General features: G+C 30.4%; 19 protein-coding genes and 4 long non-coding RNA genes across 32 annotated transcripts; 12 read left to right on the top strand and 11 right to left on the bottom strand.

Annotated features, from left to right (window-relative positions):
- Positions 1 to 360: 360 nt before the first annotated feature.
- On the bottom strand, positions 361 to 4,040 carry Nct (Nicastrin). The gene is made up of 7 exons (XM_035090673.1): positions 3,859 to 4,040; positions 3,691 to 3,789; positions 3,277 to 3,611; positions 2,808 to 3,198; positions 2,316 to 2,718; positions 1,229 to 1,662; positions 361 to 1,133 (listed from the first exon to the last, which is right to left on the bottom strand). Exons 1-7 carry the CDS (start codon positions 3,911 to 3,913, stop codon positions 919 to 921), a joined length of 1,932 nt encoding a protein of 643 aa, XP_034946564.1. The 5' UTR covers positions 3,914 to 4,040; the 3' UTR covers positions 361 to 918.
- Positions 4,041 to 5,229: 1,189 nt separating this feature from the next.
- LOC118071538 (F-box/LRR-repeat protein 21-like) lies at positions 5,230 to 7,039 on the top strand. The gene is made up of 5 exons (XM_035090734.1): positions 5,230 to 5,301; positions 5,626 to 5,848; positions 5,916 to 6,135; positions 6,234 to 6,479; positions 6,677 to 7,039. The coding sequence occupies exons 2-5, from the start codon at positions 5,626 to 5,628 to the stop codon at positions 6,846 to 6,848; spliced, it is 861 nt and encodes a 286-aa protein (XP_034946625.1). The 5' UTR covers positions 5,230 to 5,301; the 3' UTR covers positions 6,849 to 7,039.
- Positions 7,040 to 7,448: 409 nt separating this feature from the next.
- Positions 7,449 to 10,555, bottom strand: LOC118071526 (transmembrane protein 185A). The gene is made up of 5 exons (XM_035090723.1): positions 10,057 to 10,555; positions 9,266 to 9,611; positions 8,892 to 9,191; positions 8,671 to 8,794; positions 7,449 to 8,586 (listed from the first exon to the last, which is right to left on the bottom strand). The coding sequence occupies exons 1-5, from the start codon at positions 10,092 to 10,094 to the stop codon at positions 8,375 to 8,377; spliced, it is 1,020 nt and encodes a 339-aa protein (XP_034946614.1). The 5' UTR covers positions 10,095 to 10,555; the 3' UTR covers positions 7,449 to 8,374.
- Positions 10,556 to 10,756: 201 nt separating this feature from the next.
- Positions 10,757 to 18,279, top strand: Gyf (GIGYF family protein Gyf). Of its 2 annotated transcripts, XR_004690782.1 has the most exons (11): positions 10,757 to 10,860; positions 11,601 to 11,641; positions 11,809 to 12,040; positions 12,469 to 12,886; positions 13,085 to 13,313; positions 13,438 to 15,382; positions 15,463 to 15,546; positions 15,623 to 16,961; positions 17,051 to 17,280; positions 17,375 to 17,572; positions 17,685 to 18,279. XR_004690782.1 is itself a non-coding variant. In XM_035089035.1 (10 exons), the coding sequence occupies exons 2-10, from the start codon at positions 11,610 to 11,612 to the stop codon at positions 17,498 to 17,500; spliced, it is 4,635 nt and encodes a 1,544-aa protein (XP_034944926.1). In that variant the 5' UTR covers positions 10,757 to 10,860; positions 11,601 to 11,609; the 3' UTR covers positions 17,501 to 18,279. The 2 variants fall into 2 exon arrangements, 1 of the variants encoding a protein (XP_034944926.1); XM_035089035.1 differs by having other exon boundaries at positions 17,375 to 18,279.
- Positions 18,280 to 19,130: 851 nt separating this feature from the next.
- On the bottom strand, positions 19,131 to 21,441 carry PIG-A (phosphatidylinositol glycan anchor biosynthesis class A). The gene is made up of 7 exons (XM_035089650.1): positions 21,283 to 21,441; positions 20,985 to 21,141; positions 20,711 to 20,890; positions 20,410 to 20,644; positions 19,968 to 20,265; positions 19,454 to 19,814; positions 19,131 to 19,357 (listed from the first exon to the last, which is right to left on the bottom strand). Exons 1-7 carry the CDS (start codon positions 21,306 to 21,308, stop codon positions 19,277 to 19,279), a joined length of 1,338 nt encoding a protein of 445 aa, XP_034945541.1. The 5' UTR covers positions 21,309 to 21,441; the 3' UTR covers positions 19,131 to 19,276.
- Positions 21,442 to 21,598: 157 nt separating this feature from the next.
- Positions 21,599 to 28,467, top strand: Neurl4 (neuralized E3 ubiquitin protein ligase 4). The gene is made up of 9 exons (XM_035090167.1): positions 21,599 to 21,645; positions 21,723 to 22,252; positions 22,479 to 22,697; positions 22,810 to 24,269; positions 24,340 to 24,533; positions 24,621 to 24,910; positions 24,997 to 27,644; positions 27,736 to 27,888; positions 27,989 to 28,467. The coding sequence occupies exons 2-9, from the start codon at positions 22,106 to 22,108 to the stop codon at positions 28,176 to 28,178; spliced, it is 5,301 nt and encodes a 1,766-aa protein (XP_034946058.1). The 5' UTR covers positions 21,599 to 21,645; positions 21,723 to 22,105; the 3' UTR covers positions 28,179 to 28,467.
- A 297-nt stretch (positions 28,468 to 28,764) lies between these two features.
- Positions 28,765 to 30,246, top strand: LOC118070949 (mitochondrial import inner membrane translocase subunit Tim22). Its single transcript, XM_035089851.1, has 5 exons — positions 28,765 to 29,174; positions 29,257 to 29,591; positions 29,700 to 29,884; positions 29,981 to 30,053; positions 30,123 to 30,246. The coding sequence occupies exons 2-5, from the start codon at positions 29,342 to 29,344 to the stop codon at positions 30,200 to 30,202; spliced, it is 588 nt and encodes a 195-aa protein (XP_034945742.1). The 5' UTR covers positions 28,765 to 29,174; positions 29,257 to 29,341; the 3' UTR covers positions 30,203 to 30,246.
- Positions 30,247 to 30,848: 602 nt separating this feature from the next.
- On the bottom strand, positions 30,849 to 33,206 carry Sep1 (Septin 1). The gene is made up of 6 exons (XM_035090089.1): positions 32,769 to 33,206; positions 32,489 to 32,681; positions 32,076 to 32,334; positions 31,633 to 31,998; positions 31,451 to 31,555; positions 30,849 to 31,325 (listed from the first exon to the last, which is right to left on the bottom strand). Exons 1-6 carry the CDS (start codon positions 32,790 to 32,792, stop codon positions 31,196 to 31,198), a joined length of 1,077 nt encoding a protein of 358 aa, XP_034945980.1. The 5' UTR covers positions 32,793 to 33,206; the 3' UTR covers positions 30,849 to 31,195.
- A 1,547-nt stretch (positions 33,207 to 34,753) lies between these two features.
- LOC118071108 (eukaryotic translation initiation factor 4H-like) lies at positions 34,754 to 36,814 on the bottom strand. Of its 2 annotated transcripts, none has more exons than XM_035090065.1 (5): positions 36,730 to 36,814; positions 35,883 to 36,059; positions 35,589 to 35,791; positions 35,116 to 35,406; positions 34,754 to 34,951 (listed from the first exon to the last, which is right to left on the bottom strand). In XM_035090065.1, the coding sequence occupies exons 1-5, from the start codon at positions 36,759 to 36,761 to the stop codon at positions 34,812 to 34,814; spliced, it is 843 nt and encodes a 280-aa protein (XP_034945956.1). In that variant the 5' UTR covers positions 36,762 to 36,814; the 3' UTR covers positions 34,754 to 34,811. The 2 variants fall into 2 exon arrangements, with proteins under 2 accessions (XP_034945956.1, XP_034945965.1); XM_035090074.1 differs by having other exon boundaries at positions 35,604 to 35,791.
- A 328-nt stretch (positions 36,815 to 37,142) lies between these two features.
- On the top strand, positions 37,143 to 42,008 carry Mybbp1A (MYB binding protein 1a). Its single transcript, XM_035090354.1, has 5 exons — positions 37,143 to 37,239; positions 37,700 to 38,054; positions 38,148 to 38,345; positions 38,427 to 38,825; positions 38,902 to 42,008. Exons 2-5 carry the CDS (start codon positions 37,887 to 37,889, stop codon positions 41,902 to 41,904), a joined length of 3,768 nt encoding a protein of 1,255 aa, XP_034946245.1. The 5' UTR covers positions 37,143 to 37,239; positions 37,700 to 37,886; the 3' UTR covers positions 41,905 to 42,008.
- A 429-nt stretch (positions 42,009 to 42,437) lies between these two features.
- Noc1 (Nucleolar complex protein 1) lies at positions 42,438 to 45,379 on the top strand. The gene is made up of 2 exons (XM_035090126.1): positions 42,438 to 42,519; positions 42,623 to 45,379. The coding sequence occupies exon 2, from the start codon at positions 42,635 to 42,637 to the stop codon at positions 45,254 to 45,256; it is 2,622 nt and encodes an 873-aa protein (XP_034946017.1). The 5' UTR covers positions 42,438 to 42,519; positions 42,623 to 42,634; the 3' UTR covers positions 45,257 to 45,379.
- A 429-nt stretch (positions 45,380 to 45,808) lies between these two features.
- Positions 45,809 to 47,323, bottom strand: LOC118071148 (chromobox protein homolog 1-like). Of its 2 annotated transcripts, XM_035090138.1 has the most exons (5): positions 47,146 to 47,323; positions 46,897 to 46,935; positions 46,572 to 46,673; positions 46,259 to 46,493; positions 45,809 to 46,134 (listed from the first exon to the last, which is right to left on the bottom strand). In XM_035090138.1, the coding sequence occupies exons 2-5, from the start codon at positions 46,906 to 46,908 to the stop codon at positions 45,911 to 45,913; spliced, it is 573 nt and encodes a 190-aa protein (XP_034946029.1). In that variant the 5' UTR covers positions 46,909 to 46,935; positions 47,146 to 47,323; the 3' UTR covers positions 45,809 to 45,910. The 2 variants fall into 2 exon arrangements, with proteins under 2 accessions (XP_034946029.1, XP_034946036.1); XM_035090145.1 differs by lacking the exon at positions 46,897 to 46,935 and having other exon boundaries at positions 47,146 to 47,321.
- Positions 47,324 to 47,549: 226 nt separating this feature from the next.
- LOC118071346 (tyrosine-protein phosphatase corkscrew-like) lies at positions 47,550 to 52,137 on the top strand. Of its 3 annotated transcripts, XM_035090471.1 has the most exons (12): positions 47,550 to 47,800; positions 47,888 to 47,929; positions 48,310 to 48,432; positions 48,525 to 48,882; positions 48,962 to 49,074; positions 49,158 to 49,429; positions 49,519 to 49,598; positions 49,674 to 49,856; positions 49,930 to 50,106; positions 50,199 to 50,415; positions 50,495 to 50,646; positions 50,719 to 52,137. In XM_035090471.1, the coding sequence occupies exons 3-12, from the start codon at positions 48,356 to 48,358 to the stop codon at positions 50,878 to 50,880; spliced, it is 1,791 nt and encodes a 596-aa protein (XP_034946362.1). In that variant the 5' UTR covers positions 47,550 to 47,800; positions 47,888 to 47,929; positions 48,310 to 48,355; the 3' UTR covers positions 50,881 to 52,137. The 3 variants fall into 3 exon arrangements, with proteins under 3 accessions (XP_034946362.1, XP_034946348.1, XP_034946354.1); XM_035090457.1 differs by lacking the exon at positions 47,888 to 47,929 and having other exon boundaries at positions 50,719 to 52,136; XM_035090463.1 differs by lacking the exons at positions 47,550 to 47,800; positions 47,888 to 47,929 and adding an exon at positions 48,097 to 48,233.
- A 151-nt stretch (positions 52,138 to 52,288) lies between these two features.
- Positions 52,289 to 53,773, bottom strand: LOC118070964 (SAP domain-containing ribonucleoprotein). The gene is made up of 7 exons (XM_035089876.1): positions 53,579 to 53,773; positions 53,327 to 53,423; positions 53,179 to 53,240; positions 52,875 to 53,105; positions 52,682 to 52,813; positions 52,523 to 52,594; positions 52,289 to 52,444 (listed from the first exon to the last, which is right to left on the bottom strand). The coding sequence occupies exons 1-7, from the start codon at positions 53,627 to 53,629 to the stop codon at positions 52,388 to 52,390; spliced, it is 702 nt and encodes a 233-aa protein (XP_034945767.1). The 5' UTR covers positions 53,630 to 53,773; the 3' UTR covers positions 52,289 to 52,387.
- A 16,889-nt stretch (positions 53,774 to 70,662) lies between these two features.
- Positions 70,663 to 72,435, top strand: LOC118070814 (ubiquitin-conjugating enzyme E2 J2-like). The gene is made up of 5 exons (XM_035089639.1): positions 70,663 to 70,768; positions 71,044 to 71,177; positions 71,251 to 71,485; positions 71,581 to 71,709; positions 71,793 to 72,435. Exons 2-5 carry the CDS (start codon positions 71,062 to 71,064, stop codon positions 72,003 to 72,005), a joined length of 693 nt encoding a protein of 230 aa, XP_034945530.1. The 5' UTR covers positions 70,663 to 70,768; positions 71,044 to 71,061; the 3' UTR covers positions 72,006 to 72,435.
- A 627-nt stretch (positions 72,436 to 73,062) lies between these two features.
- Positions 73,063 to 73,588, bottom strand: LOC118071438 (uncharacterized). The gene is made up of 2 exons (XR_004690887.1): positions 73,459 to 73,588; positions 73,063 to 73,381 (listed from the first exon to the last, which is right to left on the bottom strand). It is a non-coding gene; the product is annotated as an uncharacterized lncRNA (long non-coding RNA).
- On the top strand, positions 73,200 to 76,452 carry LOC118071432 (uncharacterized). The gene is made up of 4 exons (XR_004690886.1): positions 73,200 to 73,340; positions 73,562 to 73,700; positions 73,840 to 74,150; positions 76,234 to 76,452. It is a non-coding gene; the product is annotated as an uncharacterized lncRNA (long non-coding RNA).
- On the bottom strand, positions 75,116 to 80,934 carry twi (twist family bHLH transcription factor). Its single transcript, XM_035090579.1, has 8 exons — positions 80,325 to 80,934; positions 79,829 to 80,015; positions 79,554 to 79,688; positions 79,307 to 79,473; positions 78,964 to 79,239; positions 78,335 to 78,610; positions 76,751 to 78,209; positions 75,116 to 76,360 (listed from the first exon to the last, which is right to left on the bottom strand). The coding sequence occupies exons 7-8, from the start codon at positions 77,766 to 77,768 to the stop codon at positions 76,218 to 76,220; spliced, it is 1,161 nt and encodes a 386-aa protein (XP_034946470.1). The 5' UTR covers positions 77,769 to 78,209; positions 78,335 to 78,610; positions 78,964 to 79,239; positions 79,307 to 79,473; positions 79,554 to 79,688; positions 79,829 to 80,015; positions 80,325 to 80,934; the 3' UTR covers positions 75,116 to 76,217.
- Positions 80,935 to 80,952: 18 nt separating this feature from the next.
- On the top strand, positions 80,953 to 84,044 carry LOC118071425 (uncharacterized). The gene is made up of 3 exons (XR_004690885.1): positions 80,953 to 81,719; positions 81,831 to 82,022; positions 83,717 to 84,044. It is a non-coding gene; the product is annotated as an uncharacterized lncRNA (long non-coding RNA).
- A 1,403-nt stretch (positions 84,045 to 85,447) lies between these two features.
- LOC118071410 (protein SMG8) lies at positions 85,448 to 88,860 on the bottom strand. Its single transcript, XM_035090568.1, has 8 exons — positions 88,591 to 88,860; positions 88,245 to 88,519; positions 86,982 to 88,157; positions 86,804 to 86,916; positions 86,572 to 86,724; positions 85,970 to 86,483; positions 85,715 to 85,894; positions 85,448 to 85,625 (listed from the first exon to the last, which is right to left on the bottom strand). Exons 1-8 carry the CDS (start codon positions 88,777 to 88,779, stop codon positions 85,505 to 85,507), a joined length of 2,721 nt encoding a protein of 906 aa, XP_034946459.1. The 5' UTR covers positions 88,780 to 88,860; the 3' UTR covers positions 85,448 to 85,504.
- Positions 88,861 to 89,029: 169 nt separating this feature from the next.
- On the top strand, positions 89,030 to 91,141 carry LOC118070588 (quinone oxidoreductase-like protein 2). Its single transcript, XM_035089297.1, has 8 exons — positions 89,030 to 89,360; positions 89,596 to 89,829; positions 89,916 to 90,107; positions 90,188 to 90,369; positions 90,439 to 90,527; positions 90,606 to 90,735; positions 90,833 to 90,962; positions 91,033 to 91,141. The coding sequence occupies exons 1-8, from the start codon at positions 89,124 to 89,126 to the stop codon at positions 91,084 to 91,086; spliced, it is 1,248 nt and encodes a 415-aa protein (XP_034945188.1). The 5' UTR covers positions 89,030 to 89,123; the 3' UTR covers positions 91,087 to 91,141.
- Positions 91,142 to 91,544: 403 nt separating this feature from the next.
- Positions 91,545 to 103,204, top strand: LOC118070567 (flocculation protein FLO11-like). 4 transcript variants are annotated; one of them, XM_035089275.1, is made up of 6 exons: positions 91,545 to 91,933; positions 95,365 to 95,422; positions 98,342 to 98,403; positions 98,519 to 98,642; positions 99,045 to 99,201; positions 99,475 to 103,204. In XM_035089275.1, the coding sequence occupies exons 2-6, from the start codon at positions 95,389 to 95,391 to the stop codon at positions 102,722 to 102,724; spliced, it is 3,627 nt and encodes a 1,208-aa protein (XP_034945166.1). In that variant the 5' UTR covers positions 91,545 to 91,933; positions 95,365 to 95,388; the 3' UTR covers positions 102,725 to 103,204. The 4 variants fall into 4 exon arrangements, with proteins under 4 accessions (XP_034945166.1, XP_034945158.1, XP_034945151.1 ...); XM_035089267.1 differs by lacking the exon at positions 91,545 to 91,933 and adding an exon at positions 92,138 to 93,307; XM_035089260.1 differs by lacking the exons at positions 91,545 to 91,933; positions 95,365 to 95,422 and adding an exon at positions 96,438 to 96,531.
- On the bottom strand, positions 93,661 to 98,378 carry LOC118070598 (uncharacterized). Of its 2 annotated transcripts, XR_004690795.1 has the most exons (6): positions 97,915 to 98,378; positions 96,313 to 97,279; positions 96,022 to 96,226; positions 94,824 to 95,681; positions 94,451 to 94,730; positions 93,661 to 93,844 (listed from the first exon to the last, which is right to left on the bottom strand). It is a non-coding gene; the product is annotated as an uncharacterized lncRNA (long non-coding RNA). The 2 variants fall into 2 exon arrangements; XR_004690794.1 differs by lacking the exon at positions 94,824 to 95,681.
- Positions 103,205 to 104,033: the final 829 nt, after the last annotated feature.

Genomic DNA, 104,033 nt, shown 5'->3' with positions numbered 1-104,033 from the left:
ATATAAAATAAAAAGTAATACATAGCTACGATAAATATATCGCGTACTGAAACAAATAAATAAAATATGCGCGAATGAATTGATTATTTCTCTCTCGTGTACATCTACGCCCTGTTAATTAAGTTTATTGATAATAAATGCCATCACGCTTGCAATAATAAATCCAGTGTTCTTTTTTTTCTTAATGTAAGCTTGTCAGTTGAATTCAATGTACTGATATTTAATTATTTATTTTAAGTAAACAGACCAACAATTGCATTTGATGATCTATTGTTTATCTGATATTTTCTTGAATGAGGATAAAAATAAATACAAGTATAAATATCAAAAAATGGTTACCATTTTAATAATAATTAATTAATATAATTAATAAATAACGATTTTATACCATGAGTTATACAGTAATGTTTAAAAAAATCCTGATGATTTTACTGTACATCTAAACTTAAATTATTTCTGTGTTAATAACTTATTAATGAATGAATTAATTAATTATATTACATTACAAGTAATACATATACTAAAAATTATTTTACTTATTTTACCCTGAATTAATATTTAAAAAATGCATCAATTTAATTTAATGAGCGTCAATAATATTTCACTTGTAACTAAAATAAGTAACACAATCACGCATTCAATTAGTCACAAACTCGTGTGTGCAACATGAAAGAAAATAACTGATTTAGTTTTTTGATATTTCACTCACAAACTTACACAATAGAACGTCTAGAATGCACTGATAGCAAACTAGAGGCACTATGCGTGAAGAATGGAAAAAATCAAGATATGTCCGAGGGCGTACCACACATTTGAATCACGAATATTTGTTTCTCGCAATCAAAGACTGGTCACTGGGACATGGTCATCCTGCCGATGATTCAATATTACCATTGATATGTGGTCCGCGGCATTTTCCTAGCAATCAACTGTTGCTCCCGTATGATCGAATAAAATTTCTGCTCGTGAATTTATGAACCAAACAATAATAAAAGATAAAACTGCTACTACACTTCCTAAAGTTATTGTCAGTCGTTCAGTCGCTGCTGATGGTTTCAAGAACATCCGGACACTGAGAGTAGTCCATAGAGATTCGGTCCATGTTGAATATCCACCATTTTCCCAATTGTAGTCTGTAATTTTTATTATTTTTAGTAAGATAATTCAGCTGATTAATACAATTTTATTTCTTAAAAAATAATTGTCAGTATATCGATCTAATCATTACCTTTAATCGTAAATGCTGGACTAAGAGCTAACGAATAATTAACTGTTGAATTGATACAGATTCCTGATAAATTATATCCACCCATCCAAGCAAGTCTGTGTTCATTGCACTCATGTGCTGTCATTTCAGGCAATTTTTCACCTGTGAGTAATGCTAACAGCTGTCCTGTAAGACTTGTGACAAGATTGGGGTGTACACTTACACCAACATACAGTGAAAATGAGTGATCTGGTAAAATATCACTTGCACCTGGTGGGGATGCAGCTTGGAACAAATTACATTTAGCAGTTTCCAAATAACACGATAACATTTCAGATATTAATTCTTCTATTTTAGTTACATTTCCACTTGGTGATTTTTTACCAGTTACTTGTTCATACAAGACATCACCAAGTTTTACCGCTAACTTGGCCAAAGTTGCGTTTATTTCTTTTCTGAAACATAATGTAATATAATTTAACAACATAATAACATTATGAGATTACAACTATAGCTTCTATTCGAGTATCTTAACTGTGGTGGTTAGAAATTTAATTACTGTTATTTCAAAAGAAAAAAATAAAAAATTATTTCACACATGTATAATTTTAAAACATGTGATCATAATCGTTCTACCAACAACTTTGATCTACAATCTTAATGTTACTGCACTTGATGTCTATACCAGTACTACAACTACTTATTTCTGGAAATAAAAATTATTTTAAAAACAGATGTCAATTTATTGAAATCTCTCAAGCTGATAACTATTAATAAATATCTATAATATTTGAAAAGACAATTGCTAAACTTGACGATAAAATTTTATAGCTGATCATTTTTTTTATTCTTAATTATGACTTTTTAAACACTTTTATAAAAATCTATCTGAATTAAAATAAGCAGTTACAATGACATATATTTAATCATTTTTATCAATTAGAGATGAATAATGTATGAAGTTAATATATAAGTAAATATTGTAGAAGATATAAAAATTAAAAATCTCAACAGGAAATTGAATTTTGTTATCAGTGTTATCTCTGAGTTAAGATTTAAATATAAAAATGGATAATAGTAAAAATGTGTTAAAATGGTAATAACTTACTGATAAATTCCTAGGTGTTCAGCATTATCCAAAATTCCTCCATAAAATGGATTAACAAACTGTTCACCATAACTAGTCAACACAGCTACTGGAAGTTCTGGTTTAGCAGCGAGAAATGTTTGAGCTGATGTAGGAGGGATACTGTTCGGTAAGGTCATGTTTTCAAGAGATAAAGATTTTTGTAAACTTTTTATCAACTCATTTTGTTCGTAATTCTTAGCATGAAGATAAAGTTTATCTCCACCAATTTGATTTAATTCAATAATTGCACTAATTTGTTCAAGTTTGAGGGTTTTCCCTGCTAGAGCATTGAACTTTCCTCTCTTGAGATCATAAACAAACCGACTAGATCCAATGTAATCAAACGATTCACCGTTTAACAAAGAAAATAAAACATTGGTACCTGAAATAAATATATTTAATATTAATTTCTACTAAAAATTGAATAAAGAAATCATCATTATTAATAAATGATTGAAATAAGCTACTCACGATTGACGGTAGCATTAAGTGAATATAGATGATAAGCAGCTGCAATAAAAGTAACAAGGCCAGCTACAGTAGCATCAGCACCAGGTGCAATACCATCAAACTGAGAGCTAGCATCAAGTCTTGCTGTGACTAAAATCATCGATTCTGTTTCATTACTTAAAGGTGCTAAAGGCCAGTGAACATTGGAATCACCCAAAGGATCACAAAATCTTGTTGGATTCATATACAGTACCAGTTTATTACGTCTAATACAAGTCTTAGAATTCAATGCAGATGACATAAATGACTGCATCTCAATAGCACACAAGGGATATTCATGTTGCTCATCTAAATTATTAGCATTATATTTGTAATAGCACTTCTTAATTTCTTCCAATACTTCATTATTGTTCTGAAAGGTTGAATAAATAAATTAGTTGAGTTTATATAAATTAATTGTGTAGAAAGTTTAGAAATGATAAGGTCTCACCTCCATATAAAACATTGGAAATTTCCAATCTTTCAAAAGAAAACTATTTCCATAAGGATTCCAAGGCTTTTGTGGACATTTTTGATGGCTTGAATATCTATTTGGACATGTGTCTTCTGGCGAATAATCGGACGGAAGTGCATCAGTGCTATTTTTGGTAATCAAAACCCCATTGATATTATTCGTTGCATCTAATCGAGTCATAACATCTTTTGTGAACATTGAAAAGGGAATAACGATTGTATAAGGTCCAGCAGTCGCATTTGTTTCTAACCATTTTACATCATCAAATGTTTCTACAAGCTGAATTACTCCAACACTTCCACCTCGTAATGCTAAAAGAAAGTATTTAAATAAATCATTAAAAATCCTTTACATTAAAAATGAAAATGTCATAGATTAGATAATACTTACAGGAACAACCAAACTGATGTGTTCCATTATGCCTACGAAAACATGCTGCTACTCCATCGATTGACATATAAATCATATCTTTTATTCGTTCAGCTGATACTGAAAAACAAACAATAATTATTTAATTACATCTTGAGTCATAAACTTGTAGGTTATCTTGTCACATACCAGCATTTTGGGCGATTATTAGCACAACTAGTTTAAAATATAAACTCAAAAACATTTTGATAATTTTATATTGTATTAAAACAGCAAAGAAATAAACTTATAATACACGTATATAATAGTTATCGTGATGACCAAGCTAAAGCTTGGTTTTTACTTAACGTTTTCCAATGATTACAATAACTTTTGCTCATCCTTTACAAAATTGCTAATTTTTTTACCAACTGCTAACTCAACCAAAATTCTACATTACCAACAGCACATCCATCGCGCGGGAAATATTTAATTTGAGAATTTCATTTTTGTTGCATTATATGCAATACTTGCGAGATTCTCCGAACATTTCCGAATATCAATAAACGTCAATGTGCCGCAGTTTTGTGCAATCTGTCACTGGGCATACGTATTTTAAATGTTCAATGACTAAAAAACTAGTATTATTATAATTTAAATTATAATTATAAATATAACATAACCAGATATCGTTAAAACATCTCACAATTAAATAATCTTAAAATGCGTATGTATATTCCAATATTTTAATACCTATTTTCTGAAAAAAAAACCTGTTCATAAAATTAAATAATATCGATAACAAAAATGTATGCTTAGGTCGTAATGTTCATGTAAAGCTCGTTAGATTATATTCTAAAATATCTCATGTGATCATACATTACAACTATATAAGTAGGAATTTTTTTTTCTTGACCTAGGATCAGAGTCACGTGCAGCCGTTGCTCTATATGTTTTTGCAATGTCTTTTGATACTCTGCACGCGTGAGCAGCAAGCACGTGTACGTCCTAGAGACTGGCGCAATATGAATAGAAAGGATCGAGTGTTTTCAACCAAGTAGAGCGTACTTGTCATATTTCATGCGGTATAATACAATTGTAAAGTAAAATACTCAACTGTCTGCTTTTATATGCCTGATGTAGTACTTTGTTTTTCAATGAGATCTTTTATTCTCAAGTTATGTCATTGAGGTATTATTGACTCTAAAAAAATCTTTATAATCAAAAACTCATTACAACAGTTATTTATTATTAAGTAAAAATTTTATCTTAATTCACAATAAAAAAGCATAATTTATCTTTAAATATTAGATTGGAATTCTTGGAAAGAATTGATTATTAATTAATTTAATTAGAAAGATATAAGAAATGTCATTATAAGGAAATCTGATTTTGATAGAAATTAAAATGAATATTTTTCTGTAAGACATTTAGCTAAAATTAATTTATCTAACACCTTTCATTGCACTTTCATACACGTGATTTGCCAGCGTAATTTTAATTATGTCAGGGCCGTTCACGTGAACGGCCTACTCTAACAAGCCTTAAGTCACCTTTTACTATGATCCTGGTGATCAAGTTACTGGTAATAATACCCATGATTTGAATGTTACACTGCATGCTCATGTAGAGGGGAAAGATTTGCTTTCAGAGGTGAGTCCAATGAATGCACAGACATAGCTTACCAATTATCATTTGATGAATCGTTGAATTTAATCCTTTCAAATCCTTCCCCTCTTTTAAACATTCAATTCTATCACCAACAACAATTTTCATGCACTTCAGTGCAGTTTAGATCTTAGCTTAAAAGAATTTTCTACGGTTTACATCTCGTTATAAAAGAATCATCAACTTGTATTGTGTATATCAATGAAACGTAAAAAGTTAATGAGAAATATTTATTCTTTGATCAATAGTTAATCAGCTAATTGAATTTATCTTCAATAAAATGGTTAATTGAATCATAATTTTTTGCAGATGTTGAGCTTGACTAATTTATCAACGACTGAAACCTTTTCCAATATTGATGAAACATTCTTCAATTGTGTTAACCCTCTAGATAAATCGTTTGTTGATTTATTAACAGCAGAAGAAATATCATCAAACGTCAGCCTCTGGACGGATAAGTCATTCAAGAGTTTTAAAAGTTTAAATAAGTTGAAGATTGAGTACGAAGATTCTAGAGAAATTTTATCAGAAGGTGATTATATGTATGAAAATAATTGTTAACAATGTTTTTTAGAATTTAATCTGATTTTTTATTTTAGATATTGTAACTATGATAAGTCAGTGCAGTTGTTTGAAAGAACTTTCCTTACCTTATTCTTCTTTGAGTGATGATCTGTTGACAGTGATTAGTAGTGATAATCATGTTCCTTTGAAAACAATCAAAATTGAGGCTTATTCTGATTCTAAACCTCTTCCAAGAATTAGTGATGAAGCTTGGTTCACTTTGGAGAATCATTCTCCAAATCTCAATCTTGTTCTGTAAGAAATAAATTATAAATTACTATTAGGAATTATTTTTAGAAGATTTTTCATAAAATTTTAGCAAATTTGTTATGAATTAATTCTATAAATTATAGAAACTCATACTTATCAGAAGAAGATGACTATGATGCTCTCTTAGTCACAGCAGTTCCAGTAACACATTTATTTCTGAATGGATCGCCACCCGAAACGATAGTTCGTAGGATAGGAGAAAATTGTCCAAGATTAGTGGAACTTGTCGTTAGTTCTTATAATTTTGGAACTATTGATCAAGCTTTGATCTCTACGGCTAAGGGATGTCCAAATTTATCCGCCGTAGGTCTTGGCGATTGTGAAATTACGTAAGACTAATTCTAGAAGTACTCAAAGCCTATCATTAAAAGAATTACAAAGCCTAAAATAAATTATAGTCATTAGAAAGAAATGATATCTTCGTTTGTATTCTGACTCACATACTAGAAATACTATTTTTATCATTCATGCCCTACTGAGAATAGATCAATGAGAAGTAAGAAGCTTAAAATTTATCACATTACAGATGTTCCGGGTTAGTAGAATTTGTTGGGCTTTGCAAAGAAAGACTTCAAATTCTTTACATTTGGGAAACATCACTTATAGAAGATACAAACTTTAACATCAGTGAAGCAACGACCCAAGTATCTTCTCTCTTAGGACGAAAGTGGATGCCAGAAAGTATTCCTCCTTGGTAAACAAACTCATGCATGTTATCAATAAAAAAAGGCTCAACTAAAGCTACGTAATTAATAAGTTTGTTAACAATATAAAGCTCTGAAAATTCTCATTACATGAATTTATTGAATAATGGTATTAACAAAAAATATTCAACAGTATGTTTGTAAATTGAACGCAGAATTTAATGAATTTTTTATGCATCTTACCAAAAAATATAAACTTTATTGGATTATAATAATAATCATTTAAGAAATATATTTATATATAATATAATTATAAAATGAAATAATATTTCTAATTGTCTATTTAATAATATTAACCATTCTTAATCGATATGTATTATTATTTTTTTTAATGTAGATAATAGAGATGTATATATTACAGTTAATGAAATATACATGATTACATATGTATTTACATTCACATTTAAATAACGATACTATACAACTGTACATCAATCATTGTTGATTATTATTTATTTTAATTAATAATTGGCCTCCCGATACAAAACAATGGTTTTTGAAGATTTTTTTTTTTTTCATTTATTATTCCATGAAAATTTTCTTTTTATATAATAATAATAATAATGTTTACCCATATTTCACTTGTATATTATATTTAATTAATTGAAAAATTTTATTGTATTATCATTTATTTTAATATTATAATACTAGCCTAAAAACGCGAGGCGTTCAGTCTTGTGTCTTAGCTGGCATCATCGATTCACAATATCAATTAAGTGAAAAATGTGACACAATTGATACGCTTTAAGCATTTATTCGACTAGTGGTCATTGAATCGAGTAATGATTGTCCGCAAATAATTGTGCCAAAATATATAAAATTATGACTATTAATCAATTGGCATAATTGATATTGATAGTAAAAAGATGGTTTTTTTTTTTATATATTTTAGACGAATAAAAATTATTTGTAAAATAAAAAAAATTTCGTTGAAATATTTTTTTGTACTGATTCAATATTCTTTCCTAATTGAGATGATTAAAAGACATTGGAAGAACCTCACAACCGATAATTAGCACCAGCTTCATCTAAATTGATATTAATTGAGTTTTGTTATTTTCGATAACATATTAACGCTATCAACATTTACTAATATATCATATATGTCATATTGTATAACAGCTAACAATGGCGGACTATTAATCCATTAGGCAAGGGAATTATTTGAAACTAAATGGACGGGTCAACTGGCTAATAAAAAAGCATTAATATTTCGATAGAATAAGATTAAAAGCGAATTATATACCGTTTTAGCTCGAGAATAAAAATGAATAATAATATGTAAACTACTTATCCGCACAGCGTATATAAATAAAAATTGAATCGTTTATTTCGTTTACTTGTAAATGCTCTTTCTGCATCAATTGTATGCATTTTTTTCCTTCCTCTCCCATTATTCATAATATTACCATAATAATCGGACAGGAAACTGTACGTGCATTCACTTTTGAGCATTATCATATTCACAATATTTGTGAATATTTAATAGACTTCCTGAATATCTGTAAGTATTTAAGCCATCAATCAGGCATATCTATAGAAATAATAGGCACCACAGGTTTTGTTAGGTCGATTTTCTTTATGTGTTTGTCTGATTTCTCTGATACCATTGGCTCTGATGGTGGTTGATCGTGATCACTTCTTGGCTGATAAGAAATATTACCGTATTCCTGTAGAAGTGGACACAGGCCCAAAAGAAAATGGCAAAAATCTTTCCGTATTCCAAACCACCCTAGAAAATAATGTATTATTGATAGTAGAGTTGAAATTAAATAACTACAATTAGAATAAATGATAAAAGATTTTGAAAACTTACATCTATTTCCACCTTTAGCACCGAATGACATGAAAATTAATGTCACATGTGAGACCATTAGTGGAGTAGCGACAGTAGTAAAATTTAATGTAAGAACTTCGTCTAATTTATTCGTTAATAATACCTGAAAAAATGTATGTTTAAATTATTTATAAATATTATTCATTATTTTGTTATAATGATATGAGAAAGTAACATAAGAAGTTGAAAGATGAACTTACTTGAAATACTAAAATTGGCACTACAAGAAAAGTGTAGGCCAAGGCTGAATTTAAAGACGTTCGTCTTACACGAGCATTAACTTGTGGTGCTCTTAATAGCACTGCTGCGAATACTATTGTATATAACACAGCAACCAACGACAAACATAAGAGAGCCCAAAGTGGCACAAACACTACTTCCCAACTCCATGAAATAAATTTGTCCAGTTTGAGGGAGAGGAATATAAATTGCAGTACGTTCACGGCACAGAATAATTCAAGTTCAAACGATCGATCATGTTTCACAGCCCAAATACATACCTGTTTTGAATAAAAAATATTTTAATATAAAAAATTATAGAATTTATTTAAATAAATGTTTAAATAATACTTACAGCTATTGAAACAATTGAAATAAAAATTAAAGGAATAAAAACGAGGATCCACAGATGTCTATCTGATTCTAGTTTATCACAAACTAGTAGCTCAAACATCAATAAAATCAGATGTAGAGCAAGTGTTATAAGCATAGCTTTGTAGTGAACATAAGCATCTCCTTCAAGTCTTGCATGTGGATGTCTCCACCAAACATAACTTCCTACTGTAGCACCTAAAATTACCATACCCTTCCAAAACCATATCGGACTGAATATCCACCAATAACTCCATTCTATAAATCTATCTAATCGCAATGCAAATAGTATAGTGAATATCATGAGACATGTATACACTAGAAATTTGCTGCAACATAAAAATTATATTTTCATTAAATTTCTAAAATTAATATCCAATTATAAATGTCAAAAAATTATCTTAACTTTGAATTAAATTTTTTATTGGACTATTTTATCTTTTATATGATTAAGAATTAATAATGATAATTCATTGGATCAAACAATTATTTATATTTATGAGTGTCTGGTAGTGAATAATGTAACAATATATAATCAGAAAAATTGATATTCACATTTTTTATAATGATAGATAAAGAATTAACGTATAATTAACTTATAAAATTACGTATTGTAATTAATAAGCAGTAAATAAATGTACATAAATTTTTTCGTAATAAAGAAACTGATCAAAAGGTTAACTTGTTGAATATTTGATAATTAATGTGAAACAAATTATATGATAAAAAAAAAACTAATTATGTTGAATGTAAATACGTTAATTGACTTCTTACCTCGGATTAAAATCTTGAAAAAGTGTCTGTAGATTCATGGTTAACGGGGTCACTAATTTATAGGCCAAATTATTTCAACCTTTCTTCTTCAAGTTTATTGTATTTTGCAGATATTTATTCATACCACACTATTATCACTATCTTTTTTTAAGACTTATAAGGTTACCTAAACTCATAGGTTCATTCATTTGAATCACAATACAGATAAATAAATCCAATTCATAAAATATATCATATTGAGAACATTGAACAAAATCTTTAAGTTGACTAAATAGGCGAAGTCCAACGTGCAATGCTTTGTGTTCCCGTTTTTAGGTATTTATTAAGATTAATATCGTAAGAATTGTTTAAAAATTATTTAAGATAAAGATTGGAAATTCGAAATTTTATAGATAGTATGGTCGACGATAATCCTACCAGAATAATTAATTGGTTTAACTTTTATTTTTATTTATTGTATTGTGAACACTAGTGTATAAAACGTTGTAATCGTCCAGCAACAAATATAAGAACTGGAAAGCGCAAGCAGAGTCATCTAATAATATTTTAAAGAAGAATCGAAAACATTTTTTGAATTTTCAAAAGCCCTCTGGTACAAAATGGAGAAGTTTTTTATCAAACTCGATAGATAATAATGGGACAATTGACTATGTATATATTTACTGCGTAAATTTTTCGAAATATAGTTGGTGCAGTTGAGCGTCAGATACGATTTCTTTTTGCGCACGCGCTTTATCTATAAAAAAATCATCGGCCATATTGGTGTGTTGTATTGTTCGCTCAGTAATTCTCAAGTTTAATAAGGTATTTTATTATTTAGCACTTTTTTTTTAAGATTTAAATCAGTCAAGAGTGTTTAATTATCGAAATACTTTATAAAATGAACAATTCAAATGATTAATTGGCATTTAAATGGGATCGCGTATGTTTGGTTAATATTGCCACTTTGGCTTGTAAAATACTCACAAGTCCCGTTGTGTGTCCCGTAAATAACGATCAAAACGGCAATTTTCCGTAATAATTAAGAAAAAACAATACATTTACATCCCTTAACAAAATCCGAATGATATAAATGATATATTCATTTCTAAAATTGTGAAGAATTAAATATTTTTCATTATACCGTACTGATGTTACATACATTTTTTTGTATCGTTCATGTATCATCATTATCATCATCATCATCATAAATAGTAATTTCGATTTGTCTATCGTATTATTGTCGATAGTTGCCTTCGATACATACAATAAAAATTAAATTCTTTTTAAACAGTTTAATTATTTGAATTATTAATAATTGAAAAAAAAAAATATATTTTTCCAAATTTAATCGGTACTTGTTGAATTCTTTCTTTCATCTCTAATATTTTACATAAGTGTCAGATGAAAAACAATTGACAATAATTAAAACCTGCTGTTTACTTTAATACTTATAATGAGAAAAATTATCTTAATAATAATTATAATAAAATATTAGACACTTTTAAAATACGTTATTAATTTGTTAGCTCACAAAACTTTTTTTCTTTTTTTTCTGTTAATAGGTAGGCAGTATGACCGACTCCATGAAATTCGGACCAGAGTGGTAAGTTGCTGAACAAGTTTTGTGAATGACATTTATCTATTTTTTTTCTATACATTATTGCTATTACTTTCAGTAATAGTAATAGAATAAAAATAATTATAATGAATATTCTCAACATTATGATTAATAATAATAAATAATGATAATATCATCATAAATATCGAAAGGTTACGCAATCTAGCTGGAGACAGTTGCAATTCGGGAGGTAGCGGTGGAGGGACTGCAAACCTGATTACACCTCGGTATCAATTAGCGGAGCATAGATATGGTCGTGAAGAAATGTTAGCTTTATTCGATCGTAATTGCAAACCGCCAGAATCTATCATGAATTTGCAGGCTCTTTATGTTGAAAAAACTCAGCTCCCACTGGCTTTTATACCTGAAACAGAAGATGAAACGGTAATAATCAAATTTATTTTCAAACCATCTTTATAACTCATAAAATTTTTAATTACATGCAACTATTAATTATGTTATAAATTATTGCTATGAATTAAAATATCAGAGGTAATAATAGAATAATATGTGGATTAGCATTTAATGTTTTTTCCATGTTAATTTGTTGATGAAAGTTGTTTATATTCATTATTAATGACTGTTATTGAATTACTAAATAACATCTACTAAAACTTCAATATATTTGAGTAGTCCGTTATATTGAAAACTGTGTCATACATGGTTGTGATCTAAAAATAATGCAATTCTTGTGCCAGACTTTTTAGTAGTATTATTATCATCATCACTGTTTTTATCCCTTAACTCTGTATTTTTTAATTATGGCAATGATTTAACTATAATTATTTCTAAAAGTTCATTATTATTTTCAGCGGGCGCGAAGTAATATAGGACGTGGAAGAGGAGCAAGTGTTGATCGTGGTGGACGTATTAAAAGTGGAAGGGGAGTTATGTTCTCATCTCACTATTCACGTGGTAGTAGTGGTGGTGGAAGTAGTAGTGGTTGTAGTTTCGATGATTCTGGAGATGGAAATCGTCTTGATGCACAATCCTATCCAGGAAGAAGTCGAACAACTTTTGATAGATCACAAAATGATCGTGTAGGATGGTCAGATCGCAATGGGAGTTCAGATACAAGCGATTGGAATGGCTCTACTAGTCCGAGAAAAGAACTATGTAGAGGAGGTACCACCCTTAGTAGTAATTTTCTAATGGAAGGTAATTGGAGGCGTCATCGAGGTGATGATGAAGAAGGTTGGAGAACTACAAGTACTCGGAGTGAAAAGTGGAGTAAGTATAGTGAAATTTTTAATTTATCAAACTTTTTACTGCGATAATAAGTAGCATTGAGTGCCAGTTATGGAAATAAATCAAAGTAGTTGTTGATATTTAAAATATTAGATTTAATAATTATTATAATTTAAATAATATGTAAAAAGTAAATTTAGTAAAATATTTTTTACGAATTTCAAAATAATTTTTCTATAGTTAGAAGCAATTGGCGCGATGGGGGTGGCTCTGAGAGAGCCGACGGTGATGGGGAGGATAGTCGGGTATCTGGACGCTGGGAATCTAGAGGAAGATCTTCCTCTCACGATTCGTCCCATCATCATCATCATCACCATCATCATCATCATCATCACCCTCCTCCTCCTCGTACTGCTCGAACCTGGGAGTCGTCTAATCACCATGATAATCATGATAATCTCCCTGAATGGTGATTATTTTTATTAATATATATCTGTTTATCTTTTTTTTTCACTACATACAAATTTATTCATCATACATAAATATATTTTTAAGAAGATATTTTTTATTAAAATAATTATTTTCTTTTCCAGGGCAACGGAAAATCCGACCGAAAGTGGTGGGAGTTTTGATGCTTCAGGTGCCTTTCACGGTGGTATATTCTCTGATGATGATGATGACGATGGGGGTGTTCGTATTCGTCGTGTTTCTGAAAGTACTCTTAGTACATCTTCCAAGACTGGAAGTAAATCTACATTATTTCATAGCAATAACCAAACGGCTGCTCATCGTTCAATTACTAATCCCAATAATGTATCAATTAATTCATCTTCAAGAGAGAAACTTAAATCATTACATCCGTTTGATACAGAAGATAAGGTTGGAGATAAAAGCTCTTTACCATCAATGAACAAAGTAATGACAACATCAACTAATTTTTTATTGAAAGAAACATTACCATCGGCTGCTACTGTTATTAATGATTCAATATCAATTCATAACAAATCCTCCAGCTTGGAAAATTCTTCAAGTTCGTTTACTGATTCTACTATTGCTAATAGTAATAACAGTAATAATTCTACTACTATAACTACGATCGCGGCTTCCACTTCTACTTGTACAACAAATACTACTATGACTGTTGCTGAATCAATGAAAATCCAACTTCCACAACGTTCTAAATCATTTGTTGAATTATCAACTAAAAAAAGTATATTTACGAGTGTCAGTCAACAAGATTCTACTATTCAGCCTGTACAACAAAATCTTGAGAGAGTTAGCAATCAGCAGAATAATATTAATAAAATTTCTCTTAATAATGCTAATCAAATGCACGTTCCACCAGAAAAGCCTGAAGATGATCTCGAAATAATGAAAGAGCAAGCTGTTAGTTTAGTAGCGAAATTAATGGCCGATGAAGAAAATCATCAAGAACAAAATTCACTTATATTAACGGCAACAACTACAGCAATGACTACGACGACAACAGTAACATCATCATCGTCATCATTATCATCAGCTTCATCGTCTTCATCATCCTCATCATCATCTTCATCATCATCACCATCATCAGTAACAAATCATGTACATCCATTAGTTAATACATCGATTCAGGAAAAATGGTTTTATCGAGACCCTCAAGGAGAGGTTCAAGGACCATTTTTAGCGAGTGAAATGGCGGAATGGTGTAAAGCTGGATACTTTACGCCAAGTTTATTAGTTAGAAGAACTTGTGATGAGAGGTATGCAACCCTCGGAGATTTAATGAAATTATGTGGTAGAGTACCATTTGTTCCGGGTCCACCAATACCTCCATTAAAATCGACAGAACCAGTGGTCATACCACCGATAACAAATACTGTAGCCACAGGAATATCTGGTAGTGCCTTACCTAAACCAGGAATAGAGGATCCTCTTCTCTTGTTACAGTATCACCATCAACTACACATGATGCATAATCGTCAATTATTGTTTCGGCAGTTAAAAACTTCTGCTATAGCTAAACTCTCTCAAACTGAACATTGGGCAAATTTAAGTCCTGTTGAGCAAAATCAATTAATAATGCAATGTATATTGCAAGATTCTGAGACAAGAGATTTACCTATAGTAACGAATCCTTTTGTACCAACACCTTTAGCACCACCACCAGCAAATCCTGTTATGCAACTTTTCAATCAAATACAACAGGCTAAGCTACCAAATGATAATCATCTAAGCTCTCATTCATCAATACCAACAGTACATCCTGGACCAGCTTTAGATCCTATCCAACAGCTTATTCAACAAATGGGTGGGATACAAAATATTCCAGTAACACCAACCATTAATTCTCCTCCGCCTCCACTTCCTCTTTTAACTCAACCGACTCCAGAAGAAGATCCAATTAAATCATTACTTCGTCAGCTACATGTTAGTGCTAATGGGCACAATCCACAACCACATCAGGTGGATTCAATTTGGCCACAACAGCAGCCACCTCCTCCACCACCACCCCAAATGAATCCATCACAATTCAATGCCCAAAGTTGGTTGACACAGGTAAGTTTTTACAATTTCCATGATTTAATCATTCAAAAATTACTATAATTAAAATTTTTATTTCATTTTTTTATTATTAGGTTGGACAAATTCCACCTGGTCAAATGACCAATCCATTATGGAATTTACATACAAAAGAAATAAAGACTGAGCAACAAATATTAGTTAGTATGAATTTATAATAATTTTTTCGAGTATATAAACTTTAAATAATTTTAATCAATTTTTATTCTCTAATAGGAAGAACAAAATATTAGAATACAAGAAAATAGAAAAAAAGAATTAAGAAAGCAAGAAGAACAGAAAAAACAAGTTGAAGATGAAAATGCAAGCCGGAAATTAGAAGAAGATCAAGCGAAACGAAATGAGGCTCAGCGTAAAGAAGAAGAACGAAAACGAAAGGAAGAAGAGAAAAAGATTAAAAATGAAGAAAAACGTAAACAGCAGCAACAAGAAGAAGATCATCAAAAGAAAAAGGAAGAGAAAAAGCGAAAAGAAGAAGAGAAAAAACGTGACGAAAAACGAAAGCAAGATGAAGAAATTAATAGAAAGAAACAAGAAGAAGAAAAGAAAAAACGTGAACAGCTTAAAAAGCAGGAAGAAAAATTAAGGAAGGAAGAAGAGAAGCGAAAAAAGCAAGCAGAAGAACAGAAACGTATTGAAGATGAAAGATTGAAAAAAGAGGAAGAAATGCGCAAGAAGGCTGAAGCCGAAGAACAAGCAAAACGTGCTGCTGCAGTTGCTGAGCAAAGACGTCGAGAAGCAGAAGCCCTAAAGAAATTGCAGGAACGTAGTAGAGCGCCATGGGCTCAAACTCCTTATGTATCATTACCCACAACTCATGCTTCTTTAGCAGAAATTCAAAGATTAGAACGAGAAAAGAAAGCTGAAGAATTACGTTTACAACAAATTATGCAACAACAAATAGCTCAACAAAAAACAGCAGAAATATCAAAGGATACAGTAATTACCTCTGATTCTTCATCAAAACGTCAACCATTTAAATGGGCTGAAAAAGCTGCTCCTTCAAATAATCAACCTCAAGTAAAAAGCTTGGCTCAAATTCAACAAGAAGAGCAAGAGAAAATAGCTAAAGTTAAACAACAAGAAAAAGAGCGTTATGAAAAAGCAGCTGTAAATCAGAAAGATACATCAACTGTAATTCAAAATGCTGGAATTTGGGGAAGTGCATCTCAATCTCTTAATTGGGCTAATACTGTCAATTCGTCGACATGTGATAATACTAAGATTAGCAACAAAGCTTGGTCTAGTGGTGGAGGATTATGGGATGATCCTGTTACTTCTTCTATTAAACAACAACCATTAATTTCAACTAAACTGCAAGTAAAACCAGTAGCAACAACAAAACCAGTGGCTGTTCAACAACCACAACCAAATAACAACAATACTACTAATAACAATAATACTAATAATAGTATGAATAATAAAGTAGCAAAAAATAAAGTCAAAAAAGAAGAAGAACTGGTAAAAAAATTATTTGAGAATAACACTGCCAAAGTCGATGAATTTACACAATGGTGTAATCGTACTTTAAATGGACTTCAAGTATCTGTTGATAGTACGTACATAAAATAATACATATTATTATTAAGTTATTTTTAAAATTATATACAAAGGAGTAAACATTTTTTTCTTGTTTTTTTTCAGTTCCGACATTCGTTGGCTTTTTGAGAGATATTGAATCAGCGTATGAAGTTAAAGAATATGTGAGAATGTATCTTGGAGATAGTAAACAATGTACAGAGTTTGCTAAGCAATTTTTAGAAAAACGTAGTAAATGGCGATCAGCTCAACGTCCACAAGTAGAAGCTGATGATCTTTGCAAACCAGCACCTGCTGTTAATCCAAATAATACCACAGAATTTCAAGAAGTTAAGGTAATTGTTTTTATTATTTATAAAATATCTATTAAATAATACTGATTATCTGATTGTTATTAATTAATATTAATGAGTAATATTTTTTTTAAAGGGTAAATCAAAGAAGCCAAAAAAAGGGAAAATGTTCAAAGTTGACAATAGGATTCTTGGATTCAGTGTTACTGCGGCTACTGATCGTATTAATGTTGGCGATCGTGATTATGGAGAAGGAGTTTAAACATTATGCTCTATAGTTGAATAAAACATATAAAAAGAAAGAGAAAGAGACAGTGACAGCTTTAACGTATTGGTTCGTTATTTATGTTTTTTCAATCATTAAGTGAATTCCATTGAGAAAAATAAAAACAATGGTTGTGCGTGTTTATGAGATTTCTTTTTGTGAATAAAACGTGTGTTTTCAGAAATATGTACGTACGTGAACGAGGATTCCATGTTTATAATGAAAAAAATATTTAAATAAAAATCATGTAAATATTATTTAAATGGAAATATCTAACTAACTATACATCATTTTTACAAATGAAGATACCATTATCACAATCATTATTATTATTATACTGTTAAATATTATTAATTAAAACTTCACACTTAATATTAAATTGATTCAGCTTATGGAATGCAATTAATATAAGTAGTACATGAAATAATTATATTAATATCAATCAATTTTAAATCTTGTAAAGACCATCGAATGCTCTTGATCTCTACTTAAGATCGTTGTTTTTTTTTATTCTCTGATGTTATGATCTGTGACGTTGATACAACATAGGAACAAATTCTGAAATTAATTGTTCGAATTATCAATTATATGATTACTTATTATTCTCAATTAGAGATAATATGAATTTTCTAAAATACATGGTTTGTTCAAGTACCCACACATGTTCTGCCAGATTCTTTTAGGTAATCAATCATTCACGTGAATCGCAGAAGAAATTTTTCAAATATATTTTTGATGTAAAAAAAAAAATTAAAGAAAAACTTTTAATACCACAACGTCTTTATTATATTTTTTCCTTAGTTTTATGTTCTGTTTATTATGAATATTTTATAAATATTATAGTGCTCAAATTATAATTCAACATGTAAATATTATATACAAAAAATTAAAACTAAATAAAATGAGGCAATATACAAAGTTCTAAGAGTTTCTTGAAACTTTTTTTAATGAAATTCATGAATAATACATTAGCGATATTTCTAATGTTATCTATGCACGATATGAACAATTTAATAATATGCAGCATCGTTATTGAATCTGATAATTGTATGTAATGAGAGTATTTTTAAATTATATTACTTTTGAATAATAAATGACAAATATAAAAATATTCAAGTGATAATCTAGCAGCCAAATTCATAAATGCTAATATTTCCGAACTATTGTATAAGAGGTACGAAATAAAAATAAATTTCATTACATTTTCACATCTGTTTTTATTTACTTTAGTATTTTAAATATTTTATCAACAAATAATTTACTTTTTGATAAAATACATTTGTGTACTTTAATTATTACATAGTTATTAAGATATGCATTGTAAATAAATTAAGTAATTAATGAAATTAATTATGTTAAATAGTGATTTTTGTGTACATCTTTGTTAGATCGATTTATAAAGAAATACTGTCAGTATTAATAAAAATTGTAATACTCACAAATATAAACACAATAACAACATTTTATTTATATTATACAAATAACAGAATTTACATAATTATGGAAAAATAATTTTGATAATCATGATATATCATTTTGTGACTTACACATGAATTGTACTGTCATTTTTGTTCTTTTTTCGTCTTTAAATCTTTGAAATCATTCAATTAATTTAATTATTTAAATTTATTAAATTATTTTTATTTACAATTATTCAATTTATAAAAATTGAAATTTTCCTAATAAATTTCTCAAGTCTTTCTTGGATAAATTATTCTATTTAATTTATAAAAACAAAACTTCGTCCAAATTAATTAACCATTGAACGTAGTTTCAATCAATTTTTTTCTCTCGTTTTCCATTTTGTTCTAAATGCGGCTCGGAATGGATATAATCTTTTGATATATCTATATACTGTAATGAGATAGTTAAAATAAATAGCTAGTCCACAAGATCAATCATTATTAATAATCTACTTAGATTAATGTCATTATAGTTTAAAATAATTACCTTTTTTGGCACAATATAATCAAGTATTTGCAGCATGATGTAGCATAGAGACACCATCAGCAAATATGGCAGTACACCGCTTGATAAATAATTCATCAACATTTCCCCTAATGTTTTCTTTTTTTCTTGACAAACTAAACTGTACACAATCTCCGTTCTTTTGGTAATATTAAACCAATTATAATATGATAAAATTTTATTATGAACTTCATATGGACTCATAATATTACCACTTTGGTAGTCATCGATTGCATGTTCGAGTCCTTTAATTAATTCTTCGACTGTTGGCTCAACTAAATAAATTAATTCTGGAGGTAACACTTCAGGAATTCCACCAACTTTTGTCGAAACAATTTGAAGCCTGAAATTCATTGTAGAAATATTATAAATTATTTACAATTGACTGATTGATATTTAATTACCAATATCATAGCATTTCGTAAGATGATATAATAGTTGATAAAATTATTTTAAAGTCATTAATTTTTCAAAAATAATAAATTAATTAAATTACCCGCAAGATGCAGCTTCTACAATCGCCATGCAATACGCTTCTGTCAGACTAGTATTTAAAAATATATGGCCTTTATTTAACACATGACGAACTTGTGAATGCTCTAAACTACCAAGCAATGTTACTCGGTGCTGTAATAAATTTCGTTCTCTTATTTCTTCTATAAGCCATCGTTTAGGGCCATCTCCGCCAATAAGGAATTGCACATGTTCATAACGTGCACAAATTTCAGGAATTACTTGTGCTAAGAGATCAACTCCTTTACGATAAACTAATCTAGATACGACGACGATAGTAACTATAAAAAATGATTAGTATATAATTAACTTTATATCAACTGTTATCAAAGTATTTACTTCCAAGTTAAGTTTTTATGTAAAAATGAATTCTAGATAGAAATATCAATTGTTAAAAAATTTGAGAAAAAGAAAAGTCCCATTACCGCAGTTATTTTTTCTTTTGCTAATGTCAGGCGTAAACAGAGCTGTATCTACTGCGTTAGGAATAACAGATACTTGATCTTTATGAACCTTTGCACGCAATACTGTGTTTTCTTTTCCAGTATGAGATACACAGATACAATGATTACAATCAGCTAAAGATATTTGAAGGCATTTGTTTGTTAAAACAGCAGATGCGTCAGCAAAACCAAAAAGAGAATGGTCAGTGAATACCGTCTATAATAAAAAAAAGTTAATATTCATATCCATAGGAACAGCAAAAAAAAAACAATTGTCATTCACCTTCAATCCCATAAGTCTTCCAATTAGCATTCCCTCGTGTGCTAAAGCTGAAAATGCTGAATGTCCATGAATGATTTCTATTTTTTCCCTAATAAAAATATATCTAATCAGAGGGAGCGAACATATCATTGTAGGGAGAACACATTGGTTGTAAAAAACTTTTATTGGCAAGTAATAAACCTGTAATATCAATTAAAACATTTTAATTCAATAGAATGTAAGAAAATATTCAATGTAAATAAATAGTATCTATATATAGATAAAATTAAAATACCTTTAATCCATTAGTCATATAGCGAATACCTATTCTATCCCCATAGGAATGTGTAATTATCACAATTTTGTGCCCACGACCAAGTAAACATTGAGATAAATTGAATATATGTTCTTCTACTCCACCCATATTTGGATAGAAGAAATCTGAGACCATGCTGAAAGTTTTTAGACATTTTTTCACTGATGTTTTCTATTTTGAAACACTTATCAGCTGATTTTATAGGTTATGTTTTTATACAATAGAACACTTGAAATCAAATTTATTATTTAAATATTTCTTTTCACTTTATACTTACCATATTTTATGTTTTACTTGGTGCATTTTTTAAATTATATTTAAATTTTATTTATCTAACTACATCCTTTTGTTCCTTTTTAAAATACAAAAATCGATCTACACTTTATTAATGCTGCCATTTAAAACAAAAGTTAGATAAGAAGTAGATATAGTTAGATGCACACATATTCAAAGATTTGTGTACTTCAACTTTAAAAGCTTTTTATTACCTGTTTACTTATTTCATATTTTATTATCTTTTCTTATGTAACACAAATATTTATTTTTTAATTATTCATTAATAAATAGATAGATCTATAAATTTATTTATATAATTTATTTTTACTGAAACAGTTGGAATCATATTATATTTATCATAAAAGTATGTGTGCCATTTAAATCTGTAGCTATAAATTGATAAGGTTAGGAAATCTAAACAAATATTTTTTCTTTTTTCAGAATTTTAATTATTATTAAACTCAATATTGTCATAAATTATTAAATTGTTTTTTGACAATTTAATTTGACTCCAGTTCAAAAAACCACAATAATAATTACGACAACAGTAGCCAACACTATTATATGATGATTAAACTAAAGCGCATGAGCACTTATTAATAAGTTTTTCCAAGGGTTTGCATTGTGTATTTCCAAATTTTCTTATTGAGCAAACGATGCTCCAAAGTGATATGATTTTTTGGCTTCTTCAGCCAAAATAATAATAAGTTAATTCACGTGGTACCTTCATCATCATATTATAATATAATCATCATTATTTTTATTAGTATCAAAAATTGTGAATTAATAAACGTCAATTGAATTATTGATAAAATTAAATCGAAATGTTCCAAAGATGTGGCGAAGGAGTGAATTTATCGAACAACAATTGTACAGCATCAAGAAATTATTCAACTTTCGACGAAGGACGAGTTATCAGTTTAGAGCCTTTAAAAGATGATGAGCTTTTTGAAGTTAGGATCGATAAAAAGGTACTTTCAATTCTCTATATTTACGATCCTTTTGAAAATGTTTTAAAACGCTTAATGAACCTTTTACATTCATTAAAATGTAATTGATTAAAATTACTCTGAAAGATCATAAAATATAAAACAATTTGTATGATAATTATCACGATTATTTTAAAAACAATTAAAAAGGAATTGTATGATGTTCTATTCTTTGGATAAAGATGATAATTTTGTCATATTATTTTAGATTCGATCCTGTGATGAGGGCAAAATAGAGATTGGAGTCACCACTTGTGACCCAGAAACAATGGAAATGGTTGATTGGACATCAAGCTTAGGTCAAACATGGATAATGACAAATAGTGGAGTTTTACGAAATGGACGTCTTATCACCGATGCTACATATGGTAATAGATTAAATAATTTAGAAGAAGGTCACACAATTGGAGTAATGAAAACTTCTAATGTAAGTAGAAATTACGACTCTTCAAAAATTAATTAATATCAACATCAACAAATAATCACTGCTTTTGGAAAAAATACGAGTTTATTTATCACATTTTTTTTTATTTTTTCAGAATGAACTGATGTTCTTTATAAATGGAGTATCACAGGGAATAGCAGGAACAAACCTTCCATCTCGTTTATTCGTTTTAATAGATATGTATTTTGATTACGTTCAAATAACAATAATAAATCCTAAGTCACTTTTATCAATGGATGAACCAAAAGATGAGATGGATGTAAATAATGAATATCCTAATGATGAAGCGTCGTCAGTAACAAGCATGGTAGCTAATTTAAATGTCAACCTTAATGTCAATATGAATGTCAATCTTCCAAAAAATTCAGAAGCATCAGCAGCAGCAATTCGAGAAGATCGTTTAAGATTTCATGAACGTGTTGGAGCACTAGTAAAACTATCAAACAATGCCAGAACTGCAGAGAGAAGACGGCCGTTTGATGAATTCAATGACGGTGTTGTAATGACACATAGACCTTTAAGAGATAATGAACTATTTGAAATTCGTATAGATAGATTAGTAGATAAATGGTCTGGAAGTATTGAAGTTGGTGTAACGACTCATAATCCAACGGCATTAATGTTTCCAGCGACAATGACTAATATGCGTTCCGGAACAACAATGATGTCTGGATGTGGAATTTTAACAAATGGCAAAGGGATACAAAGAGAGTATGGAGAAATAAATTTAGATGAACTTAGAGAAGGCGATAGAGTTGGAATGATTAGAAGAAGTAACGGAAATCTACACTATTTAATAAATGGATTGGATCAAGGTGTTGCTGCTAAAGTTCCAGCTGGTGTTTGGGGTGTTGTTGAACTCTATGGAATGACTGTAAAAGTAACGATTGTTGATAGAGATGAAAGAGAAGAACAAAATTTAGTAACACGTAGAAATACACTACATCTTCAAGGTTTAACTGAAGTGGATGAAATTGATGAACCACCACTGGACAGGCTTACCTTTCATCCTTGTTGTGGTACTCATGCAGACGTTATAAACAACGGACGAACGGCACATAGGCCTAATGCTATGGATGATTTTAATAACGGTGTTGTACTTACAATGAGACCTCTAAGACCCAATGAGTTGTTTGAAGTTCGGTTAGACAAAATAGTTTCGAAATGGGCAGGTTCTATTGAGATTGGAGTGACTACTCATGCTCCAACTGAACTTGAATTCCCGTTTACTATGACAAACGTTCGTTCTGGTACATGGATAATGACAGGTAATGGAGTCATGCATGATGGGACTTCAATCATTGATCAATACGGACAAAATCTTGATCGACTAAAAGTTGGAGATCGGGTTGGAGTTATGAGAAAAGACAATGGAACCTTACATTTTTTTGTAAATGGTGTTGATCAGGGATCAGCTGCTGTTGGAGTTCCTGAGAGAGTGTATGGAGTGATTGATTTATACGGTCAAGCTACACAGGCTACAATTATAGATAATAGTGATTTTTACAGTCCCACAACCAATAATTCTAGCTTCAGTAATACCACGTTGTACAGGTAATACATTTAAAAAAATTGAAAATCTTGATTTGCTTCTAGATAATGATATCATTTCATTTATTTTTAGTGACTTGAGATTTCACCATGTACATGGTAAACATGCAAGAATTTCCAATAATGGACTGACAGCCTCTAGAATCCGAGCTTTAGGGGAATTTAATGAAGCCATAGTAATAGCTAATAGACCTTTACGTGATGGAGAACTCTTTGAGGTGACTATTGATAGAATGGTTGGACGTTGGACGGGTTCGATTGAAGCAGGTAAAGCTACCGTAAATTATAATTAATACTATTATTGTTATTATTAATTATTAACATCTAACTGATAATTAATATTATATACTTCAGGTGTAACAGCTATTCGACCAGATGAGTTAGAATTTCCTTCGACAATGACTGACATAGATCATGATACATGGATGTTATCGGGTCCAACAGTAATGCGAGATGGAATGCCTTTACGACATCATTATGCTTGTGATCTTGATACTTTAACCGAAGGAAATAGAATTGGGATGATGCGTTGTTCAGACACAACTCTTCATTATTTTATTGATGGAGTTGATCAGGGTGTTGCGTGTAGTGGTCTTCCACAACACGTATATCCAGTAATCGACTTATACGCTCAATGCGCCCAGGTATATATGCAATTTTTAATTTCTATTAATTAAGATTATTAACTGAAGTTTTGTTAAATGATTATTAATTATAATGAATTATGTAGGTAACAATTGTAGCTCCTGAAAGAAGAGATACTATAATACAGCAATATTTACCATCAGAGAATAGTATCAGTCAACAGCCGACATCAGTGATTCAACAGCCTCAAACTCAAATGGAAATTACTCATAAGTTTCATCCATCAGTTGGCTTAAATATACAATTAAACAGTGACCGTATTACAGCAACAAGATGTCGAGAGTATAATCATGCAGTTTTATTAAGCGAGTGTGGTTTAGAAAACAACGAGCTCTTTGAAATAGAAATTCAAGAAGTGGCGTCAGAATGGAGTGGTTCATTAAAAATAGGTGTTATAGAAAATGAAAATGCTAGCTGGTTAACATCAATGGATTTAGTTCCAGGGATTAATTCAATTCCTTCTGATGCTTGGTATATAACGGGAAATGAAATTCGTCATAAAGGCTATGTTCTATACTCGAACTACTGTCCTAATTTAGATTGGTTACGAACGGGTGATAAAATAGGAGTAAAAAGAAATCATGAAGGTGATTTAAAATTTTACATTAACGGCGAAGATATGGGAGTAGCTGCAATAAATATTCCTGAAATGGTTTGGGTGGTAGTTGAGCTTTTTGGAAGTACAATTGCTGTAAAAATAACTAGTAGTAAACAACATCAAACGTCAATTGTATCTCCAAATGCTAGTTTAAGACTTCAAGATTCCTTAGAATTGCTGTTATTAGATCCAATGCCACCAATTATGAGAAATGATGGTGAAGGTGTTGATTCATTGTCGCCGATGGATGCTCCTGAAGCAAAATTACAGCAAGTTATCTTATCTCCTGCCTCTTCTATGTTACCAACAGTTATTGCGTCTACAGGAGAAACTGACTACGGTTATGAATTCCATGAAAATCATGGGAAAAATATTGAATTAGATGGCCGTACAGTAGCTAGAAGAGTTGCTAGCTACAATCAAGGAGTTGTAATGTCTAGTCGTCCATTAATTAAGTGTAAAATATTCCAAGTAGAAATTCAAAAAGTGAATGATCGATGGGTATCAGGTATGCTTTGTGGAGTTACATGTATTTCTCCAGAAAAGGCAACATTTCCTCTCACTGCTATGGGATTTAAAAAATATTCGTGGATCATTTGTAGTGATTGGATATCTCATAACGGTACTAAAGTAACAACAAAATATGGCTCAAACTTGGATAACTTGCAAACTGGTTCAACAATAGGATTATTAATTGACGAAGAATCCAGATTGCATTTATTTATTAACGGAGTCGATCAAGGAATAGCTGCTACCGATCTTCCGCCCTATGTTTACGCTGTGATTGATCTTTATGGTCAAATAGAACAAATTTCACTCATTGGACCAATTTCTGAAACAATTATTACAAATAATGATGCTATAAATATGGCTATAGCCAGTAATACTGAAAGAGTAACATCAGCAAATGATGACGTAGATGAAGTAGAAAATTCACGAGAAAAAGCTGATTTAGAGTGTCATGAGAAAGAAAATATTCCTGCTGCAATTCCGTCCAGTATATCATTAAATGTTCAGGCTATTGGTGATGAAATATCAGCTTTAATTAGCAATAGTATTGAAACAACGTCAAAATTAAATCCATCAATGCATAGTAATATTTCTAATTTTAATAATAATTTACCTGGCAAATCAATGATGACGAAGAGCACTACTAGCAGTATTAATTCTGACAGTAATAATTCAATAAATGAACTAGAAGTTCGTAATGATACAAAACCATTAACATTAAAATGTCCAAAAATGAAAAATCCTAATGTATCATACGACAGTAATAACACTTTGTCAAACAACGATCTAGGAAATTGTGAAGACAATGCTTCTGATGTCACTCGGAACATTAGAAGGAATGATTGTACAAATGTAGAAATTAATAATGCAACGAATATTAATATTAAAAATGGCTCAGCAGCATCGTCGAGTAATATGTCAAGTTTAAATACGGCGATAAATTACATGAATGCAAATAATGCGATCAATGAAAGTATCGCGTCCAGTGGCCAAATAAATAATATTTCTGCATCTCATTCCAATTCTAATCACTCAAGTGATAATAATATTAATCAAAATAATTCTCAATGTCATAATATCTATAATAATTTGAGCAACTTGACAACAGCAGCAACATCTTTTAATAGTTTATCTAATTCCTGTCAAGATATTCAAGGAATAAATCGTCAAAACAATCAAATAGTCAAAAAAAATAGTCATGCTATAATTTCTAATCAAAATGGTACAATTAATAATAATCAACAACAATCTACATTGAGTTGTGGACATCATCTATCTTCACCACTATTACCACCACCACTAACTCCACTATTTAATTCTACAATTATATTAACAACTTCTAAAAAATGTGAATATCTTAAAGCTTGTACGAGACTTAAAAAATCTCTTGTGTTGCCTGATGAATTTTTTCTACTTGACGAAGTAAGCTGTTATTGTAATTCTTGCTATAAAATTGATGGTGATGGAGCTATTTGCAAAAAAGGTGATCCACCAGCAGAATTTGCTGTTCCTGTTGGCTGGGTTAAATTTCCTCTGAAACAAACAATTAATTCTAATCAAATTCCTCAAAGCACGACAGACAAGTGGCATGTTGCTTATTATCGTACTCGATTAGATTCAATTAGGTAAATAGTTTTTTGTTTCAATCTATTTTTTTTCTTTCATTAACTTTACAAAACTTATTATTGAAAATTTATTTTATCATTGTATTTCCAGATGGATTCTTGATAGAGGTGAACTTCTACCAATGGAGCAATTAATTACGAGCAATTTAACAGCAATTATAAACAGTGAAAATCAAAACCCTCAAGTTGTTTTCTCACCAAATATAAAATACGTTACATCCAATGAATGTACTAAAAAGTACCTGTAAGTATTACTAGTTTATATTAGTAATTAGTTTTTAATTAAATATAAATCAATATCTATTCTTTATTTTACTACAATAGCTGTTAACTCATTTTTACAGATACATTGATACTCAATCGAACAAAAAACTCAACGCTTCAACGGCCTTTCAATTACAAGTTAGACCTGGTTCATACACAATGGGTTCAGAAAAAAATGGTAGTGATGGTTTTGAAGCAACAGAATGGGCAACGAAGGAGACAGGAGCTACAGTGATTGTAGCTCTATTAATACATCTTGATGAAATTTGAGCACAAACTTTACCATTTCTTCAATACGTACATAATGCACTGTTATCAGTTTCGTTATATTTGTTAGTTAATTATGAATTAATTGACTTACCGCTAGATTATAAGAATTCGTAATAAACATAAACATTTATTTTAATCTAGCTAATATATTTATGAAAATTCCATTTATAGATACATAGATAATAGTAATCGTAGAACCTTGTTGCAAGTAAATATGATTGTACGTTATGAATTCTCTATTGTAACATATTGCTTAATATTCTGAGTTTTTATTATTATAATAATTGTAGACGGATAAATAACGTTAATTATCGTAAAAAATCATTAACGTATGAATGAATTAAATAAGCTTTAGTTACTGTAATTTGACAAAAAAAAAAACACTGTGATTTTTTTAATAATATTTTGTTGTTGTAAGTAGATATAAGTTACAGAATTTGTATAAACAATTATTTACAAAAAAAAAATAAAGAAAAAAAGAATTATTTTATTCCACATAATAAGCTTGCCAAAAATAACTTGAGTATACGTATATAAAATTCCTCTTGATATCCTTATTGTCATTATCTTTTGAAAACATTACTTAAATAATTACAAAAAAATAATAACAATTATTCATAAAACGTTATATACTTATACTATCATCATATATATAAATGATCAATTTTTCAGAAGTAAACATAAGTTACAGTCAGTGATTTGACGTAATCCAAAGTGTGTGCCATAAAGTTTATAATTTAAAGTTATTAATGAAAATATGACATGATTCTATGAAAATTATTTCAAATGTCAATAATGATAAAGACTGTGTATTATATGTCATTAAAAACTAATTGATAATTGATTTAATTTTGTGTGATAAATCATTTATATTCTACAAGTGAGGTTATATGTACTAGTAAAAACTTAAATTGTATCAGTTCTGCTGGAAATAATTATTACAATTTTTATTCTTTATAGTGATTATAAATATTGTAAATATTATTAATTAGTTAGGTAATTAAATTGAATTATAATTATTAAAATCATTTTTATAACTTCTATAAATATTATTAATTATTGTCATTGTTTTTTGCAGACGAACCTATCAAAATTGAAGAGTTTCAGAAGATTATTTAATATAATATATATATTTATATAAAAAAAAAATTAACAAAGCCAATATGAGTAACTTTGAACCACCAAAAATGTTACCACCTCATTTGTCTAAAGAAAATGATAACAGAGTTTTTCTTCATGATCCAATTTGGGATCAAATTGCAGTTTATTTGATAGGAAATCCTCATCGATTTCGTAATAATATTATAATTCCAGCTGGAGTTAGTCCACCAAAAATTAAGAGTAATGAAGAAAAAGCTGTTGAAGCAGTATTCGAAAGTTGTGTGTTTAAGAGCCTTATGAGTTGTGTTTTAGGTAAGTTTATCACAAAAATGCACTCATGTATCACTTCTACATTATGTTATAAAAATTAAAACTAATGTAATTACTCAGTGTAAACAATAATTGTCAATTCTCTTCCAGGTTTCGGTTTAGGTGCTGCTATTGGTTTATTTACTTCAAGTGTTAATCCAAATGTAGCAGCAGTAGAAAAACAACAGACAGCACGAGAGATTATTAAAGAAATGAAGACTACAACTCTAGGATATGCAAAAAATTTTGCAGCTGTAGGATGTGTTTTCTCTGCTGTTGAATGTTGTATAGAATCGGTACATAACAATGTTAATTTTCCATAATTCGTGATTTGTACATATATTTCATATCAATTTATTGTTTACATATTTTTTATAATTAATTGTTTTTAGTATCGAGGGAAAACTGACTGGAAAAATGGTACTTATGCTGGCGGTGTAACGGGAGGTATTATTGGTTTGAGAGGTAAGTCACAACTTCATAAAAATACGTTTAACAATTATCAAACAAAAAACAAATTTTATCTTTTTATAGCTGGTGTGAAAGCAAGCTTTATTGGTGCCGCAGGTTTCGCAACGTTTTCGACAATAATTGATTATTATTTGCATAGATAAAAATTTGTACAAATAAATTTAGTAAATAAATACAGAGAATGTGAGTTATTTTATTTTCTTATAAAATACATTGAGATATTTTATTCTTACGAAATCATGACGAATAAAAAATTTTGAATTTATGAAACCTTATGAGATTACTTGTCAAATTTATTTTTTTTTACTTTTATGGCATTCACTTATCACAGTAACACATATAAAAAATGGAAAAGTTTTGTAAAAAAATGTGGAAGACTAATATAAAAAATCGTATTTATATTGTGGTTACAAAATATTAGTCTATAAAAATCTTTCTTATGTTTATTATTATTATATCAAAATTAGAATGATATTAACTATGTATACCTTAGAAACAATTGCACGAACAAATCAAATTTAAAACTTGAGAAATTAATAATAAGTACATTTATAAAAAATTCAGACAAAAATAATACCTGCATTTTCATAGTCAAAACAAAAATAATCACTCCTGAATTATTTTGAATAATTATTCATTCAACGAAAAATCATATTTGATAGCGATATGTTATTGATATTATAATGTTTCAGTAATAAAGTTCGATTGAATTCAGTCATACATCAGTTATTAATACTTTTATGAATAATAAATTGCAAGGCACTCATTAAAATTTACTATGAAAAAATTATGAGCAATTAATTTCGGCAAAAAAGATATTGTGCAATAATGTCATCAAGTATTAAATTACGCAGATCAACTCTTTTGATTAAATTCCAAAATAGTTCTATTGTAATATTTAAAAAAATACTGCAATTGTAACGTTCATTTTATAAAAAAATTATTAAAGATAAATACTTTATAAAAGTGTAAAACATTTGACCTTATTCTTAACATAAATTTAAAAAAATATAATGACAAAATTGATGCCATTATGTTATGGATTTATGGATTTTAGCTATCTGATAATTGTGGCACCTAATTAAAAAAAAAATTCAGTATTACATTTATTTCACGATCATGTCGTAATAATAATGTTATGGCTGTTGTTGTTGCATTTGTGCTTGCATTTGAGCGAGCATTTCTTGCATACGACGTAATTCTGCTTCTTTCTCTTGAAGCATGCGATCTTTTTCTGAACCCGTTGATTTATCTGTTTCGATAACTCTATAAAAAATTTAATTAAGCAATTAACAAATTAGCTTAATGACTTGTTATTAATATTTTTAATCGTTAAAAAAATTTAGCCAATCCATGCAATAATTTAATTTTAACAATAAATTGTTTCTTACGTTTGTCTTCGAGGTGGAACAGGTGCTCCTTTAGCCAATCTCTCACTTCGGTAGTTTTCATAATGAACTTCCTGCGTAACTTCCTGCAAATCTTGCATGTGTGTACTGAAAAGCAAATTTACAATAAGTATAAAATACTAAACTTAGTTGAATTTATTTAAATTAATTAAAAACATATTCACATGAGCATAGTTCTCAGTTTAATGAAATCACAGTGGTCTGGGTTTTCAACTTCTACTACTCCCCAAGGATACAAACGTCCTCGAACTTTTCTCCCCTTTACTTCAAGCATTGTATTAGCTCCACACACTGCAAAGGGAACAGCCTCTTTTAATTGTCGCACTTGTTCTTTGTAATCTTCATCTTCATCACTATCGCAATCGGGAAGAGGATAAATTTTAATTCCATTCTCTTCAATTTCCTCCATTACACGTTTCTTCAAACGCAATACTTCTTTTTTGGTAAGCACATCAGCTTTTGCTATTACTGGCACAATATTTACTTTATTATGGAGTTGTTTCATAAATTCTATATCCAAAGGCTTCAGTCTATAAATTAATTTTTAAAAAATATTTATATTCATATAATTATTATCTTAGAATATAATAAGTCTATACAAAATTACCCATGGCCAAATGGAGATATAAAATAGAAACAACAATGAATTCTATTGTCCACAATATTTCTCCGATTTAATCCACTTTCATCTCTTAAAAATCTTTCAAATTGATCATCAATGTATTGAATAATTGCTCTAAAACTATCAGTGTTGTTAATAGCATCTCCATAACCAGGTGTGTCAACAACTGTTAATCGAAGTTTCACACCTCTCTCTTCAATTTCAACAGTGGAAGCATCAAGTTTTACTATTTGATTAGTTTTCTCTGAAATAAGAATTAAAATATAATAATAAACCTTATATATATATATATAACATTAAATTAATTAAATTTATGAATAATAATAATGAACAGTTGATAAAAGGACGAGGAAAAAAAAAATTAACTATTACATATAAAGCATTGTATATTTACTCACCAATGGCATTTGGTATCACTCTTTCAGGATATAAGTCTGTTAAAAAAAGACTATCCACTAATGTTGATTTTCCTAAACCTGACTCACCCACAACCATTAAAGTAAATTCGAATCCCTTTTTTACAGACTTTCTATGGACTTGGTTAGGTAGATTTGCAAATCCTACATATCCAGGAATTTCTAAATTTGCAAACTAAACATAAAAATTGAATTTAAACATATTAATTTGAACATAATTTAGAGAAGTACAGCTATATTCATTTATGGTAAAAATTCGTACCGTTTTTACACTTTCGTTGGACATTGTAGGTTGTATTTATAATACTGCTAATATTGTAGAACAATACAAATACAAATATTTTCAACTTTAAGTAAATATTATTATATTCTTTATCAGCAAAGCTATGAGACGCCGTTGCTATCAGTAAGCTACAATACTTCAAACTGCTCGACTGTTCCAATGAACACAAGTATACACTTTGAGGAACTTTCTCCGTTTAGGGGATTCGGGGTTAGGTTTGTTTGCTGATCTTATACTTTTTCATGTAAATTTAACACTGACTATTGGTTATCCAAGGAATGATTATCTTATGAAAACTAAAACTCACAAATTATAGGAATAAAAAAACTACTCATTAACTGATGATTATAGAAATAAATGTATCCATATGATCTTTTTTTTTGGAGTGGGAGAAATATTACTCATCTGTCAACCACTACATGCTTATTGGATAAAGATGCGTGTATACGTATATGTATACACATGTACATAAATGTATGTGTCAAATTCTTATCGTGTGATACGTGAATATGTTTGAAAAGTACTTTACTTGTCATGCATTTATGCCACACATGAGTCTTCCAAACGATTGTAGGAATAATTGGGTTTTTTTTGATACGTTACGATTAAAAATTGGATTAAGATTTAATGAGATTTTTTAATAGAATACCAATGTATATTAAGAGGCCGAATTATAAAATACATTAATGTTATTATAACATTTACATTTAAAATTACATTTAATGTCCTTTACAATACATCACAAAGCTATAGCTATATGAAGCAAACAACTACTTTATTCATAAAATGTTAAGCATACACAAGTACTTTTACATAATTTTTATTCATTAATTATTACTGCTTTATTTCTATTCTTTATCATGTATTTTTTTTTTTACGTTTCACTATCTCACTTTCATTCCCCTTATATTTCACTAATATTATTAACATTAAGTGTATCATCATCGTCAACAATGATAATCGTTCAATGTTTCATTTCAATTGCATTGTAATCATTTTTATACATGTCATTAAAATCGTCGTGAAATTACTATTTTATAACTAGATGTTTTGTTAGTTACTCAAATAATTTAATCTTTCTTGATTATGATTATATCTATTTTTTTTTTCTTTAATTTAACTTATTTTACTGTTAAAGTGCGATGAAATATTGAGCAGTAAAAGTACATCTTAACAATTACTATTCTTTATTCAATCATAGAATAATGACAATAAACAAATGTAAAAATTATAAATTAATTATGAGATTAATAAGAAGATGGAAGCGGCGATATCTAATCAGTTTCAATAATAGTGTATATTAAATTAATTTTAGTGATTCTTAGATACTGAAAATTATTCATTACTAATTGATCTGATTGCTTGTTACAAGAGTGTATTTGTATTTATTATAAATGTTTGAAGACTATTTAATAAATATTCTTTGTGTTATATAAATATTCATGATATTCAAACATTCATTTTACATTCATCTCTTGCAAAATTTTCCCATTTTAGGGTAATCAAAAAATTTCGTAGTTTACTTATTTTTTTCTCGGTTAAAAATGCTATTACAATTAATCAAAGAATGCCTTAAAAATTAAAAATAAGATGTAGAAAATGCCATTGTTTAAATTTTTGTAATAATAATATTTTATCGAATAGATGTTTTTAAGATTATTCGATAAAATATCTTTAGTTTAATTAATGTTTTGTTTTCATTCATATTATAGATTTATATTACTTTCCTCAAGAAAGACCTTTCACGATAGATAATCAGAAAAAAGTTTATCTAACATATCCAAACATTCTTTTTTGAATAGATTCGGGAGCACTTTTTCATTTGATATTTCATTCTTTATATTAAAATTTTACTATTATTATTATCGTCATTATCATTATCAGTATTATTATTTTATTGTTATTTTCTTTATATTATTATTGTTATTATTATTAATTCATCTTATTTTTAAATAATCAATGTCTTAATAAAAACATTTTTTATTCTTCACAAAAGAATTTGAATTTCTGAGACATTGAAAGTTATTCGGTAGGTTTTATATTTTCCTCTCGAGGCTTGGCACCACCATAAATTGAATTACTTTTACTACATTCAGCTAATGCATTTACTGGCTCCGTAGTAGTTCGTTTTGATAACACCAATTTTTTTCTGGCCGATGCATCTATTATAGATAAGAATTTTACATAAATTTTGTGTAAACTTTCAATAATTAAATTATTGTTCCAATTTAAATATGTACTCAATACGTAAAAAAATTGTTTTACGTATTTAACAAAGTACAGCAATCAGACAATATATATTAAATAAAATTTAAAAAATACAAACCCGGTGGAGGACTTTTAAGATAAGGATCATCTTGGTATGATTTGCTTCGATCGTTTAGACCACCACGTCGTGGTGGTCCACTGTTTCCTGCATATGATGGCCGTGGGGGACCACCACCTCGAGGCCAGTCTCTCTCTCTTCCACTATCGTCTTGGAAATTTCCGAAATTTCCTCGATTTCCTCGAGAATCTCCACCACCACCACCATATCCACCAGAACTACTGCTACCGATTCCACCTCCAGATCTTCCACCAGGACCTAGATTTCCTTGAGGTCTTCTATCATTGTATCCTAGAGTCAATTTTACAACAAATTTGATTGATTTATTCTTAATATTAATGGCAATTACTTATTTTTATTTGTTAGTATTTACTAATATTAAATTAATATACATAAATAGAGATATGTAATTGAAACAAATAATGGGTTAATAATTAGTAGCGGATAAAGATAGTAAGGATTAGACAAATTACTTGAATAGTTTGTACCAAATCCTCCCGAGGTTCCACCGCTTCCACCTCGTCTTCTATCAAACCCTCCACCTCTATCATTTCTTTTTCCATCTGCCACATCAATTTTTATACAATTTTTTTCAACTATAACATTGCCGTTTAATTGAAGAGCTGCCTCCAAATCGGTAATATCGTTGAATTCAACATAACAAAAACCTTTAAACCTGTAATAATTACATAAAATATCGATATGATTAATGTTCATAATGAAAATATTCTTATTAACTTTGTAAAATAATGAGTTTACTTATTTACCTATCAGTTTCTCGATCTTTCACTAAACGTACATTTTTTACATTTAGACCGTTAAAGATGTTATCAATGTCACTTTGAACAACTCCATCAGGTAAATTCCCTACATATGCAGTATATGGCGGCTCAGTAGGCATTGGCTTTCGGCTACCACGATAACCGCCACCTCCTATATAATCCCTAAAAAATAATCATAACTTGAAGTTATTAATCATGAAGCAAGTATAATAATTATTAGGATACAGCTAAATGGAGTATAAATTCATTGCAAATATGTTTCATATTCAAAACAATATACTAGAAAAGTTTTACTTGTTTCTTAAATAAATATTGGGATGATTTTTTAATTAAAATGACAAAGTAATCGAATTAACTTGAGATTCAGAACGACATGATTTAAATAATCAAAATAATTATCATTATTATTATATCAAACATTTAATAAAAATATTTAATATCTTGACATTTAAATTAGTATAATCCCTAGTTTTTGAGTAAATTATTCTCTCAATGACAAAAGCTTTTTCACACCTAAACAATGGTAATAAATAAATTGTTTACAAGAGTATAATGATTTGTTTTGATTGAAAAAAAGAGACATTTAAAAACTCATTTATTTATTTATTTGTTGGTTATTCAAGGTAATGCCGCGTGCCTTATAAGCATCATGTAACACATATAGTATGTGGGGAACGGTGTCCTCTACATCGTCAATCACTTAACCGTAAAATTTTGTTACGTTTTCATGAATATTTATAATAATTTAGAAAATACAATTGTAATCGTACTTTATTGAGACAATAGAAAATAATTAGACAGTTTTTAACAATTGAATTGTAAAATTACTTGCCTCGAATCTTCATGACCACCACGACCGGCCATGTTGGATGCACGAAACTGACCGGACCCCGCGCGCGGATAGTCGAGAGCCGCCAATGTTGTTGGCAATATGGCTTTCCTTCCTTATCCTTTTTTTGCGTGGCGCACCATTCGCTCAAATTTACACGAAAAATACTTGACTATTTATTTGCAGTTTCTATATTAAATCGTATCAAAAATTTGATCTCTTAGTTTACTCAATTTTAGTTTTAATGAGATTTTTAAAATTTTTTATTTCATGAAACATCGTTAAGACCTAATTGTATGATTGATTAAAAGCTCATAATTAATTGATGAAGCGATCCCATGATTTTAGTTCATGTTAATTAAAAACAAGGCAAATATTCATATTTAAAGACGCATAATTTGCTAAAATCATTCTCTAAACTGCTCAAACGTAGTAGGAATCTCGTGAGAACAAGATGGCGACAATTTTTACAAATTCGCGAATCATTACCAAGATAAATGGGTTTTATATAAAGTAAACAATTGTTTAGAAAATTTTATTCAGTAATTAATTATTTTTGTAATTAAAAAACAAAGTTTTATAATCTAAAATATTTTTTAGCACACAATAAACTTGTTTATTGTTGCTCATGAATTTCATCAAAACAAAAACATAATTCCTTTTATTTGTAACATAATATTTTTATTACTAATTAATGAAAATATTGTTTATTATCAGTTAAATTATATTTGGGGGAATCATTGTCAAATTTATCTGAGGTGTAAATTACTTGATTTGATAAACGTAGTAATTAAGTATGCTCAGTAAGAAAACATGCAATCGTACTTTAAAGTTTATATTGTATTACAGTATAAATATCAAATTTTTTGTAATTAATTATTGTTAATATATAATTCATGAAATATTTTTTCTTTCTACTTTGATTTCTTCAGTAAATTATAAACAGAAAATAAAAACGTTTTTGAACTTTCAGGAAATTTGGCGCCAATTTTTGCAGCCCGACTCCATTTTGAACTCAACTGCGTCATCACGTGTTCTTTTGTCAAGTTATTGAATAGATCATCACATGTTTACAAGTATTGCATTTCTACATAAATATGTGCATCCTATGACTGTACACTGGTAATGCACATCGTAAACATAACCTTTACACGATCCACATGGTCACTACAATGGAGTCTAATTCAGTAGATAATTCAGAAGAAAATAAATCAATTAAAATAAATCCATATATTTTAGATTCTTTTTCTAAATTCACTGCTGATAATGAAAATGTAAGACAAAAAGGAGCGATTGGTGTTTTAAGGAACTTATCACATGCAGAAAATGTAAGTATTCCTTAATACTTTTGATTAATCATTTTGATAACCGTTTACTTTTTATAGATTTTGAAATAATTGTATGTTTCATTACTTTTTCAGATTGATGTAAATAGCAAAAATCACCGATACTCATTGAAACGTTTGATTCGTGGACTAGGATCTTCGCAGATGACATCGAAGAAAGGGTTTTACATAAGTTTTACAGCATATCTCACACTCCATTCCGATGCAAATATTGATAATCTTCTACAGATTGTAGAAACAGAATTGAAACCATCGAATAGTTTTTCAAAAAGTGTAAGAATTATATTACATTGGAAATACATTCAATTTTATACTATAGAGTATAAATCTTATTTAAAACTGCTATAATTACAGGAGAATGCTGACATATACATGGGTAGAATTTTATTTTGTGGATCACTAATGAGGTCTAAATTACTAATGGATTCTAATGCTGAAACACAATCGAGAATTATCGAAATTTTATTAAGTGCTGGCACACAACGAAGTTACTTATCATATGTATCAATATCGTTTTTAGTCGATTTTATAGATAATCTTGACGAAAAGTCTATGAAAGTTAATGTCTGGCCTATTCTTTCTAAAGAATTGACCAAAACATGGACAGAACATTCTCTTGATACATTTTATGCATTGCTATTTATTGATAATAAGTTTCCAACATTAATTGATAAAAAATTTATCAAGTCAACTTTGGGAACTGAAACTATTTTTGACAAGGAAACAATACCTGTTATGTTGAAGTTAATTACAGTAAGTATTGACAATAATAAATTATCTAAAATTTAAATTTAACGAATATTTGTAAAATTTTCTTATTCTAATACAGGATTTGCCGCGGATTGTATCGTATAAACATCCAATACATAAGCTAATTTGTGAAAAATTAGCATCAACTGATTATCTTTTGGATTTTTGGATGGGTATTGATCAGAGGTTCGTCAAAACATCTATAACCATTGAATATTTAGGTCTTGAGTTATTGAATCACATTCTTCCGAATATTAAAGATAAACATTTGCTACCATCACTCTTATCAAGTAATTTTCTGAGCCACATGTTGAAGAGATTCAATACTTCTAAATTATTTCATAAAGATGACATTGCTAATTTGTTTAGAAGTGTATTAACTAAATATGTTGAAGCGCTTAACGATGAAGCGATTGAAACAAAAGTTCAAGTGGAAGTGATAAAAAAATTAATTTACTATCCAGGAGATTTGATGGTAGAAAGAATAACAGGTATTAAAATACTTCAAATGATAATAAAAAATATGAATGCAACTGGAGTGAAAAAAGTCGCAAAAATTTTCAGTGCAATCGTAGAAAATACTAAGCTCAGAAAAATAGAAAATGAAGAAAGGTCTTGGAGTAATGGTGAAAGGGCTTATGCATGCCAAATGTTAATTAAATTATTAGACCATTCAGCAATGACTGCCGAGTATAACTGGAAACTCAATCAACTGATATTTTTATTCAAGTTAGGTTTTTGTGAGATTGATGGTATTGATTCAAACTTGGCTGTTACTTTTGAAGGATGTCTTTATAATGCTCTTGATCATAAACGTATGAAGCTAGAGGATTTAAAGAAAATATTGAATGAGTTGATTTCTCATTTGAATGATATGTTATTTATAAATAAGAGTGAGACATTAAGGAAACCATTAAATAAATCATCTACAGAAGCTTGGGAAAAAATGATAAGTTTCATTAGCAAAACAGATCATAATAATAAAAACAAAGAAATTGTAATAATATTTCAGATCACGGCTTTAATTATGGGATTATTTATATTTTCTGATCCAGAAATGGCTATTTCAGTAATTAATGAAGTCCATAGCTGTTTTGAAAGGTTCAACAATAAAAAATCATTGAAAGGAACGAAAAAACAGAAGGAACCGAAATGGGTTGATGTGATTATTGATCTTTTTTTGTCATTACTCTCTAAAAATAGTCATTTATTACGATCACTTATACAATGCGTTTTTCCTCATATATGTTCGATGCTAACAGCAACTGCTATTCATCATATATTAGAAGTACTTGATCCATCAAATGAACAGGATTTATTGATTTCAGAAGATCAACAAAATGATAATTTGTCAAATAGTGAATCGGATAGTGATGATGAAGATCATAAAAATAAAGTAAACAAAAAAACTAAAAGTAAAAAACACGAAAATGAAGATAATACTGAAGATGAAGAAGACGAAGACGAAAATGAAGATGCAGATGATGATGATGATGAAGACGATGATGATGATGATGATGAAATGAGTGAAGACAATGAAGATGAAACACTAAATGAAAAATTAAGAATAGCTGTAAGTCAGGCTTTAGGTGATACTGCCTTTCAAAATGAAGAGGAGGATATTGATATTGATGAGATTGATGAAGAAGAAGGTAAACGACTTGATGAATCCCTTGCGGCAGCTTTTCGAATGTTACGAGATAATCGACCATCAAACCGTCGTAAACAAAGTAAAACAGCTGAAACACTGATGAATTTTAGAACACGAGTTATTGATCTTCTTGAAATATATCTAGATTCTGGGCCTTCAATGGCATTAGCACTAGATATGTTAACACCTTTATTCGCTTCATTAGAATTTTGTATAAAAGATCATCACCAAAAGCCTCTTGAAAGTCGTATACGCTCTTGTATAAAAAAGTTGTCATCTATGAAAAAGTTCAAAGATACTGATGGTGTTGATGAAAAACTTTTAACTGATTTATTTAAATTATTAATTGAAAAAGGGGAAAAATCAACATCAGTTTGTCATGAAATGGCTGATAAAGTAGCAGAATGTTGTACATTTTTAATTAGATGTGCTCAACATGTCAATGTTCCATCTGAAACTTTTAGCAATTCTCTTGCTAAACATTTAACTGCCTTTTTCAAAGAACGAGATTGTATTATTTCAGTGTCTCTATTTAAAAGTATCTTGCAACTTAATTGGGAGGGAAATTGGAAATTTATATTATCACTTATTGATTATGCATTTGATCGATCAATAAGACCCTTCAGGCGTGGACAAGCTATAGATCTTTTAATTACATTCTATCGAAATTCTATATTAGTTAAAAATGAAGAATACACTGATTTAAGAAATAAAATAGAGAAAAAATTATGCTTAAATTGTATACAGCTATTGGAAGAATCAGTTAGACAAAATGTTCCAAACGGTGAGAGTAATGAAAACCAAAATAATGAAACCACTAAGGAAACTAAACATAAATTTGTTTATTTATTGTGGACACTTTTGAATATTATTTATCCTATTCATTTACCGAAAGCATGGGATTGGGAAAAAATGGCAAATGCTATGACTGAATTTAGAAAATGCAACACTCTTTCAAGAGATGCTAAAAAGCCATTTAATAAATTAGCTAAAAACATTGGTGCAAATGTACAAGTTCAACCACGAGTGAAACAAGAAAAAAAAAGGAAATTTTTGGTTAATGGAGTCTGTACAAATAATGAAGACGAATGTTTAGAAGAATCGATCGATTCAGCGAACAACAAAATAAATAACAAAAAAGTTAATAGAAAAGAAAACAACGAATTAATAAAGGTGGAAAATCAAAGTAAAACGAAAAATAAAAAAAAATTAAAAACATCTGATCCAAAAGTAGAAGAAAAAACGGTATTAAATGATTTAAAAACTGTTAATTCTAACTCAGTTGAGTGTAATAACTCCACATTTATAAGTGATCATTGTAATAAAAAAAATAAAAGTAAAAAACGTACGGTAACAGAAAGCCTCGATGAACCTCAGAAAAGTAAAAAGAAAAAATCGTTTAAACAACCCAATCGACAAACGATACATTAATATTTTTTTATAAATAGTTTAATGATATAAAATAGCAAAAACTTTTTTATGTTGTAAAACATAGACATGTTTCAATTACTTGTACATTGATGTATTTTTATAATTATAATAAAATCAGTTTGAAGATTACAATTACTTTGATTGTTTTGAATACAGTATTGTTTTTCTAAAAAAATATCGCTTTATTGTCAGCATTATCGTGATATTTAAAAGCGTAAAAACCCAAAACTTACCATGTGCATTATTATAAATACATTTTGAAATTTCTACTCATATTGCATTTACAAATGATTTTTTTCGGAGCAATAGCTAAATCCAATCATTTTGGAATGGCATTTGTAGTGTTGCTTCTCCAAAATGACATTACGGTACTGGAATCCTGCTTCTTGATTGGTTAGTTTATATTTTTCCGCCCGAAACACACCAGAGTGGGACAACAAACTGACCAATTACAAGAAATATCCAGTACCGTAACATTATTTTCATCATTCCCCCTGGAACCAGGTTCATATGACAAAAGCAACTTGTGTATATAACAACATAACCTTTAATATCTTATACATGTGCACGTGTAAACGTGAGTTACTTTTAAAATAAATAATTGATTAAAAAAAGGTAAGTCTTTAATTTTTTTTACCCGTAAATTAACAGATTGCTTGTTTGGAGTATTGAATTTATCATAACATTAATTATAATTAATTGTAATATATAAATACAGATATCAGCAACAATGAATAAAATTAATGTTGAGGAGGAACATGAAAAAAAATGGTACGAAGAATTTCCCAAGGATTTATACCCTTCGAAGTGTAATTTATCTGAAATTGAAATATTACAATTAAAAGATGAGGCTAAGCAATATTTAAGTAATGAAACAGCAGCATTTCAACTAAAACAATCGAAAATCCGAGATTCTGATATGGAATGGAGGCGAACAGCATTATTAAAAGGTACTAATGCTGATAAAATAGCTGCTGCTATTCTTATGATACAAGACAATCCAAAATATAACCTCAGTCGATTAGTAAATCTTGTCTCTCAAGTAAAAGGATCAAAGCATACTCAAAGTAATTTGTTACTCATATCTCTTCGTGGCTTATTTTTATCTGATTTACTACATCCACAATGTAAGCTTTTAAAATTCGAAGAGCAAGATTTCGATAAAATAAAAGCTTCAAATGATTCAGAAAATATAAATGGAAATGCATTGAGGAAAAAACTACTGTCACATTGGTATTTTGAAGATCAATTGCGTGAGCAATATGAAAAATTTATATTAGCTTTATCAAGTTTAGCATCTGATACTGTTGAAATAAATCGTGAAAGAGTTGTTGCTATTATGACTGAATTGTTAATTGGAAATTCTGAACAAGAGCATAAACTTTTGGAATTGATAGTCAACAAAATTGGAGATCCAAGTTCAAAAGTTGCTTCAAAAACAATATTTTGCTTGAACAAACTTTTAAAAACACATCCAAATATGAAACTTGTGGTATTAAAAGAAATAGAAAAATTATTATTCAGACCAAATATTGCTCAACGAGCTCAATATTATGGCATATGTTTATTAACGCAATTTATTTTAAGTCCACGCGATGAAGACATTGCTACTCATTCAATCGATGTTTACTTTGCTTTTTTCAAAGCTTGTTTAAAAAAAGGAGAGCCTGATAGCAGAATGATGGCAGCTATTTTAACTGGAGTAAATCGTGCTTATCGTTTTTCCAACATGGATGCGGCTAAATTAAATGATCACATAGATTCAGTGTACAAAGTTGTTCATGTTGGGTCATTTAATGTATCTCTTAGTGCTCTTAGTTTACTTCAACAAGTATCAAATAAAAATCCTCTACAAGAGAATCGATTTTATACAACATTTTACAGAAAACTATTGGATCCTCAGATTGGTACTGCCAACAAAAGAGCTGTTTTTCTTAATTTGCTCTATAGAATTATGAAGAATGATAAAAACGTATTCAGACTTTATGCATTCTTTAAAAGAGTTCTTCAAATTTCATGCTATTTTCCAGTTTGTATGGTATGCGCTACTTTATATGTCATATCACAAATCTTAAAGATAAGAAAAGATTTGCAAGAGCTCATTTTTCGTAATTTTGCTGAGTTGAAGAGTGAACAAAATACCGCAAAAGAAACAAGTCATGATCAAAGTGTTATTGAAGAATCTATAAATGATCATAATGACTCTAGTGATGTAAAAATTCTAGATGATGAATCAAATACTTTGTCATTACCAAATGTTATTATGAATCCATCAACAGAGTCAAGTATAAAAGATACGATAAAAATTGAAGAAGATAATGCAATTATTTATGATCCTTTCTGTTTAAATCCATTAAAGTCTGGTGCTAGTAAATCACCTTTAGTTGAACTTACAGCATTGATAGAACACTTTCATCCAAGTGTTTCATTATTCGCAAAAAATATTATTTGTAACCAAGTCATCAATTATACTGGAGATCCCTTACAAGATTTAACATTGATACGGTTTTTAGATAGGTTTGTATTTAAAAATCCTAAAAAAATAACGGGGAAAAAATTTGATAGACATAATCCGCTAGCAGCCAGAGCTAAATATATTCCTCGAGGATTACGATCATTGGCAGTTGATAGTCAAGCATATTTGAATGAGAATGAAAACAATATTCCTATTGATGAATTATTCCTTCATCGATATCTCCGAAAAAGGAATGAAAAGAAAATGAATGTTAAAACGGAAGAAGATGATAGCGATCATGAAAGTGTTAATAGTGAAGAATTTAATGAACTCATGGATGGATTAAGTCGAAGTAAAGATTTTGATGATTTAGATTTCGCTGGAGAGTTTCAGTTATCAAAGAAAAAGAATAAATCCACTAAAGTCAATGAAAATGAAGAAGAAATTGATTTTGATAATAATGATGAAGACTTTGATGAAGATGATAATGATGAATTAATGGAAGATGAAGATGGTTTGGATTTGGATGATATGGATGATGAAGATATGAGTGAAATAGAATTTGATGAGTCAGATGAAGATGAAGAGATGTTAAAAAAATCTGTTAAATCAGTTTTGGGTAAAAAATCGTCTAAAAAACCCAAAATAGATAGTAATGTATTCGTATCAGCAGATGAGTTTGCAGAACTACTCGAAAAACAAGGACAATCCAAATTTAAAATTGGTGGATCAAATGTTTTTAGTGATGCTGATGGAGCGAATGTAAAACAATTAGATTGGGAGATGAAGAGAGATGAAAAAATTACTGGAAAATATAAGAGAAAGAAAAATTTCAAAAATACAAAACAAGAATTCAAAATTAACAAGAAAATAAAAAAAAATAAAAAATTTTACTAATAGAATTTTCATTATTTGATTGTGTTTAATTATAGTTTATTAATAATTTGTACAGTAATTATACTAATACAAATTAGTTTTTGTAGCAACTGAAATAATCTTAATATTTATATTTTAAATCAAATAAAAACGATGATTTTAATCAAACATTTTTTTATATTTTTTTTTCTTATGTCATGTTAAAAAATACTTGAAATCCAATGTTTAATCTAATGAGATATTTTTTTAAATTTACTTATTACATTAGAAACATTTCTTAAGTCTAATTTTTATAATCAAAACAAAATTATTGGATTCACTCGGATGTAAAGTTATGAGAACAGATTTTATGTTTATAAATAGTAAATTATTTATTTGTCAATTAAAGAATTCTATATTTTTTTTATTGAATCTTTGTATGAATTGTACCATGTATTTAATAGTAATACCGGTATATTAAATGAAAACACTGTAAAATTTAGTATGAAAAATAGTGAATTACATAAATCTGAAAGTTGTCGAAATATTACTAAGTAAAAAAAAAATATTATTTATCTTTGTTTTCCTTTCATATTTAGCATAGTCCTCCTTATTTTTTTTTATTTTTCATTTTATTTTTTTTTAAATGTGACAAATTTTAAAATGTGCTGTATATTTATATCGAAAAGGTAAGTGCTACTGAGTGTCTGTTTTGTTATTATCGTCATCATGCGTAGGACTATGCCACGTGAGTCGCTCTTCGTAAAATCGAATAACAATTTGGGGACATTTTACGTTAGCAACTCTTGCGGCGACTAGATCTGCGTCTTCAGTACCTTTCCATTTCATTAAGAACATAAGTTCGCCACTTGAATCTGTAGCTCCAATAATTCTTTCCGGTTCCAAGTTTCTGTCAAAACCTATTTACCAAAAATGATTACTTAATTTAATCAATCAATAGAAATAAAATAATTTAAATACATATGCTAATTTATGTATCTCTCAATTGTTTTAAATAAACAATGAAATAGTTAAATTCTATACCTTCAGGTTTTTTTTCTTCAGTTACTTTCTTTTTTGTTTGGGTAGGAGTTGGTGTACTGGAACTCTTTCTTTTCTTTGATTCTTTCTCTTCATGACGCTTGCCACCAGCAGCAGCTTCTTTTTTCCTACGCTGTTCTTCAAATTGAGCAATTAAATCAGGACAATCTAAATTCTCCTCTGGTTCCCAAGTATTTTCATCATTTGAATAACCTTTCCATTTTAAAAAATATTCTACCTATAAATGATAACAATAATTATACAATAAATTCCATCATAAGTTCTTCAAAATATAACCTCTAATATCAACACATACCTTGCCTTTAACAACCCGTCTATCGAGGACTTTCTCAACACTGTATTCCTCTTCTTGCTCGTTGTCAGAAGCTGGAGAGTCTTTAGCTTTGCTCATTTTGTTCTGTAAACCGATAAAGAATCTCATTAAAACATTAGACTAACATTCATTTGCTTATGTTTACACAATTATTTTGTACAATAAAGCTTATTAACACAAAATCCAGAAAAAAAATGAAACAAGTTATATTGCACTAACGAACTTATTATTCCGTTTATGAAAAAAAAAATCAACGCAAATCAAGTTATAAAATTAACCGGTGAATGGAAAAATAAATGCGTCTTACTTTGTTCTTCATAATGTTGATGACTGAATTAAACGTGCACTAGAAGATCAAATAGGATGAATCAACGAAAAAAAAAAACACAATCAGTGACAATAATTTTTAAATAAAATTAATAATAATAAATGTAACAAAGAAATCGATAATATAATGATAGTACAAAATGGCGGTAAAATGGCCGGGAAGCTTCTGAATTTTTTATGATTAATGAATTATTCAATTTACAAATAAATAATTTGTTGAATCGCTTACAAATTGTCGACAGCTGAATCTGTATGAAATATAATATTCTGACGGTAATTAAATAGACAATTAACGCGAATTATTCACAAATAACAGTGAATTATATACAGAAAAATTACTGACGCCACAATCCACTACAATCTATCCAGAGGAGTAGAAGCTAGTTGGGTTCTGGCGCCTAGCGTCGCAGATAGCATGGCTTCTTTTATGGCGCAAAAAATATCAGTGTTACCAACCGTGTAATACAATAAACCTGAAAAAGTAGGGATTTTATTTTAAATTTAATTCTACTTACCAATTGTCGATAAAACCATGTGCAAATTTTAAAAAAGTGATCTCACGACATCTTCAGGAATAATTGATATCAAAATGGACTAACGAAATTTTGCAATTCGTATTTCACATTTTGCATTATCAATGCATGAACAGTCACCATTTTTATCTGAAATTAGTTTTTTCACATTTCACTCACCGTTTCTATAAACTTCAAACATTTTTATTACAAGTATAAAAAGAACATGTTAATTCGACGGCATAAATTTTAATAATGATAAACGTCGATATTATATCACGTATTTTTCATTAATTAAAATCATTGATGAGATATTGGAAATTATTGATTGCCAGGTGGTCGTAATTATAATCACGACATGGCATCACGCAGGTGAGAAACATTTTTTGTATCATTATAAGATTGATTGTAACAATTACATATATTATAAAATTATAATCACGGACACTTTGCGATTAGCTTTGTAAGGTGCTGATATTCGTCGCAGATTAGTCATTGACGGTAAGTTATGCGCACTTACGCGAAATTGTTGTAACCGTCACATTAATTTTTGATATTGTATTAATATTATTGTATTTATCTTGCCGCGAAAATTATAATGTATTTATTTAATGTCTAAAATTTATATAGAATAATTAATAGTCTAATTAAATAAATTAATTACTTATGTATTCTGTTAATTTATTATTTTTCAAAAAATACTATCATCCTTTTCTGACCTATACTTTTATATCAATATTATGTTCTATATTCAAAGATCACTTGTCAATATATAATCACAGGGCGCGGCAGACAAGCTTTTACCGTTAGTGAAACATAAGTTATTAATTTTATTTTTAAAATTCATCATTTTATGGTCAATATAGACAATTATTTTACAGATGGTTTCATCCCAATATATCAGGATTAGAAGCCGAACGTTTATTGATGGAACGAGGCTATGACAGTTCATTTCTTGCACGTCCAAGTTCTTCCAACCCTGGTGATTTTACTCTTTCAGTAAGGTATAAAATATTTTAACTAATTATATTCCATTTAATTACTTAATTATAACAGACTAACTTTTTTTTTCAATTGAATAATCATATATTTATAGAAGGAATAGTGAAGTGACTCACATAAAAATTCAGAACACTGGAGATTTTTATGATTTATATGGAGGTGAAAAATTTGCAACATTGTCTGAATTAGTGCAGTATTATATGGAAAATGGTGGACAATTACGTGAAAAAAATGGTGAGGTAATTGAGTTGAAGTATCCACTGAATTGTGCAGACCCTACAACAGAACGGTGGTTTCATGGCCATTTATCAGCTAAAGAAGCTGAAAGATTAATGTTAGAACGTGGTAAAAACGGATCGTTTCTTGTACGAGAATCTCAAAGTAAGCCAGGAGACTTTGTACTTTCTGTGCGTACAGATGATCGTGTTACACACGTGATGATTCGTTATCAGGTATTAGGGTTATTTTTTTCTTTATTCTTCATTTTTAATACATTAAGATTATTATAGATTAATTAATAAATTTTTATAGGATAATAAATATGACGTTGGTGGAGGTGAAAAATTCGATAGTCTGAGTGATCTTATAGAACATTATAAAAAAAATCCAATGGTTGAAACAAGTGGTAGTGTTGTTCACTTGAGGTATTGTTATTAACAGTTCCACTAAGAATAATTAAATTAAACAAGAAAAAATAAAAACTTATATTGGCTGGTGATGTGTTTAGACAACCATTTAATGCAACACGTATTAATGCCAGTGGTATTGAAAGCCGCGTGAGACAATTACACAAAGAAAATGGATGTTCGAATGGATGGACATGTTGGAATGGAGCACCAGGAAGTGATGAAGTTGGAGCAGGTCGTGGAAAAGGAAAAGCTGGCTTTTGGGAAGAATTCGAATCTCTTCAACAACTCGAATGTCGTCATTTATTTTCACGAAAAGAAGGATTAAGACCAGAAAATCGTGCAAAAAATCGATACAAAAATATTTTACCTTGTAAGGAATTATGAATAATCTTTATCCTATTGATTTCCGTATCAGCAATCTAATTGATGAATTAATCAACTATTGTTTCTTTTTTATAGTTGATCACACGAGAGTGAAATTAAAAGACGTTGATCCAAATATTCCAGGGTCTGATTATATTAATGCAAATTACATTAAAGTAAGTTGAATGAATAATATTAATATTGATAATTTATCAATGTGCTATTAACTGTTTTTTTTTTAATAATTATAGAATGAAGAAGGAGAAGGCTCCTGTACAGGTATAACAGCTAGCGGTGAAATTTGTATATTTAATAAATGTTATATTGCAACTCAAGGTTGTCTTCCAAATACAATACAAGACTTTTGGCATATGGTTTATCAAGAAAATACTCAAGTAATTGTGATGACGACCAAAGAAATAGAGCGAGGCAAAGTAAGTTTATCATAATGTCTAATATTTTAATAAAAGATTTTATATGTATTTAAAAGAAATATTTTACGCGCAGAATAAATGCGCTCGATACTGGCCGGAAGAAGGAGAAATTTGTGAGTACGGTGGTGATTGGAAAGTTCGAGCTCTTGCTCGTACCTCTACTGCTGATTATACATTACGTGAATTTCTCCTACAAGGAAACAAACCTAATTTTAGTGAATCTAGAAGAATTTATCATTATCATTTTCAGGTTTGATTTACTTAAATATTTATTTGAATCACTTAATTAATTTTTTTATAATCATAAAATAATAATAATAATTTATATTGTTCATTTTACAGGCTTGGCCTGATCACGGCGTTCCATCAGATCCAGGCTGTGTTTTAAACTTTTTGCATGATGTGAATGCTCGACAAGAATCTATTGCTGCGTCCTTAAATTCAAATGGTCAAACGTCAGCAGTAGTTGGACCAATTTTAGTTCATTGTAGTGCAGGAATCGGAAGAACAGGCACATTTATTGTCATAGATATGATTCTTGATCAAATTAAAAGGCATGGTAAGATAAATAATTATAACTATTAATTATTTCATATTTTATTTCATTTTCAAAAATAACATTTGTTTTATTTTCATAGGTTTAGATTGTGAAATCGATATTCAACGGACAATTCAACGTGTACGATCACAACGATCAGGAATGGTACAAACAGAAGCGCAATATAAATTTGTTTATCTTGCTGTATTACATTATATTGAGACTGTGTCACAAAGAAGACAAGCTGAGCAGGTTAGTTAGAATTGTTATTTTAAATAATTAAATAAAAATGTTAATTAATTGGACATTTACTTTGTAATATAGAAATCCCTTCAATTGGGTCGTGAGTATACGAATATTCGTTATAAAAGTGAAACAAATTCCATGAGTGTTAATCCCATTGAGACAACAGCAATTATTCAAACACCAACGATGGCAAATAGTTTTACACTTCCGACTCCTGTTAATAATTTAAGGCCCAAGTAATTATCATTAAGTGACTACAATTTACAACTATACAAAAAAGAATGATTTTATTTCAACTGATATTTCATTTTCTCTCTACAATGCAATTCTAAATATAGTAATGTTGGACGTTAGTAAAGCATAATAAGAAATATATCTACCCGATAAAATAATTGTTATAATTTTTGAAAAAGTGATAATTGCTAATTAGTCGCTAAAGAATATTATATTCGGGAATTTATAAAGTTTATCGTTGTTAACGTGATGTTGCATCGCTTTCTGCGTAAATTTTATTATAATATACGCAGAAATTAATTCGATACGATAAAATTATTATTAAGAATAATCAATGTGACTGGATGGAAAAAAAAATATGTTTAAAAAATATATATTTCGATCAATGGATATGTGCAAATGCTGGGGTACTGTGGAAATATAAAATCTTTCATGTATTTTATCATAATTATCGTAAATTACATGACAATTCATTGCAAGAAACAAAAAAACTACAAGACTTTTTGTGCTATTAAAATGAAACAAATCCACGCCTTTTCTTTTTTTTTTAAATGTAATAGACTAGTGGAAAAAAATACAACACCAATATAAATTATAAATTAGAACTTGACATTAATGATTTAAAAAAAGAATATCGCTTTGCTCCTGTTAATGTTTTACTAAAAGAAGTCAACTAATAATATTGATTATTATTATTCATTGTAACGATTGTACAAATTTCATCGTGAATTATATTCCGTGTTATATATTACTTTATTTTAGAAAGAGCAATTCAAAATTTATCTTGTAATATAGCATTGTTTTTTATATTATTATTCTTATTATTACTGAATTAAATCATGTATAGAAAAGTGAAATTATATTCAATTTTTATGCTATACCTAAAGTTCAAATGATTCACACACACATGTGTACTGAAGTGTATCTTTTAGCGTTTAAATTATGTCAAACTGCCTTTAATTAGATATTAAATATGGAAATTTTATTAAAAGAGCTACTAAATTTTTGTGAGAGTTATGAGCGATAATAAAATCCCAAGTTCTGTGTTATTTGATTATTAGAAGAATTTTTATATCCCATTCGAGACAAGCGAAATTGTGATATTGTCTTGAATTACACTTTTATAAAGCTTTAAGTTAATACTGTAACTGATTAGTGATTTATTGTATAATCTTAATCTCTCTTATTAATTATACATCTTGATACATTGTAATGTAATTGTGAAATGCCTGATTGTACTATATAGAGAAAAATAAAAAGAATTTTTTTCGCGTAAAATGTTTTAAATTTTATTATTTATTATTGTAATTGTTTTATCATAGTCAAAATAAATATTCATAGATCATATCTTGTTGAGTAAAGATAATAATATTAAAATACGAACTGATAAGAAAATATTTAAATTATTATTAACAATATTGCTGTCATCACTGTGTTTTTTATTGAAAAAAAAGTGTTGATTGTATGAGTTGTATTCTAAACTTTAATTTTTATATAAAATAAGGCATATTATTCAACAAATTTCACCAAAACGAGCTTTACGTTTCTCTATTTTTTCTTGTAATTCCGCCTAAAAATAATAATAATTACTATTATTTCTCTATTTTTTTATTTTTATTTATTCTGTTTAAAAGTAAATTCAACTAACCTTTTCCACTAGAGCTGAAGTATTTGTACCGAATCGTTCAGCACGTTTCTTTAAAACTTCAAATGATGTTGTCTATCAAAGAAAAAACACAAAAAACAAGATTAAAACTTACATTTTTAAGAATGTAGTTTTATATTATATATATTTAAAAAAAATTACCACGGGAGTTTTTATTGACGCTGCGGATTTCCCATTACTGTAAAGTTGACTATTAAATCTAGCAGATCTTGCTTCTTTTTTAACTGCCTCAGATAATGGAACACCAAACTTCTTTGCTCTCATCTCTAAACGCTAGAAAAAAATGTATTTATTGTTATATGTATTATTATAAAAAAGACATTTATTTATTTACCTCTTTTGGACCTAGTTCAGATAGCTTAATGATGCGTTTTTGTGGTTGACCAGAATCATTATTTTCACTGTGTTCTTCAGTTTTTAGGGGATTAACTTTAACATCTTCTATTATTGAATTTCGATTAAGGACAATTTTTTTTGTTACAGGATTACTGTCGTCACTTGTTTTCCTTTTTTCTCCCACATCTTGTGAATCTGGTTTACTAGATAATTCTTCAAGTTCCTCATCCTTCATGGAAAAAAATGATTGTTTACTATTTGATTTAATATTGAATTGCATCAACTCATATTCTATTACATACCCCAAGAACGGCATCTTCGTCTAATATTTCGTCAGTCGTTTCATCAAGAGATAAAGTTGAATCTAATATAATGATAAATATTTTTTAGTTGGAAAAAATCAATATTTTTATCTATTCATGCAACATATATGTTTAGAAAACTACATACCACCGTGAATAGCAAATTGAAGCCTTTCTACTAATTCATTTTTATTTCCTGTTGTCGGCAAACCTCTTTGTTTCAATTCTGCTCTAAGATCTGCAACCTAAAAATGAATTTTTATTAATTAATAATATTAAACACATAATTAATTTAATCTATAAAATGTTATGAATTCAATAGACTAAGTTTGAACAATATTTTTGTATACAGTCCAAACAAAATTGAATCAAATAAGTTATTGTTAATAAATTTTCTTACTTTCATCTTGGAAAGCTCATTTAATCCTTTCTCATATGACGAATCAGCCATAACAGTAATATTTTCAAAAGTATTGCGATAATTCAAAAATTTCCATATATATTTTATAACAACACAAGGGTTTTTGTAAATATTCACAGCGTGTACAGATCGGTTACTTAACTTGTATAAGTGTTCACAGGGAACACAGACGTAGTTCGTCGTATACACACACCCATCTAGTGCTGTAAGGAACATTAAGGCTGGGCTGAAGTCACGGAGGCGACTGATTCCCCTTATCTAGATACGTTGAATCGTAGGTTAATATAATTTCTCTGCAGATTCACGTTTTTATTTAAAAATTTTAGTCACAAATTGAAGCTTATTCTATGATGCAGTACGCTGAATAAAAATTTAGATTTCCCAATTAATTTTTCCAATAAAAAAATTGAAAAGAAAATTGAATAACTATGAATTGATTTGCCGCGCTCCAACGCCAAGATGGCCGCTACAAGGTTTTAAAAAGAAATCGTGAATTATTTATTTTCTATGTTATTTCAGCATCCAAATGTTGTTTAGCACTATTCTTGCAATCTTTACAATTTACGAAATAATTGTTTCAGATAATAAAATGTGATAATTAAAAAGAAATCAAAAAACTAGAATTTGGGATGATTTGAGTTTGAAACTAGTTTCAACATATCCAATAGATGGCAGCACCATGATCATGAATGACCTCAGTCATCCATAGATGAAAAATGCTCAATCCGTATGAAAAACTGATGGTGCCCCGCATTATTACGAGTAATTTGTGTATAGTTGAACCAAGAAAAGAGCAGTCTCAATTTGGTGTCTAATATCACGTCTCCATACGATTTTTTTAGGAGGCGGGAGATTAGACACCAAATCGAGACCACACTTTTCTTGGTTCTACTACAGTACCGGACATAAATGCTGTGTGATTTTCTATAAGACAGTATAGGGAAATTGCATGTATAACCTTCAAAAAATTGAACAGCATTTATGTCCGGTACTGTATATGACTGTGTACAGGCAGAGAAAAGAGATAATATATAGAAGAACCATCCCAATAAGAGCTGTTGGACGGTAATTTTTACCTGCTGTTCTATGGCTGGGAATATAAAGCAAATGCGAAAATGCCATATGTATCCCCAAGAATACGTCCAACGGATCCCTATGCGGTGGTTCTTCTATATTATTTCTTTTCTCTGGTACAGGTAATACATGCTTGTGATGTAAATGTAGTGTGTTACATTGTAATGCCCTACACTTTAATGACTATTGCAATTAATATAAGTGGAAATAATGATACACATTGGATGTTAATTGATATAATACCTGAAAATGACTTAAAATACACATATTCCTCCATTGTTAAGATATCTATCTAACTATATCAAGTATAAAGGTCAACAAACGAGCTAAATTCCAAGTCGGCGTAACCAAGCATGTAATTTATAATTAACAAACACGAATATATAATTGAAAGCATGATGTTCGTCGTCAAAGCACGAGCCATTAATATTGCTGAGAAAGGTTTAATCTCGGCGCCGGCCAATCTGTTTTCTCTCTCTTTTTTAGCATAATTGGATGTGATTATAATTTTGATAAGCCCGAATTAATTCCTAAGGATAATTAAGTTTTTTTTTTATTTGTCTGAGTAATAGACACAAAAACAGCAAACATCTAAACACGGCCATTATTCCACTTAAGTACAGCTACACAGACGTAGCATATTTTTTTGAATAATTAATATAAGAAGCAAAAAAAAAATCCACGAAGAGTTCCCGTATTTTGACGACCAGCTCCATTCCTACTCGTTGTACTTGTAGCCTGCAGGTTATAATTGAAAACTGTCCGGTTTAAGCTTGGATCATCAAATTTTGGATGTGGTTAGAAAGACGACGAGAAAACATAGAGTAACATCAACGTCAGACCATTTCTATTTATCAAAAGGGTTGAGAACAAGATTGCCTCTCATTAGACAGAATAACCCCGAATCAGCAAAAGCCGAAAATTGCCATTTCTAACCTCGAAATATGGAAAAAATCGAAATTATGTTTGGACCGTGGTTTTGATGATGTCATTCGAAAGATGGGTACGAGACGGGTTCCAAACACTGGCTGTTGACTGTATTTAGTTGGATAAATCGAGAGATATTCGTAAAGAACGGCAAAACATATAAATTATCATAACTTCTATGCCAATGATGCTAGGAGGTTGATCAAGGGCTCATATGAAAGATCTGGACCTAAGTAAGAAATTCGGCTCCCCCTATAGGATAACCGCGTCAAAAATGCCGTATCTCGCTTAGTTTTCGAGTTATGAGCGCTTAAACGTTTTTTTATGTTTTATTGGAGCATAGCTTCGTTTTTCGCCGATAACTCAAGATCTATACGAGGTACATGGACCACAAGCATATCAATAGATTCCTGAGAGCAAGAGCTTTCTAGTGCACCAGTCAAAATTATGATCCGAGCATAATTTATACTAAAAATATAGCCATCTCCGGTTCTGACCTTATTTTCGGTTCTGAGGTCGTTAAAATAAATTTTTGGTATTTAAGGTAGAATTTTAGCGGACCGGAACGCACAGAGTAACCCTGAATCGGCAAAAGCCGAAAATTGCCATTTCTAACCTCGAAATATGCAAAAAATCGTAATTATGTTTGGATCGTGGTTTTGATAATGTCATTCGAAAGATGGGGACAAGACGGGTTTCAAACACTGGCTGTTGACTTTATTTGGTTGGATATATCGAGAGATATTCGTGAAAAACGGCAAAACATATAAATATGCATAACTTCTATGCCAATGATGCTAGGAGGTTGATCAAGCGCTCATATGAAAGATCTGGACCTAAGTAAGAAATTCGGCTCCCCCTATAGGATAACCCCGTCAAAAATGCATAGCTTCGTTTTTTGCCGATAACTCAAGATCTATACGAGGTACATGGACCACAAGCATATCAATAGATTCCTGAGAGCAAGAGCTTTCTAGTGCACCAGTCAAAATTATGATCCGAGCATAATTTATACTAAAATTGTAGCCATTTCCGGTTCTGACCTTATTTTCGGTTCTGAGGTCGTTAAAATAAATTTTTGGTATTTAAGGTAGAATTTTAGCGGACCGGAACGCTCAGAGTAACCCTGAATCGGCAAAAACCGAAAATTGCCATTTCTAACCTCGAAATATGCAAAAAATCGTAATTATGTTTGGATCGTGGTTTTGATGATGTCATTCGAAAGATGGGGACGAGACGGGTTCCAAACACTGGCTGTTGACTTCATTTAGTTGGATAAATCGAGAGATATTCGTGAAAAACGGCAAAACATATAAATATGCATAACTTCTATGCCAATAATGCTATGGGGTTGATCAAGGGCTCATATGAAAGATCTGGACGTAAGTAAGAAATTCGGCTCCCCCTATAGGATAACCCCGTCAAAAATGCCGTATCTCGCTTAGTTTTCGAGTTATGAGCGTTTAAACGTTTTTTTATGTTTTATTAGAGCATAGCTTCGTTTTTTGCCGATAACTCAAGATCTATACGAGGTACATGGACCACAAGCATATCAATAGATTCCTGAGAGCAAGAGCTTTCTAGTGCACCAGTCAAAATTATGATCCGAGCATAATTTATACTAAAATTGTAGCCATTTCCGGTTCTGACCTTATTTTCGGTTCTGAGGTCGTTAAAATAAATTTTTGGTATTTAAGGTAGAATTTTAGCGGACCGGAACGCTCAGAGTAACCCTGAATCGGCAAAAACCGAAAATTGCCATTTCTAACCTCGAAATATGCAAAAAATCGTAATTATGTTTGGATCGTGGTTTTGATGATGTCATTCGAAAGATGGGGACGAGACGGGTTCCAAACACTGGCTGTTGACTTCATTTAGTTGGATAAATCGAGAGATATTCGTGAAAAACGGCAAAACATATAAATATGCATAACTTCTATGCCAATAATGCTATGGGGTTGATCAAGGGCTCATATGAAAGATCTGGACGTAAGTAAGAAATTCGGCTCCCCCTATAGGATAACCCCGTCAAAAATGCCGTATCTCGCTTAGTTTTCGAGTTATGAGCGTTTAAACGTTTTTTTATGTTTTATTGAAGCATAGCTTCGTTTTTCGCCGATAACCCAAGATCTATACGAGGTACATGGACCACAAGCATATCAATAGATTCCTGAGAGCAAGAGCTTTCTAGTGCACCAGTCAAAATTATGATCCGAGCATAATTTATACTAAAATTGTAGCCATTTCCGGTTCTGACCTTATTTTCGGTTCTGAGGTCGTTAAAATAAATTTTTGGTATTTAAGGTAGAATTTTAGCGGACCGGAACGCTCAGAGTAACCCTGAATCGGCAAAAACCGAAAATTGCCATTTCTAACCTCGAAATATGCAAAAAATCGTATTTATGTTTGGATCGTGGTTTTGATGATGTCATTCGAAAGATGGGGACGAGACGGGTTCCAAACACTGGCTGTTGACTTCATTTAGTTGGATAAATCGAGAGATATTCGTGAAAAACGGCAAAACATATAAATATGCATAACTTCTATGCCAATAATGCTATGGGGTTGATCAAGGGCTCATATGAAAGATCTGGACGTAAGTAAGAAATTCGGCTCCCCCTATAGGATAACCCCGTCAAAAATGCCGTATCTCGCTTAGTTTTCGAGTTATGAGCGTTTTAAAACGTTTTTTTATGTTTTATTGAAGCATAGCTTCGTTTTTCGCCGATAACCCAAGATCTATACGAGGTACATGGACCACAAGCATATCAATAGATTCCTGAGAGCAAGAGCTTTCTAGTGCACCAGTCAAAATTATGATCCGAGCATAATTTATACTAAAATTGTAGCCATTTCCGGTTCTGACCTTATTTTCGGTTCTGAGGTCGTTAAAATAAATTTTTGGTATTTAAGGTAGAATTTTAGCGGACCGGAACGCTCAGAGTAACCCTGAATCGGCAAAAACCGAAAATTGCCATTTCTAACCTCGAAATATGCAAAAAATCGTATTTATGTTTGGATCGTGGTTTTGATGATGTCATTCGAAAGATGGGGACGAGACGGGTTCCAAACACTGGCTGTTGACTTCATTTAGTTGGATAAATCGAGAGATATTCGTGAAAAACGGCAAAACATATAAATATGCATAACTTCTATGCCAATAATGCTATGGGGTTGATCAAGGGCTCATATGAAAGATCTGGCCGTAAGTAAGAAATTCGGCTCCCCCTATAGGATAACCCCGTCAAAAATGCCGTATCTCGCTTAGTTTTCGAGTTATGAGCGTTTAAACGTTTTTTTATGTTTTATTAGAGCATAGCTTCGTTTTTTGCCGATAACTCAAGATCTATACGAGGTACATGGACCACAAGCATATCAATAGATTCCTGAGAGCAAGAGCTTTCTAGTGCACCAGTCAAAATTATGATCCGAGCATAATTTATACTAAAATTGTAGCCATTTCCGGTTCTGACCTTATTTTCGGTTCTGAGGTCGTTAAAATAAATTTTTGGTATTTAAGGTAGAATTTTAGCGGACCGGAACGCTCAGAGTAACCCTGAATCGGCAAAAACCGAAAATTGCCATTTCTAACCTCGAAATATGCAAAAAATCGTATTTATGTTTGGATCGTGGTTTTGATGATGTCATTCGAAAGATGGGGACGAGACGGGTTCCAAACACTGGCTGTTGACTCTATTTGGTTGGATAAATCGAGAGATATTCGTGAAAAACGGCAAAACATATAAATATGCATAACTTCTATGCCAATAATGCTATGGGGTTGATCAAGGGCCCATATGAAAGATGTGGACCTAAGTAAGAAATTCGGCTCCCCCTATAGGATAACCCCGTCAAAAATGCCGTATCTCGCTTAGTTTTCGAGTTATGAGCGTTTAAACGTTTTTTTATGTTTTATTAGAGCATAGCTTCGTTTTTCGCCGATAACCCAAGATCTATACGAGGTACATGGACCACAAGCATATCAATAGATTCCTGAGAGCAAGAGCTTTCTAGTGCACCAGTCAAAATTATGATCCGAGCATAATTTATACTAAAATTGTAGCCATTTCCGGTTCTGACCTTATTTTCGGTTCTGAGGTCGTTAAAATAAATTTTTGGTATTTAAGGTAGAATTTTAGCGGACCGGAACGCTCAGAGTAACCCTGAATCGGCAAAAACCGAAAATTGCCATTTCTAACCTCGAAATATGCAAAAAATCGTAATTATGTTTGGATCGTGGTTTTGATGATGTCATTCGAAAGATGGGGACGAGACGGGTTCCAAACACTGGCTGTTGACTCTATTTGGTTGGATAAATCGAGAGATATTCGTGAAAAACGGCAAAACATATAAATATGCATAACTTCTATGCCAATAATGCTATGGGGTTGATCAAGGGCTCATATGAAAGATCTGGACGTAAGTAAGAAATTCGGCTCCCCCTATAGGATAACCCCGTCAAAAATGCCGTATCTCGCTTAGTTTTCGAGTTATGAGCGTTTAAACGTTTTTTTATGTTTTATTGAAGCATAGCTTCGTTTTTCGCCGATAACTCAAGATCTATACGAGGTACATGGACCACAAGCATATCAATAGATTCCTGAGAGCAAGAGCTTTCTAGTGCACCAGTCAAAATTATGATCCGAGCATAATTTATACTAAAAATATAGCCATTTCCGGTTCTGACCTTATTTTCGGTTCTGAGGTCGTTAAAATAAATTTTTGGTATTTAAGGTGGAATTTTAGCGGACCGGAACGCTACAGAGTAACCCTGAATCGGCAAAAGCCGAAAATTGCCATTTCTAACCTCGAAATATGCAAAAAATCGTAATTATGTTTGGATCGTGGTTTTGATGATGTCATTCGAAAGATGGGGACGAGACGGGTTCCAAACACTGGCTGTTGACTTTATTTGGTTAGATAAATCGAGAGATATTCGTGAAAAACGGGAAAACATATAAATATGCATAACTTCTATGTGAATGATGCTACGGGGTTGATCAAGGGCTCATATGAAAGATCTGGACCTAAGTAAGAAATTCGGCTCCCCCTATAGGATAACCCCGTCAAAAAAGCCGTATCTCGCTTAGTTTTCGAGTTATGAGCGTTTAAAACGTTTTTTTATGTTTTATTGGAGCATAGCTTCGTTTTTCGCCGATAACTCACGATCTATACGAGGTACATGGACCACAGCATATCGATAGATTCCTGAGAGCAAGAGCTTTCTAGTGCACCAGTCAAAATTATGATCCGAGCATAATTTATACTAAAAATGTAGCCATTTCCGGTTCTGACTTTATTCTCGGTTCTGAGGTCGTTAAAATAAATTGTTTGGTATTTAAGGTTGAATTTTAGAGGACCGGAACGTACAGAGTAACCCCGAATCGGCAAAAGCCGAAAATTGCCATTTTTAACCTCGAAATATGCAAAAAATCGTAATTATGTTTGGATCGTGATTTTGATGATGTCATTGGAAAGAAGGGGACGAGACGGGTTCCAAACACTGGCTGTTGACGTTATTTGGTTGATAAATCGAGAGATATCCGTGAAAAACGGGAAAACATGTAAATGTGCATAACTTCTATGCCAACGATGCTACGAGGGTTGATCAAGGGCTCATATGAAAGATCTGGACCTAAGTAAGAAATTCGGCTCCCCCTATAGGATAACCCCGTCAAAAAAGCCGTATCTCGCTTAGTTTTCGAGTTATGAGCGTTTAAAACGTTTTTTTATGTTTTATTGGAGCATAGCTTCGTTTTTCGCCGATAACTCACGATCTATACGAGGTACGTGGACCACGAGCATATCGATAGATTCCTGAGAGCAAGAGCTTTCTAGTGCACCAGTCAAAATTATGATCCGAGCATAATTTATACTAAAAATATAGCCATTTCCGGTTCTGACCTTATTTTCGGTTCTGAGGTCATTAAAATAAATTTTGGTATTTAAGGTGGAATTTTAGCGGACCGGAACGCACAGAGTAACCCTGAATCGGCAAAAGCCGAAAATTGCCATTTCTAACCTCGAAATATGCAAAAAATCGTAATTATGTTTGGATCGTGGTTTTGATGATGTCAATCGAAAGATGGGGACGAGACGGGTTCCAAACACTGGCTGTTGACTTTATTTGGTTAGAAAAATCGAGAGATATTCGTGAAAAACGGCAAAACATATAAATATGCATAACTTCTATGCCAATGATGCTAGAAGGTTGATCAAGGGCTCATATGAAAGATCTGGACTAAGTAAGAAATTCGGCTCCCCCTATAGGATAACCCCGTCAAAATAGCCGTATCTCGCTTAGTTTTCGAGTTATGAGCATTTAAACGTTTTTTTATGTTTTATTGGAGCATAGCTTCGTTTTTCGCCGATAACTCACGATCTATACGAGGTACGTGGACCACGAGCATATCGATAGATTCCTGAGAGCAAGAGCTTTCTAGTGCACCAGTCAAAATTATGATCCGAGCATAATTTATACTAAAAATATAGCCATTTCCGGTTCTGACCTTATTTTCGGTTCTGAGGTCATTAAAATAAATTTTTGGTATTTAAGGTGGAATTTTAGAGGTTCAGTACGCAGAGTAACCCTGAATCGGCAAAAGCCGAAAATTGCCATTTCTAACCTCGAAATATGCAAAAAATCGTAATTATGTTTGGATCGTGGTTTTGATGATGTCATTCGAAAGATGGGGACGAGACGGGTTCCAAACACTGGCTGTTGACTTTATTTGGTTAGAAAAATCGAGAGATATTCGTGAAAAACAGCAAAACATATAAATATGCATAACGTCTATGCCAATGATGCTACGAGGGTTGATCAAGGGCTCATATGAAAGATCTGGACCTAAGTAAGAAATTAGGCTCCCCCTATAGGATAATCCCCGTCAAAAAAGCCGTATCTCGCTTAGTTTTCGAGTTATGAGCGTTTAAACGTTTTTTTATGTTTTATTGGAGCATAGCTTCGTTTTTCGCCGATAACTCACGATCTATACGAGGTACGTGGACCACGAAGCATATCGATAGATTCCTGAGAGCAAGAGCTTTCTAGTGCACCAGTCAAAATTATGATCCGAGCATAATTTATACTAAAAATATAGCAATTTCCGGTTCTGACCTTATTTTCGGTTCTGAGGTCATTAAAATAAATTTTTGGTATTTGAGGTGGAATTTTAGAGGACCGGAACGCACAGAGTAACCCTGAATCGGCAAAAGCCGAAAATTGCCATTTCTAACCTCGAAATATGCAAAAAATCGTAATTATGTTTGGATCGTGGTTTTGATGATGTCATTCGGAAGATCGGGACGAGACGGTTTCCAAACACTGGCTGTTGACTTTATTTGGTTAGAAAAATCGAGAGATATCGTGAAAAACGGGGAAAACATATAAATATGCATAACTTCTATGCCAATGATGCTACGAGGTTGATCAAGGGCTCATATGAAAGATCTGGACCTAAGTAAGAAATTCGGCTCCCCCTATAGGATAACCCCGTCAAAAAAGCCGTATCTCGCTTAGTTTTCGAGTTATGAGCGTTTTAAACGTTTTTTTATGTTTTATTGGAGCATAGCTTCGTTTTTCGCCGATAACTCACGATCTATACGAGGTACATGGACCACGAGCATATCGATAGATTCCTGAGAGCAAGAGCTTTCTAGTGCACCAGTCAAAATTATGATCCGAGCATAATTTATACTAAAAATATAGCCATTTCCGGTTCTGACCTTATTCTCGGTTCTGAGGTCGTTAAAATGAATTGTTGGTATTTAAGGTTGAATTTTAGAGGACCGGAACGTACAGAGTAACCCCGAATCGGCAAAAGCCGAAAATTGCCATTTTTAACCTCGAAATATGCAAAAAATCGTAATTATGTTTAGATCGTGAATTTGATGATGTCATTGGAAAGAAGGGGACGAGACGGGTTCCAAACACTGGCTGTTGACGTTATTTGGTTAGATGAATCGAGAGATATCCGTGAAAAACGGGAAAACATGTAAATGTGCATAACTTCTATGCCAACGATGCTACGAGGTTGATCAAGGGCTCATATGAAAGATCTGGACCTAAGTAAGAAATTAGGCTCCCCCTATAGGATAACCCCGTCAAAAAAGCCGTATCTCGCTTAGTTTTCGAGTTATGAGCGTTTAAACGTTTTTTTATGTTTTATTGGAGCATAGCTTCGTTTTTCGCCGATAACTCACGATCTATACGAGGTACGTGGACCACGAGCATATCGATAGATTCCTGAGAGCAAGAGCTTTCTAGTGCACCAGTCAAAATTATGATCCGAGCATAATTTATACTAAAAATATAGCCATTTCCGGTTCTGACCTTATTTTCGGTTCTGAGGTCATTAAAATAAATTTTTGGTATTTAAGGTTGAATTTTAGCGGACCGGAACGCACAGAGTAACCCTGAATCGGCAAAAGCCGAAAATTGCCATTTCTAACCTCGAAATATGCAAAAAATCGTAATTATGTTTGGATCGTGGTTTTGATGATGTCATTCGAAAGATGGGGACGAGACGGGTTCCAAACACTGGCTGTTGACTTTATTTGGTTAGAAAAATCGAGAGATATTCGTGAAAAACGGCAAAACATATAAATATGCATAACGTCTATGCCAATGATGCTATGGGGGTTGATCAAGGGCTCATATGAAAGATCTGGACCTAAGTAAGAAATTCGGCTCCCCCTATAGGATAACCCCGTCAAAAAAGCCGTATCTCGCTTAGTTTTCGAGTTATGAGCGTTTAAACGTTTTTTTATGTTTTATTGGAGCATAGCTTCGTTTTTCGCCGATAACTCACGATCTATACGAGGTACGTGGACCACGAGCATATCGATAGATTCCTGAGAGCAAGAGCTTTCTAGTGCACCAGTCAAAATTATGATCCGAGCATAATTTATACTAAAATATAGCCATTTCCGGTTCTGACCTTATTTTCGGTTCTGAGGTCATTAAAATAAATTTTTGGTATTTGAGGTGGAATTTTAGCGGACCGGAACGCACAGAGTAACCCTGAATCGGCAAAAGCCGAAAATTGCCATTTCTAACCTCGAAATATGCAAAAAATCGTAATTATGTTTGGATCGTGGTTTTGATGATGTCATCGAAAGATGGGGACGAGACGGGTTCCAAACACTGGCTGTTGACTTTATTTGGTTAGAAAAATCGAGAGATATTCGTGAAAAACGGGGAAACATATAAATATGCATAACTTCTATGCCAATGATGCTACGGGGTTGATCAAGGGCTCATATGAAAGACCTGGACCTAAGTAAGAAATTCGGCTCCCCCTATAGGATAACCCCGTCAAAAAGCCGTATCTCGCTTAGTTTTCGAGTTATGAGCGTTTAAACGGTTTTTTTATGTTTTATTGGAGCATAGCTTCGTTTTTCGCCGATAACTCACGATCTATACGAGGTACATGGACCACAGCATATCGATAGATTCCTGAGAGCAAGAGCTTTCTAGTGCACCAGTCAAAATTATGATCCGAGCATAATTTATACTAAAATATAGCCATTTCCGGTTCTGACCTTTATTCTCGGTTCTGAGGTCGTTAAAATAAATTTTTGGTATTTAAGGTTGAATTTTAGAGGACCGGAACGTCAGAGTAACCCCGAATCGGCAAAAGCCGAAAATTGCCATTTCTAACCTCGAAATATGCAAAAAATCGTAATTATGTTTAGATCGTGATTTGATGATGTCATTGGAAAGAAGGGGACGAGACGGGTTCCAAACACTGGCTGTTGACGTTATTTGGTTAGTATAAATCGAGAGATATCCGTGAAAAACGGGAAAACATGTAAATGTGCATAACTTCTATGCCAATGATGCTACGAGGTTGATCAAGGGCTCATATGAAAGATCTGGACCTAAGTAAGAAATTCGGCTCCCCCTATAGGATAACCCCGTCAAAAATGCCGTATCTCGCTTAGTTTTCGAGTTATGAGCGTTTAAACGTTTTTTTATGTTTTATTGGAGCATAGCTTCGTTTTTCGCCGATAACTCACGATCTATACGAGGTACATGGACCACGAGCATATCGATAGATTCCTGAGAGCAAGAGCTTTCTAGTGCACCAGTCAAAATTATGATCCGAGCATAATTTATACTAAAAATATAGCCATTTCCGGTTCTGACCTTATTTTCGGTTCTGAGGTCGTTAAAATAAATTTTTGGTATTTAAGGTAGAATTTTAGAGGACCGGAACGCACAGAGTAACCCTGAATCGGCAAAAGCCGAAAATTGCCATTTCTAACCTCGAAATATGCAAAAAATCGTAATTATGTTTGGATCGTGGTTTTGATGATGTCATTCGAAAGATGGGGACGAGACGGGTTCCAAACACTGGCTGTTGACTTTATTTGGTTGATATATCGAGAGATATTCGTGAAAAACGGCAAAACATATAAATATGCATAACTTCTATGCCAATGATGCTAGGAGGTTGATCAAGGGCTCATATGAAAGATCTGGACCTAAGTAAGAAATTCGGCTCCCCCTATAGGATAACCCCGTCAAAAAGCCGTATCTCGCTAGTTTTCGAGTTATGAGCGTTTAAACGTTTTTTTATGTTTTATTGAGCATAGCTTCGTTTTTCGCCGATAACTCACGATCTATACGAGGTACATGGACCACGAGCATATCGATAGATTCCTGAGAGCAAGAGCTTTCTAGTGCACCAGTCAAAATTATGATCCGAGCATAATTTATACTAAAATTGTAGCCATTTCCGGTTCTGACCTTATTTTCGGTTCTGAGGTCGTAAAATAAATTTTTGGTATTTAAGGTGGAATTTTAGCGGACCGGAACGCTCAGAGTAACCCTGAATCGGCAAAAGCCGAAAATTGCCATTTCTAACCTCGAAATATGCAAAAAATCGTATTTATGTTTGGATCGTGGTTTTGATGATGTCATTCGAAAGATGGGGACGAGACGGGTTCCAAACACTGGCTGTTGACTTTATTTGGTTAGATAAATCGAGAGATATTCGTGAAAAACGGCAAAACATATAAATATGCATAACTTCTATGTGAATGATGCTACGGGGTTGATCAAGGGCTCATATGAAAGATCTGGACCTAAGTAAGAAATTCGGCTCCCCCTATAGGATAACCCCGTCAAAAATGCCGTATCTCGCTTAGTTTTCGAGTTATGAGCGTTTAAAACGTTTTTTTATGTTTTATTGGAGCATAGCTTCGTTTTTCGCCGATAACTCACGATCTATACGAGGTACATGGACCACAAGCATATAAATAGATTCCTGAGAGCAAGAGCTTTCTAGTGCACCAGTCAAAATTATGATCCGAGCATAATTTATACTAAAATTGTAGCCATTTCCGGTTCTGACTTATTTTCGGTTCTGAGGTCGTTAAAATAAATTTTTGGTATTTAAGGTAGAATTTTAGAGGACCGGAACGTCAGAGTAACCCTGAATCGGCAAAAGCCGAAAATTGCCATTTCTAACCTCGAAATATGCAAAAAATCGTAATTATGTTTGGATCGTGGTTTTGATGATGTCATTCGAAAGATGGGGACGAGACGGGTTCCAAACACTGGCTGTTGACTTATTTGGTTGGATAAATCGAGAGATATTCGTGAAAAACGGCAAAACATATAAATATGCATAACTTCTATGCCAATATGCTACGGGGTTGATCAAGGGCTCATATGAAAGATCTGGACCTAAGTAAGAAATTCGGCTCCCCCTATAGGATAACCCCGTCAAAAATGCCGTATCTCGCTTAGTTTTCGAGTTATGAGCGTTTAAACGTTTTTTTATGTTTCATTGGAGCATAGCTTCGTTTTTCGCCGATAACTCACGATCTATACGAGGTACATGGACCACGAGCATATCGATAGATTCCTGAGAGCAAGAGCTTTCTAGTGCACCAGTCAAAATTATGATCCGAGCATAATTTATACTAAAATTGTAGCCATTTCCGGTTCTGACCTTATTTTCGGTTCTGAGGTCATTAAAATAAATTTTTGGTATTTAAGGTAGAATTTTAGCGGACCGGAACGCACAGAGTAACCCTGAATCGGCAAAAGCCGAAAATTGCCATTTCTAACCTCGAAATATGCAAAAAATCGTAATTATGTTTGGATCGTGGTTTTGATGATGTCATTCGAAAGATGGGGACGAGACGGGTTCCAAACACTGGCTGTTGACTTTATTTGGTTAGAAAAATCGAGAGATATTCGTGAAAAACGGCAAAACATATAAATATGCATAACTTCTATGCCAATAATGCTATGGGGTTGATCAAGGGCTCATATGAAAGATCTGGACCTAAGTAAGAAATTCGGCTCCCCCTATAGGATAACCCCGTCAAAAATGCCGTATCTCGCTTAGTTTTCGAGTTATGAGCGTTTAAACGTTTTTTTATGTTTTATTGGAGCATAGCTTCGTTTTTCGCCGATAACTGACGATCTATACGAGGTACATGGACCACGAGCATATCGATAGATTCCTGAGAGCAAGAGCTTTCTAGTGCACCAGTCAAAATTATGATCCGAGCATAATTTATACTAAAAATGTAGCCATTTCCGGTTCTGACCTTATTTTCGGTTCTGAGGTCATTAAAATAAATTTTTGGTATTTAAGGTGGAATTTTAGAGGTCCGGAACGCAGAGTAACCCTGAATCGGCAAAAAGCCGAAAATTGCCATTTCTAACCTCGAAATATGCAAAAAATCGTAATTATGTTTGGATCGTGGTTTTGATGATGTCATCGAAAGATGGGGACGAGACGGGTTCCAAACACTGGCTGTTGACTTATTTGGTTGGATAAATCGAGAGATATTCGTGAAAAACGGCAAAACATATAAATATGCATAACTTCTATGCCAATGATGCTACGGGGTTGATCAAGGGCTCATATGAAAGATCTGGACCGTAAGTAAGAAATTCGGCTCCCCCTATAGGATAACCCCGTCAAAAATGCCGTATCTCGCTTAGTTTTCGAGTTATGAGCGTTTAAACGTTTTTTTATGTTTTATTGGAGCATAGCTTCGTTTTTCGCCGATAACTCACGATCTATACGAGGTACATGGACCACGAGCATATAAATAGATTCCTGAGAGCAAGATCTTTCTAATGCACCAGTCAAAATTATGATCCGAGCATAATTTATACTAAAATTGTAGCCATTTCCGGTTCTGACCTTATTTTCGGTTCTGAGGTCGTTAAAATAAATTTTTGGTATTTAAGGTGGAATTTTAGCGGACCGGAACGCACAGAGTAACCCTGAATCGGCAAAAGCCGAAAATTGCCATTTCTAACCTCGAAATATGCAAAAAATCGTAATTATGTTTGGATCGTGGTTTTGATGATGTCATTCGAAAGATGGGGACGAGACGGGTTCCAAACACTGGCTGTTGACTTTATTTGGTTAGAAAATCGAGAGATATTCGTGAAAAACGGCAAAACATATAAATATGCATAACTTCTATGCCAATAATGCTACGGGGTTGATCAAGGGCTCATATGAAAGATCTGGACCTAAGTAAGAAATTCGGCTCCCCCTATAGGATAACCCCGTCAAAAATGCCGTATCTCGCTTAGTTTTCGAGTTATGAGCGTTTAAAACGTTTTTTTATGTTTTATTGGAGCATAGCTTCGTTTTTCGCCGATAACTCACGATCTATACGAGGTACATGGACCACGAGCATATCGATAGATTCCTGAGAGCAAGAGCTTTCTAGTGCACCAGTCAAAATTATGATCCGAGCATAATTTATACTAAAATTGTAGCCATTTCCGGTTCTGACCTTATTTTCGGTTCTGAGGTCGTTAAAATAAATTTTTGGTATTTAAGGTGGAATTTTAGCGGACCGGAACGCTCAGAGTAACCCTGAATCGGCAAAAGCCGAAAATTGCCATTTCTAACCTCGAAATATGCAAAAAATCGTAATTATGTTTGGATCGTGGTTTTGATGATGTCATTCGAAAGATGGGGACGAGACGGGTTCCAAACACTGGCTGTTGACTCTATTTGGTTGGATAAATCGAGAGATATTCGTGAAAAACGGCAAAACATATAAATATGCATAACTTCTATGCCAATAATGCTATGGGGTTGATCAAGGGCTCATATGAAAGATCTGGCCGTAAGTAAGAAATTCGGCTCCCCCTATAGGATAACCCCGTCAAAAATGCCGTATCTCGCTTAGTTTTCGAGTTATGAGCGTTTAAACGTTTTTTTATGTTTTATTAGAGCATAGCTTCGTTTTTTGCCGATAACTCAAGATCTATACGAGGTACATGGACCACAAGCATATCAATAGATTCCTGAGAGCAAGAGCTTTCTAGTGCACCAGTCAAAATTATGATCCGAGCATAATTTATACTAAAATTGTAGCCATTTCCGGTTCTGACCTTATTTTCGGTTCTGAGGTCATTAAAATAAATTTTCGGTATTTAAGGTGGAATTTTAGAGGTTCGGTACGCAGAGTGGTTTTCTATCCTTTATCGCAGCAAAGCTTTTTTTTCTGCAAATTACTGGTGGCAAGAGAAGTGATTATGGCTATTGTTAGATGCCCGGTTGTTGTGCCATCTTGTTGCCATTTTCATGAATGCTGACTGCATTTCTCAGCTCTTATATGGACTGAACTTCTATACTCGTCTTTCTTCTCTGCCTACCGTTGCTTCTTCATTTCGTTCATCCCTGAAAATTACAATTTTTTGTACGATTCCTCTTTTACCTACTTAATTTCAGTTTACATGGAGCTTTGATCTTCCATTGCCCAACGCGAAAGCGTAAATTCAACTCCGGGAAACTTTTTGACTTGAGCGCAGGCTTATTTCTGGTTCATCGTTCTCAATTGTCGTTGATCAACGTTCCGCACTTCCTTTCATTAGTGCAAATACTGGTCGTACAGTATGACAGCGCTAGCATCGAAAAAAGTGGTATAGTTGAACTGGCCAAAAAGGTATCATTTTACTGAACAAAAATGTGTCGATAAAACAGATTGCCTTTACTTGTCTTCAAAGAAATAATAACGCATAACTTTCAACTAATGTAGACGGCGCCACCTAAAGTAGTTTATTGTCATATGTTTTCATATATGCGTGCATATCGCATAGTAAGCGAATTCTGTCAAATTCTTTTATTACTCATTAAAAATAAATTATCCATCTGAATTTTAATATTTTATGTAAGTTCATGCATACAATTTAATAATTGACATTAATCTCTTAATTGTTGGATAATGAATTTCAATCGATTGAAGAGTTCTCAAATTTCATGTGAAGAATGTAATAAGTACACAACCTCTGACGTGTTCTTATTATTCTGAATAATATTAGTTAACTGCTTTTTTTCTGAAATAAATAAAAGATGAATGTGTTTAATAATTATAATCAACAATTGATGCTTAATGTTATATAAAATTGGAATGATTATCATTAATTGATTCCTATTCTTTCCCAGGTCGCAATAATAATTAGAATGGCAAAAAAAACAAACAGTGCCACAGCCAGATTAAAACAAGATTATTTACGTTTAAAAAAAGACCCTGTACCATACGTACTCGCTGAACCCGTACCTTCTAATATTCTTGAATGGTAATTTGTGCTAAAAATGAATTGCTAATTTTTTTTATTCCACGTAATTTGATTCTTTAATACTGTACTTTAGGCACTACGTAGTGAAAGGTCCTGAAAATACACCATATGAGGGAGGATTTTATCATGGCAAGTTAATATTCCCTGGAGAATTTCCATTTCAACCACCAAGTATCTATATGACCACACCAAATGGAAGATTTAAAGTGAATACTCGTTTATGCTTATCCATCTCTGACTTTCACCCAGATACATGGAATCCAGCATGGAGTGTATCAACTATATTAACAGGCCTTTTAAGTTTTATGGTGAATAATGCTTATTAAAATATTTAAAAAGTACACATGTTATTTTTACTTGAGTAAGAATAAACTAACATAACTTTGTTTTTTAATACATTTAGATTGAAGGAAGCCCTACTCTTGGTAGCATAAACACAACTGATTGGGATAAAAGACAATGGGCACATCAAAGTTTAGAATTCAATTTAAAAGATAAAATGTTTTGTGAATTATTTCCTGATACTGTCGCGGTAATTTTTCTTTTTCTATCTATTTATCAGCTGTCTTACATAATATTTTCTATTAATCTTTTTGTTTTTATATTTTTTTTTAGGAAATTCATGCAGAATTGGAGCATCGAAAAAAGCAAGAAATGTTAAGAAGACATCAATCTACAACCTCAGAAGTTTCATCACTCATCCGTAATCAATTAAACCGAGAACAGAGTCCAATTCACAGTGCATTAACTAATGTAGCAATAATAATTGGATTTGCTGCATTTGCATATATTGTTAAATATGTACTACGAAGTATTGCAACGGAATAAGAATGAATGATTATTGTAGTGAACTTTCCAAATATTCCGAATTCAATATAATATATAACATACTTAAGTTTTTTTGTGATAGTTTTACATACATTATGTGAATGATTCAAATACTGTGAAGTAATTGAAATTAATTTATAAGAAATCGATCGAATTATTCTCTACTGTTTAAATATTTTATTGTATCATATAATTCTCGGTTACGATTTCATATTTTTTAATGAATTTAAATGTTTTTTTTTTAGAAACATTTATTTATTATAATTCAATAAACAGAATACTTGTGGGCCTCCATGATAATCCGTTTATCCGTTGATAATGAAAAGAAAGAATAAATTTTTGATTCTGTTAATTAAATTTATACACAAAGTTTGTAAAGCGTATGCAAGATGATCAATTTGTAAATATATATTAGTTAAAAAAACAAAAAGAAATTTTAATGTTTGCAATTTTTAATGAACGTATGATCATGTGATCTTGGATAAACATACCAGTAGATGAACAGCTAAGACTCACAGAATAAAAAAGGAATATTTTTTAAATTAATCAGGTCTTAATTTAGAGATTGAAAAATATTATAATAAGTTTAAATCTTGATTCTTTAATCATTCATACTTGTTCTGAGTGTTGTCCATGTATTGGTTTGTTTATCCTATCATAGTACAGCATCTGTTTATGATGAATAATTTTTTCTTTCATTGCAATTTGTTTAGCTATCTAAAATTTAATATATTATCTTCCATTATAATTCAGGTCGTTTGAATTATTGTCTGCCAAAGAATAGTATCAGTTAATGAAAAAAAAAATATCAAAAATAATAGGAATGCAAATATGAATTATTTTTTTTAATTTCTTTCTTATTTTAAATAAATATATACTATGTGATATAAAGAAAATTTTTGTGAGTCTTCGCACTTAAATTTGCGATTATAAATCATGTATAGTTGGTTAATTCATTTAACATAATGTAATTTTTAATGTAAATATCTAGATATTGACTACTCTTACATGAGTCTATAAAACAAATTTATCTAGAAAATAAATATCAAAAAAATCATTCATACAAAAAACATTTATTTCCCAATATTTTTCCTTTTAATCTTATACAATTGATGTTACGTTCATAAGTTGGCTTGTAAAGCGCTACTGAATAATGTAAACTATTTTTAAATCTGCAAATACGACACCCTGATGTTTATTCGTGTCTACGGGGGCATATAAACTGTTTGAATATTCTTTGAATGTTCCGTTGTTTATGCGCACTCGTAAGGAAGGACGTCCATCCTGTGTATCGTCTAATAGCCTTATCACCTTTCTTTTTTTGCTAATTATCAAGTATGATTTTGTAGTAGAATATAACCATTATTAAAATTATCCTAAAAAAAAATAAAAATAATTAACCTATATAAATAATCAAGGTTATGATTTAGTTATTTATTACACAATTATCAACCAATGTTATTCATCCAAGTATTTTGTACTGGTCATGTTGCTACATTAAATCATTCCTTTGAAATATCGTTAAAATCGTTAACTTAAATTGTATCTATGTTTAGTTTCAGTTGGTTTTCTAAGATTTTAAGTAATATACAAGCAAGCAGAGTAGCAACATAGTAATAGTCTTGCTATAGGTACTATGTTGAGAAACATTTTACGATCAAAGTCAGAGGTGCTAACGAAAGAGAAATAAAGTTGGTAAGTACATTTTATATATATACCATGTGATCACTAAGTAAATTGCATACAATGTTCACGATTTATTGAATTATTTTCAACGCAAAGCTACTGAGGAAGTCGATTCATTTGTAATAAATCAATAAATTGTCATTTTTAGGTAAACATTTGGACATTTAACTATTTAAATACTTGTGTAAATTCTATTTAATTATACAATTATGACATTTATGTATAATAAAAATGAATTATGTGGAGAATAAAAGAAGTAACATTTGTACACTATTTATATTGATGGAGCTTTTTGACATCAACAAATAAGTACGTGTCGAAAAATGAGTTATGAATAAAATGCATTTATCTAAACAAAAAGAAAGATCATCTATTGGTTAAAAAGTAATGCAGTTGATTACAAGTTAAGCCAATTAGATGATACAACCAACTAGGCGGAGATTTGGATCTGTTGATTGTGTAAGTATTGAATTATTATTTTATTGATAAGACGTACAAGTTTATCTATGGATACCTCATTTTAAATTTACACAATCTTATGGGATAACTATAATATAGATATATTTATATCTCACAAAATGGTATAATAGATAGGATTTCGAATAATAATAAGACAAGAAATAGGTTTATTAATAAAACTTGTTTATTAAAATGTCAAGTGAGAATATAAAAATACTGTATATTATACCATACAATAAGTATAATTATAATTTGAATTTATCAGGAATATTTCCAACTTTTTTTTAGGAATGAATATTTTTTAAAAATAATTACATACCTTAATATTAATAATTACTTATAATTTAAATAATAAACAATGAGTTGAATTGATATATACAATCTGTGATATTATTTACAATATTTGATTTTTAAAAGAAAAAACTGTTTTCTTGCAAAAATTATTTTGAGTTCAATTATTTTTTGTCTCAATAAATTATTGCATCAACCGGCCGCACATACCAATTTTTCAAAAAATTAATTTAGCTTATAAATCTTATTTTTAATCATGTGAATATAATTCATAATTATTTACTTAAGTCAATTTTATTGACACAACTATTCATTAATAACTTATTCTACAATTTAGAACATGTCGATTAAATCATTTGCATACAAAATATATAGACTCTTTGGTTAATAACTGTATGATCGCAGCAGTATATGAATTATACTCATTTTTGCCTTCTTATACAAAGATAGTATGAGAATTTTCTCGAAATATCTAAGAAAACGAGTCAATTGTTATAATTACATAAATACAATTACCAACTATATAAAGAGAAAGAGACAGAGATGTATTTATTTAAGAATAAAACACAAATAAAGTAATAAATTTATTTGACATATAAAATAATAGAATTCAATATTTTTAGCGGAAGTATAATAATTCCTTCAATAATTGCATATTAATCAAATCTAATTTAATTAATGATAATTTAAATATTTTAAAATGTAAATAAACTAATAAATTATAGTAACAAAGAAACATTAAAGTTTGATATTATTCTATTATATAGATGCCAATAAATTTTTTTTCATTAATATATTTTTGAATATACTAATGTTTTCAATCAAGTATCTTTTCAGTTCTTAAAATAAATAAATTCTAAATGCTACAAAATGCCATTATTCATAAAGAAAATAAATGAAATAAATTCACGTAAATTTCCGAGGCGTAAAAATTGAACTTATTTTGATCTTATAAACTGGTAAACCTGCAGAATTCCACTTTCAGGGCTTAAGGTTCAACTTAGGTTGTTCATTTTTAGGAACTAGTTTTGAAACTACTTTGGCCCTAACAAACCTGAATCCAAACTACTTACATTCTATTATCCTGAAAATGAATCATCTAAGTTGAACCTTAAGCCCTGAAAGTGGAATTCTGCAGGTTTACCAGTTTAAAGTTAGCACAATTTTTATTACATAAAATGAACCTGCAGGTTCATGATTTCAAACTGAAATTAAATGTTAAAGCAGGATGAATAAGATCAAAATAAGTTCAATTTTTACGCCTCGGGTTAATAGCAGTATTACTATTTCCGATAATTTTGTTATTTTGTCAATATATTTAATTTATAGTATTTGTTGAAATATACATATTTTAATTGATTTCAAAAACCAAATTAATTATGCAGTGCATTATATGTCTTTCTTAATTTTTCATTTTTTTTTTTTAGAAATCTAATTTGAAAATAAAATAAAAATATCACAGAATAATGGACAGATATAAATAATATTACTTTATCATACTGTAAGTTAAATACAGCCAATTTAACAAAGAATTCGGAATTATTGTTTTTCTAATGTTTAAGGAATAATAATGAGAACTACTATGTAATTCATCATTATCACAATTTTTTTTTTCTTCTTTCAAAAGAGCTTCCTGTAATTGTAATTGTTTTTTTTATTATTATTAGATTTTGATTTGATTATTCTTTTCAATACTATTTACAGTAGCGATAAATTTCGGAACTTTCGATCCAGCGAAAGTAGGAAATTTAAATTGCCATCAAATTTGATGATAATTTAATTGTTATTCCAGTCACCTTCCATCCTCCAGACACTGAAGGCATAAGATAGCCTTTCATGTGCCATATAACTACATGATGATGATGCTGCTGCTGATATTTCTCGAGTGGCTATAATTGCACTCCTAGGACTAGTGTGACCTGAAATAAACATAACAAACATTGTTATCATAAGAATTGTTGTAAGTTTATTAACACAAGAATAAACTATAAAAATAACTCTTCAACGTCAACCGTAAAAGTCTTCTTTACAACTAAACTTGACTTCTCTATATCGTTAGTCACGTGGAGTTACGACGACGTTTGGCAAGCATTTGGCGCCTGCTTTGCTTGCATTTACACGCGTCAACCAATGGCTGACTCATACCATGCCGTATAATAGTGTAACATGATTTAATAACGACCAAAGTCTTCCTATAATATTTCTAAAGTAAATATTTTCCAAATTCTTGGATATTTTTTTAGTATTCTTTGTTTTAAACTTTGTTTTTTTTATAGTTATTTTATATGAATAAAAATTAATGACTTTACCATTACTGTCTTCAACGCTGCCACCATTCAAATCAGCATTTTCTATACTACATTGTAGCACTTGATAAAGGAAATCAATGTACTTTGTAGCAAGTTTTAATGTTTGAATTTTACTGAGTTTATCACTTGGTAATGTTGGAATGATTTTTCTGAGAGCGGCAAAGGCTTCATTTAAACTTTGTGTCCTTTGTCTTTCTCTGACATTAGCCATTACCCTTTGATTTTGTATCTCTTCGTAAGTAGCACCACCTTTTCGTCGAATTTTTTGTTTTAGTCCTGAAAATGATGCAACACTTTCCGTTTCAGATTCATCATTTATACTTGTTTTTCTTTTTCTTTTCACACCGGTTTTTGTTGTAGTGTTTCGATCACAAGATTTTTGTGAAGAAGACAAAGGATCCTCGTTGGACATTGTTGAGACATCAGAATTCACAGATAAATTCGTTAATACTTTATTATGACGTTGAAATTCACTGTTTACAATTGATTTATAATCAATTTCACTATTTCCTGAAGTATCAAAACCATGATATTTTGTGTCAGCTGGGTTATCGTCATTTTTTAAGCCGTCGGGTGAATTGTATATTTGCAATGGTGATGATGTTGAAGGCATATACACACTCTGATCATGTTCACGACTATGATCTGAAAAAAAACCTGGTGAATCATGTCGTTGATAATCAATTCTAATATTTCTATCATACATATTCATCTTATGTAAATGTTGCTGAACTTCCTGGTGATTCCTGTCATCATCATAGGTTTCATAATAATGATAATTCGGTGGCATCGTTTGATAAGGCGAAGTATGAGAGTGATTAAAACTAGGTAAATTACGATGTTCTTGTGATGTACTTAAGTCTACCAAATGTGTTGGAGACAGTCGTTCATAATTCACCGGTGAATTGCTTGCTGAACTGCTTGCACTGTGAGGTATGCCTGGGCTATCATTAAGAAAATATAGATTTTGAAAAGTTCTCTGGCTTGATAGAGCGACTGGGTGCTGTGCTTGCATCATTAAAAATACTGTTAATTATTCTTCTGTTTATAACTGTTAACTTGTTTATCACTAAAATTGTTTTTGTTTCTTTATACACTTTGAACACTATGATATATTAGTTTCTAACACAGGTGACTTAATCCGCGATTTAAAAATAAACGAGAAAAATTTTTACCGTAAAACTTTTTTAACGAAATCCCGAAATAGTAACGTCTAATCTCAACTACAACCTTGAGTCTTCTGAACATTCGATGAGACGTCTTGGAGATGTCGGCTTACGAAGCCCGCCTCCATTTTCTGTCTTTCTCAAACATTAGCCCCACCCCGACATTTTCTTTTTATTCCCATTGCTGTCAGTCGTCTCCACCCACCCACACTAGGTTTGAGCTTCAAGGCGAGTCACAAAGTCTTCCTCTTGAATTCTTCAGCCTCAACGAAGATGAAAGACATGGTAGGGATCTGACAAATATTACAGATATATTCTACGACAGGATATGATTTTTCATTTTTGTTTTTATGTATAGTCAAATTAATTCCTTTTATTTCTATTTGAAACGAAAGAATTATCCTTATTTTATATTTACCACAAAATAATCCTACCATTCGACGGTCTCAAATTAATGACTTGACTTTTCTTTGATCACAACAACAATAATAATGGTGGTTACTCATCTGTAAGAGGATTAAAGATTAAAGATTGGATAATCGCCAATATTGGTCTCCAGATTTATTTCATTTATCTATCACCATCACATTATTCCATCTCAAGCTACCAGTTGATATTTATAGATTTTCACAACCCAAATGTCACTCTGGTATCATAACATGGTGGTTGATGATTATTAACTTTGATGTCTAAACTGAAAAAAAAACAATTATTCCATTATAATTTAAATCTATAATAAATTCTAAATTAATTTTTGCAAATGAAACATTTTTAAATACTTTCACAACATTATTTCTGTACGTTTGTATTTTAATATCTATCAAACTATGTATAAAAATAAAAATATACTATTATATGTATAATATAAATAAAATAGAGTTATTCTTATTATTTTCATGAACATCAAAATATAAAAATACCGACAAAATAATTATTAAAATAACAGTAACTGAAAATAATTATTCTTACCTTAGTGCAGAAATTAGTGGGAACATATTATCAACCAGTACCACCAGTAAGAAAAACATGTGCAAATTTGAATATTACCTGATACAAAAAGCAGCTAGTTGGAACAATATGTTCACCAAACATTGTCTTTGTTCGCTTGCTGGTGGCTAATAAATTTTATGATGGGAAAAGCCCCAATGATCTGGGAAACACCCTATTATGGGCTTCTCTCTATTCTTTCATCAATTAGGCATTGTGCAATTGATATGTGACCATTGTCAGGATTGACCAGTTAATAATATTGGTGATAATCTTGATCAGAACTTTGATAACTTGGTATATTTAAGATAAATACAATGGAACCGTACGTGTCAACTGTATACCATAGTTGAATTTATTATAATCAAAGTTTCAAAAACAGTTTGTGTAGAGGAGAACTTACCTTCGCCATGTGTCCAACATACGGAACGCCCATGCACCGTGGGATTGTATACACAGCATCTATAGGTATTCTTACTACTATACGTACTTCAAGAGAGTGTAACGTAGAGTAGCAGTAGTATTTAACAACGTGTCTACCACTTGCGAGTTTATTTTATTTGCCGCTTTCTAAACATATGTTGCACATTGTATTTTTATTTTATTGTTCAAATCTTTGTTGATTTATGCCGTGAGTTTTTTTTACATACTGTGAGAATTGACTGATTTTTTGTTCCATATACACATTTTTACTGGCAAGAAGATTTATGATTTTAACCCATACGTAGACAATTGAAGACATCTTGAAGAGTATTCTCTCAGCAATTATTGATAATAATTCAAACCTGAAAAATAAAAAATTAATTTATGTGAATGAATATTATTGTGTAGATTTGTGTTAATTTAAGAAGATTATTGGAGAACTGATGTGAGATAAAATTTAGACATCACCGTGTACGTGCGATATATTTGTTCTGGTCCTTACCTTCTTCTCAGCAGTAATCTTTTAAATCAACTTTCGAGTATAACATATGTGTACCATACCTGTCCTTCAACACTGGTAATCAGAAAAATTTGGACAGCACGTGTTCTTTCTGCAAGTGTGTACTAAAACTTAGTCGTTTAAGTTTAACGTGATTTACGTGTGTTATTTAGTTTATGAATATTTATTTCTGTAAAAAATAAAAATACATATATTTATAATCAATAATGTTCTACAGCATTTTTAATTATTAATCATCAAAAAAAACTCACCAGAAATTAATTTAATCATTTAAAAATAATTCCAATTTAACAATAAAGAATGTAATTTTTTTATTTTCGTTCTCAGCATTCTTTTTTTTTCATCAACCATCCATTTTTACTAAGCTTTGACTTTAACATGACGTTCATTTATTGGTTTATTAACCAATAAAATTTTTGGAAGGATATTGCATAAAATTGTGTCACAATAGGAAGGTAAAAAATAAATGAAAACATACCAGCCCAGCACCACAAAGCCAATTGGGAAAAACCGTGGCAATTTGCATAAGGCACAGGCACGTGCTAAAAACATACCTGGCCACCCGTCAAATTTCCAGTGCTTCTGTCATTAGATTATAATAGAATTTTATTTATTTAAACTACACGCCTTCGTAATCCAGAAGGTTCTTGGGTACACATTTTATGCGGGTAATGTATTTTCCCGTAGTAGCACGAGGTGTATATTATATCTTTCAATAACTTAGTCTTTAAGTCACCAGTCAATAATTGTTCTCACACTTTTAATCCTAATCTACACCAACAACTTTATCTTCTAATCTAAAATAGAACTACAATCAAGAAAACCACTACTTATAAACAAAGAAATGAGTCGAGTATTCTAACCTTGAAGTACTATCTCTTAAAATGAGCTTCATAAAGCTTGAAATTTACTATTTTTTGTTGGTTAAAACTCTAACATGTGTATCAACAATTGAATACGAGTTATAATCGGTAAACTAATATTTCAATAAAAAGGTTTTATCAAAGGTTGGGAATATTTTTTTAATACAGTTGACAATCTGTTTTTTACTGGGAAATTCCGATAGTAAAAAAGAACATATAAATTTTAAGTTATTCTTATTTATATTAGCAAGTTATTGGTCTCGGCTCTTGCAAACCTGTCTTTTGTTCATTGTACCTTTGCTGGTGGCAAGTCCTAACCTCACAAGAAGATATAGCTGTCATTATTGCCGACAGGCTATTTGAACGAGTCTCTAATAATCTAATTATCCTTGAAGTCAACAGTTACTTGTATTTCATAAAATGCTCTAATTTTCATACAAATACAGTTATTTGTTTAGTTTAATAATTATTTTTAAATGTACAAACATGATTAAAAATTAATACAAAGTGATACGTTTTGTTATATTGAAGCAGGGTGGTCTGTAATGTTTTTTCGTCTATGTACTCTTTTTATCTTAATTTTTACTTAAGTCTACCAGTAAATGAAAGAATAAAAAAAAAAAAGAAGACATAAAGTGAAACAAACATTCAAGAGAAGCTTTTCAAGTCGACTTCCGTCGTCGATTCGTTTGTATATTGTTTCAATGGGCGTTCACTACATTATAAACCATTTACACAGCTATGCATTTCAGTGGATATAATGTAGTAAAAAAGTATATAGATCAGTATAAAGTGATAATAAAATAATTAGCTTTTGGTTTAAAATTTAAATAACGTGATTTAGTTTACGTAAAAATTTTAAAACTACTGCAATATAATGAAATGACGTGAGAACTTCTTGAGTAGTTAACCATGAGAAATATTGTACACCAACTTTTCGTGACTACAACACTATTTGTAAACCTGGTGTCCAACACGTGTTATCTTGTCTCACGTGTACTCTGTTAGAGGTACATTTAATCCTCTATGTTGAATAATAAATAAAATGTAAAAATATTTATTATTAAATAAATTCTCACTGTTGAACAAAAAAATGTACCCCAATTTTTTTTTTTTTACAGGACAAAACAAGACTGCTTGCTACATCATTTTTAATTAATACATAATTCAACCAACGGTTGAAATACAGTTGAGCAAAATGAAAAAAACTTACATGGGAAGAATGAAGATAATATTACAATGTGGAGAAGAATAAAAACATGAAAATAGTGGACAAGCGGCCCCCGCTGAGTTCTGGAGCCTAGAACCAATCCGTGAGGCCCCCTTTTTTTTGTTTTTTTTTCTCTTTCTCGACAGTTAGTTTATAACATCACTCAGTACATGCTAACATCAACTCACGTTTACTACATATACTGCTTCAAAAGTTCATTAATGCTTTTTAACCTTAAATTTTAAATATTCACATCGATATTGAAAATATTTAATAATTATTTATATTAAAATATCCATCTATTTATTAATATTATAATATATTTGTAAGTCTCCATCTAATGACTATTAGACTAACGACAATTTGTTAGTTAAAGACGATTAGATTGTTTATAGCAACGAGGGGAGAGTTTGTTTATCTCCAGTTCTTGACTGAGACTTGAGTTGACCGGACGTATACTTTCTATTTTAATTAATATCTGTTAATCTTTAATAAACTTTTTCTCCATTCATTAATTTTCTGAAGTTGTTATTTGGACTTATTTGACAATATTTTCAAAAATGAAAAAACTCCATTGCTTTTTACCTTTCAGGAGCTTGAATTTCATTCATAAATAGCCAGTAGAATCCTTTAGCCGTTCCTATTGGCTGCATGAGAACAGGTAGATGCCAGGTATGGAGTATCAAAGCTCCGCCCATCAAGTGTTATATCTATATTAAATAAATACTCAAGTAACTGTGATTTTAAACATTACTGATGAATATGAAGACTTACTTAGCATATTTAAATTAATTAATTAATCAAAAATATATTAAATTCAATTTTTAATTCATAATTAATGAAAATTTTTTTGATGATAATTAAAACAAGTATCTAAGAAGAAGATTGGGAAGAAAAATAAATGAAGATTTGTTTTTTTTTACAGAAACCAACTCTATGCCCGTAACGTATTTTCGGTTTGATTCTTTTTCCTTTCATTTACTCACCAACGAAGAAACAGTGCATGTATAGTAGACCATAGTAATTTTTAAAAACATCCAATGCATGACAAATACCATAGATCACTGGTCCCCTCACATTTTCTCAACTATAGTCAACATTAATAAATGTTCCCAGTCTACATTTATGGGATGTGCTTACTATTCTATCTATTAAAATTCTAAACATTAATGTATACCGTACTCAATGCAATTAACAAGCCATCTTTATCATACATTATCATGTTTTGAATAAATATTTTTAAACCGTATGATATAAAATAAAAATACAAGTAATATTTACTCTTAATGTTAATAATTCGTTTGATAATTTAAATGAAGCAATTAAATAATTAAAAGAATTACTTTAAATACTATGAAAAAAAATGCAGTTGATTGATTGAACATTTTTTTAATTATATGACAAAGGCTATGAAGCTGCAAAAATGGAGTAAATTAAAAAAAACATCTTTTATAGATAGATTTGGTGTACCCTTCCGTTTCTCATAAATCTCATCTTACGCTTGACACGACGAATAACTATATGATGAGAGTTAAAAAAGTTTTTTGTTACTTATTTCATATCTGTATACATGCATCACCGTCACTATCCCAAGTGATCATTATGTTTTATTGGCGATTGAAATATTTATTGAGTGTCTAATACATATTGAAAGCTTTGCACTTAACTTAAAATAATAATATATTTTTATTAAACATCAACAAATTTTTTTTTAGAAATAATTTTAAATATCAATCAATTCAACAAAGATACTGAAATTTTTAATTGAATAATAACAAATATTTTTTTTCTTTTTAGAATTTTTAAAAAATATGGTCATTATTTTTCTTTCAAGTTCAAGAATTATCAATAAGAAATTTGAACATATTAGACAGCTGCTGTGTGATTGATGAAGAAGAGAAATCGTTAACAGAATGAGCTTTCGAAATTTTGACAAGATCCATTTTGGATGTGAGACGTACACTTATGATGGACCGTGTTAATATTTCAAGTACATTAAAATAAAAAGAGCCTAAAACATTTATAAATTAAATCAGTGTAGTTCTTGTGATGGCTAAAAAATCAACGTGATGTTATACTTTTGGAGATTAAGTGATTACTGTTGAGCAAAGTGTGTAAGATATTTAAGATGAACTTAACAACTTACATGACAAGAAGATTTAATTATTGATTATTTTGAAAATGTGTAAAAATATGAAAATACTTGAAGAAGAAGATAAAAAATATCATTCACTAATTAAAAGTATTTTTTAGTCAAAGTAATGGCTATGTGATCCTGTGGAGATACGGTCAAAGTGTTGCTGGTGGTCTTTCGAACCATAAAATTGTCGATGACATTCCACTTCCTGCGTCCCTTATTCGTAGAATTACTTGGATTATTTGTGTAAATATTCATCCATAAAAAAATGGTAAATTATAAATTTTCCATGCTCATATATTATAATGTTTGATTGTGTACAATCAAGAATTTTATAGAATTATTTCAGATATAATTTATAGAAAACATTGGGCCTGAAATCATTTTCAAAAATTTCATTTCTGTATATACATATATATATATATATATATAAAATAGAATGCAGCTGCTGTTGACATAAAATCCGGTTCACATGACCGTTTTGGATCGTTTCTTTTAACGCATCTTGTATTACTCTTCGCGCCTTCATTCGCCGTTTTTTATCATCTTACACTTAATCAGTAAGTCTCACGACCAGAAATAATGTTTACTTGATACTTATAATTACTAGCAAAATAATTTAATGTTAATTTGAAATAAAGGTAGGCTAAAATGTTGATAAAAAAAACATTAAAAAAGATCATGTTGAGTACAGTATAGAGAAAAACACTGGTTTCATTCATTACTCTATACTTATTTGACCCACATTCGCAGAATTGATTCTCCCTCTCTGCAACTTGTCTGCGGTACCAAGACGTTTTTACTCCTCTTAAGCTATTGCCGAAAGATTGCAGACTTCATTGGATCCAAGTTTGATGTCGCCGACAAAGATCGAAGTCTCAAGTACTCTGTACTATGACTATTTCGTGATTAGGTCTTCTTGCCAATTTTTTAGCATCTCCATAATCAATAAAACAGCAAAAAATAAATTCAATCATTTTTGTATCTGTCTAATAATTAAATCTTATAGTAATAATATTATTCAAGTTCAATATTAAATAGTAGCAAGTTTTAAGTTAAAAATAGTAAGTATAAAAAATGAAGAGTACGTTGTAATAAAGGGAAAGGAAGTTGAAGAAGTAGCGTGACGACGTAACGGAACGACAAACCACTATACCATGTTACTTATGCTGGATTGTCTCGTCTGCATACTCTCGTTTGTATTCTTTTGCCGACATAAAAGATATAGTTATTCATTTTTTACAGCTAAAATTTGTATATAAAATTTTTGATAACTCTACATCAATGTATATTAACGAGATAAATAACGAACATGAGTATGTACATGTGTAAATATTTACGTAAATGTAATTAAAGTTATATTAAAAAATATTTAACGACTATTAAACAGCTTGTTTATGCATAAAATATTTTATTGAATTAATCACTAGATTAACATTTATGGAAATTCATTTTTTTTCTGGTATCACTTCACTGATTCCGTACATTCCTGCTAATAAACGACCATGAGAAATAGGAACTGGTTCTTTTGGTGGTAAATAAGGTCCTTTTTCACCCACATAAACATAACTATATTCAAGTTTAGGAATATTATAATTAGATTTGAATGATGTGAGATGAAAAAAATAGTATTGATGTATATATTTATAAAAGGATACGGTAATCTTAAAACCCAATACGCGCTTTGTGATAGTTTTATGGGTTCTTCAGCTCCAGTTACAAAGATAGGGCATGGTGAAGGACCAGGTTGAACTCGTGGATTGAGTGTAACATGAACTGGTGCTTTAGGAGTTACTACATGGATTCTCATCAGTTGCGCGATAAGTGGTTTTGATTGCCTGAAAGGAAGAGAACAGTGAGATAAAATAACAGAAACAACTTGAAAAGTTTTAAATGATTAAATTAAAACAAACCTGCAAGGGCATGGAAAATAAAGTGGCATATCGGCTGTGCTTGACGTTACTTTATTACCACTATCTTTAACGATACCATTCCCGGCTGCTTTTAAAACTTTATCAGGTGCAGAAGCCATAAAACGGTGGCCCCGAGGGCACTCATATTCAACTCCAACAAATATTTTAACTACAAATTCTTTTCCGCCTTTTGATTTCCGGCATTTTAATGCATTAGAATTTTGAAAATTTTTTCCTCGTAAATTGTAAGCATGATCTCCAGTTACAGGCCAAAAAGATCCTCGTTCTTTTTGATGTTCCAATCGTACAGTTACATCCCAAGGAAGTAAAAATGCAGAAGTTGCTAGAATTCCAGTTTGATGTTGTAATCCTAAATTATGGGAATATAAACTACTTGGTCCAAGACAGACTAATGACCAACTAGAAAATTGTGGTAAAAGTCCAGCTGGAGATTCAGTATTTAACATTCCTGGTAAATACTCCGTTGTTGATGGCTGTCTTATCAGTGCCTTTTCTAAAAAATATTCATCCAAATTTATTGCTGAATTATTTATATTCAATCGAAAAAATATTCATTAAATAAAACAAAAATAATTTAATACCTTTAGAATTGTCTAAATCTCCTTCAGTCACTTCAATAACAACCTTATGAGCATCAGGAGTAAGTAATATTTTATTCAGTCTTTGTGCTTCCTCACCATGAGAATCGCTATTTGATGCTAACTGTTCTCCACTTCCATAGCCTTCAATGTTATCTATGTATCATAATAACAGTGTTACAACATGTTCAATTGTTTTTCATCAAGTAAATTGTTTAATTTAAAATATACAAACCATGTAAAGTACTATCTACTAAGCTACAAGCTTGAGTTTGATTTTGAGGTGTTGAATAATCAACACGACTACATGAATCTTTTCTATTCATATGTGGAAATAATTGAGCCGCTCTGCGAAAAATTAAATTTATGTAATAGTAATTATTTATAAAAAAAGATCATAATAATGTATTTACCTAAAATTGTGTGTACTTGGTTGAAATACCGGAAATTCAATACTTTCTAATTGTATACAGCCACACTGCTTAGCCATCAGTTGAAACCAATCATAATTAGCATGACGTAAATTAAATGGATCTTCCCTAGGGCCTTGACATCTTCCACAATTGCAGGCACAAACATATCTTACTCCACTACAATGTTCCATAACTGGTAGTTCATTATCATCATTACGATTTTCACCCAATTCACCGCCTCCAGCTCCATCACTGCCACCCTTGTGAATTGGATTTGTACATGGATTACCAGTCAATGATAAAACTTCACACATTTGTCTTCCAGCATGCCAATGTTTCTCACATTCTTGTTGTATCTTTTCACTGAATTCTTCAAATAACGGGCCTCTAGCATGCATCTCAAAAATCATCATTGCATGAGCCAGCTTACTTTCGTGATAAGCACGTCCATAATGCTGCGGTAAATTATCTTGATAAGTTTGGAGTGCACGTGGAAGTACTTTACTGCATCTACTTCTACTAAATTTGACGTCTGTATTCAACAATCCATGTAACCAAATAAGATCTTTATCATTACTATGGATAAAAAACTCATAAACTACATTAGCTACTTTAAAAAATGTAGATAATAATGGTATCTCAAAATATGAAGGAACGTTATGTCTTCTTACTTTACTATTGTCATCGAAGCCTTTGCTAAATGCTAAATTAATATGTTCTTGTAAAAAAGATTTAAAAGATCTTTGCTCATTTTCAGAATTAAATTGATTAAAATTTGTATCTGAATTAACTACATTTTTAGATCCCAATCCAGTGGAACCTATCCTACAACTTTCAATTAGTTTCTTCAACATATATCCCGTGATATCACGTGATTCAGTTACTCCAGTGTTGATAAATACAAATTCTTGATTTGCTGGAATAGCAAACAAACAGTAATAACTGATGTTATAAACAACATGACTTCCACGAAGTATGCTATAAATTTGATCTTCCAAAGAATGCTCCAATTGTTTAATATTTGTTAAATCCTTAGAAACATCTTTAAATAATTCCGGTCCAGTTTCAAAATAAAATAATACTCGTGGTGAACATGGTCTTCCATTTGTTACCCAATTTCTAGGTAACCCTGTTATAGAACCTAGAACATGAGATAATTGTCCTGATAATTTTTGCCTAAAAAGTAAAAAAATAACAATTGATGTTTTTGTAAAATATTGGAGTATTAAATAATTGAAATGATAGTAATGTTATAATATTTACCTCACTTTGTCCAAAGCTCGAAATAAATGCACATAACTGTAGTCAAATGTATGGGTTGGATGGGTTACAACTACTAGATGTGATATGTGAAATAAAACTAACAAGGCTTTGGCATACTTTTCACGCATATACGCCCATGCACTCAAGAAATCTTTACATTCTAATTTTTCCATAAAATTATCGTACTGTGAAACTAAAGTATGACTATCTAATATTCCTCTTAGGTGTAAATAGATTACTCGTTCTTTAACATTATGATATCCTTCGATTTCCACCTTGAAAAGAATTCATGAGAATAATTAGGGTGAAAGTGATTATAAAATTGATTAAAAAATGGAATATTTACCAATGTATCATTGTTGATTGAAGGTTGTTCTGAAAGATCTTCTGATAAATTTGTATTAATCATTTGTGATTTATAACCTTTCGCTCGATATTGTGATTTTCCAATAATCGATACTATAACCACTTTTTCGTCGTTTTTGTACAAATATTCGTTTTCGGTGCATGGTATTGTAAATTTTTTAGGACGCATTAACAAAAATTAAGCACTAAATTATAATATGTTTTGATTTACACTGAGTCTCGTTTCTCCGGCACTGTTGACAAAAATGTGGGAAAATATAATCAGCTGATTTTCCAAAGCGACCTCTTTATGAAGTCATGCGTAATATGGCACTGCGATCGACACAAGATAATGTAGAGACTCTACTCAAGGTCATTACCGATAAAAATTTCAACTTTTTCATGGAATTATTTTTTTACACATACTATTGGTCGTAAAACAGTATTTATAATATTTAAAATTTAAATAATTGTGAAAAATCATTTTTAAATAGTGATTTGGCATTAAAAAATAGTTTAAATCAATTATCCAAAATGTCATTAGTTATAAACTGGAAGACTATAATTAGTAATACAAATAATTTTTGTAGAAAATCAAATGTGATAACGATGCAAATAAAAAAATTCAGTAGATCGAAGATAAAATTATCATCTGATGAATTAAAAACTGATACTCAATCAAAAGGAATACGAGCAGCAATTTTGAAAAAGTTTTCTGAACCATTAGTGATTGAAAATATAAAACCTTTACAAATATCGGATCCTCATGAAGTAATGTTTTTTTGAAGTATAGGTTATTTCATAAAATTTCAATCCAGGTATAAACAAAATGAATGATAGAAGTTGAAAAAAAGAGCTATTTTATTTTTAAATATCAAAAATTAAATATTTTACAATTTTATTAATTTATATAAAAAGCCTGGATGGAATTTTTTATGTTATTATGAAACTTATTTTTTAAATTCAATTGATATATTTATTATTTTTATAAGTTCTTCTATTTTAGGTATTGATTGATGTACATTATTGTTCATTAAATGGACCAGATGTCCTTTTGACAAAGAATGCTTATTCAGTCGAACCAACGTTGCCAAAGATTTTGGGTTATGAAATAGCTGGAAAGCTTTTACAGGTAGGTGATGAAGCAAAAGCGAAAGGATTTAAGGTTGGAGATAAAGTGATTGCATTGAATAAGAATAAATTTGGCGGGCTAGCAGAACAATGTGTAGTAGAAATGAACGTAAGTTGTATCATAGAATAATCTGAACTACTATTAGCAGTTAATGATTGATTCTAACTAAAAATTACATTACATTATTTCTTCAGGATGTTTGGAAGATGTCATCTTCAGTAAAAATGTTGGATTCAGTATGCCTACTGGAAGATTATCTAACAGCTCTCATCGGTCTTGAAAAAAAAGCTAATTTAGATGAAGATGAAATGGTGTTAATTAACGTTGGTCTAGGAGGAATTGGCTTAGCAGCTGTTGATATTGCAAAAAATGTCTTTAGAGCACAGGTTATGCAAGAGAATTAAATTACATAATTTCGATTATATTATTTAATTGATATTATTATCAATGCTTACTTTATTATTAGGTTATTGGAGTGAGCAAATCGGAAAATAGAACAGCACTAGTTCGTGATAAAGGTGCATTTGCTTCTATCAAATACAATGACAAACAATTAATGAATAAAATTAAAGAATTTGCTGATGAAAGAGGGATCAAGGATGTTTTTGATGGGGAGGAGGGTGACAAATTTAAAAAAATGTTAGAATGGTACGTATATATTACAATAAAAAGTCTCTAATAGTTTATTTAAAATATCTAATATAGATTTTTTTTTAGTTTTACCAGTCTTTATAAAGAAGAGAATCAAAATAATCTTTTACGCGATAATAATTTTGCAGTATTAGTTGAGCATTTATCACGAGAAGGTATTTATATGAACAGATACATAAATATAAGAGGATAAAATATGAAAATGATAATAAATACATATTTTCTTTATCTAGGACGTCTGATTGTTGCTGGATTCGCTATGACTGAAACAGATTATCCAGCAGACAAATCACAAAAATGCCCGTTCTCTATTACTGGCATCGATTTATCGCAATATAAATCTCAAAATCTGGCAACTTATCGGTAAACTGATTTTTTAACATAGAATAAATAATTCATTTTCAGTTTATGATGAGTTTGCAATTTTCCATTACAACATATCTATCTGTGATGTTTTCAGTGAAGCAGGCAATGAGATTTTGCAATATCAAGAAGAGGGTCTAATAAAACCATCATATTCTCTTGTCGCAGGTCTTTATAAAATAAACGAAGCAGTTAAATTTATCGCTGATTTTAAATCTACAGAAAAGGTTAGTATAATAACTTTTCTATTGCATCAATAATTAATGCAACTTTATGAATTCTTGCTAATTCCGTTAGGTTGTTATTGATCTGAAAAATCCAGAGGCTGAAATGAAGTTCAAAGAAAAATAAAATATATTTGATAATTATTTTGTACTTATCAATTGTAACAGGTAAACTGTTAGTTTAAAATAATTTAATTATATTAATATATTTATTATTTTTAATTAAATAAATTTTTAATAAAATCAGAACATTTATTTAGATCACTAAACTATTACCGTTTAACTTATGTAAAAGTCCTTGTTACTTTTACCAGTATATAATTTACTTCCTTCAAACACATACACACTTATAAGCTACTGTTTATAAGGTATTTTTTTCCAAGAATAAATGATAGTAAATGGAGCAAAAGAAAGAGTTGTTCAGGACTATTCTAATTAATAATATGATGCAGCTAAAAAGTATTTTTTAAACATTTTAATTTTATTTGAAATAAAAAAAATATTTTAAAGCTGATATTCAACATATCTATAAACAATAATATACAGGATAAAAATAATGTCTAATGATTCATCAACAACCTGGCGGATTGTTTATCTAGTTGATCGTGTGATGTATAAATGTCTTACAAGTGTTTAACGCACCTTCATTAGACTTTTATTGGTGATATTGCAAATTCAACGAAAATACCCTCAGGCATGGGTGTGGTTTAATATGAACAACAATTTTATATGACAGATCATAATAAAATTTTTTGCTCGATTTAATCGCAAAATTTCACTGCGACTGTGAGAGAAAGAATTATCTTACACAATATCAAAAGTTAAGAAATAAAAAATACCAACGTAAGTGCGGAACTTGCAGACAAATCCTTCAAGACTGCTGGTGGAGAAAGGCGGCCACCCACTACATTACGCAATTCTTTGCTCCAGTTATCAGTATACAATTCTTTTTTGATTCCAGCATAACCTACCTGGTGAGTTTATTAACATTATAACAATAACATTATCTGTAATAGACAGTTAACATGGTACTAAACTTCATTAAATAGATGACTCGTCGTTTATTTCAAGGGTTTAATAGACATTGTTGTGGGTAGAAGGAAACGTCATTGTCAAAAGAGTAGCAAATAATTTGTATAATTACCAAAGACAAATGAATTCAATTGATATTATAATTAATTATTACAGTGAAACCAAGAGATAATTTAGTTGTTTTTATATTATTATAATTTACATATTTACCTCATTTGTTAAAAAATTTATGCAAATTAAAAAGGATGTGATAGGAATGATGGCGGGGGCTACATACAAAAGCTGTATGATATTATACTTACAGCTCCAATCTTGAAGAGGTGGACAGTAGGGATAAGAAAACGCATGCACGTAGTCAGACAACTCGCTGCTAACTTAGTCTACCGATCGCGTCTTTACTGAAAACTTGATACTTTGCTACTTGTTCTTTTTCTACCCAAGTCTGACAGTTACCGATTTAATCATTATTCATACTTATTTATCGATTTAAAAATATTTACAAAATATAATGAACCATAATAGAAATAATTTTTATAAAATTTATGGATAAAAACTTCAATCTAAACATTCTCAAATAAAGTAATATTTAAAAAAAAAAAAAAAACATTTAATTTATTCTAATAAATGATCATACATCAAGTGGTATTTTAATGAAATCAGTAGTTATCTAAAAAAAGAAGTTTATGGTGATATTCAATGAAATATATGATAATTATCGAATAATTTAAATAAAGGTTTAATGAAAAATGTGATCAAATACCTTTATACAATTAAGTTGACAAAATAGCGGGATATTTTCTCTGTGGAGGAAGGAAGAGAAGGCTGTTCCAGGCCAACAGCTGTTTATTGCTTAAACAAGAAACACGCCCACGAGAACTCGTGCATCGTTAACTTTCGATGAAAGAAAGTTACGAAAGTCAAAAACACTAAATGTGATCAAAAAATAAACTAGCTACATAATAATAATCATCATAATACAATTATTTAATTAGACAGTGGAATTAAAAAAAAAAAAAGGATGAGATTGAATGATAATTAAACTTATCACAAAATAATGTTGAATTATTTGAAGTTTTAGGAAGATCAATGAAGTGGAAATATCAGTTAAATAATTGCAACATAATGCTTCCTAAAGAGATGATGATTAAGTCTAAAAGTTTATTTAGGGATTTATCCAATTGATTGTGTACGATCAAGTGAAATTGAACAAGTGATCAAACGGATATCGTGCCGTGACAACAAGACAGAATTAAAGATAGCGTGAAGGTGAAATTAGGAAGTAGAAAGTCCAAATTCTGTGGATTTACTTGAAAAAGGTAAATAATTTATTATTCCACTCTTAGCATTCAAATTAGCAAAATAATTTTTATTTTCAAGTCTTAAGTAAATATAGTAGTTACTTATAAAGTTTGAATTAATTCATTTATATATACAAATGTATTATTCAAAGGATCAAAAGTATATAAATAATATTTTTGAATTTCTAATGTACGTTTATTCATACTACCTTTATTAATTCTTGTACACATATCAGCTGTGAACCACGAGGGAAAGTCATAGAAAAATTTCCTTTTGATTATTTTATTGTATGTCAGGACGTATGATTAAAGTTTTTTGCCTTACACTAATATGTGTGGTCTCATTCATGAGAATTTTACTCACTCGCGCCTTTTTTTTTATGTAACTAATACTTATTTTATTCATCACTTATAAATCTTGCTGTGTAACTAACGGTGTTGTTGATTTATTAGATCATTAATTATTTTTCCGGTTTCTTCTTCACTGTTACTGTAACAGGTTGAAGGTCTATAGATTCCACAGTTCTACGGTCCACTTGATATACTTTTTGAATCCTGAAAATATTTTACAAATATTTTAAATGAAAATTTAAATAAAAATATTATAATTATTATATTATATTATGAAACGAAAAAAGTTGAAAATTTTATTGAATAAAAATGAACTAATTTCAATTGAATTGCTCCAGACTTGCATCAATTTATCTTTAATTATACTACAATTATAATTTTCCAGTAGATGTTGTGGATCGACTTCACACAACTTTCACAAATGGCGACCTCGTCAGTCTTATTTGCTTGTTGAGAACAAAATTTACTTGTATTTTCTTCTTCTCATTTTCTTTCGATTACTTTTATCATCTCTAAAATATATATATTTTCATATTAAATTTTTCACACCAGGTACTTTACATAATCATCTGAGCAACCAGAAAAACGAGAATATTTATCGACGAAACTTATTGTTAAAGATTTTTTGTTTTATTTATTATTCTCTTCAATTTCTTATACATCGTTATCCTCATGATACAAGTTGGAGTATAAAATAAAATTTCACTACAAGCAAACAATAAATAAAAAATGAAAACAATGAAAAAAAAAAAATATTTAAAATGCATTACCCATAACTAATGAGATACAAGGATGCATACATGCACCTACCCATCAATTGGAATATGCTGCACAAGTGGACTCGTAAAATTGTCGAGGACACGTGTTTCGTGCATTCGAACCACGCGGATTTGAAGCCATCTTGAAATACCAGCAAGTATATACATAAAATAACTTGTCTTGACTTGGTTTTATAATCTACTGTAGCTTTACAATCAACTTATATATCATCTCTTTCTATCTCTCTTCCTTCCATTCTTCTCCACTATATTTATGCTCTCCAAATATTTTTATTCTCCAGTGAAAGTATATTTCAAAATTGTCATTAAATCTGTAAGAAAAATAGCAAAAAAAAAAGGTATAATTAATAATTAATAACCATATTTATTTTTTTCTTCATATAAACTTAATAATGTATTATTACATCAAAGTAAATATTTTGTAATTTTTCCATTACTATCTCATTAGAATTGACACTTGTTACACGTGCGAGAAAATAAATTCATATCAAACAAGAACTCGGTTTTCTCTACATCAAGATGATACACGTTTTACGGTTGAACAAGTCGTCATGAAACCACGAGTTAGATTGACCACTTGCAGCAAGATATCACTTTCTCTAGGTTTCGATTATATTATTTATTGGTAGACTGGTTGGTGAAGAGGTTTGAATATATTGTTAATATATTAGATATTAAATATAAAATACTAAAATATTACTTCAGCGATTTATGAATTATGGTCAAGGAAAAAATAATCATCAGGTGTAGTTAGTCTTTTAAATCAGTTGATATAGAAATTAGGGAAAGCAGTGTTCATGGAAGCTAGTGTTACTTTACGTAAGGTGAAAATTCTTGACCATATAATCCTTTTGTATATTTTAAATTTCAATTAGTTATTGTTAAGTATGTATAATACTTTATTTATTATATTAATAAATGATTAACTGATAACATTTATTTTAGATCTCACGAGTGCGATCCATAGCCATGAACCTCGCGCTGCATGGACTTCTGTTGCAGGGTAAGCTACTTGTAATTCTTCTTCTTATTATTCATATTCTTTCTACACAAGCCAAGAATGTGTAAGATGATGCTTATAATGTTAATTTTATTTCACACATGTGGATTTAATGCGGTCAAAATGTGTGGGCAGTGACTTTAATTGTTATTATTTTTATTATTAATATTATTATTTTATATTTGTCCATATGATTCTTTAAACTGAAAACTTCAAAAGTGCAGGATGTGTGGAGGATACTTCCGGCAATTATTTAAAGATTCTGAAAAGAGTATATATATGTACATAAGTAAAGCTTCATCAATCTTTAACGGTACACGATAGAATTATTAATAAGGAAATATTCATAGATTTTCTATGGAGATGAGATTATTAAATGAATCTTATGACTCATCGTTGAAGAATTATTTATGTTACAGTGTAGGCGCAATCTTATCTTTGGTGAATTTGATCTGAAGAAGGTACTATTTATATGAAAAGTTACATCAGTATGAAATAGACACTTAATGGCAGAATATTTTATACACAAGGTCATTAATAAAAATATTTTCCTTACTTAATATGAAATGTGGATATAATATTATTCAACGATGATTACTTACAAGAATGTGTCTCAAGTCAAATGTTCTCTACTCGTGCCCTCTTTCTTTCTAGACTCGAGCACCTTCTCTTGATTGCGTAATATTGTAACTTAAACATCATCAGGATTCGAGACCTTTACTTTCCAAGTGCGGTTGGGAGAATGAAAGAGAAAGAAATAGAACGGAGCGTGGATGGTTCGTGAAGGATGCGCTAGTTTTTGTCATACTGAAAAATCAAGTTTATTTTTAATATTTTTTTTTTTAATAATTTTTAACAGTTAATTAAATTAAGATATTGTTGAAAATACTTACTTAAATATTCAATAATAAATCAATTCATATTAAAAACAGTAAATAATTATTGTTAATAATAATTAAAACAATTGAATAATAATTGTTGTAATAAATGGGTTCTCGTGCAAGTGTGATATCAGGTTTTTAGATCGGAAGTTTGGCGATTCATCCAGGTGTAAATGTTTCAAGTAATAACGAGTGTGCAATATAACCCTGAGGACGTTTTCCGGAGTAGAGGTAAAAGTAAATGATCTTTGCTTCGATGCAAAATACTGTACTACTATATTGCAGCAGTTGAAGTCGCGGTTGACCGACCTCTTGATTGGCCATACAGTTAACAAGCTATGTTATATAATTGAAGTATTGATTTTACAATATTTAATATAATATTTAACTTCTATTCTCTCAAAGACATCCATTTTTATTGATATCATGATTATTTGAGCAAATATTTTCTAAACACTGTTGACTTTCATATTGTCATTTAGTGCACTGCAGACTAGTGCCATAACACTATAAGGAAATAAGGTGAAAGGTATAAACTCTTCTTCTTACGTGATTTTACAATACCACTATTGCCCTTTGGCTTCTAATAAAGCTGGTGAAGCTTCCTCAACGTGAACACTGTACACTAAAATAGCACAAGAACTATAATTTAATAGTCAATAAAACGAAATGGTGTATTGAGAAGAAAAAAAAGGTATCCAAGGACGTATATTTAGATATATTTTAATGAATCATCTAGCGATTTATCGAGCGATTACTGTCAAGATTTACGAATCATCTGCTTAGATGCACTCACGTATCTGCCAATCGTGTGGCAGACGAACATCTCTTGTAAATGTCACGAGATTCACACAGTCATTGCTCCAAGATGTTATATCATTCGATACTGATGCGTCTTAACTGTCATGTCTGTACATTTTGATCAGACGAAAGCACTTTGAGTTTTTTTCCCATTCTTATTAAATGCCTCTTAAAGTACCTGTGAAATGAAAAAATAAATTACTTTCATAGTCAAAGATTTTAATGAATTACACCATTTAATAATATTGGTTATAATATATCGTTGGTAATTAATCTCAAAATATTTTAATCATTAATAAAAGAAATAATTAAAAATTTGAAACAGTGTGGAGAAAGGTTGCATTGAATTTTGTGTCAAGGTTATTCGATTCATTACCATTGGACCTATTGAACCAGTTTCATAACTAGTCATTTTTGGCTACACGGACAAAAATTACTGCTAAAAAATAACAGCTTTAGATTTTGATGTGTTTTAGGAATTTTTCTTAAGACATAACCAAAAACAAAACTGTTGCAAGATTTCATCTTCTACATCTTGCAGCAATATTTTTTTTTTGTAGACTATTACTTCCGACCAATGACATTTTGGGTAAAAATATCAGCGGCAATAATGATGATTATTATATAAGATATTAGTGAAAGTCCAATTGAATGATAATAATGATAATAATAACAAACAATTAATTTAATAAATTTACTGATTGACATTCATTATTTATACATAATATATATTTATATGTTATATTATTAATATAATATAATATAATAAAGAATACTTGAATAACGATTTATTAAATATCAATTTATACTTACATTATATAGAATTTATGATAAATAACACATTGGTTTCAATTTCTTTTCTCCTTTCTCTTTCACATGATTTTTCATTCAGCTTTATACTTCGTTTATTTACTTGTGAAAATAGTGATTGTCAATTATTGTATCATCACTATAGGGAATCACCAAACTGTACTCATTACACTTGCGATTATACAATCGAATTGATGCACGTATCACAAACGAAAAGATCGCAGTGAAAGGTTTCACGGTAGTGCGTGGAATAATCTAATAAGACTTTCAATGTTGTAATTATTTGAATATATCTATTATAGTTCTAGATATTATTAGTAGTTTTCAATTATATTATTGCAATTTTTCAAACGTAAAATCAAGCTGATTATAAGTGTTGTGACTTTCTTTATATCATTGATCGGTATTATTTTCTACTTTTCTGTTTCAGTTATCTTGTCGATCCTTCAATTTCGATATGGCGTTCGATTGTGCAGCGCGGGGGAACCTGGCGTAAGTTATTTTATTATGGCTTTAAAAAAAATGTAGTCTTCAAACATATTTATTAGGTTAAAATTACGCATAATCATAGGAAATAATTGATTGATTGTTTTTTTCTATTTTTAAGTACCTGGATTTTGATAATTTGCCCGAAACAAATTTTTCGTGCCAGGGGAAGGTGATAGGAGGATATTATGCGGATGTTGAAGCAGGATGTCAGATGTTTCATGTGTGTACTATAGGTCAAAAAGGTAATTCAATATTTAAAGTATTGTATTTTATTTCATGACTGGCGACAGTATATGACATTAGTAGAGATTTATAATAAGTATTACGTAATAATCTCTTACATAAATTACAAGGACCGGCTCGTGCCGTTAGCATTTTTCATGATAATTTTTGCAACAGTTCTATATACATACATATACTAGCATAACAAGATCGGATATAATATTTTTAACTGAGAAAGTCATTGGATATTTATTCATTTTTTATTCATAAATAATAAATAGCTGCAATTCTGATTCTAAAATATTCTTATAAATATATGAAATGCTTTGATTTAATTGATCCTATTTTTTAATAAAAAATTTTAATTATTGGTATTAATTAATTAATCGTGATAACATAGTTATTGGTAAATATAATTACAGATGAAATAATGGACATCAAATTTCTTTGCCTAAATGGAACGGTTTTTGATCAGGAAACAAGAGTTTGTGAACGAGTTGATGAAGTTGATTGTAGTAAGAGTGAGCGCTTCTACAATTTGAATCTTGAACTTTATGGTAACAATGCTGTGACACTTAGGTAAGTATTATTTCGAATTAATTATTATACAATCATTATTATCGATGAAAAAATAAAATTTTCTAAAAATAATCTAGACTTGGAAAGTCGTTTGATACATATTTTTTTTTCTTTGCAACTGGTTTTATGTATCAGTACGTTCACCCTGTACTGATCTAGAAACTTTCGCAAGGACCAATAATACGAACATACCATTTATTGAGATATATTTTTTTAAGCTTTACATTCTTGTTGAAAAAGAGAAAAAAAATTTTTTTTAAATATTCATTTCAGTTTACACGAGGGAGAAGATAGTAATGAAGAGCCGCCATTGCTTATTGAGGATCATCAAGGAACAACATCAATTCGACCGAGTACAATGAGTACAAGTACTACAACTCCTCGATCATCAATATCTTCAACAACTACATCAAATGATCCTTTTCAACATCCTAGTGGATATCCTCAACGTTTCCAACCGCAACCTCCATTTCCGTCCATTCAAACTAGTCAGTCTAAATCTCTTTATGATGATAAAAATATTGGCTTTCATCGTCAATATATATATCATATAGATAACCAGAATGAGAAAACTGATATTAATACTAACAATAATGATAACCGAGCAACTTCATATCAACTATTTAGTAACCAAGGAGTAAGTTCGACTACTGGAACTCCTCATGTACACCAAGTCCACTACAGTTCAACTTCCAATCCTCAAATAAATATTGGTAATGATCCATCAACGGTTTCGCCACTTTTTCATACCACCTCATCAACAATTCAAACATTATTAACTGGCAATGCAAATAATCCCAATTTAATTAATTCTATTTTTCATGGTAATGGAATAGCCAGTACTACAGACTTTACTGTACACAGTAATTCAGCAAGAGATACTTCGGATTATCAACAAAATAGACATAAAATTAATAATAATGAATCAGACAGAAGATTCCTTGAACCTATTCAATCAACGAATCAAGGAAAAATATCAAAGTTGACGATATCACCTGTTCCTACTCAACGAGAAGTTGAAAGAATGAAACAACAGTTGAAGAGTACCCAGACAGTTTCACAATCACAATCAACGTTGCAACAACAGCATAGAATACCATCTGGTTTTTTGACTATTGCACCAATGAATAATAGTCCGCCTGGAGTGGGATCTTTCTATCCAACGCCTAAAACTTTGTCTAAATCACAATCATCAAGTACACACATTACTCAACACATTCAAGTACCATCAATATCCGCGGTACCTCAATTAAAGCTTCATCAAGTGACAATTAATTTACCATCACCAGATATTCAGAGAATTATTCAAAGCCCTTCACCTTTATTGCCTTCCCAATCGAGAGTTATCGTAACAGCTAAAGCAAGTGTTAGTGATGAGTCAGGTCGACCTTTAAATGCATCTCAACTTGTAACGCTTCCGACTGTTCCTTCTAGTTATGATGATTATAAAGAAGGAGATGAATCGTTTGATCCTTTTTACAGGGATGTACCAAAAATTCGTAACACTCGACGATCTTTTAGTGATTTAATTCATTATATAAATAAATTTAGAAGAAAAAGGTCAACACAGAATGAAGATGCGCTTGTAAGTAATGATGAAAATCTAAATATGGAGAAAAATAATGATGATACTTCATTTGAAACTACTCAAGTAGTTAATTCAACTGAATCTACAGTTGATTATACGAGTCAAGAAAATCAAAAAGAAGAATATGATGAACAAGAAATGAACAATGATAAGTTTTCCTCATTTGAAGAGAAAATTTCTGCTTCGTATGAGGAAAAAGTAGATGAGAAAAAAATTGAGGCTTCAACTAGTAGTCAGGAGTACAGTAATGACGATGATTACAATTATCAAGATGATTATTCTGATGAAATAATTTCAGAGTTTAATGATTTTAATACTACCGATAGTGAAGAATTAATTTACGATACAGAATCATCTTTAGCTAATAATGACTCTTCAACAACACAGTTTTCTACTGATGAAATTTCCAGTACAGAACCTTTTCAAACATCGATATCCACTCCTTCATCAGAAATAAAAGACCTTCAAATTGATGAACAGACTGAAGGAGTTTTGAAATTTACTGACGAAATTCCAAAATCTGAAGAGGAGATTGATGAAAGCCGTATAAATAATGATGATTCGTCAAAGTTACCAAATCCTCTCGATTATATTGACGATAATTATGAGCCTCAACACTATAATGAGAATACAAATCCTACGGAAAAAGAAGATGATGGTAAAATATTTGTAGAACTCATGATAACTGATGTAAATGAAACGACCACTACAATCGTACCAAGTACTTCTTTGACCGTAATTCCATCAACTACTATGGCAACAACAATGGATGAAACATCATTGCCAACATCAACGATAACAACAATGACTCCATCGATGACTACTATAACAAGTACGACTCCATCAACGACTACAATAAACACTACTCCATCAACAACTACAACAAGTACTACTTTATCAACAACAACTACAACAAGTATCACTCCATCAACAACAACTACAAGTACTGTTGCACCAACAACTACTACTGACATAACAATTACTATACCATCAACAACCGGCTCAACGATAGCACCATCCACAGTTACAACAGAAGCAACTTCAAAAATACCTTTTAGATCGAGTATTACAACAACTATATCCCCGCGACAGAAGACTCATTCTTTCAATTTATTCAAAACATTTACAACAAGAAAAAGTTATGTTTATATTCCACCAACAACAACTCCAACGCCTGTCATAGTAAAGAAACGATTACCACTTCTAAATCCTAAACCAGCAAAACCTCCAAAATCATATAATGACATAGCCCCCAAGCCTGTAATTAGAAAAGTTCCGCTCTCAGGAAGAAGAAGCTCATTAGCTACGATAAAAAATGATCCAGAAAGTATGGAGTATACAACAGTTCGAGCTAGTGATGTTCATCAACCTGATAATGAAGTGCTAGAAACTACTTCTTCTACAACTAACACTACAGCTAGATCAACAACTACTAGTACTACTACAACTACGACTTCTACTGCTGCTCCAGAAGCATCAACTATAAAAATTATAGATAATATTGAAAAGCATCAAGCTCTTCCGTCATCGGAAATGGTTGATTCAATGGTACATATGGATGATATGCCTCCAAAAAATATTGAAACTATTGATGATGATACCAAAATGACCGAAAGAAGTAATGATGAAAAATTACTAAATGACGAAGCATCAATAGATGGTATGTCCAGATCTACCGTACGACCTATTAAACATCTAAATGAACAAATAAAAGTCATCAGACGAGGCGCCTTTAGCTGTTTAGATGTAGAGTTGTATCGTTTTTATGCTGATAAGAGAGATTGTCGTTTATTTCACTACTGTTCACCAGGTTTTACAGCTAAACAAGTACTTGACTTTCGATTTGTGTGTGAAGAAGGAACCACCTTCGATGAAAAAACTCAAAGTTGTGTTCATCACAATTCAAATTCAGAATGTCACTCTAAGATCTGGTAATTAGAATATTCGTCAATATACGTTTAATTTCATGATAAATAAAAGAATATTGTGCTCTCTTGTATCCCTTCTCCAGATATGCTTCCTTGATTTTGGTAATTCGTGAATCCCAATAAACAATGATGTGTATATTTATATGTCGGTATGTAGTAAACGATTTTATAAAAGAAAAAAATATGTTATCCATTTGAAATTTGAAAAGATTCACATGTTTTGTATTATTTTAAGCGTTGTATGAATTTATTGCCATAATTCGGATTTAAATGTGCGTATGTGTACAAAGATGTGTGTTTATTTTTATAAGTGTGCGGATTCACACTTATTAAAATTAATGCTATTTGGAGAAAGGTAAATTATTTTTTTTTAATGCTAAGTAGTATAATATGATGATAGAAAGAATTTTAAGTATTAAGTTATTAACGTATATTTAAAAATTGTTAGAAAAAATATTCGAAATTAATAAAACTGATAGGAATGCGATTATTTTTGCTCAACATTTTCTAAATTTTTTTTTTAATCTACATGTATTAGGTTAGTTTGTGTAAATGAATTGATATTATCAATTTGAGCTTTAGCCTCTTTTTATTGCTCAATGGCTAGAATTGTTTATTTATAAGAAAAAATAAAATAATAAATTTATACGTGTTACTTTATTGAGTTAATTATTATTAATTATTTATATAAAATTAATTTTATTACCCTCATATAAGAGATAAAGATTACTGATTTATATAAATAATTCATCATAAATTGATTAGTCCTCTTTATGTACATAATATTTAAATAAAAAGACTTTATAAATTATATCAATTTAATGAAAAATAATAATAGATAACAAAAATTAACATTGTTATAATATTTTAAGATTTTTTAGTAACTAGTGATGAATAGTTTTTTTTTAGATATTATTTACTCATTGCATATAATGAATTATTGAAATGTATGATTACGAATTATTCCATACATGATTGTTTTATTTCTTGAAAAAGTTTTATTTTATTATTCAATTTTCTTTAATACATCGAAAAACAGGTTCCATATTCAGAAATAAAAAAAAAATAATAAAATCAAGATAAATTATTAAAAAACAGAATTTTTATTTTTTTATCAAAATTTATATTGTAAGAGTAATAAAATAAAGTTCTAGTGAAGTTCAAATTATGAATATATTTATTGAATTTAAATTCCCGCAAAATTCACTAGTCATAAACAGTGAGCGCCTCTAGTGAGTGATCTTTGAACTAACACTCCCCCCATTCATCAAACAAAAAAACCGTTACAAACATTCTTGAATGGCGTCATTCAGTTA

Source organism: Chelonus insularis, unplaced genomic scaffold (assembly GCF_013357705.1).
Source record: "Chelonus insularis isolate UGA/USDA-ARS -01 unplaced genomic scaffold, ASM1335770v1 contig_130_pilon, whole genome shotgun sequence".
Lineage (NCBI taxonomy): Eukaryota > Metazoa > Arthropoda > Insecta > Hymenoptera > Braconidae > Chelonus > Chelonus insularis.
The sequence above is the reverse complement of the archived record's forward strand: the minus strand, read 5'-3'. Positions and strand labels throughout refer to the sequence as shown.

Excerpts from the sequence above, each read along its gene's own strand:
- twi (XM_035090579.1), bottom strand. The coding sequence starts at position 77,768 with ATGATGCAAGCACAGCACCCAGTCGCTCTATCAAGCCAGAGAACTTTT. Across the intron at positions 76,361-76,750 it reads CAGCGTTGAAGACAGTAATG|GTCACACTAGTCCTAGGAGT; the intron begins GTAAAGTCATTA and ends TGTTTATTTCAG.
- LOC118071410 (XM_035090568.1), bottom strand. The coding sequence starts at position 88,779 with ATGCGTCCTAAAAAATTTACAATACCATGCACCGAAAACGAATATTTG. Across the intron at positions 85,895-85,969 it reads TATTTTCCATGCCCTTGCAG|GCAATCAAAACCACTTATCG; the intron begins GTTTGTTTTAAT and ends TCTTCCTTTCAG. Across the intron at positions 85,626-85,714 it reads TATTGGGTTTTAAGATTACC|TTATGTTTATGTGGGTGAAA; the intron begins GTATCCTTTTAT and ends ACTTGAATATAG.
- LOC118071148 (XM_035090138.1), bottom strand. Across the intron at positions 46,494-46,571 it reads GACGGGTTGTTAAAGGCAAG|GTAGAATATTTTTTAAAATG; the intron begins GTATGTGTTGAT and ends TATCATTTATAG. Across the intron at positions 46,135-46,258 it reads TGAAGAAAAAAAACCTGAAG|GTTTTGACAGAAACTTGGAA; the intron begins GTATAGAATTTA and ends TTTGGTAAATAG.
- PIG-A (XM_035089650.1), bottom strand. The coding sequence starts at position 21,308 with ATGCACCAAGTAAAACATAAAATATG. Across the intron at positions 21,142-21,282 it reads CAAGTAAAACATAAAATATG|CATGGTCTCAGATTTCTTCT; the intron begins GTAAGTATAAAG and ends AAAAACTTTCAG. Across the intron at positions 20,645-20,710 it reads GAAGACTTATGGGATTGAAG|ACGGTATTCACTGACCATTC; the intron begins GTGAATGACAAT and ends TTTTTATTATAG.
- Neurl4 (XM_035090167.1), top strand. The coding sequence starts at position 22,106 with ATGTTCCAAAGATGTGGCGAAGGAGTGAATTTATCGAACAACAATTGT. Across the intron at positions 24,270-24,339 it reads AGTAATACCACGTTGTACAG|TGACTTGAGATTTCACCATG; the intron begins GTAATACATTTA and ends ATTTATTTTTAG. Across the intron at positions 24,534-24,620 it reads GACGGGTTCGATTGAAGCAG|GTGTAACAGCTATTCGACCA; the intron begins GTAAAGCTACCG and ends TATATACTTCAG.
- LOC118070567 (XM_035089260.1), top strand. The coding sequence starts at position 96,474 with ATGTTTCAAGTAATAACGAGTGTGCAATATAACCCTGAGGACGTTTTC. Across the intron at positions 96,532-98,341 it reads GGACGTTTTCCGGAGTAGAG|TTATCTTGTCGATCCTTCAA; the intron begins GTAAAAGTAAAT and ends TTTCTGTTTCAG. Across the intron at positions 98,643-99,044 it reads GTGTACTATAGGTCAAAAAG|ATGAAATAATGGACATCAAA; the intron begins GTAATTCAATAT and ends ATATAATTACAG.
- LOC118070964 (XM_035089876.1), bottom strand. The coding sequence starts at position 53,629 with ATGGCTGATTCGTCATATGAGAAAGGATTAAATGAGCTTTCCAAGATG. Across the intron at positions 53,241-53,326 it reads TCAATTTGCTATTCACGGTG|ATTCAACTTTATCTCTTGAT; the intron begins GTATGTAGTTTT and ends TCATTATATTAG. Across the intron at positions 52,814-52,874 it reads CTGAACTAGGTCCAAAAGAG|CGTTTAGAGATGAGAGCAAA; the intron begins GTAAATAAATAA and ends ATTTTTTTCTAG.
- LOC118071346 (XM_035090457.1), top strand. Across the intron at positions 49,857-49,929 it reads AAGAAATAGAGCGAGGCAAA|AATAAATGCGCTCGATACTG; the intron begins GTAAGTTTATCA and ends TTTTACGCGCAG. Across the intron at positions 50,647-50,718 it reads AAAGAAGACAAGCTGAGCAG|AAATCCCTTCAATTGGGTCG; the intron begins GTTAGTTAGAAT and ends TTTGTAATATAG.
- LOC118071108 (XM_035090065.1), bottom strand. The coding sequence starts at position 36,761 with ATGGCCGGTCGTGGTGGTCATGAAGATTCGAG. Across the intron at positions 35,407-35,588 it reads ATTTGGTACAAACTATTCAA|GATACAATGATAGAAGACCT; the intron begins GTAATTTGTCTA and ends AATTGACTCTAG. Across the intron at positions 34,952-35,115 it reads TCTTAAAAGTCCTCCACCGG|ATGCATCGGCCAGAAAAAAA; the intron begins GTTTGTATTTTT and ends TATCTATAATAG.
- LOC118071526 (XM_035090723.1), bottom strand. The coding sequence starts at position 10,094 with ATGAATCTACAGACACTTTTTCAAGATTTTAATCCGAG. Across the intron at positions 9,612-10,056 it reads TTTCAAGATTTTAATCCGAG|CAAATTTCTAGTGTATACAT; the intron begins GTAAGAAGTCAA and ends TTTATGTTGCAG. Across the intron at positions 8,587-8,670 it reads TGCTAAAGGTGGAAATAGAT|GGTGGTTTGGAATACGGAAA; the intron begins GTAAGTTTTCAA and ends ATTATTTTCTAG.
- Nct (XM_035090673.1), bottom strand. The coding sequence starts at position 3,913 with ATGTTTTTGAGTTTATATTTTAAACTAGTTGTGCTAATAATCGCCCAA. Across the intron at positions 3,199-3,276 it reads TTCCAATGTTTTATATGGAG|AACAATAATGAAGTATTGGA; the intron begins GTGAGACCTTAT and ends TCAACCTTTCAG. Across the intron at positions 2,719-2,807 it reads ACTTAATGCTACCGTCAATC|GTACCAATGTTTTATTTTCT; the intron begins GTGAGTAGCTTA and ends TATTTATTTCAG.
- LOC118070949 (XM_035089851.1), top strand. The coding sequence starts at position 29,342 with ATGAGTAACTTTGAACCACCAAAAATGTTACCACCTCATTTGTCTAAA. Across the intron at positions 29,592-29,699 it reads CCTTATGAGTTGTGTTTTAG|GTTTCGGTTTAGGTGCTGCT; the intron begins GTAAGTTTATCA and ends ATTCTCTTCCAG. Across the intron at positions 30,054-30,122 it reads AGGTATTATTGGTTTGAGAG|CTGGTGTGAAAGCAAGCTTT; the intron begins GTAAGTCACAAC and ends ATCTTTTTATAG.
- Mybbp1A (XM_035090354.1), top strand. The coding sequence starts at position 37,887 with ATGGTCACTACAATGGAGTCTAATTCAGTAGATAATTCAGAAGAAAAT. Across the intron at positions 38,055-38,147 it reads ACTTATCACATGCAGAAAAT|ATTGATGTAAATAGCAAAAA; the intron begins GTAAGTATTCCT and ends TTACTTTTTCAG. Across the intron at positions 38,346-38,426 it reads CGAATAGTTTTTCAAAAAGT|GAGAATGCTGACATATACAT; the intron begins GTAAGAATTATA and ends CTATAATTACAG.
- LOC118071538 (XM_035090734.1), top strand. The coding sequence starts at position 5,626 with ATGTTGAGCTTGACTAATTTATCAACGACTGAAACCTTTTCCAATATT. Across the intron at positions 5,849-5,915 it reads TAGAGAAATTTTATCAGAAG|ATATTGTAACTATGATAAGT; the intron begins GTGATTATATGT and ends TTTTTATTTTAG. Across the intron at positions 6,136-6,233 it reads CCAAATCTCAATCTTGTTCT|AAACTCATACTTATCAGAAG; the intron begins GTAAGAAATAAA and ends TATAAATTATAG.
- Noc1 (XM_035090126.1), top strand. The coding sequence starts at position 42,635 with ATGAATAAAATTAATGTTGAGGAGGAACATGAAAAAAAATGGTACGAA.
- LOC118070588 (XM_035089297.1), top strand. The coding sequence starts at position 89,124 with ATGTCATTAGTTATAAACTGGAAGACTATAATTAGTAATACAAATAAT. Across the intron at positions 89,361-89,595 it reads AAATATCGGATCCTCATGAA|GTATTGATTGATGTACATTA; the intron begins GTAATGTTTTTT and ends CTTCTATTTTAG. Across the intron at positions 90,370-90,438 it reads TTTAAAAAAATGTTAGAATG|TTTTACCAGTCTTTATAAAG; the intron begins GTACGTATATAT and ends ATTTTTTTTTAG.
- LOC118070814 (XM_035089639.1), top strand. The coding sequence starts at position 71,062 with ATGGCAAAAAAAACAAACAGTGCCACAGCCAGATTAAAACAAGATTAT. Across the intron at positions 71,178-71,250 it reads CCTTCTAATATTCTTGAATG|GCACTACGTAGTGAAAGGTC; the intron begins GTAATTTGTGCT and ends ACTGTACTTTAG. Across the intron at positions 71,486-71,580 it reads CAGGCCTTTTAAGTTTTATG|ATTGAAGGAAGCCCTACTCT; the intron begins GTGAATAATGCT and ends TAATACATTTAG.
- Sep1 (XM_035090089.1), bottom strand. The coding sequence starts at position 32,792 with ATGTCCAACGAAAGTGTAAAAACG. Across the intron at positions 32,335-32,488 it reads AGTGATACCAAATGCCATTG|AGAAAACTAATCAAATAGTA; the intron begins GTGAGTAAATAT and ends TTCTTATTTCAG. Across the intron at positions 31,556-31,632 it reads AAACTGAGAACTATGCTCAT|TACACACATGCAAGATTTGC; the intron begins GTGAATATGTTT and ends TTTGCTTTTCAG.
- Gyf (XM_035089035.1), top strand. The coding sequence starts at position 11,610 with ATGACCGACTCCATGAAATTCGGACCAGAGTG. Across the intron at positions 15,547-15,622 it reads AGACTGAGCAACAAATATTA|GAAGAACAAAATATTAGAAT; the intron begins GTTAGTATGAAT and ends ATTCTCTAATAG. Across the intron at positions 17,281-17,374 it reads CAGAATTTCAAGAAGTTAAG|GGTAAATCAAAGAAGCCAAA; the intron begins GTAATTGTTTTT and ends TTTTTTTTAAAG.